The sequence below is a fragment of the Heterodontus francisci genome, chromosome 35 (assembly GCF_036365525.1).
Source record: "Heterodontus francisci isolate sHetFra1 chromosome 35, sHetFra1.hap1, whole genome shotgun sequence".
NCBI lineage: Eukaryota > Metazoa > Chordata > Chondrichthyes > Heterodontiformes > Heterodontidae > Heterodontus > Heterodontus francisci.
This window is the reverse complement of record NC_090405.1, coordinates 43,031,329-43,153,866: the sequence shown is the minus strand read 5'-3', so window position 1 is coordinate 43,153,866 and position 122,538 is coordinate 43,031,329. Positions and strand designations below refer to the sequence as shown.

At 42.6% G+C, this 122,538-nt stretch overlaps 1 protein-coding gene across 2 annotated transcripts; it reads left to right on the top strand.

Moving 5' to 3' along the window:
- Positions 1–6,679: 6,679 nt before the first annotated feature.
- scamp5a (secretory carrier membrane protein 5a) lies at positions 6,680–68,528 on the top strand. 2 transcript variants are annotated; one of them, XM_068015435.1, is made up of 8 exons: positions 6,680–6,877; positions 16,973–17,035; positions 17,237–17,489; positions 21,103–21,222; positions 42,773–42,929; positions 44,955–45,056; positions 53,034–53,151; positions 63,122–68,528. In XM_068015435.1, exons 4-8 carry the CDS (start codon positions 21,219–21,221, stop codon positions 63,317–63,319), a joined length of 579 nt encoding a protein of 192 aa, XP_067871536.1. In that variant the 5' UTR covers positions 6,680–6,877; positions 16,973–17,035; positions 17,237–17,489; positions 21,103–21,218; the 3' UTR covers positions 63,320–68,528. The 2 variants fall into 2 exon arrangements, with proteins under 2 accessions (XP_067871536.1, XP_067871535.1); XM_068015434.1 differs by lacking the exon at positions 17,237–17,489.
- The last annotated feature ends 54,010 nt before the right edge of the window (positions 68,529–122,538 follow it).

Here is a 122,538-nt window from a genome sequence, read left to right as displayed (position 1 = left end):
GAAATCTGAAATAAAAACAGAAAGTGATGTAAGTACTCAGCAGGTCTGGCAGCATCTGTGGAGAGAGAAACAGAGTTAATGTTTCAGGTCTGTGGCCTTTCATCAGAATTGGCAAAGGTTAGAAATGAGAAAGTGGAAGAGGGAGGAGGGGATGAAAAACAAAAGAGAAGGTCTGTAATAGGGCAGAGGGAAGGAGAGATTAAATGACAAGATGTCATGGAATAAAAGGCAACGTCCTCGTAATAGCCTTCGTAAAAGACAAAACATTTGTCCAGAGAGAGTGTTAATGGCAGAGTAATGAACAGCTATGTCTGTAAGCAAATACATGAAAAACAAGTTTAAGACTGGTACATGGTTAAAAAAAAATCAAAATGGTGGTCATGGTCCGAAGTTGTTGAACTCAATGTGGAGTCCAGAAGGCTGTAGAGTGCCTAATTGGAAGATAAGGTGCTGTTCCTCAAGCTTGTGTTGAGCTTCACTGGAACAGTGCAGCAGGTCGAGGACAGAAACGTGGGTGTGAGAGCAGGGTGGTGAATTAAAATGGCAAGTAACCGGAAGCTCAAGGTCTTGCTTGCGGACTGACAGGAAGTGTTCTGCAAAGTGGTCACCCAATCTGCATTTGGTCTCCCCAGTGTAGAGGAGACCATGTGGTGCGCAGTGAAGACAGTATACTAGAAGTACAAGTATGTCCCTGCTTCACCTGGAAGCCTTGGATGCTGAGGAGAGAGGAGGTAAAAGGGTAGGTATTACACATCCTGTGATTGCCTGGGAAGGTGCCGTTGGAAGGGAATGAGGTATCACGGACAGAACGGTCCCTTCAGAATGCTGATAAGGGAGTGGAGGTAAAGATGTGTCTAGTGGTGGCATCGCATAGGAGATGCTGGATATGGCGAGGAATTCCCTCCCTAAACATCTCTGCCTTTCTTTCCTCCTTTAAGATGCACCTTAAAAAGAACTTCCTACCAAGCTTTTGATCCTAAAAACTCCTTACGAGGCGCAGTGTCAAATCTTTGTTTGACAATGCCTGTGAAGCGCTTTGAGGTGTTTCACTATGCGGAAGGTGTGATATATATGAGAGCTGTTGGTGTTGGTACTTGGCTGGGTGTTGGCGGAAAGTTAAATAATATTATTTAAATGATAAAGTTTGCTTTGTGATTTTTTTTCTTTAATTTATCTGTTGGTTGTGACCCCACTCCAACGCCCCCCCTCCCCCCCGGCAAAACATGGGGCACTTTTTGGTGGGCTTAATGTTAAAGAGAGTCATAGAATCATAGAGTCCTACAGCATAGAAACAGGCCCTTTGGCCCACTCTGTCCATGCCGACCATAATGCCTATCTATACTAATCCCACCTGCCTGCATTAATTCCATATCCCTCTGTGCCTTGCTCATTCAAGTACCTGTCCAGATGCCTCTTAAATGTCGCTACTGTTCCTGCCTCCACACCTCCTCTGGCAGCTCATTCCAGATACCCACTATACTTTGTGTGAAAAATTTACCTCTTTGATCCCCTTTAAACCTCCTCCCTCTCACCTTAAATCTATGCCCTATAGCTTTAGTCACCCCTACCATGAGAAACAGACTCTGGCTAACTACCCTATCTATGCCTCTCATAATTTTATATACCTCTATCATGTCCCCTCTCAGCCTCCTTCGCTCCAGGGAAAACAAACCCAGCCTATCCAATCTCTCTTTATAACTCAAGCCCTCCAAACCAGGCAACATCCTTGTGAATCTTGTCTGCATCCTCTCCAGCTTAATCACATCTTTCCTGTAGTGCGGCGACCAGAACTGCACACAGTACTCCAAATGCGGCCGAACCAAAGATATGTACAACAGTAACATGACGTCCCAACTCTTGTACTCAATGCCTCGGCTGATGAAGGCAAGCATGCCATACGCCTTCCTCACCACCCTGTCTACCTCTGTTGCCACTTTCAGGGAACTATTTACTTGCACCCCAAGGTCTCTCTGCTCAACAACACTCCACAGGGCCCTGCCATTCACTGTATATGTCCTGCCCTGGTTTAACTTCCCAAAACGCATCACTTCGCACTTGTCAGTATTAAATTCCATTTGCCAATCCCTTGCCCACTTTCCCAGTTTATCTATATCCTGTTGTAACCTTAGACAACCTTCTTCACTGTCCACTATACCACCAATTTTGGTGTCATCTGCAAACTTACTAATCATGCCCCCTACATTCACATCCAAGTTATTACTATATATGACAAACAACAGAGGGCCCAGCACTGATCCCTGTGGCACACCACTGGTCACTGGCCTCCAATCTGAAAAACAACCCTCCACTACCACCCTCTGCCTCCTGCCACCAAGCCAATTTTGTATCCAATTGGCTAGCTCACCCTGGATCCCATGTGTTTGAACCTTCCGGACCAGCCTACCATGCGGGACCTTGTCAAAGGACTTGCTAAAGTCCATGTAGACAACGTCCACCACCCTGCTCTCGTCAATCCTCTTGGTCACCTCCTCAAAAAACTCAATCAAATTCGTGAGACCTGATTTCCCACACACAAAGCCATGCTGACTATCCCTAATCAGACTATGCCTTTCCAAATGCATATAAATCCTGTCTCTCAGAATCCATTCCAATAACTTTCCAACCACTGATGTAAGGCTCACCGGCCTGTAGTTCCCTGGCTTATCCCTGCGGCTCTTCGTAAATAAAGGCACAACATTAGATATCCTCCAGTCTTCCGGTATCTCATCCGTGGCTAACAATGATACAAAAATACAGGGCCCCAGCAATCTTGTCCCTTGCTTCTCATAGCATCCTAGGATACACCTGGTCAGGCCCTGGGGATTTATCCACCTTAATGCACTTCAAAACCTCCAACACCTCCTCCTTTGTAATGTTGATATGCTCCAGGATATCGGTGTTCCCTCCCTTGAACTCACTAGCTTCCATGACCTTCTCCACGGTAAATACAGACGAGAAGTATTCATTTAAGACCTCGCCGATTTCCCCTGGCTCCACACATAGATTGCCACACTGATCCTTAAGTGGACCTACTCTCTCCCTAGCTACCCTTTTACTCTTAATATACTTATAGAATCTTTTAGGATTCTCCTGCATCTTATCTGCCAGGGAAATCCGATGGCCCCTTTTCGCCCTCCTGATTTCCTTCTTAAGTGTAGTCCTACATCTCCTATACTCCTTGCGGGACTCGCTTGATCCCAGCTGCCCATTGCTGACATGTGCCTCCTTCTTTGTCCTGACCAGACCCTCAATATCCCTCATCAACCAAGGTTCCCTAAACTTGCCAGCCTTGCCCTTCAATCTAACAGGAATGGGCCGGCCCTGAACTCTTCCTATCTCACTTTTAAAAGTCTCCCACTTGCCAGACGTCCCTTTACCTGTAAACAACCTCTTCCATTCAATTTTTGAGAGTTCCTGTCTGATGCCATCGAAATTAGCCTTCCCCCAATTTAGGACTTCAACTTGAGGACCAGTCCTATCCTTTTCCATAACTATCTTGAAGCTAATAAAGTTATGGTCACTGGTCCCAAAGTGCTCCCCCACTGACACATCAACCACCTGCCCAGCCTCATTTCCTAAGAGGAGGTCGAGTGTAGCCCCTTCTCTAGTAGGGCCATCCACATACTGCTTCAGAAAACTATCCTGGACACACTTAACAAATTCTTCCCCATCTGATTCCTTAGCACTAAGGCAATCCCAGTCAATATTAGGGAAGTTAAAATCACCTACTATTACAACCCTATAATTCCTACACCTATCTGTGATTTCCCTACATATATGCTCCTCCACTTCCCTCTGACTATTGGGGGGCCTATAGTATAATCCCATCAAAGTGATCACCCCTTTCTTATTTCTAAGTTCTACCCATATGGCCTCGCTGGACGTTCCCCCCGGGGATATCCTCTCTAAGTACTGCCATGATGTCCTCCCTAATCAATAGTGCAACTCCCCCTCCTCTCTTACCTCCACCTCTGTCACGCCGGAAGCATCAGTATCCCGGAACATTGAGCTGCCAGTCCTGCCCATCCCTCAACCACGTTTCCGTAATAGCTATAATATCACAATCCCATGTACCGATCCATGCTCTGAGTTCATCTGCCTTACCTATAAGGTTTCTTGCATTAAAGTAAATGCAGTTTAGTCTACCAGACCTTCCACGCTCCCTATCCTGCCCCTGCCTGGGCTGCCTACTGGACCTGCTTGCTTTAACCTCTACATTTGCCTCAACTATCTCATCGGAGAGACTACTATTTTGGGTCCCACCCCCCACCCCCAGACTAGTTTAAACCCTCCCGAGTAGTACTAGCAAGCCTCCCCGCAAGGATATTGGTCCCCTTCCAGGTCACCTCTGCACCAGAAGAGATCCTAATGATCCAAGTAGTTGAAGCCCTCCTGCCTACACCAGCTCTTCAGCCACGCGTTCATTTGCCTTATCCTCCTATTCCTACACTCACTAGCACGTGGCACAGGGAGTAATCCTGAGATTACAACCCTAGAGGTCCTGCTTTTTAACCTTCTGTCTAACTCCCTATATTCACTTTGTAGGACCTCATCTCTCTTCCTGCCTATGTCGTTAGTACCAATATGGGCCACGACCTCTGGCTGCTCACTCTCCCCTTTCAGAATGTCCTGCAGCTGCGCCCTACCGTCCTACACTCACTAGCACGTGGCACAGGGAGTAATCCTGAGATTACAACCCTAGAGGTCCTGCTTTTTAACCTTCTGTCTAACTCCCTATATTCACTTTGTAGGACCTCATCTCTCTTCCTGCCTATGTCGTTAGTACCAATATGGGCCACGACCTCTGGCTGCTCACTCTCCCCTTTCAGAATGTCCTGCAGCTGCGCCGAGACATCCTTGACCCTAGCACCAGGGAGGCAACATACCATCCTGGAGCCTCATTTGCGGCCACAGAAACACCTTTCTGCATCCCTTACGACAGAATCCCTTATCACTATAGCTCTTCCATCCCTTTTCCTCCTCTGCTGTGCAGCAGAGCCCTCTGTGGTGCCACGAACTTGGCTGTTGCTGCTTTCCCCTGGGAGGTCATCCCCCCCAACATTATCCAAAGCGGTATATTTGTTTGAGAGGGGGTTGGCCACAGGGGACTCCTGCACTACCTGCCTGCGCCTACTACTCCGTCTGGTGGTCACCCATCCCTTTCTGCCTGTGCAGCCATTACCTGCGGTGTGACCACCTCACTAAACGTGCTATCCACGACGTCCTCAGCATCGCGGATGCTCCACAGTGAATCCACCCGCAGCTCCAGCTCCATAATGCGGGTAGCCAGTAGCTGCAGATGGATACACTTCCTGCTCACTGGAAGCATCCCTGATTTCCCACATAGTGCAGGAGGAGCATATCACGGGGCTGAGCTAAAAACAAGAAATGCTGGAACCACTCAGCAGGTCTGGCAGCATCTGTGGAAAGAGAAGCAGAGTTAACGTTTCGGGTCAGTGACCCTTCATCGGAACTGACAAATATTAGAAAAGTCACAGGTTATAAGCAAGTGAGGTGGGGGTGGGGGTGGGGCAAGAGGTAACAAAGGAGGTCTAGATTGGACCAGGCCGCATAGCTGACCAAAAGGTCACGGAGCAAAGGCAAACAATATGTTAATGGTGTGTTGAAAGACAAAGCATTAGTACAAATTAGGTGTGCTCCCCTGTCATGACTTACCCTTAGATTAATTAGTTACTCCCTTAATTAAAAAATACTAATTACACTAGGGATATAAAGTTGGTTGCAGTTATGGACAACTCAGAGTCTCCTCAGTTGGAATTTCTGGAGATGAGGATTTGCACAGGAGCAAGTTTGGGTTGGGGTCTCTGAGGGGCCGGGGCGTTGCCGTAGCGACCCGCTGAGTCTTTTGGGCCTCCTTATCTCGAGAGACAATGGATACGCGCCTGGAGGTGGTCAGTGGTTTGTGAAGCAGCGCCTGGAGTGGCTATAAAGGCCAATTCTGGAGTGACAGGCTCTTCCACAGGTGCTGCAGAGAAATTTGTTTGTTGGGGCTGTTACACAGTTGGCTCTCCCCTTGCGTCTCTGTCTTTTTTCCTGCCAACTACTAAGTCTCTTCGACTCGCCACAATTTAGCCCTGTCTTTATGGCTGCCCGCCAGCTCTGGCGAATGCTGGCAACTGACTCCCACGACTTGTGATCAATGTCACACGATTTCATGTCGCGTTTGCAGACGTCTTTATAACGGAGACATGGACGGCCGGTGGGTCTGATACCAGTGGCGAGCTCGCTGTACAATGTGTCTTTGGGGATCCTGCCATCTTCCATGCGGCTCACATGGCCAAGCCATCTCAAGCGCCGCTGACTCAGTAGTGTGTATAAGCTGGGGGTGTTGGCCGCTTCAAGGACTTCTGTGTTGGAGATATAGTCCTGCCACCTGATGCCAAGTATTCTCCGAAGGCAGCAAAGATGGAATGAATTGAGACGTCGCTCTTGGCTGGCATACGTTGTCCAGGCCCCCTGAGTGACTGGTGCTGATGCTGGGGGCGGAGTCTGGAGGGGGCGGGGCGTTGCCGCAGCGACCCGCTGAGTGACTGGTGCTGATACGAGGGGGTGGAGTCTGGAGGGGGCGGAGCGTTGTCATGACGACCCGCTTGAGTGACTGCCGCTGATCTCGGGGAAGAGAAGTGAGTGGGCCGGACCGGTTCTCGCGAGACTTGACAGGCCGGGAGAGAGTTGGGAACTGGCGGCCGTTGCAAGGAAACGGGAAGAAGGTGAAGGGGCGGCTTTTGAACAGCAGCTGCCCTTAATATAACCTCCTTAGCGTGTTGGAGGGAGGGGGTTGGAATGAAATAAACAGTGTGTTGAGGCTTCATTTCCAGCCGAAGCACCGAGGAAGACGAGCAGCAGTAGCTGGACGGTAAGGACAGGCCTGGCCCGAACCGGCCTTCCAGCAGGGGATCTGGGTTGGCGCAGAGGGAGGGAGGGAGAGCGGGCGGGGAAATGCACCATGTAATAATGCATGGCAGCTGCATTGCAAGGTGAGGGCAGTCTTGCATTAATCAAAGTGCAAATGATATTAGCACAAAAACTGGAAGTCAAAATTTCTGCATCTTCATAAAATGCCCTGTCTGGATTTTACTAAAGCAGATAACAGTCGGGGTTGGGTTGTGGAGGTGTTGTATGCTTCCAGATCATTACAGATTGATGCACTTCACCTTGTGCATTGCATAATATTTGCATATGATTGTCCAGGTGCAACGTTGCATGCTTAATTTGCAGCGCTTAAGTCTCGTAGATGCTTGGAGTTGGCTTTTTTATTTATATATAATGTATAATTATATAACACGTGATTACATGCTTATCGTGGTGAAGCTTTTGCTTTTACGTTGCATGATGTCACCTCAAGCAGTTGATTGGTTTGCACTGCAGCTCTGTGATTCATTCCTGCTGTTCCCTATCTGTCATACTCCAGCTATCTTAAAATATGTATTTGAGGTTTTTCGAGCACAGTGCTGGAAATGCTCAGCTGGTCAGGCAACATCTGTGGAGAGAGAACCAATTCATTTCCTATTTGACTCTGCTTTCTCTCCCCAGAGGTTGCCTGACCTGTTCAGTGTTTCCAGCATCTGTAGTTATTGTCCTTTTTGTTTAATTTCCTTGAGGGTTTGGCAGATTGTGTTTACAAATGGAATTTTAGAATTTCAAAAATATTTTTTATTGCTACTTAAGTTTCCACTAGATTAAAAGGAGAGCTGGTATGTGCTTGTAAAAAGAGTGCTAAATGTTATTAGATTTATCAGATGATTAGGAATTTTGGAATAGTGATGCTGAGATTGGGAGGACTAATGTGTAACATTAAGTACTGTTAATGCAACTGCTGTCTTAGACAATGATAGTTGATGCTGAGTACATGCCAGGCATCCGAAGAGAAAAATGAGAGGGGTTGTTTGCTGTTATTGTGTAACTCTGGTTCAGTCAATGAGTGACCTTACAGTATTGGAAGTCTGTAGGAAGGGTAGAACTCGGTACTTTCTAAATGCTGAAAAGCTAGAAAGAGTGGAGTTTTTATTTTATTTTATTTAGAGATAGAGCACTGAAACAGGCCCTTCGGCCCACCGAGTCTGTGCCGACCAACGACCACCCATTTATACTAACCCTACAGCAATCCCATATTCCCTACCACCTACCTACACTAGGGGCAATTTACAACGGCCAATTTACCTATCAACCTGCAAGTCTTTGGCTGTGGGAGGAAACCGGAGCACCCAGCGAAAACCCACGCGGTCACAGGGAGAACTTGCAAACTCCACACAGGCAGTACCCAGAATTGAACCCGGGTCCCTGGAGCTGTGAAGCTGCGGTGCTAACCACTGCGCCGCCCCACAGTGCAGGTACAGAGATAGTTAAAATGTCATAAACAGATACAGAAAATAATCAAGAGGGCTAATGGAATGCTGGCCTTGTATGTAGAGGAACTATATAAAGCTCTGATTAGACCACCTTTGGGAGCACTGTGAGCAGCTCTGGACACCACACCTTAGGAAGGATATATTGGCCTTGTAGTGAGTGCAGTATAGATTTGCTAGAATGATGCCTGGTCTCCGAGTTAAGCTACATGGACCTTTTCAATCGACGCTTTCAAGAGATTAAAGGGAACAGATAGGGTAGATAGAGAGAAACTGTTTCTGTGAGTTGGGGAGTAGGGCGTATAGTCTAAAAATTAGAGGTAGACCTTTCAGGAGTGGAATTGGGAAACACTTCTTCACACAAAGGGTGGTTAAGTTCTAAACTCCCTTCTGCATATGGCAATTGATGGTAGATTAGTCATTAATTTTAAAACTGAGGTTGATAGATTTTTTTTTTGTTAGAGAAAAGTATTAAGTGATTTGGAGGCAAAGACAGGTCACAGATCAGACATTAAAATAAAAGCAAAATATTGTGGGATATTTCCAGCATTTCTTGTTTTTATTTCAGACCAGATGCTGCCAGACCTGCTGAATATTTCCAGCATTTCTTGTTTTTATTGCAGATCAGACATGTTCTAATGGTGGCTAAATGGCCTACTCCTGTTCCTGCGTTCCTAGGTCACCCAGTTTGCTGCTTGTTGGTGAGATGCAAGACAGAAACATTGCTCATGATATTCACCTAAGGATATTAAAACTAACCCACATGTCCAAAATGACCTAATTTCCTTTGGAGTCCAATCAGAAATGAGAATCTCTATTTAGCAGTTAATCAGTGGTCATAGACTTCATACCTGAATGCAAGATCAGATAGTATGTGTGACTCTAGAAGAAGAAAAATAAATCATATCTTTTCTGCAATTTATACTTATTTATCAATACTAGGATATCCGTAATCTATGGATGGCTGAAATGGCAATTATAATGCAGCCTCGTGATCGAGCAGGGTGTGGGACTGACTGAATAGCTCCTTGGAGAGCTGGCATGGACTCGATGGGCAGAATGGCCTTCTCCTGTACTGTAAATGGCTGAGACTCTATGATTCTATTTTGTGAATCTAGCACTTGTTACTTGTAATGGCTGCCCTGTTTTTAATATTGGATAGCCTGTGGAGTTGCTCACACTAAGTCAGAGGATATACTGTTTTGTGACAGTTTAGGTTTTCGCAACACTGATAAGGGAGAGTGTTGCACGTAGCAAGGCATAAATTTGGTTTGATTGGTATTATGAACTAAAGTGCTTTTTGTCACAGAACTGTCGCCAGCAGGTAACAGCAAGGAGTGGCTCCACTCACTGCAGTCATTTTAGTACATTGCAAGCAAACACTTTTTTCCTCAAAATAAACCAATTGTAAAATTAATATTTTTGCTAACTCCACAAATGATCTCTTATTGTGTGTTTGTGGATTGGCCTCCAGTGGTGGAGGGTAATCTTGGTACTATCTCTAATTAGTATTGTGGAAATTGCAGCTAATCAGTTTGAAAGCCATTGATTGTGCACACAGAACAGTGAATTAAACCCTTGAACCATACTGAGCATAATTGCAGCTATGTTGGGCTAAAACTTGAAACTTTTTTTGTATTTTAAAAATTGCAGTAGTGAAAAAGTTAGAAGCTGACACACAAGGCAGGAGGGTCATAGTCATGGAGAGATACAGCACTGAAACAGGACCTTTGGCCCACCGAGTCTGTGTGGACCGAGTCCATGCGGACCATCAACCACCCATTTATACTAATCCTACATTAATCCCATGTCCCCTACCACATCCCTACAATTCTCCTACTATCTACCTACACAAGGGGCAATTTACAATGGCCAATTTACCTATCAACCTGCAAATTTTTGGCTGTGGGAGGAAACCAGAGCACCCAGCAGAAACCCACGCGGTCACAGGGAGAACTTGCAAACTCTGCACTGGCAGTACCCAGAACAGAACCCGGGTTGCTGGAGCTGTGAGGCTGCGGTGCTAACCACTGCGCCACTGTGCCACCCCAGGGGAAGAAAAAGGCACGGTGGTGGAGTTTTAATGTAAGTTGTAACAGAGAAAAGCCCCTATTTGTGAATGTCGTTGGCTGAATTCTGAAAGTATTTTCCTCCTGTCATCCATTTTGCCTTGTGGTGCTGAACTCATTGAGCAACTTCGAAATGAAATTGAGGACAGGGCCAAGTTATGGTTGTTACTGTTGCAAAGTATGCCCCAGCAGTGCAAGTTAGATCATATGCACGTGGCAAAGTTAATCTTGAGTTTTTTTTCACCAGCATACTGTGGCAGTCAGTTGATGCATGCAAGTAGATGCTATCCCGTACTGTTGCCACAGAAGGTTGTTTATCCTACAACAATACCTTCTGCATGATTTGGGCACGAGTGATTTGTTCAGCTATAAGAGGTCTTTTCAGTCCAGGATCAAACATATGCTCTGAGTTCAAACTGTTTGCACAATTCAGAAAAACCAGGTTGCCAAGCAGGCTAGTCACGTAACCAGCTGATCTGACCACGTCTGTTTGTGGATTCTCTGGTCTCAGCCGACCCTGGAATGTTTCTTCTTACACACAATACCTAGTGCTCAAAGTCCGTTGTGGGCTAAATTGGATAAGGGAAGCAACCTCTTTGTCTCCCACAAGCACTGTCTGGTAATATGCAAATGTCTTTCCAGCTACGGGCCTGGTGATTTTTTTTTTTACAAGTCCTTTCTTCACTTCAGCAGTTTTCAAATCAATGTTCATATGACAAAATTATTATGCCTCATTCTTGGCAAGTGGGGGTCTAGCATGACAAAAGCTATCTTTTTAGTATTTCATTAACTGACAAACACTTCTATAACTTGGTTTTCTGCAAGCTCAAGGTGATCCGACTTGACCTTCCTCACTAGGTTGTGGAACCCTGAGAGCTCTAAAAATCTGACTACTAGCCCTATAATTATCTCCAATATGGCAGGGTCCAGTTACACACATACTGACTCCATCCTGTTGTTAACCATCTGTTATCTGTAAATATCTGGCTCTTGCAGCTAAAAGCTCTGTTTATTCCCAAGCAATATAAGCTCAGCTAGCACGTCAAGAGTCAGCACATCACGGGGTCATTTTAATTTGCTGTACACAGGCAGATTCCGCTAGGAGAACTATTAACCGTCGGCTTCCTTACAATGCGCAAGATCGTTCAACAGCGCCGCCTCCTGAATTGAACTTTAACTTCTATATTTTTTGGCTAGCACAGAACAGTGAACTTAAATCAACCCAAGACTCCAGAACTATCCACCTTTTTTATTTTGAATTCTCCACCCCCGAGAGCTATGGATGCTCAGTTGTTGTTTATTCATGACAGAAATTGATAGATTTTTGAGTACTAAGGGAATTGGGAGATATGGGGATAATGCAGGAAAGTGGGGTTGAGGTAGGCAATCGACCATGATCTTGTTGAACTCAAAGGACCGAATGGGCTATTCTTGCTCCTGTTTCTTATGTCCTTTGGCATTTATGTTCACATGTTGTGCAGTTTGTGCTGAAGTTCTTTCATTTAAAGTTAAATTGAACAAATTATCTTTCTCCACATGAGTCAACCCCTTGCTTTTTATGGAAGGTTTTGGTGGCTGTCAGCCATCAGTTGCTATTTTGTTTATTCTGTTTACTGACTTGGTTTTTTAAAAAAAATAATTTTTTCCTGCAATGCTGTTGGAAGACACGATGAAGAATGGAATATCTAAATGGAAAACCATCTCTCCCAGTCGTGTGTGCAATCATTACCTGAAAGACTTGCTTTTATATCGTGCCTTTCATGACCACTGGACATCTCAAAGAGCTTTACAATTAAGTATTTTTGAAGTGTAGTCACTATTGTAATGTAGAAAGTGCAGCAGTCAATTTGCACACAGCAAGTTCCCACAGGCAGCAATGTGATTTTAGTGATATTGATTGAGGGATAAATATTATGCAGGACACTGGGGCTAACTCCTCTGCTCTTCTGCGAAATAGAGCCATGGGATCTTGTTACAACCAGAAGGCAGACGGGGCCTCGGCTTAACAGCTCATCAAAAAACAGCACTTCTGACAGTGCAGCAGTCCCTCAGTATTGCACTGGGCAAAGATGTTACTCCTGAATTTATTATCATATTTTTCTTGTGACTATCTTATGATCCCTAATTTTGGACTGTTCCCATAAGTGGCAAAACATCTTCTAAATATCTACCCTATCAAACCCCTACATAATATTAGAGGCCTCGGTTCTATGTAGTCTGCTACTTTATTCAGCAAAAAAATCTGTCTCAGCAGTGAGTGTATTTCAGGAGTTCCACTAAACCACAGTGCCATTTCAATAAATTTTGTGCATTTCGTTAGTGTCATGCCAATTCCACAATCCTAAAAACTGTGAACCCTGGGCCTGAGGCCTAGCATTTGGCCACAGGTGCTGTGTTTAATTCTGAGGCACGGTGGGGGGGGAGCTTATCTTTGATTCTAGGCTGGCTAAAAATTCACAAACATCAGAGAAGGACCTTTTGTGTGGTCTTGCTGCCATGATGTATTTTGGCATCTTGGACTAAACAAAATTATCAACCAAAGGATTTGGCAAAGTTGCCAGTCAAATTTCTGGATCAGCTTGCTAACTGAAAGAAGACTTTTTTAATATATATTGTTTAAAACAACATACTGTACAAATGCTTCACTAAATGAAAATGGCTATTTTTAAATTTGCAGTTAGATATGAATTGGAACATTTTAATTAAAGGAGCACTATTGTATTGAAGTGAAAAATCCCGTTACACACCTACAGATCCAAAGTTGCTGTAAAGCTAAACACATCTGAAAGTTTTCCTTTTGGATGTACATTCGCAATCTTTAAAAATCTGCTTCAAAGGTGTTGAATATCAAAGCAAAGGCTATGAGAATTACAAAATGCAAAAGAGTCAGTTGTTTGTAATTTCCTACATTGGCAGTTATTAAACATTGTTTATATATAGAATTCTCTAGTACAAGCCTACTATTGAATAGGATTGATCAAACACATTTTACACAAGGTGCACTCCACACAGCATTGACCTAGATTTTTGTTGTCATTTTGTAAGTTTTTTTTTGTAAAATATAGTTGATTAACATAAGGCAAAAAACAAAATATGACTTCAATTCAACCAGAGTTCAGCACTGACCAAGGGATGCTTTGTGTCCTTTGTGCGATTTCAGATCCAGTTAAACATCTCATAAGCTCACAGTAAAATTTGTGAACTATTACTTTTAACTCGTAAAATCTTGAATAATTCACTTTTCAATTTTCTTTTTGCATCTATCACTGCACTGATTTGTTAGGTTCTAATATTTGTACTTGTTTCTGTACTCAAACTGTTTGAGGGACATGGGGACACGGCAGGGGCACAGTCTCAATTTAAGGGCTCGATCATTTAGGACTGAGATGAGGAGAAATTTCTTCACTCATATGGTTGCGAATCTTAGGAATTGTCTGCCCCAGAGGGTTGTGGACACTCCATTGTTGAATATATTGAGACGGATGGATTTTTGACCTAGGAATCGAGGAACATAGGGACTGGAGTGGGTGGGAAAGTGGAGTTGAGACAGAAGATCAGCGATGATTGTATTGAATGGCGGAGCAGGTCCGAGGGGCCATATGGTCGGCAACTGTTTGTATTTCTCAAGTTTTGTGCTGTAAATGTCACTTGCTTCAGAGGCACCAGCTTTTGTTTGAAGTTCACATTCTGAAGCACTGACTTAGTTGAGGGCTACTCCAGCATGGTCATCTGAAATTCTGTAACACGTGAGTGAGTGTTGCGGGACATGAGCTAAAACATATTTTCTGTCTACATGTTACTCTTTTTTTTAAAAAATAAAAAACCCTCCTTTGCCTCCATGCTTGCCCTCATTCTCTTCTTGCATGCAAGCTTTCATTTTGCTGCTCACTCCTGCTGCCTACTTTTTTTTTGCTGCATTTCTGAAGAATTTAAGATTTATTATTAATTATACAGGTAACAAGCAGCCACACTACATAGACTAGATTGTACTTTCAGTTCAAAGCAAAGTTACGTTTATTCATTCAACTCGGTTTTGGTTTTATTGTGAGGCCAAGATTATTTTCCATAATAAAATATCTGGAAGTGTGATGCTCATTCCCTACTATCCTTTATATTTTTTTCACGATCCCTACAACCCACATAAAAAAAAACAAACTTGATCGTATTTTTTTTTTAACACCAAAACAGTCAGTATATACGAAGCAGAAATCAAAAGCTTGTGAATACAGAAAAAACATTAGCATTGTTTAGTTGCTGAATGTTTTCAGAAGGGGAAAAAAAAACTTGACTATAAATAGCACTTTGTGCAACTTGAGTTAAGGTTGCTGGAACCTGTATAGAATGCTGCTTAATTGCTTTGGGAAGGAGGAGAAGATAGAAGCAAAGGATGTGCCAGTGCCTGGGAGAGCCTCTTTATTTCATCAGATTAGTCATCGGTCGTGGGGGAGGTGTGGAAGGTGAACCCAGATGTGACATGCATTTTCCACTATGAAAGTATCTCTGAACAGGTGAGGTCAGTCTCCAGTTCATGCATCAGGGCCATCAAGACAGGGAGCTGGGCAGGAAACATCAGGCTGGCTAATGGAGGTTCTCGAGGGCTGCATTGTATAATGCATGTTTGCTGTTTTTGAAACTGGGTACCTAGCACCCTCTTTATACTTCAATTCAGCTATGATATTCATGCTTTCTTAACTAATTGGGCACCCATTTCATGGGACAATATAATCAATGTGGTCAAAAAAGTGGATCGGGAGTGTAATTTTTTAAAATCTGTCATATGGTTTGTCTCCATGCCTTTAATCAAATGGGGCATTGGGGCGATTTATTCCTTTCTGCATTTGATTACTTTTGTTATCCCCGACTCAGCCACCATGCCAATGCGCTTTGGAATTATCTTCCTAAACCTTTATGGTCTGCTGCCATCATCTTTACCTTCAAAAGCCTCCTGGAAACTTGTGTCTTTAACTGTGTGCTTTTAATCAACTCCCTTGACTTCTCTACTTCCTGCTCAGTGTCCATGTCTCCCTGATGTGTTTAATTATGGGAGAGTTACTTTGCAAATGAAAGTTGTTGTAATAGAAAGGCCAATAATGATACGATGCTCCATGTTAATGTCGGTATCAATTACAAATATGCAGGAACAGTCTTCCTTGCATGGATGAAATAAGGATCTGTTGTAAACAAATGCAAGCCAATTTTTAATCCATGTACTGTAAATGAGTTGTTTTAAAGGAATACACAAGATAAATCCCTAGAACGGCTGTATGCTTGTATATTTATGGTGAAAGTAAACCTATATGTTTTGTAATAAATGTTTCACCTGATGGTGAGCTTGATATCATGTTATGAAGTATTTTTATTTAGGCCATTGCTGCAGACTAGCAATAGTCTAGCTAGCTTTGCCTTAGCCAATATAATCCACTAAGCAGGATAACCATACATTTAATTGTGACGGTTCAGCACAAAGTGGGTTAAAGCAAGAAAACCTTTCTACTTGAATGCAAATCAGAACTTAAATGAGTTTTAAAAAAAATAACCAGGTTAATTGCATTTTGTAATTGTGATGATTAAAATTTAAGAACTCTTTGAAAGTCAAGTAGGAGAAGCCAGCATAGTAAGAAATCTGAATACAGGCAGTAGAATTTGGGGAGGGAGGATGTGACTGCGGTGGCAGTGAGGCCATTAGTGAGTTCAAAGGAGGGGGAGATGCACAGAAGGCTGGAGTTAGGTTTTGGAGCATTTGGGAGGAGTTGTTGGGCTGCAACAGATTGCTGAGAAAGTGATGTAAGGACAGGGTAAGTAAATGTTAGCCTGTATCTAAGCCAATAGTCCTAACTGCTGACTCGGCCAAATGGCCTGTTTGCATGTTGCATAGAACATGCACAAGCAGGCTATTCGGCCCAACAGGTTCTGTGCTGGTGTTTATGCACCATATGAGCCACGATTCACCTAGAGTATCAGTAAAGTTGCACCTTTTGTTTTCCATAGAAACCAGGAGTGGTAGAAAATTGACAAACTACATGAACAAATTTTTCTTTGAAATAAGCCAGTTTGTTGGTTTGCAGTTGCATCTATTTTCACTGGAATGCTTTTCAGACCACCTTCCATAAAGAAAGCAGAAGGCATATGTTGGCACATGCGAGGTGTCAGTTGATGAATATGAAGCAAAGATTCTCTTGCTGAGATCCCTAGTTTTCTCTTTATTCATTTCTATGTGTGAGGAACAGCTGCTTTGAGTGCAGTGCTATTACCCATGAAACTGTGCTTCAGTTTAGAATGCTGTCTTCCAGTGAGGGACCATACATGCACTTCATTTATGTGCTCTGAAAAGAGCAATCTGATCTGATTTTTGTGGCTGTAATTTGGAATCGCCATTTGTAAAATTGCTGAAATTCAAGTTGGAATGTTAGTTTAAAGAATACCCTTGATCCAGTTTGCACTGAAATGAGTTGTGAAGATGGGTAATGCATTTTTACAATTCGCTGGAGTGTTGATTTGCAGTCCACATTTACAGCTTGTGTTTTTTTTGTTTTGCAGGTTAGAGCGTGTAGCTCATTTAGAACACCAGAAACACAACAACCACCATCTTAAATATGGCAGGTAAGGATGGATGTCATGAGTTGCACATGTATGTAGATTGTACTGCTGATTTCTTCAGTATTTTCTGGAAGTGCATAGGAGCCACAGCTCCAAATCATCAGAGGGCTACTTTTCAGATATCTCATATCGCATGCAATTTCTATACACTTCCTTTGTTGCTTACGCTCTCTATTTTTAGCTAATTTTCTTATATTTCAGCAGCTCATTCTACAAGCATGGTTCTCTTGTTTTCAAGTGGTGCTGTTTGTCAACCGCTCCAGCCTAAAGGCCTGCTCAGGTCACGGGAAAAAAAAAACCCGACCCGAACCCGACAGAATCACCGGAATGTTCCCTTTACCTGTCTTGCGACGCCCAATCTGCAGGAAGCTGCAGCATGAGGGTAATGATGTCATAGAGACGCTCACTGCGCAGACTCAGAGTTTCCCTCTTTGACGTCCCCATACACGCAACTCAGGTAGGTTTTTTACTTTTAACACTTCTTGCTGTGTGTGCCGGACCCGAACCTGACACATGTCGTCTGGTTCGGGTCGGGTAGCAGGCCTTTACTCCAGCCACCTGAAACCTCCTGAACATCTCGATCCAACTTGTTCTCCCCTGCTCCTGCAGCTTAACCTCCAAGAAACCAGCATCCTGCTGATTACCGAGACAGGAGCTGATTTCAAGTTTGTTACAGCCCTTATTCTGCTCTTCCTATCTTTCTCGATTCAGTAAAGATAATAAAAGTAGAGGGAGCATGTTCAAGGATTCAAAGCCAATTCCTAGGAGCTCCACATTTCTTGAGTGGAGGTGAGTCACCAGAACCAGTCTCTCATATGATTAAAGCTCCCTTTGTGCTTCAGCTATATTTGCCGACATAAGAACACACACATCTTTGAGCAACTGAAAACATTTAAGATCCAACTGGATGCCACAGTGAAGGAACTTAAGGGTCTTGAAAGGATGAACTGAAAAGTATGGCTTCTCTCATCAGCAATTATCTTGTCTCCTGCATGAAATAGTTCTTCAGTGCACTGCTGCTGCTGTAAAACATTTTAAAATCTACATTTAAAATGCAACAACCCTTAAATAGAATGTGCTTGTTTTTCATGAAGCGATATACATTAATTAAAGCTAAAATCAATATTCTGCATTCCTCCTTCACATTCTAAATTGTATTTTATCCATGGACAACTTTTTATGTGGCCTCCTTGTCTCTAGAGACAATGGGTAAGCGCCTAGAGGTGGTCAGTGGTTTGTGGAGCAGCGCCTGGAGTGGCTATAAAGGCCAATTCTAGAGTGACAGACTCTTCCACGGGCGCTGCAGATAAAATTGGTTGGGGCTATTACACAGTTGGCTCTCTGCTTGCGCTTCTGTCTTTTTTCCTGCCAACTGCTAAATCTCTTTGACTCGCCACTCTTTAGCCCCGCCTTTATGGCTGTCTGCCAGCTCTGCCGATCACTGGCAACTGATTCCCATAACTTGTGGCCAATGTCACAAGATTTCATGTCGCGTTTGCAGATGTCTTTAAAGCGGAGACATGGACAGCCGGTGGGTCTGATACCAGTGGTGAGCTCGCTGTACAATGTGTCCTTGGGGATCCCGCCATCTTCCATGCGGCTCACGTGGCCAAGCCATCTCAAGCGCCACTGGCTCAGTAGGGTGTATATGTTGGCTGCTTAGAGGACTTCTGCGTTGGAGATATGGTCCTGCCACCTGATGCCAAGGATTCTCCGGAGGCAGCGAAGATGGAATGAGTCAGCTGCTGTTATAGTAATGCCTTAAAGTGGAATGCTATCGCTCTTGTCATGGAACGGTTTCCCCACCTAACCGTGAGACCATCGTCTAAATTGAGACATTGCCTAAGGTTAAATTTTAAATCTCCGCCTCTGTGTGCCCGCCTCCTCTCTCTCTCGGCGTCTCTACCACCAAAAGGATTCCACCTCCATTTCAGCAAAAGGAAATTGAAATGCAGTAATCAACATTCTTGCTATATGCCCTTAAGAATAATGACACAAACACAAAAATCCCAGTCTGCCTCCAGCAACTCTCACCACCTCTTCGGTGTCCCTCAACTTATTTTGACTCGCAAGTGCACCCACTCACACTGTACGGACATTTTCTATCCCCACCACCTGTGGCGACAACCCCTCACTACCTGCTCTCTCCTGGGTGGAAAGGAAGTGGCCCGAGAAATAGTGGATGCATTGGTGGTCATCTTCCAAGATTCTATAGACTCTGGAACTGTTCCTACAGATTGGAGGGTAGCTAATGTAACCCCACTATTTAAAAAGGGAGGTAGACAGAAAGCAGGGAATTATAGACCAGTCAGCCTGACGTCGGTAGTGGGGAAAATTCTAGAGTCCATTATCAAAGATTTTATAGCAGAGGACTTGGAGAACAGTGGTAGAATGGGGCAGAGTCAGCATGGATTTACGAAAGGGAAATCATGCTTGACAAATCTACTAGAATTCTTCGAGGATGTAACCAGTAGAGTTGATGAGGGGGAGCCGGTGGATGTGGTTTATTTGGACTTTCAGAAGGCTTTCGACGAAGTCCCACATAAGAGATGAGCATGCAAAAGTAAAGCTCATGGGATTGGGGGTAGTGTATTGTGATGGATAGAAAATTGGTTGGTGGACAGGAAACAAAGAGCAGGGATAAATGGGTCTTTTTCCGAATGGCAGGCAGTGACTAATGGGGTACCACAGGGATCGGTGCTAGGACCCCAGCTATTCACAATATATATTAATGATTTAGATGAGGGAACTAGATGTAATATCTCTAAATTTGCAGATGACACAAAACTGGGTGGGAGGGTGAGTTGTGAGGAGGATGCAGGGAGGCTTCAGGGTGATTTGGACAAGTTGAGTGAGTGGGCTAATGCATGGCAGATGCAGTACAATGTGGATAAATGTGAGGTTATCCACTTTGGTAGCAAAAACAGGAAGGCAGATTATTATCTGAACAGCTATAAACTGAGAGAGGGGAATATGCAGCGAGACCTGGGTGTTCTCGTACACCAGTCGCTGAAGGTAAGCATGCAGGCGCAACAGGCGGTAAAAAAGGCAAATGGTATGTTGCCCTTCATAGTGAGAGGATTCGAGTACAGGAGCAGGGATGTCTTGCTGCAATTATACAGGGCCTTGGTGAGGCCACACCTGGAATATTGTGTGCAGTTTGGTCTCCTTATCTGAGGAAGGATGTTCTTGCTATATTATATTCGCTGGAGTTCAGAAGAGTGAGGGGGATCTCATAGAAACCTATAATATTCTGACAGGACATGACAGGGTAGATGCAGGAAGGATGTTCCCGATGGTGGGGGAGTCCAGAACCAGGGGTCATAGTCTAAGGATACGGGGTAAACCTTTCAGGACTGAGATGAGGAGAAATATCTTCACCCAGAGAGTGGTGAGCCTGTGGAATTCGCTACCACAGAAAGCAGTTGAAGCCAAAACATTGTATGTTTTCAAGAAGGAGTTAGATATAGCTCTTGGGTCTAAAGGGATCAAAGGGTATGGGGGGAAAGCGGGAACAGGTTATTGAGTTGGATGATCAGCCATGATCATAATGAATGGCCTAATCCTGCTCCTATTTTCTATGTCTGTCCTCTCCTCTAGGGAAGAGACAACCTCTGGCAAAGCTGTTGAAGTGGAGGAGAGAGAATGAGACAGTGCTTTCAGCCTACATGGAAATGGTGTGGACCAGAGCATGTTCAAGTTGGGGTTGTGATGAGGTGGAAGGAAACCCTGTTGAATGAGTGGGGCAGAATAGAGAAGGAAATGCAACTCAATTATCTGGGAATGTGGTTGGGGACATGTTGAGCAAGAAGCATCCATTTTAAAAGAGGGAGAGAGAGACCCCCGCTGAGACATGATAGACAAGAGAAAGCTTGTTGAAAGGGGGAGAGACTCAGGACGGTCAGTTGCTGTCACGACTAAGGCCCAGTATAAAGCAGCATATCCTCTGACTCAGCAATCCCAACAATAGCACCTATAATCCACCAGTATTAATAAACTGCAAATACTTGAATTACTTCAAACCTTACTTCATGTTTGCAATAATCTACTGGACCTTTTTTGTTTTCTAGAAAACAATTTTCCACCGCTCCCAAAGTTCATTCCATTGAAGCCATGTTTTTACCAGGATTTTAATGAGATTCCAGAGCCACACAAGGTCCTGGCAAAACGCATTTACTACCTTTGGATGCGTGAGTACAACAGCTATATCACAAGTGAATGTGAATGCAGTCGAGATGTGCTGTGGACCCTTGTAACATGCCTCTAACCTTCCAAACATTGTTACAATCCCTTTACTTTCTCATTCAGTGAACTTGCTATTGATTTTGCCTATATTTCAAAACTATTAAATCTCCATTCAATATCTATGCCATAGAATTAGTGCAATGCAATTTCACTACTTAAATGTTGTAATGTTCTGTCCTTGTAAACTGATATCTTCTGTGTTGATTAAAATATATACAATTATGCCTTTAAATAAGTTGGGGGAAGGGTCTAGATGGCACAGTGGATTGTAGAATAGTGTTTTATCTCTGGAATTCCAATACAAATCCAGCCTCTACAGGTAGAATCCAAATCTCCATATGGGTTGATGGGTCTCCTGAAATTGGTGTGAGCAATTTTAGCTTCTCTGCATGGCCCCACAGCTGAAGACACCACACACTTTAGCTCTACATTGGTATTGACAGCAACCACGGTAATAACTTATGCAGCGCCTGAATAATTAGTGTTGCTACTAAGGTCCAGATTTGTTTGAGCACCGCAAAGGGAGCATTCCTCTGCTTCTGACCTGAAAGGGATGATGCTAACAGTCGACGGGAATTTGGAAGCAATTGTTCCAGATGCCAGGTAGCTATTTGTCACTTTGATCAGTGCAATGCTTGTCATTAGATGCTTCTTTGAAAAAAGTATAGATATATTTTGGAGCTCAATTTCATTATATCTTGAAGTTTCAAATGTCAGATTTCATGAACCTTAGGACCCTTACAAACTCTCAAATGTTGCAAGCCCACTGCAAATACACTGCCTGTTGTCTAGCCTTGCAAGGGTTATGTTTAGGATGATTTTGATATCAGAAGATGGATACCCAACCTGTTTGTTCAGTCTGGGTCAAGACAAGAGCTTCTTGCCTATGGGTTGCAATGGAATTACTGTTTTGAGGATCTGGGACTTTTGTTGCAGCAGTGATGGTTTTCTCCCACCCTCTCAAAAATAATTGTCACTTCAATTTCTGTCCAATTATATAATTGCAGCAAGAATCCTCTGAACTGTGTCGTTAGTGCTGCCACCCAAATTGTCAGTTGTGGACTATCTCCAATCCACGATGATTGTAACAGATTTATTAACCTTACATAGAGCAAATGTTTTGAACAATAGTTAAGCATAGTGGAATTTTTGTTTTCATTTTACACATGAAATGCTCATTCAATTTAAAACAAAAACTATTTGACGGGTAAATTTGGTAGACAAGTTAATAAAGAGGATCTCTCAATAGAACTGATTTATGTGAAGTCTCCTTTCTTTAGCTGAAAGTCTCTCCCCAAACTTTAGTCTGGTTGAGACCAGCTATCCATAAGGTTCAGAAAAGGGATTGATAGCACTGCTTTAACCGGAAGTGACATTCTTCTTTCTCTGGTGGCCTCATCCCTCTGATTAGGACACGATCTTTTGATAATACTTGGTTCAGAGGGTCTGGCGCTCATCTGTTAACTCTTAGATCTATCCCATTTATTTATTGCAAAATTTCTCCCATCCTAGACAGCTGGTGTCTATTCTTTCTGAGAGCAGGTATTTACATGTTTATTTTCACTGTTTCAGCAATGGGACTCGATTCATTTAATTGAGCATGCAGCTTTTGTAGTTTTCTTTTTTTTTTTCCAAAGTTGTTTCCATAAAACTTTTTATGATCAGCTTTATTTCTACTTTAAGCCATAAAACTGCAGAAAGCAAATACATACTCCAACTACATCAGGCAATTTTTAAAAATACACAATACAGCTGCACATAGCAACACCAGGGCAGTCAGGATGAAACAGACTGAACAGATTCTAGAGTACGATGCACCGATGTAGTTTGCACTTCCAATTGTGCCTTTCTGTAGAAGACAGAGTTGAGTATACTTAAATGACTAAAAGCTTGTAAGCAGGCACAAAAAGTAATTGGGAATGTTGGCATTAATCTTGAGGGGGCTGGAATACAAATGGAAGGAAATTATGCTTCGATTGTATGACACCTTGGTCTGATCCCAATTGGAATTCTGCATTCAGTTCTGGGTATCACCCCTTAGCCCTTCGAGGCTGTACAGCACGCATCACCAGAAGGGTACCAGGGCTTAAATGGTTAAATCATGAGTGTTGATGACATAAACATAGCCTGTATTTCTTTTGCGCTTGGAAGGTCTAATCAAGGTATTTAAAGTGTTAAGAGAATTTGATAAGTAGAGAGCAACCATTTCGTCTGGCGGGAGAATGCAGAACAAGGGGACACGGCCTTAAAATTAGAGCTAGGCCATTCAGGAGTAAAATCAGGATACACTTTTTCACCCTAAGGCAGTGGAAATTTGGAACTTTCTTCCCCCAAAAGGCTGTATATGCTGAGGGTCAATTCTCACTTTCAATACTGAGTGATTGCTTTACCTGACAAAAATCTATCAATCAAGGGATATGGAGCAAAGGTGCGTAGATAGAGGTAAACTGAGGTACACTGTCGATAGAATAGGCTCCAGGGGCTGAATGGACTACCCCTGTTCCTAAAAAGCACATGATACAGCAGTTGGCTCCTAGATAGTTAATCTTTAAAGTTAGGAGAGGGCTGGGGAAACCTTCGCGCTCTCCTTTCCCTCACATGATTCAGAACCTGGTCTACCTGGAAACATTTTAAACTTGATTTTCCACCGATTTGGAACTGCGATCCTTTCAATATTATAAAACAATTTGAGATGGGTCTTGTACATCTTGTTGCAGTGATTTGTCATGCAGGCCCCCACCTTCCAAGAATGAGGCACATTAATTTTGTCACATTAAACTTCAAGTTGTTGCTGGGAAGAAGAGAGGACCTGTTACAAGGAATTGCCAGTCCCCTGGCCGGAAATACATTTTTGCATATTGGCAAACGGTCTTGGAACAAAGGAGCTATCCTGTGCTCCCATACGATACACAGAAGAGACTTGATCAAACCAGTTGGTCACGTGACCACCTGCTGGCCATCTTGGGGAGTTTTAAATTGGGGAAACAGTGTTTGAAGACAGAAAGCTCTTGGCTCCTGGACTGAAGCAGACCTCCTCTCGCCCTGTCTGCTCCCATCTCTTCCTCACCAGCTTTGGAATCCATTGAAGACACATGAACCCCAAGAGTGAAAAGTCTCCTACAGCGAACAAGGTTTAAGAAGAATACTGGACCCCAATGAAAAGCATGAAATACTTACAAGCAAGGACTGTACCGTGAGCTCTAACAACCGTAACAGCTCTTCAGTTTTTGCCTCAAACCTTTCCACTTTATTTTTTTTCTTCTGTTTTCTGTTCTTATTTGCATGTGTGTATCAAACATGAATGCTAGCATGGGGCGTGGCGTGGCATGTATCTGTAGGTGTTAACCGAATTAGAGTTTTAAGTTTAATAAGTTTTACTTTTCTTTAAACCTAAGAAAACCTTTTGTGCTTATTTCTTTTCCTTATAATTGGAAAGCGATGAACAAGAATTCACCAAGGAGGAGCTAAAAACAGTGTTTTTAAAAAGTAAAACCCTGTTGCAGTAAGATGAGGTGAAGGCTGAGAGGGACCCTTAGACACCTTTCTCACCTGGTCGTAAAAAGGCAAAAAGCACAGTGGAAGAGTGGAATGCAGTTAGTTGTCCTACTGCAGTACTTGATATCTGCTGCTGGATGGTGCTGTTTACTTGTTAATTCACATGGCCTTTTAATAGCAGATACCTGATAGAGTACATTTACTGCAATTTTTTGTTGACATTGCTGGCTCCTGAACCAGTGTGTCCTCTTTGGCTTGAGACTGTTTGCATTGTGACTCTGGCCCTGCAACAATAAAGATATTGGCTATTGTGCTAATAAATTGCTCGTTCAGATGGTTTTTTTTAAAATGAATGAAATAATAGTTTTGCTACGTGAAGAAGTTCTCTGTTTAAAAATAATGTATGATTTTAAATCTCTGGTTATCGTGACTCATAATGCCTGTTCAGTCTTATAAAATAAAAGGTATCATCCGTAATCAAAGCTAGAGTACAAAAATTTAGTCTGTTCAAAATATTTACTTTTAAAACATCTTTCTGAATTAAATACTGCTTGAGAATTACTTGGATAGTCCTAATGCTTTGATTGCTGAATAGCATTTCTGTGATAAGTTATATAGAATGAGTAATATTTTTCTTATTGAAATGCACTATTCTCAGTGTTAATGGAATTTTAGACAATGCTTCAAGCAGTGTATATCCTGAGTGCTCTGAAATGTACTTCATGCTTCAACAGAAGCACTGTGCTATATTACGTTATCTGGCATAAAACTATTATATGTAATAACTTCAATCCTAGCCAATTAAATACTTCTGTGTAGCCACAGTTGTAATGTAGGGTAACAGTTTTGCGTAGCAAATTCTCACAAGCAGCAATGAGATATATGACCCAGATAATCTGGTTTAAGTGAAAACGGAAAGTGCCGGAAATGCTCTGTGGAGAGATGCTGCCAGACCTGCTGAGTATTTCCGGCACTTTCTGTTTTCATGAGTTCCAGCATCCGCAGTACTTTTCTCTGGTTTAAGTGATGTTGGTTGAGGGATAAATATCGACAGGGCACGAAGAAAACTCCCTTGCTCTTCTTTTGAACAGTGCCATTGAAATGTTTTATGTCCACTTGAGAGAGTAGTTGACCCAAATTTTAAAATCTCAAACAAAACACAGCAGCTCTGGCAATGCAGCACTCCCTCAGTACTGCACTGACATGTCAATCTAAATAATGTGCTCAAGTCTCTGAAACTTGAGCCCACGATCTTCTAGCTTTGAGCTGGGAATGTACCACTGAGCCAAGACTGAAGCCCTCGAGTTACTCTAAATTCTGTTTGATTGTCGAGCTTTTCCTAGCTTCATTTGTTAGGAGCTGTGCTCCACATGACTACTGCATTCTACTTGACTGAAGTGAGCCACAGTAACTGTTGTTAGCACTCAGGCATGCTCCACTAATTTATTTCTGGATCCAAAGGCCAAAAGGTGAGTTGAAGCACAGAATTAATTGTGTTTGTGTGCTGTTACTTTTACAGCAGAGATCTGTTAGTATGGTTAGTTGCTGCCTGTTAAAATTTATTTTGGGGGAAGGGAAGGAGAGGAAATGCAGCCACTTGAACCCTATTGGTCGAATGCTATATTCCTTACCATTGCCCTCTGCCCTAATATTTTTATGCTCCTTTTTTAATTTTATAGATGTAATTTCAGTTCTTGGACTCAAAGTAATTTTTCATGGTACCTGGCAGCCAAGGCCAACTTAAACCACATGCATTTTCAGTGCCTAAATTGTCTTTTTGAAACAAAATGCAATATTGAATTTGAATGCCCTATATTTAAAATCAATTTCGAAACTCTCCTGAAGATGGCAGGGTTTACGGTATAGTGCAGTAAAATATGCCCAACTTCAGGCATGCATATGTTTCCCAACACTTTTTTTTTAAAAGAATCTTTTTAACGAGATTTTGTACGGTTACAATGGTCTGGGTTTTCACATGGGGGTTGCTGAGTTTGTTCCTCTGTCACCTGATTTTTGAATTTTTTTTTCCCTGTTTAAACTTGCTTTATGCTGATGTGTGTTTTCTGCAGTTTTCGTTTTCCTTTGGCTGTCTGGCCAGAAGTTAAGAAAAGGGATCCACAGGGACTTCGTAATACTGATGTCAGTTCCCTGAGGGTATGTTAATGTTTGCAGTGGAGGTTCCCCATACATAAAAATTTGAACACTGCAGATACGGAACTAGTAATCAAGTAGTAATCAATTCACTCCAGAATTGGCCTTTATAGCCACTCCAGGCGCTGCTTCACAAACCACTGACCACCTCCAGGCGCGTATCCATTGTCTCTCGCGATAAGGAGGCCCAAAAGAATCAAGTAGGAGCGTTCAGTTAAAAATAACTCCAAACTGGTAAGGAGCCGACAGTTTGGCTCTAGTTTAAGCTGATGTTGATGGAAAGTTATGGAGAGGTGAACAATTACTACAGATTACACAAATGGAAAAGATCTGGAAATTAAAAAGCTTGGGAATGATCCTTTTACTATCAACTGGGGGAGAAGTTGGACCATTTAATGAGATTCTAGTTGCAATTTTGCGAGTAAGACGTAGAAACACCGTGCACTTTAGGATTATAAATGCAAGGTAGCTAATCTAGTCAGTGTGCTGAAAATCTCATTAGAAATCTGAATAATCAAGTAATTTCAGATAGAAAATACTGTGACCCAGTGTGTTCTCAAGTGATTCACAGCAGTGATTTAGGATGTTTCTGGTAATAGTAATTTTACAGTAGAGTTTGATTAATGAGATAACTCAGTCTCAGTGTTCTACTTGTGTTGCTTTCATTCATACTTCAGTTGTCATTGTTATTGAGAACACTTAGAACTTAAAATCCAACCTACAGGAGTAAATTGTAAAGTTATATGGAGATGACTAACACTAATTAGAATTTTTTAATGTAATGTGTAAATGTGCTTCCAAAGAGATTCAGACAGTTCTTAACACAATCAATTTTTAGCAGGAGGTCAAAATGTATGTCTGTTTAAAATTTTGTTTAAAACTTGCCTACTTAAAATATTCTTGACCGTCTTATGAATAAATTTTATGTTTTTGGATGAATTAAAGAATACAGTTCTCTCTTCAATAGTATGTGAATTATTCTCAGCACATGGACTACCCCCACCTCTCTAACTTTATTTTTGTCAGAATGGCAAGCTGTGAAGCTGAAGTTTTTCCTGCGATCTCTTGCCCTGTTGCTTCATTGTGGAGCCAAGCAAGCTTCACTGTTGCAAGATTTTCTTTCTGCAACATAAGGTCAAAACTCTACTCGCATGAAATATAATTCTGAAAGAACATCACTAGGCTACAGCTTGGGATGGGAAGCGATAGTTATAAGGGGAGAAGTGAGAAACATAATTTCTACTGGAACAACTAAGAGGAGATTTAATGGAGGCTTTTAAAATTATACAGGATTTAATAGGAATAAAACTATTTCTTCTAGTTAGTCATACACGATACAGGGAGGCCATTGGGACCATCATGTCTGTGCCAGCTCTGAAAGAGCTATCCAATTAGTCCCTCTTCTGTTTTCCCTGCAATTTTTTCCCCCTTCAAATATGTATCCAATTCCCTTTTGAAAGGTACGATTGAATCTGCTTCCACCGCACTTTCAGGCAGTGCATTCCATAACATCATATGTTTAAAAAAAACATTCTCTCCTCTGTTTCCTTTGACAGTTACCTCCTGTAAATTTATTGCACTATATGCATATTTTCTCAATCTTTTTAACAGTGCAAATCTTGCACCTGTAAGTGACAAGAATTTTAAAATTGTTTGAGAAAGAAAAGCAAGATTGGGAAAGATTGTTTTGGACAGTTTCTTTTTATATTTGAGCAAAAAATCCTTTGAACATTTAGTAGTTAAAGCAGTAACCATGGCCTCTTTTAAGAGAAAATTGATGAACATGAATAGAGTAGGTGCAAGCTAATGGGGAGAAAGCAGGACAATGGATTTAGTTTCAGATGGTGCCAGCAGAAAGCTGGCACAGACAAGCTGCATCACATGGTGGGTTCCTGTGCTGTAATTCTGTGACTTGTGTAAGGAATCTGATATCTGTTACAGTTTCGGCTTCTTCTCGACACCTTTTACTCATTTAATGAGCTTCACCGCACTTTCTATAACAGATTGAGTCTCACGAACTGAAGCCTGTCTTTATTCTCTATTGGGACCTTACTGTGCACAAATTAACTGCCATTTCCCTATATTACAGAAGTCACTGCATTTCAGAAGTACTTCGCAGAAACTGTTTGGGATGTCTTGAGATATGCGAGTTGATGCATTCTATATTTGGGCTGACGATTAGCCCCGATTTGGGGAAAGTTTCTTACTGGAAAATACATGAGATTAAATGACACACCTTGAAACTAGTGTTTTAGATTTTCTTTTAACAAGGATCAACAGAAGCAAAAAGACAGATAAAATACTAAACAGCACAAAACATGTAAGGGCAGTGGATGTTAACACAGGATTAATGTGCTTTTTATCAATATAATTTTTTTCTCAAACTGTAATGGGTCAATTTTTTTCAACTGCTCCTTTTGCATCAGTAGATTGAGCCTTTACTTCCCGTTGGGATTTTCTGAATGAGATCTTAAAAACATGCAATGCATGAGCCACAAACGTCTTGAACAGAAACAAGGTCTGGTAGTCAGAACTGTCCTATTTATCCCACAAAGGTCTTTCATGTAAAAGTATTTCTTCATGAAGTAGTGAAGCATTACCAGTTTTAACCATCTTCACACCTTTTTGTAGACAAGGAATAATGACTTCTAATTGCTCGTTTCCCCAGCATCATTCTGTTTATTTTCACACCTGACGGGGTTCAGAAATTACATTTTGGTTGAAACAAGTCTACAGCCATTAACATTTTTAGTCTGCTCACAACCATATCGCAGTTAAATACGGCTTAATATTTATACCCCTTTTTCACAACTCTACTCTTTTTGGCCTTCCAACCAACCCTAGAAGTGGCAGCTAACTCAATTTTTGAATGTAATTACGCATTTTAAACATGAAATATGTAAAGTAATATAAATATAAACATAATATTTTAAACACTCACCAAAGTAGCTTCATTTTAAATCCTCTTTTCTCCAACTTCGCCAGCATCTGTCCTCCATTTTGTTATTAGCAAGGAGAGCAGAGACCACTTTTAAGGCCTGAGCTGCTTAAATCTACATACTACCAAAGGCAGAAATTCCTGTTCCTGTCGCACACCCGCAGAGAATTATTGGGCTAGGTGAACGGGCAGAAAATTAAGTCCTGCACGTGTATTATTGGATTAGAAGCATATTTGTTCTGCTGAAATGTAGTCTTATCAATTTTGTCAATTTCCAGTGAACATCTATCAGTTCTTTTACTGAATGCTCAAAAACTGACTTTGGTGGGGTCAAAAAGCACAATTGTATCGACCTCCTTTGGTACTGTAATTACTATCTCTTTTTCAAGGTTGCAGTATCTTTCATTTAGTTTTTTGCTGCAGAAATCGACTGGAGTTCTGAAAGGATTAATAAATTGCTTCCAAACTTACTATGTGACAGAATTTGCAGTTGTCTAGTTTAGATATATTAAACTTTGGCACCTGAAGATGCAGCATTGTGTATTAAATCATCTTGTTCTGGTTAACAGTGCAAATTACATTTGAATCGATAGACACTAGATGGCAGTATGTTGCCATTTTTAGCAGCAATTGATTAAATATCTAGTGTCTGGATGTCACAATGGTATTCAACTCAAGCAAATTACATGAAGCCCAAAAAAAATACTTTGACCTTAAATAGGTTAAAATTTGATTTCAGCCACTTATTATTGGATGTTGAGTTTAGTTTCAGTCTTGTCTGGTAGTAGCATTAATTGGAAGAAAAACCCTCTGTCTCTAACTTTCTCAAGCTATATAACCCTCTGCAAACTCTCTGTTCCTCCAACTCTGGTCTCGTGCAGCTCCCACTCCCTTTGCCCCACACATTGGCCCCTGTGCCTTCAGTTGTCTGGGTCCTACTGTCTGGAATTCTCTTCCTATATATAGTTGCAAATTGTTGGTTTTCCTGTCCATTTCTCTTTCCCACCCACCCTCCAAAAGGAAACCTTTTGCTTCTAGTCAGAGCAAAACACTCATCAGACTGTTGGAATTAAAGAGAGTGAACTAATTAATGTACAAACTGATATTGTCTAAGGTAAAGCTATTTGCAACGTAAGTTAGTGGTCTGCAAGAGGCGCTATTGGACAGCTAAGTGACTGATCCCAGCTGTTGAGTGATGGGGAGGCTGTTTTCCTGCATCTATGCACAGTAGTTGGACTGAGTTCAAGATACCATTGAGCAAAGGATTATAGCATGATGATGATACAAATACCCTGGGATCTTATGTACTTTCAGATGTCCTGAACAGTGAGCGCAGAACACAGTGTCCAGCAAGGAAAATCCATCCAAACCTGCAGTCTGTTGCAGTCCACAGATGAGCATATTCTATCGAGGCTCAATTTTGACATGCACTGTGGGGAAAATCCTCACTTTTTGATATTGGCCATGTTATAATTGCACTTCTTTTCCTCTTCATTTAAATGTTTGTGTAATTTGATTTCTCCCAGTAGTTGGTGCTTGATTTGCACAGTCTTTTTACCCCACTTTTTACAATTAATTTTTCAGGTCCCCTTTCATCAAAATCTACAATCTACACAGAACTTGATATTACAAATTTTTTTTTTTAAAGCCACTGCATGGTGATTTTGCAGTACCTGGCTCTGGTATTTCAAACAGGTTATGTACAGTGGTACATGTGAAATAGAGACAATGTACTATCTAACAAGACGAAAGCATAACTTAGAAATATTCTCGTGGTATATTTCTAACTATGACGATTGTTCTCTAAGGGATGTTGTAACAATGTTTGTTTTTGTGTGTGACTTCTGATGTGTTGAATTACTGACTCACTAACTAATATAACTGCTTTGCATGGAGGTCAGCTGATCAATTATAATTTTGTTTCAAAAATTAGCTTTTTATATATTTAAAAATTATTCCTTTTGCAAGCTGATGTCAAAAATACAATGCTGCACAGATGTTTGTTGAGCTACATCTCCGCACTCTGGGATTTCATTAGAACAGAAGATGCCTCATTCCTTTGAGTATTCAATGTCCTCTGCAGTATTCGCACTGCTGGTTCTGTGATCTAACATACGACAAACATACTTTCAGCAAGTTGAGAACTGAGGTTTTCAAACTGGGTCTAACCAAAGATCCTAAAGGTTCCATATATAGCCATCAGAAATTGGGAAATTTCCCTTCAAAGTGAACAAGGCTGTTAGAGATCTTCAAAATTAGGAAGGGTTTTGATGAGGTACAATGCCTATACTATTTGGTGAGTTGATCACTAGAGGGCATGTTAGAATTGGGAATGCTGTACTTAAAGTTGCAATAGAAACAATTCAATATAGGTTTTAATGGGGAAGTAGATTAACATTTTGGAAGAGTAAAATTTAGAAGGAAAGGGCAGGAGAGTGGGATGATGTGGATAGCTTTCAGAGAACTGGCGGCAGGCGTAATGATCCGAATGGCCTCCTTTTTTGGTTCTGTAACATTTTTATGCTTCTGACCACACTTCTATCCATCTGGGCTAGGCACACTCCTTGTTGTGAGCACAGACTCTGCTCTTTTTTTCTCTTAGCTTACCAGCACGTTATTTCTGTTGCAACATGCCACTTTTCTGCAATGATCGCCTTTGCATAGCCATTGTTGTCTTTTGGGCAGATGATTGCTGGAGTGTGTCAATGTTTACAGGGAGTCACCCATGTCAAACCACTGCTTTAGAGATAAAATTTCGTGCTCGGCTTGACTTTCAGCTCTTCTTCCATCGCATCCGCCACCGGGCTCACTTCGTTAACCAGGAGTCCTCCCCCCCGATCAGCAGACCCATTCACCCGCCTTCAGCATTCTCCCTCTACCTGGACCCCTCCCTCTGGCCTCTTACCCGCTCTTGATCTTTTCATTGAAAACTGTCGGTGAGACATTGGTCATCTCAATTTCTCTGCCCTCCTCACTCGCTCTAACCTGTCCCCCTCTGAACATGCCGTACTCTGTACTCTCGGGTCTAACCCTGACGTTGTCATCCAACCTGCAGACATGGGTGGTGCTGTTGTATGGCGTATCAACCTCTACCTTGTAGAGGCTCAGTGCCAACTCTCACACGTCTTCCTACTTCCCCCACACCATGACCCCACCACCGAACATCAAGCTACTGTCCACAGGACTGTCACTGACCTCATCTCTTCTGGAGATCTTCCCTCTACAGCTTCCAACCTCATAGTCCCGCAACCCCAGACAGCCCGCTTCTACGTCCTTCCCAAAATCCACAAACCAGACTGTCCTGGCAGGCCCATTGTTTCAGCCTGTTCTTGCCCGACTGAACTTATTTTTTCCTATCTTGACTATCTTTTCTCCGCTGGTGCAGTCTCTTCCCTCCTACATCCGTGACTCTTCTGACGCCCTATGTCATTTTGACAATTTCCAGTTTCCTGGTCCCAACCGCCTCCCCTTCACTATGGACGTTCAATCCCTCTACACTTCCGTCCCCTACCAGGACGGTTTGAGGGCTCTCCGCTTCTTCGTTGAGCAGAGGCCCAACCAGTCCCCATCCACTGCCGCCCTCCTCTGCCTGGCTGAACTTGTTCTCACATTGGACAACTTCTCCTTCAACTCCACTCACTTCCTTAAAGTAAAAGGTGTTGCTATGGGTACCCGCGTGGGCCCTAGTTATGCCTGTCTTTGTGGGATATGTCAAACATTCCTTGTCCAGTCCTACTCGGGCCCCCTCCCCCAACTCTTTTTTTTTTTCTGGTGCATTGATGACCGTATTGGTGCCGTTTCCTGCTCCTGCCCCGAACTGGAAAACTTTATCAACTTAGCTTCTAATTTCCACCCTTCTCTCACCTTTTACATGGTCCATCTCTGACACCTCCCTTCCCTTCCTTGACTTCTCTGTCTCCATCTCTGGGAATGGGCTGTCTACTAATTAGAATTAGAACATTACAGCGCAGTACAGGCCCTTCGGCCCTCGATGTTGCGCCGACCTGTGAAACCATCTGACCTACACTATTCCATTTTCATCCATATGTCTATCCAATGACCACTTAAATGCCCTTAAAGTTGGTGAATCTACTACTGCTGCAGGCAGGGCGTTCCACGCCCTTACTACTCTCTGAGTAAAGAAACTACCTCTCACATCTGTCCTATATCTATCACCCCTCAACTTAAAGCTATGTCCCCTCGTGTTTGCCATCACCATCCGAGGAAAAAGACGCTCACTATCCACCCTATCTAACCCTCTGATTATCTTATATGTCTCTATTAAGTCACCTCTCCTCCTCCTTCTCCAACGAAAACAACCTCAAGTCCCTCAGCCTTTCCTCGTAAGACCTTCCCTCCATACCAGGCATCATTATAAGCCCACCGGCTACCTCAAGTAGACTTTTTTAAAAATTCATTCATGGGATGTGGACGGCACTGGCTATGCCAGCATTTATTGCCCTTGAGAAGGTGGTGGTGAGTCACCTTGAACTGCTGCAGTCCATGTGGGTAGGTACATCCACAGTGCTGTTAGGAAGGGAGTTCCAGGATTTTGACCCAGCGACAGTGAAGGAACGGCGATATAGTTCCAAGTCAGCATGGTGTGACTTGGACGGGAACTTGCAGGTGATGGTGTTCCCATGCATCTGCTGCTGTTGTCTTTCGAGGTGATAGAGGTCGCGGGTTTGGAAGGTGCTGTCTGAGTAGCCTTGGTGCGTTGCTGCAGTGCATCTTGTAGATGGTACACACTGCTGCCACTGTACGTCGGTGGAGAGAGTGAATGTTAGTGGATAGTGTGCCAATCAAGTGGGCTGCTTTGTCCTGGATGGTGTCGAGCTTCTTGTGTGTTGTTGGAGCTGCACCCATCCAGGTAAGTGGAGAGTATTCCATTACACTCCTGACTTGTACCTTGTAGATGGTGCACAGGCTTTGGGGAGTCAGGAGGTGAGTTACTTCCTGCAGGATTCCTAGCCTCTGACCTGCTCTTGTAGCCACGGTATTTATATGGCTACTCCAGTTCAGTTTCTGGTCAATGGTAGCCTCTAGGATGTTGATGGCGGGGGATTCAGCGATGGCAATGCCATTGAATGTTAAGGGGAGATGGTTAGATTGTCTCTTGTTGGAGATGGTCATTGCCCGGCACTTGTGTGGCGCAAATGTTACTTGCCACTTATCAGCCTAAGCCTGGATATTGTCCAGGTCTTGCTGCATTTCTACACTGACTGCTTCAGTATTTTGAGGAGTTGCGAATGGTGCTGAACATTGTGCAATCATCAGCGAACATCCCTACTTCTGACGTTATGATTGAAGTAAGGTCATTGATGAAGCAGCTGAAGATAGTTGGGCCTAGGTCACTAACCTGAGGAACTCCTGCAGTGTATTCCTGGAGCTCAGATGATTGACTTCCAACAACCACAGCCATCTTCCTTTGTGCTAGGTATGACTCCAACCAGCAGAGAGTTTTCCCCCGATTCCCATTGACTCCAGTTTTGCTAGGGCTCCTTGATGCCATACTCGGTCAAATGCTGCCTTGATGTCAAGGGCAGTCACTCTCGCCTCACCTCTTGAGTTCAGCTCTTTTGTCCATGTTTGAACCAAGGCTGGAATGTGGTCAGGAGCTGAGGGGCCTTGTCGGAACCCAAACTGAGCATTACTGAGCAGGTTATTGCTAAATAAGTGCTGCTTGATGGCACTGTTAATGACACCTTCCATCATTTTGCTGATTGAGAGTAGACTGGTGGGGCGGTAATTGGCTGGGTTGGACTTGTCCTGCTTTTTGTTTAGAGGACATACCTAGGCAATTATCCACATTGCCGGGTAGATGCCAGTGTTGTGGCTGTACTAGAACCGCTTGGCTAGGTGCGCGGCAGGTTCTGGAGCACAGGTCTTCAGCAGTACTATTGTCGGAATATTGTCAGGACCCATAGACTTTGCAGTATCCTGTGCCTTCAGTCGTTTCTTGATATCACGCAGAGTGAATCAAATTGGCTGAAGTCTGGCATCTGTGATGCTGGGGACTTCAGGAGGAGGCCGAGATGGATCATCAACTTGGCACTTCTGGCTGAAGATTGTTGCATATGCTTCTGCCTTATCTTTCGCGCTGATGTGCTGGGCTCCCCCATCATTGAGGATTGGGATATTTGTGGAGCCACCTCTACCAGTTAATTGTTTAAATACTCCACCACATTCACGGCTGGATGAGGCAGGACTGCAGAGCTTAGATCTGATCCATTGGTTATGGGATCGCTTAGCTCTGTCTATCGCATGCTGCTTACGCAGTTTGGCACGCAGATAGTCCTGTGTTGTAGCTTCAGCAGGTTGGCACCTCATTTTGAGGTATACCTAGTGCTGCTCCTGGCATGCCCTCCTGTACTCCTCATTGAACCAGGGTTGGTCTCCTGGCTTGATGGTAATGGTAGAGTTGGGGGATATGCGGGGCCATGAGGTTACAGATTGTGGTTGAGTACAATTCTGCTGCTGCTGGTGGCCCACAGTGACTCATGGTGCCCAGTTTTGCATTACGAGATCTGTTCGAAATCTATCCCATTTAGCACTGCGATAGTGCAACACAATACGATGGATGGTATCCTCAATCTGAAGGTGGGACTTCGTCTCCACAAGGACTGTGCGGTGGTCACGCCTACCGATACAGTCATGGACAGAAGCATCTGCGACAGGCAGATTGGTGAGGACAAGGTCAAGTATGTTTTTCCCTCTTGTTGATTCCCTCACCACCTGCTGCAGACCCAATCTAGCAGCTATGTCCTTTAGTACTCGGCCAGCTCAGTCAGTAGTGGTGCTACCGAGCCACTCTTGGTGATGGGCATTGAAGTCCCCCACCCAGAGTACATTCTGCACCCTTGCCACTCTCAGTGCTTCCTCCAAATGCTGTTCAACATGGAGTACTGACTCATCAGCTGAGGGAGGGCAGTAGGAGGTTACCTTGCCCATGTTTGACCTGATGCCATGAGACTTCATGAGGTCCGGAGTCGATGTTGAGAGCAACTCCCTCCCTACTGTAGACCACTGTGCCGCCACCTCTTGGTGGGTCTGTCTTGCCGGTGGGACAGGACATGCCCTGGGATAGTGATTGCAGTGTCTGGGACATTGTAAGGTATGATTCCGTGAGTATGACTGTCAGGCTGATGCTTGACTAGTCTGTGGGACAGCTGTCCCAACTTTGGCACAAGCCCCCAGATGTTAGTAAGGAGGACTTTGCAGGGTCAGCAGTGCTGGGTTTGCCGTTGTCGTTTCCGGTGCCTCGGTGATGCCAGATGGTCCGTCCGGTTTCATTCCTTTTTATTGACTTCGTAGTGGTTAGGTACAACTGGATGGCTTGCTAGGCCATTTCAGAGGGCATGTAAGAGTTAACCACATTGCTGTGGGTTTGGAGTCACGTGTAGGCCAGACCAGGTAAGGACAGCAGATTTCCTTCCCTAAAGGACATTAGTGAACCAGATGGGTTTTTAAAACAATCGACAATGGTTTCATTGCCATCATTAGACTAGCTTTTTAATTCCAGACTTATTAATTAAATTCAATTTCCACCTTCCGTGGTGGGATTCGAACCCATGTGTCCAGAGCAATACCCTGGGTCTCTGGGTTACTAGTCCAGTGATAATACCACTAAGCCACCATCTCTCGCGTCACACCCTGCCTCCTGTAAGGACTCCATTCCATTCTCCCAGTTTCTCTGTCTCCGACGCATCTGCTCTGATGATGCTACCTTTCTGACAGCGCTTCTGATATGTCTTACGTTTTCCTCAATCGAGGATCCCCCCCTCCACTGTGGTTGACAGGGTCCTCAACCGTGTCTGGCCCATTTCCCGCACCTTTACCCTCACCCCTTCCCCTTCCAGAACCGCAACAGGGTTCCCCTCGGCCTCACTTCCCACCCCATCAACCTCCACATCCAAAGGATCATCCTCCACCATTTCCGCCACCTCCAGTGTGATGCCACTAACCAAGGCATCTTCCCCCTCCCTTCCCCTGTCAGCATTCCGAAAGGATTGTTCCCTCCGCGATACCCTGGTCCACTCCTCCATTACCCCCACTACCTCGTCCCCTTCCCACAGCACCTTCCCCTGCAATCGCAGGAGGTGTAATACCTGCCTAATCACTTCCTCTCTCCTCACTATCCAAGGCCCCAAACACTCCTTTCAGGTGAATCAGCAATTTACGTACTTCTTTCAATGTAGTATACTGTATTCGCTGCTTACAATGTGGTCTCCTCTACATTTGGGGAGACCAAACGCAGACTGGGTGACCGCTTTGCGGAAGACCTCCGCTCAGTCCGAAAGCATGATCCTGAGCTTCCAGTTGCTGGCCATTTCAACACCCCCCTGCTCTCATGCTCACATCTCTGTCCTGGGATTGCTGCAGTGTTCCAGTGAACATCAACGCAAGCTCGAGGAACAGCATCTCTTTTACCGATTAGGCACGCTACAGCCTGCCGGACTGAACATTGAGTTCAATAATTTCAGAGCATGACTGGCCCCCCATTTTACTTTTATTTTTCATTTTTTTTTTCTTATTTTTTGTGTTATTTTAGTTTGTTCAGTTTGTTTCTACTGTGCCTACCCACTCTTTTTTTTCATGTTTGTGCTTGTGGCTGTTCGGTTTTCAGTCCATTAACACCTTTATCTGTACTAATGCTTTGTCTTTCATCACACCATTAACATATTGTTTGCCTTTGCTCCATGACCTTCTGGTCAGCTATTCTGTGACCTTGTCCTATCAACACCTTATCTTTTGTTATCTCTTGCCCCACCCCTGCTCTACTTGCTTAAAATCTTTTATATTTCTTATATCTGCCAGTTCTGAAGAAGGGTCACTGACCTGAAACGTTAACTCTGCTTCTCTCTCCATAGATGCTGCCAGACCTGCTGAGTATTTCCAGTGTTTCTTGTTTTTATTTCAGATTTCCAGCATCCGCAGTATTTTGCTTTTAGTTTAATAGAAACCAGTGCTGTTGATATGTGCTGACCGTCCTCAATTCACTTCACTTGAAAGCTTTTGCATGTTTACACCCCAAAACCTTTTTTTGTTCTCTTTCTCGCTCACTCTATGCCTGTGCTATGATTATGGTTTTACTCCCATCAAGGCCTAGCAGTTTGAATCCCAGCAATTCTTTTAAATAACGCACAAAGGGATTGAGGTTTCCTCTTGCTTGATAGGAGCAAGCAATCCCATCTCCAAGAGGGGCAAAAAAATAGGCAAAATGTTGCAAATATACATTAAATCTCTGACACTTCCCTTCCCTTCCTCGACTTCTCTATCTCCATCTCTGGGGATAGGTTGTCTACTAATATCCATTATAAGCCCACCGACTCCCACAGCTACCTCGACTACACTTCTTCACACCCTACCTCCTGTAAGGACTCCATTCCATTCTCCCAGTTTCTCCGTCTCCGACGCATCTGCTCTGATGATGCTACCTTCCATGACGGTGCTTCTGATATGACCTCCTTTTTCCTCAACCGAGGATTTCCCCCCCCACTGTGGTTGAGCGGGCCCTCAACCGTGTCCGACCCATTCCCCGCACCTCTACCCTCACCCCTTCCCCTCCCTCCCAGAACCGTGACAGGGTTCCTCTTGTACTCACTTTTCACCCCACCAGCCTCCATATCCAAAGGATCATCCTCCGCGTGATGCCACTGCCAGTCGCATCTTCCCCTCCCTTCCCCTGTCAGCATTCCAAAGGGATCGTTCCCTCCGCAACACCCTGGTCCACTCCTCCATTACCCCCACCACCTCGTCCCCGTCCCATGGCACCTTCCCCTGCAATCGCAGGAGGTGTAATACCTGCCCATTTACCTCCTCTCTCCTCACTATCCCAGGCCCCAAACACTCCTTTCAGGTGAAGCAGCGATTTACTTGTACTTCTTTCAATGTAGTATACTGTATTCGCTGCTCACAGTGTGGTCTCCTCTACATTGGGGAGACCAAGCGCAGACTGGGTGACCGCTTTGCGGAACATCTGCACTCAGTCCGCAAGCAGGACCCTGAGCTTCCGGTTGCTTGCCATTTCAACACTCCCCCCTGCTCACATCTCTGTCCTGGGATTGCTGCAGTGTTCCAGTGAACATCAACGCAAGCTCGAGGAACAGCATCTCATTTACCGATTAGGCACACTACAGCCTGCCGGACTGAACATTGAGTTCAATAATTTCAGAGCATGACAGCCCCCCATTTTACTTTCATTTTTAGTTATTTTTTTTTTCTTTTTGTTTTACATTTTTGCATTTTTTACAATTTTTTTTTTTGCATTTATTTCATTTCATCTTAGTTTGTTCAGTTTGCTTACCCACTTTTTTTTCAGGTTTGCATTTGCTGCTGTTCAATATTCAGTGTATTTACACCTAATCTGTACTAATGCTTTGTCTTCCAACACACCATTAACATATTGTTTGCCTTTGCTCCGTGACCTTTTGGTCAGCTATGTGGCCTGGTCCAATCTAGACCTCCTTTGTTATCTTTTGCCCCACCCCCACCTCACTTGCTTATAACCTGTGACTTTTCTAATATTTGTCAGTTCCGATGAAGGGTCGCTGACCCGAAACGTTAACTCTGCTTCTCTTTCCACAGATGCTGCCAGACCTGCTGAATGGTTCCAGCATTTCTTGTTTTTATTTCAGATTTCCAGCATCCACAGTATTTTGCTTTTATATTATACATTAAATATTTACTGAACTTCTAGAGTAGCTGAATTAGAATGATGGACAAACAAAACCACAGCTTAGCGGTTTTAATAGTGTCCTTTTGATGTGCTTAAAAACTGAAAAACGCTGATGCATGAACTACTTACGCCATTTAAACCATTGTACGTGGTGAGATTAGTTAGCTGTCAGGCAAGCCTTTGATGGTGGAGTCCTTTTGCATTTAATATTGAGGAAGAAAGAGAGTTTGTCCTTTTTTTTAAAAAAAAAAGGACAGTCTCGATGTTTTTCAGGATGCCCTCTCTCAAGTAATTGGAAAAAAAACAAAGAAAGTCACGGAGGTAAATTAATGGAAGGCAGATTGGCATGAGTCAGATAGCCATGTACAGCCTGTAGCAGGTAATGAGACAAAAGCAAGCTCTCTTAAAATGCAGTTCCTCTCTGACAATACCGATGATAAGATGGCTGCTACTTTCTTATAACCCTCCACATACTGTTGTAGAGATATAGCCCTGCTTCCAGTTAAAGGAAGCCACATTGCTGAAAGTGCACACAATTATTGTGGCAGAGATGGCCTCCTGCTCTTGTATCCAACGCTGTTGCACCACTTTTTTTTTTCTTTTAGCTCCTTAAAGGGTCCTTGCTTCTTGCACTGGGACCTCTAACTGTCTGAAGTTTAATACAAATACTCCTCCTCCACAGCGCAGGTTAGATTAATCGGGTATTAGAGTATCTAACTATTCTGTTAATTTATCTGGGCAGTGAAATCCGTAGCTTTTGATGTATTGCTCCTTAGACTAGCAGGGCTGTGTTTGGTGTCATTCCGCTGGGATATACAGCAACAGCTATTGCAGCTACGTAATGGTGAGAGTGTTATTTTGTGAGATGGATAGAGCAACTGCTGGCACCTTTTTACAATTTGAAGACAGCCAAACTTGTATTCGGTGAAAAGACAAAAGCAAAATACTGCGGATGCTGGAAATCTGAAATAAAATCTGCTGGCAATACTCAGCAGGTCAGGTAGCATCTGTGGAGAGAGAAACAGAGTTAATAGATCTTCTGTGAAAAGGATGGTTATGAAAGAGCCTCCTTTGTACCTCCCGCCCCCTCCCCCTCACCCCACACATCCTTAACTCACTCGACAAAAATAATGAGAAATGCCAGGCTCAGTGTAGCTTTTTTTTTGTGCCACAACCAGAGTTCTTGGGAGAGCCATGACCTCAAGCAGTGTCTTGCACTCCAGCATTAGCTTGTGTGGAGCATAAATACCAGCATAGACCAGTTGGGCCTTATGTAAATCCTGTGTCATTCCATGCAGTATTCAAGTACTGCACTAGGGATCTTCAGGGTATCTGGGCTATTTTAAGGCTTGCATCAATGACTTGCTAGGTATTTTCTGACACCTTGTCCCAGGTAGAGAGCTGCTTCTGACTATATGGAGCATCATTGTTATGGACATGTTGCTTCTAAGGCTATCAGAAGAATTCCTTTTTGTATTGCACCAGCACTCCTCCAGAAAATAGTGGCATGTTCTAACTTGTCAACCTGCAAGTTTCTATTGCAGTAGCTGCATTGCGAATAGGGATAGTCAGACTACAAAGATCACTGCTACTTTCCTTGCATTGAAGAAGCTCGGGCCAAGTTTAAGGGCCATTGCATTCACATGTTTACTGGGCAACTCAATCAGATTGTTATTGATGACATGTACAGAGGTTCCAGGTGGAGCAATCCTCAGATATGATAAATGTTGCTGTCTCTATTTATATCATCCGGTAATAGTTGTCATGCGCAGATTGACTGCTGTTCTGGCTCTTAATTTCCTCTGGTGTTGTGGTCATTGTTCTTCAAGTGATGGACATCTTCCACACACACCACAAACCCATATCTCGATCGATCCTGAATGATGTACTTTTTTATGGAGGGGTTAGGAGGACAAGAGTGGCAATTTTTTAGTTTCCGTTTAGCTTCAGATTAAAATTAACTGGCCTAGTACTGGAGGTCCTAGGGCTTCATGTAATGTCCAAATACCAGGCAACTGCAGCCATTATAGTGGAATTTTCATGTGCATGCTCAGAAGATGGCTTCTTCAAAACTGGTGGACAAGTTCTCTGGCATAATGCATTGAGGAGCCTTTGATCACAGCTTTGCTAATTGGATCATTGCCGTACCTGTGGAAATGCTGACCTCCATGTTAGTGTTGCCTGGAATGTGAATGACCATTGGCTGTTGTGTGCTATTGATACTTTGTTGCAGTGAACAGCATCACACTTGCAGTGAATCTGATTGGCTGTCTAGCTTGGTTGATTGGAGGAGGTGGAGCTGTCAACTTTGGACTGGCCTTTCTCTGGCTGATTCTGTTCACGCCATGCTCTTATGTTTGCTGGTTTAGACCAATCTACAAGGCCTTCAAGTAAGTACTCTGATCTATCACTCATTTTTCCTCAGCCCCATTCACATGGATGAGAAAGTTAGGACATTTTCATCAGATATTTCGTCTATAGATTTTCTAGATGACGGGTAATTCAGGAAAAACTGCACTGGCTTACGAGTTTTCCACTAAAAGGCAGAAAACAAAGGGAGAGTTTTGGAGAATTTTATTCTTGCAGAGTTGTAAGGACATGGGATGCCTTATCAGAAATAGTGATGACATCCGAATTAATAATCACTTTTAGGAGGACAGTGAATCAACATTTTGAACAAGAAAATGGGGGAAGGAATAGGGGAATGGGACTGTGTGGATAGCTCTTTCAGCAAGCTGGCACTGACTTATGACTCTGCCCTGCACTTTTTTAAAAACTCTATAATTCTGTAGTTTAATGGAGTTCAGGGGAGGTCCCACTGGAGCAGTTGACTGGACTTTAGGAGATATAAGCACTGATGTCACAGAGGCAGCAGCATGGAACAACCCTAAGATTGCATGGAGCACACTACGGTAGCCAGCTGCGGATGAAAAGGCCCAGTACATTGGTAACTCCATGCATTGCACATTCATCTATACTGAGCAGGGGAGACTTCCACTGAAGTGCAAACAGTGAAGTAGAGTTTCATTTAGGAGGGAAAAAAAGACTGAGGATTTCTAATGAAAGTTAACCAGAGAAGGTGATTTACAGCGAGTGGAAAATTACCAGAGTGCTGAGCTAACTAAATTAAATTACTTTTCACTGTAATTTTCAGTACTGATTATTAAAACCTCCCATGTCAGTGGGGCTTCAGATTCATTTCTAACTCTAATGCTGTATGCTTTCTATTTCCATTTTTATTTGGCTGAGGACACACAATCCCATATTAATTGAATCACATTTTTCTTATCTTGGGTCATGCAGTGGGATTATTTCTTCGCCTGAAATTATGTTCGAGATGCCAGGATTGTTGATGGCACACTAGTTCTCATGCCAAAAAGTGCCAGATGTCTGCATCTGAATACAGGCTCTTAGTGCAGAAAACAAATGGAATTGGTATGAAAAAGCATACAAGTCCCAAACCAATTTTATCTTGTTTAGGAGGAGGACTGTTGAGGCAATACTTTTAGAACTATTATCTTTGCTTATTTTCCACTATGCTGCTGTACGTCCTCTCCCAGCTGTGATACCGAGTTGATCAGTTCCACTCCATAATCATCGACTGTTCTGGTTGGGACTGACCCTGATACTTGCTACTTTTCCTGTTCTCTCCATCCTCCCTGCCTTCACAGTCAAGCTACACAAATGTTCCATCTTATCTAGTGGAGTTGCTGTTGTCTGATTTGATTTGATTATGCTAATTTTACGCACACTAATCTTAATTTGAAACCTGTTTATAAATATGACAAATTTTTTTGAAAAGGAGGTAGAAACGTGCTAAATCCATGTTAACTTATTTCAACTGTTCCCAGGTATGTTTTTTTTTATGCAGAAGAAAACTGGGAGTATTTTGATATCGAGTACCATATGGAAAAATGCAAATAAAACTTGGATATGAGAACCTGTCGAGTTCTATATAGTACGGAGTTTGTACATATAATCTATGTATAGGCTGGCAAAATTAACCTTTTATTTACCATCCACGTCAGGGCTTCATTGGCGACTTTCATTTCAGTAATTTAACCAACTATGTTTTAAGATTGCTAAAGAACAGTCAAATTTAGGTGAGCAAGTTGGCCTAGATTTAATAATCTGGTTGATGTGCAGCTTTGCTTTGAGTTGCCTTGAGAGTTAACTGTTCTTGCTCAGCTTTCTGACTCTTCTCTCCCTGACTGCAGCTGCAGTATAGTGGAGATTTGCCTTTTCCACTTTTTAAGCTAGTATTTCAAATGAAGGCTAAATTCTGTGCTGACCCTTTGTGATCCAGCTGTGTTGTATCGTTACTGGGCATAAACAGGCTATTTTATCATGAAGCTGCAGAGCCAGTAAATGGTTGTTGACTAATAATATCTTTTGTCCTATGCTTGCACTTGTAGGTCAGATAGTTCATTCAATTTTATGGCATTCTTCTTCACATTCATGGCCCAGCTGGTGATCAGTATTATTCAAGCAGTGGGAATCCCTGGCTGGGGAGTCTGGTAAGGATCAATTTTTGTTTGTACCAGTTGTAGTATGTAAAGACCTGAGTATTGCTGGTATGTGCTGCCACTCAGTTAAACCTGTCTTAGATGAAAAGCAGGTCAATCAAGGGGTCCATTCAGAGTTAAGTAATCAAAGAGTACCCAATTATTAGCCGGGCTACAAAACTTTAGAAGTTGGAATCTTAGTTGGCTATCACTAAAAATGTAATGGTGGACTTGGGTTTACCAACTCTTGTTTACTGTGCACCTCCACCATTTTGTTCCCATGTTGTAGAATTCTCCTCCAAACCCTTGCTTCCTTGCTGCGCCTCTCCCCAAACTTCAAAAACCTCCTTTTAAAACATGCTTCTTTAACCACGCCTACGCTCACATCTCCAGTCGTCTTCCTCACTTTTATGTGCCTGTTTATGAATCGCCTTCGGCTATTTCACTACATTACATGGAATGTAGAGTATTGCAACAGGCCATTCAGCCCAACTATTTAATCAAGAAATGTTTCTTTCATACAGAAGGGCATTCCATATAGCTGTGGTGTCCTCCAAGTCATTTCCAATGATCATGAACGGCTGCTGTTGTAGGTACAGAGGTACAATTCTGACTATAATCCAAAGTCCCCTAGGTGTACCTTGGAGACTGCACTTTGCAGCAGCCAGCTTCCATCATAATATCTAGAACAGTCTACAGTGCGGGTAGCTGAGCTGCTAGTGAGTCAACCCTGATCTCAAGTTTGGAATCTTTAACTCAAAATATTAGTAGGACAAAGCTGTTACCAACAAACTTCAAAATATCACTGATAATCTGACTCAGTTGTGCTAAAATATTGTTTCCATTATGAGCCAAGGAATGTGGCACTGCTCAATAGCAAATGCCTATTCAATTTACACAAAGTATTGAAGGCCTTCATGCCAGATTAACAATTGCAACCTGTTGGATGTGATAACCCAGTGATTTTTGTCTGTCTTGTGAAGCTGTCATATCAAGGACTGTCCCTAATGTCATTTTTGTTGAAACATTGGACTCCAAATTTCATATCTTGGATTAAATAATGGCTGTATAACACACTGAAACTCACTTGTCTGAAAAGTATTTTAATACTAAAGAAATATTAGAGTGGGAAGCACAGAGTGATCTGGGAGCAGGGTGCTTTGTGAGCCAAGTGCTAAGTTAGGAATTTGATGCAAGCGAAGAGGGAGAAGGCTTTTTTTTTTTACTTTTGTATTTCTTCCAGTAGCTAGTGAGTGTTATTTTGTCTCCGATCTAGGAGACTGTAACTTGCTATTACTTTAGCTAACTAATTTAATTAAATAAATAAGGTTAGACAGACATGGCAGGGCAGCTGGTGGACCGTGACTGGAACATGTGGGAGTTTGTGGAATGCATTGCAGTCCCGAACACCATGGCCGAAATTTTACGTCGCCCCAACGGGTTGGATGGTGGCGTGGGGGTGGCGTAAAATTGAGCGGCAGGCTGTGGGAGGCCTAACCGCCCCGATTCCGCCTCCGACCAAGTTTACGGAGGTCCGGTGGGGGGTGAGAAGCTGCCCGCCCGCGGCCAATCAAGACCCTTAAGTGGCCACTTAAGGGCCCTCGCCTGCCTCCACGGGTATTTTACCCGTGGCAAGCGGATGTGCCGGGGACGTGAAAGGCCACCCAGCTATAGCTGTCGGCCTTTCCGCAGCGTGGGGTGGGGGGGGGGGGGCTGGCAGTCAGGCACAGGGTGCCCGATTGAGGGCCACCCCTGCCTCCCAAACCAACCCTGGGATCCAAGATGCCCCTTTTATTCTCCACCCCCCCCCCCCCCCCCAACGACCACCCTAGCCTCACCAGGGCATGACTGATTCCCCTAGTGAGCCTGCCCAAACTTGCCTTCAGTCCCGGTTCCATTGCGTTGTCCTCAGTCGGCTGGGCTGAAGTCCCAGCAGTGGCCACCGCACCTAAGAGACTAAGAGCTGCCAGCCTGCTGATTGGCCGGCAGCTCACTGAGGCGGGACCACCTCCCTCAAGTGGGTGGAATTCCCGCTCAGGCCAATTGAAGCCTGGGGATCCGTAAAATACGGGACGGATCCCCAGGCTAGGCGGGAGCGGCACTGACATTTACATCGGAGTCCAGCTCCCGTCCGCCCAGCGTAAAATTCCGGCCCATATCTATGGAAAGAGTCTACAGCTTGAGCAACTTAGCTCAGCGTGCTAAGCTGGATTCTGAATTGCAGACGTTGTGGGACATCAGGGAGGAAGAGAGTTACCTAGACACTTGGTTCCAGGAGGCAGTCATACCCCTTCGGTTAAGTAGGTCATTGGTCAGGGACAGGAGGGTGTGACTGTGAATCAGGCAGATATGGAGATCCAGGATGCAGTGATGGGGGAGCCTCAGCCCTTGGCTTTGACCACCAGGTAAGAGGTACTTGCTACCTGTGGATGAGAACAAGGACTGCAGGGTGGATGAGCAAACTGACTGTGGCACCTTGGTGCAGGAAGCCATTCAAGTGACAAGGGGGAAAAGGAATGTGGTGGTGATGAGGGACAGGATATAGGCAGGAGGATAGACACCGTTCTCTGCAGCCATGATGGGAGTTCCAAAGGTTGTGTTGCCTGCTCGGTGCTAGGGTTAAGGACGAAATCTTGCGGCTGGAGACGAGCTTGGAATTGAAGGGAGAGGATCCAGTTCTCATGGTCCATTTAGGGACCGACGACGTACATAGAGCTAGGAATTATGTTCTGCTGAGAGAGGTAATAATCTCTGGATTGTTGTCTGAGCCATGTGCAATTGGCATAGGGCAAAGCAGATTGGAGAATTAAATGTGTGGCTCAAACAGTGGTTTTGGAAGAAGGGGTTTCAACTCCTGAAGTACCAGCACCAGTACTCCGGAAAGAGGGAGCTTTTCCATTGGGATGAGCTCCACTTAAACCAGGCTGGGATTAGTGTCCTGGAAAATTGTATAACTAGGGCTGTGGATAGAGCTTTAAACTAAAGGTTCAGCGATTAAGGTCCAAGCAAATAATTGGAGTAAAGAAATAAAATTGAAGCCTCTTTACCTGAATGTGCGAAGCATTTAGTTAGATGAACTAGTGGCACATGTAGAGATAAATGGTTTAGATCTAATTGCCATTACAGAGACATGGTTATAAGGTGACCAAGGTTGGGAAATAAATATTCCAGGATACACAACATTTCAAAAAGACAGACAGACTAGAAAAGGAGGAGCAGCAGCTCTGGTAGTAAAGGATGACATAAGGACAGTAGTGAGAAAATATCTTGGCTCAGAAGATCAGGAAGTAGAATCAGTATGGGTGGAGCTTAGGAATAACGAGGTCAGAAAAAGCTGGTAGGAATAGCTTATAGGTCCCCTCTAACAGCATTTATACTGCTAGCCAGAGCATTAAGCAAGAAATAATTGGAGCTTGTAATAAAGGCAATTGTGGGGTCTTTAAGCTTCATATAGCATGGACCAATCAAATTGGCAAACGTGGTCTAGGAGATAAGTTTGTCAAATGCTTTTGTGACTGTTTCCTGGAACAATGCGTTGTGGAACCAACATGGGGTAAAACTATTTTATATCTAGTATTGTGCAATGAGGCAGGGTTAATTAGTAATCTCCTAGTAAAGAACCCACTGAGGAAAAGTGATCACAATACAATTGAATTCCACGTTAAGTTTGAAAGTGATTTACTCCAGTCCCAAACAAGAACCTTAAAGTCAATTACACAGGTATGAGGGAGGGCTGGCTAAGGTTCATTGGATAAATAGACTAAAAAGTATGGTGGTAAATAAACAGTGGGAAATCTTTAAAGAAACAATTCAAAATGTTCAACAAAATATATTCCATTAAAAATAAAACTCTGCAAGAAAGATCCATCCTTGGCTTACTAAGGAAGTTAAAGATAGTATTAGATTAAAAGAGGTTTATTATTTGGCAAAGGATAGCAGTAAGCCTGAGGATTGGGAGTGTTTTAGAAACCAGCAAAGGGCCACCAAAAAGTTGTTGTTAGTGAAAAATAGAATGAGAGTAAACTAGCCAAGAATTTTAAAAACAGATTGTAAGAGCTTTTGCAAATATAAAAAGGAGAGTAGCTAAAGTAAATGTTGGTCTCTTAGAGACAGGAGAAATTATCATGGGGAATGAGGAAATGACAGAGACACTGAACAAATATTTTATGTCTGTCTTCACAGTAGAAAACAAATTACGTACCAGAAATAGAGGGTAATCAAGGGGCCAGTAAGAGTTAGGAACTTGAGGTAATTATCAGCAGAGAAAAAGTATAGGAGAAATTTAAGGGACTAAAACCCAACAAATTCTCTGGACCTGATGGCCTACATCCTAGGGTTCTAAAAGAGGTAGCTTTAGAGATCGTGGATGTGCTGGTTATGATTTTCCAAAATTCCCTAGGTTCTAGAATGGTCCCAGCAGATTGTAAATTCAGGAAAGCAGAGAGAGAGAAAAGCGCCAGTTAACCTGACATCAGTCATCAGGAAAATGCTGGAATCTATTATTAAGGAAGTCTTTACAGTGCACTTAGAAATCATAGTATGATCAGACAAAGTCAACATGGTTTTACAAATGTATTAGTTTTTTGAGGATGTAATTAGAAGGGTAAGGGCAATCAGCAGATGTAGTATACTTGAATTTCCAAAAGGCATTTGATAAGGTGTCACACAAGGTTAATACACGATATGGAGTTGGGGGTAATATATTAGCATTGCTAGAGGATTGGTTAACAGACAATAAGCAGAGTCGGGATAAATGGGCCATTGTCAAGTTGACAGGCTGTGACTAGTGGAGTGCTGCAAGGATCTGTGCTGGGACCTCAGCTGTTTACAATCTATATTAATGACTTGGACAAAACGTTTGAGAGTAATGTATCTAAGTTTGCTGATGATGCAATGCTAAGTGGGAATGTAAGCTGTGAGGAGGACGCAAAGTGGCTGCAAAGAGATATAGAGAGGATAAGTGAGTGGGCAACAGGGTGGTAGATGACGTACCATGTGGGAAAGTGCGTGGTTATTCACTTTGGTAGTAAGAATAGAAAAACGGAATACTTTTTAAAAGGCATGAAACTTTTGGTCATCTGCCCTAATACCTCCTGATGTGAATTGGTATTAAATTGAGTTTGATCATTCCTATGAAGCACCTTGGGATGTTCTACTATGTTCAAGGTGGTTTACTAATTTAAGTTGTTAAAGGTCATTGTGTCGTGGGGCACAATAGGCATCATTTGCTTCGTACACAGGTGATGTGGATCACATTATCTCATAGCAGTGCCTCCCAAACGTGGGAAATAATTTGCCAAGTCCTTTCACTAAAGATTTGTACTCTGCACAGAAGTGTCCCCATGTATAGTGAAGAGCTTCTTGCCACAGGTAAGGGTAAAGTATCTGCCGATATGCTAATCCCAAACAAGTAAAAGGCGTGATACTTTTAAATGTTGATCAGAGACGTGGGTGTACTCGCACAAGGAACACAAAGTTAGCATGCAAATACAGCAAGCAATTAGGAAGGCAAATGGCACATTGGCCTTTATTTGCAATGGGGTTGGAGTCCAAGAATAAGGAAGTCTTGCTACGATTGCAGAGGGCTTTGGTGCAACTACACCTGAAATAATGTGTACAGTTTTGGTCTCCATATTTAAGGAAGTAGATACTTCCCTTGGAGGTGCTACAACGAAGGTTCACTACATTGGTCCCTGGGATGAGAAAGTTGTCCTATCAATGACGAGAGGCTGAGTAAATTGGGTCTACTTTCTCTGGAGTTTAGAAAAATGAGGTGATGTCATTAAAACATACAATATTCTGAAGGAGCATGACCGGGTAGAGACAGAGGTTGTTTCTCCTAACTGGGGAATCTAGAACACGGGGGCACAGTCTCCGGATAAGGGGCTAATCATTTAAGGAGAAATTTCTCAGAGTTGTGAATCTTTGGAATTCTCTACTTTAGATGGTTATAGATACTCCATCATTGAACATATTTTAGGCTGAGATGGGCAGATTTTTGGTGTCTCAGGGAATCCAAGGATATGGGGAGCGGGCAGGAAAGCAGAGTTGAAGCTGTGGATCAGCAATGATCGTATTGAGTGATGGAGCAGGCTTGAGGGGCCATATGGTCTACTCCTGCTCCTATTTCTTATGTTAATAATAATATCCATTGTAATTAATTTCACTGGTTTGATTTATACCTTCTGAAGTAAGTTTAATTTATATCAAAAGAAACTTCTAAAAGGCATCATAGCTTATAAGTGGAACATGACTTGGATTTTTTTTTAAATAAAAAGGGATTTAGTAGGTTTATATTAGTCTCAGAAGACTTGTTGAGAGGGGTACAGGGGTTTTTCAGAGGGATTTGCCCATTGGTTAAGGATTTGTCCAGCTTTACTCAAATGAAGATGGGTTTCATAGCACATCATTTTACTGTTACATCAATATTTCTATTTGAACAACAATTCAGAATCTACTTTTGAGATGGTGGTGGATTCAATGGGGATTTCACTTATTAAAGCACATCTAACTTGTCTGTGCTTTAACTGCCCAGAAAAAGGTCTTTTTCTTTTGGGCCTCCTTATCTCGAGAGACAATGGATACGCGCCTGGAGGTGGTCAGTGGTTTGTGAAGCAGCGCCTGGAGTGGCTATAAAGGCCAATTCTGGAGTGACAGGCTCTTCCACAGGTGCTGCAGAGAAATTTGTTTGTTGGGGCTGTTGCACAGTTGGCTCTCCCCTTGCGCCTCTGTCTTTTTTCCTGCCAACTACTAAGTCTCTTCGACTCGCCACAATTTAGCCCTGTCTTTATGGCTGCCCGCCAGCTCTGGCGAATGCTGGCAACTGACTCCCACGACTTGTGATCAATGTCACACGATTTCATGTCGCGTTTGCAGACGTCTTTATAACGGAGACCAGAAAAAGGTAGTGTGGTAAATAAGGTATTGACCACATTACAATGTAAGGGATTGGGGGTGCGGGGAGTGAGTACATTTTGACGAAAGAGTAGGACAAGGTACAACTTAGTGGAAAACATTTATCTTGTTTGTAGGAGAAATGCTTACTATAACTTTTTATTGGTACAGTTGCATCTGGACATGCAGTTTTACACACACTGAATTAAATCATATTGATGCTAATCGTTGTAAATTTTCTAAAAGTTAAGGTACAGTGCACACCTGTTGATTATTATGTTCTTGAGCATTAATTCTCCATTCACTGCACAATACATCATGAATGGGAATGATTTAATAAAGGGAATTGTTTGGAAGCCAAGGCTTGTTCCTGTTAAAAAGACTTCTGTTGTATTTGACATGGAGGGTTGGATTTTCTGATCTGACTGGAATCTGGATTTGTATGTCAATGGGCTACCAATTATGTTCGTATCGCTGCTACCCCACTCGCCTGAGCTGCGAGGGAGGGGATGTTTGTCAAACTACTGTGGCATAGTATGGGCAGCAGCTCTGACTGGAGGAGAAAGAATTATTTTCCTGCCATTGATGGCATGAGGCAAAACGCCCCTTGAATTTTTAAACCACCTTGATAATGGTGGATGCCAAATGTGCTCAGTTAGTCCTGATGCTGGACTTTGCTAAGGTTTCTATGATGGGAAATATATCGGATGACCTATTCCCCTAATTAACGTCAAATCATACAGTAGTGTTGCAGGAAATCCACCCCCAAAGCTTGAAATCTCATTGACTACGGAAGATGTTGGGAAGTCAACAGAACTGTTTTAATAATGGTTCAAAGGATCATGGCAAATGCTTGAGGCAGAAAGAACTTGGTTTATGGAACACCTTATCTTATCCTTGGTATGTCCCAAAGTGCTTCACAGCCAATGAAATTAAGATGCAGTCAGTATCATTACACAGGGTATAGCAGATACACAAAGTCTGAATCAGTTTAATGTATGGGGAATTTTTCAGGTTACTACGATTGTTGTAAAAATAAAGTTATTGGTACTCTCTCTGGCTGAGGCTAATGTGTGTATCATTTTCTCCCGACAGTGGCTGGATAGCTACAATTACCTTCTTTGGGACAAACGCTGGCTCAGCAGTCGTGATGCTGATCCCAACTGTAATGTTTACAGCTGTAGCTGTGCTGTCTTTCGTCGCTCTGACCAAGGTAAAGCTCATTTGATTAGGCTGGAGTCTAGACATCTGCTGCTCAAAGCTAAGTGTTCACAGACAAAGGAATAAGTTTTAACAAATTCTAACTTCTTAAAAAGTAAGTTATTTGCGCAGCCCAAAAACGGTTATAAACCCTTTGGTTATCCCTCAGTTGGGAGTACTTCTCCACAGTACCATATTCTAATTTAATTTTAATACAAATGTTCAGGACTTGCTTCCACGCTGCCATTTAATAGTTTTGGGAGTTCACCAATTGTTTCTTCACAGGGAGCAACAGTTTGAATTTTAATATAAACTTTCAGGAGAAGACAAATTGGTCACAAATACTTCAGTTTGTTTTTGTTCCAAAATGTCCATTTGGTATTGCGCTTTGTATTGCCAGAACTTCCACTAAAGCTCCATTGAAAGAGAAAAAGAGAAAACCGCAAGTGCAAGTATAAGCAGCATCTAAAAATAGGAAGACATGGTCATCAAGGTGAAATGTTAGAGGATCTCCTAGATTAAGTAACACGTATAAGCAATCTTCTGTTTTTTTTCTATTTTGTTTGAACCAATAAAATAACATCAGGTTCCCTAATGCCACAAAATGACCTGCAAGTACCTCCTTGTACCAGGAGCTATTGATTCAAGGCAAACTAAAAGTGAGAGTGCAGTTATACTGACTATGTCTTGTGGGACCCGCCAGTCACAAAATGCTGAAGAAAACTAATGTGCACCACGCGATCCCGCTCCTGGGACAACCAGGTTCGCACGATCCCAGTTGGAAAGGACCGTGTTCAGATGCTGGCTGATAGTTGGATGATGTTGTAAAATAACACAGGAGGTCATTGGTGTTTGATTATCTTTTTTTTGCCTTTAAAGCTCTTCAGTACTGTTATTCACTTTCCCAGGAATTGATGGGATTGGATAGGACATTTTTTTTTTTGCTTTCCTTCTGTTCTTCCACTCTTGCTTTCTTCATTCTTTTCCTTCTCTACACCTTTGCAAGGGACAGCAACAGAGCACTATCTGTAGGAAGATCTGTCCCAGTGCAGGCAGCCCAAGTGAAAATGCTATACTGAAACAAACAGCCCAATATTTCTTCACTCCTCTAGTGGTTTGCGCTGAGATATGCTTTAGTAGATCCTGGCACTGATTTGGTCCTAATCTGCTAGACAGGAGGGTATTTTGATTTTGGTCCTTCTAACTATTGCACAGTTCCATATTGTATATATTTACCCAGTGAATTATTAGGGTCATCCCATGGTCCATATTTTTCTTCTGTCAAGTTGTTTTCTGTCCCTCACTTTGATAGGAGATAGAATGGGGAAAAAATGGGTGCACAGAACATGTAGGCCAGGAGAGGATTTTGTCTGTAGACACTGTCATGCAGGTCCCCACCTGGCAAGAATGAGGCACATTCATTTCGCCACATGAATATTAAATTTCAAATTGTTGCTGGGAAGAAGAGAAGGCCTGTGACAAGGGGTTGCCAGGCCCCTGGCTGGAAAGACTTTTTGCATATTAACAAACAGTGTTTGTCGACAAAGGACCATTCCCTGACGCACACAATGCACAGTGCCAAGACATGGTCAGACCAGTTAGTCACATGACTAACCTGCTTGGCAACCTGGGGTTTTCTGAATTGTACAATTTTGAACTGAGAGTCTGCAAAAAGCAGTTAGCTCCTAGATTGAAAAGACCGCTCCTGTCTGCTCCCATCTCTTTCTCACGGAACTCCAAAACCCACTGAAGACACATGAACCCCAAGAGAGAGAAAGGTCTCCTACAGTGAACAAGGTTTAAGAAGGGGCCCCAACGAAAAGCTAGATCTACCAACAATCAAAGATGCTACAGTGAGCTTGAAGAACTGTAACAAAAACTTTTCAGATATTGCCTCAAATCTTTCCACTTTATTTTCTTCTCTTTTCTGTCTCTATCAGCATATGCGTATCGCATGTGCATGCTAGCGTGGGTGCATCGTGCATCTGTATGCGTTAACCGAATTAAAATTTAAGTTTAATAAAATTTCACTTTTCTTTAAACCTGAGAGAACCTGTTGTGTTGGTTTCTTTGCTTTATAATTAGAAAGCGGTGAACGAGGATTCACCAAAGGGGAGCTAAAAATACAGTGTGTTTAAAATTTAAACCCTGTTATAGTAAGACCAGGTGAAGGCTGAAAGGGAACCTTAGACCTCTTGCCTGATGGTCACAGAAATTTGGGTGCTAGCATCTGGAATTGACCCACAAACAAATGAGAGAAATTGGAAGTGGGAAGCCAAATTGTTCCCAATCAAACAAAAAGCAAAATTTTAATACAGGTTTTCTTGTAGTTGTGTGTGATTTGATTACCAACATGTCTGCGACTGAAGCTAGTAGCTCTCCAAACCAGGGTGAAGAAACTTGGGATAAGTTAAAAGTACTGTCCATGGAGAAGTTGAGGAAAATGTGGGATCACTGTACGTGGCAAGGCTAGGAAGTCTGACCTCCTAAGGCTAGTGGTCAACCATTTTCCCCTTGAATCTGAAGAAGCAGATCCAGGCAGGGTACTGCTAGCAAAGATACAATTGAAACAAAGGAAATTTGAATTAGAAGACCGAGAAAGAGAGGGACAGGAGAGGGAGAAAGAGAGAGCCTTCCAGAAGGAACCTGAAGAAAAAGAGGAGAGAGAAAGAAAGACGAAAAGGAATGAGCGAGAAAGAATATTCCAGAAAGAGAGCAGAAGTGGCTTGAGTTAACTAGGGGGCTACAGAGTAACTCCAGTGAAAGCATGGCAGAGGAGGAGCATAATTCAGGGCTGGGTACAGAATTGTTAAAACTGGCTCAACGGATTTCAAAATTCAATGAGGAAGATGTGGAGGCATTTTTGTGTCCTTTGAGAAACTGGCAAGGCAGCTAAAATGGCCAGCTGAGACCAGGCCTCTCTTACTGCAAAGCAAGCTAACTGGAAAAGCCCATGAAGTTTATTCTCTATTACCAGATGAGAGTTCATCAGATTATGAACTGACCAAAAATGCTATCCTCGGGGCAAATGAATTAGTACCCGAAACCTATCGCCAAAAGTTTAGAACCCTCAAGAAGCAAGCTAATCAAACTTATCTGGAGTTTCAAAGAAGTAAGCAGCTGGCTTTTGACCAGTGGCTGAGGGCTCTTAAAGTACAGCTCAGCTATGAGACTCTCAGGGAAGTAATTCTGTTAGAGGAATTTAAACAGTCTCTCCCACTCTCCATTAAAGACCCATGTAGAGGAGCAGCGGGTCCAGAGAGTCCGGCAAGCGACCATTCTGGCCGATGAGTTTGCTTTAATTTATAAGTCGGTTTCCCAGAGGAGAATCTTTCCTAGTCACCCCCACAAATGCGAAAAGGACAAAGGATGGAGAGGTGATAGGGGCCCAGGCAGTCCTGGGAGAGAAAGGAAAGCAGAGGAGACACAGGGGGCCCTCCTCCAGCCAAAAAAGGACGGTGCTGTGAGCAAGAGTGAAACCCGGAGACCTGTGTGCTTCCATTGTATTAAAGCAGGGCATTTAAAATCTGACTGCTGGAAACTAAAGGGAAAACCGGGAGGGTTGATCAGGGCACACCGCTCAGTGAAGAAGGGACCCTGATGGAAAGCAGAGCGGAACAAAGTTTGGCTTTAACTGCAGTAAGAGTGAGACCCAGGAAGCTTACTTCTGCAAGTGCAGGAAAATTAAATAGGATTCCTGAAGGTTATCAAGGTTTTGTGTTTGAAATGAAAGTAAACCCATACCTCTCGAGTGGGGCCAGCAAGCCCATTGTAATTCTCAGGGACATAGGTGCCACTAGATCCCTTTTACTGGGAAAAGGCCTGACCTTCCCCCAGAGAGTGCAGTGAACACCAAAATGGTGATGAATGGTATTGGAGGGCAGTTGTATGCCTGTACCTGTACACTGCGTGCACGTGGAGTGCAACCTAGATTTGGGACCGATGACCATAGGGTTTGTCCCTAATTTGCCTGTGGATGGGATTGACCTCCTAGGTAATGATCCGGCGGAGGTAAAGGTGGTGGCCCGCTCAGTAGTGAGAGAAAGACAGCAGGAGGTCAGAGAGACAGGGCCGTGGCAGGAAACGGACCCCTGCAGTTTCCCTGAATGTGTAGTGGATCAGGTCATGATCAAACCAGCTCTCCCAGAGGAGACTCCATTGGTACTGCAGGTCTGTCTGAGACTTTCTTTGGAAATTTAGGAGACCCAGGGAATGAATTAAATAAATAGTAGCAATCAGGGACCCCCTCTGCTTCATTTTCAGACAGGGCAGGCTGTGCAATACTGGGTCGGCTCGCTGAGCCTCACCTACATTTAATTCATTCCCTGGGTCTCCTAAATTTCCAAAGAAAGTCTCAGACAGGCCAGAATGAGGTACTGATGAGGAAATGGAGTTCTCCTCACAGCTGAGAGCAAGGAGTGGACAGTAGTTCACCAGTTAGTGGTGCCACAGAGGTACCAGAGAGAAATATTAAGAAGGGCCCAGGAAACTACAGTAGCTATACATGCCGGTATATGAAAGACCAAAGCCCGCGTAAGACAGCAGTTTGACTGGCCAAAACTGCATAAAGATGTGGTGGAGTACTGCAGGAGTTGCTGCATATGCCAGGTTGAGGGGAAACCCCAACCTACAGTGGAACCTGCACCCTTAAGTCCTGTACCATTGGGAGGACCCTTCAACTGAGGGCTGATGAACTGCAAGGGACACCAGCTGAGAACAAAAAGGGACAGGCTGGCAGAAGGTTAGACAGGGAAGGGGAAAAAGTGACCAAGAGGGCAGGTTACCCTGAAAAATGTGAAAGTTTGGCCCCACATCCTCCTATGTCAATGCAGACACAAGAAACACCCCACCAGCATTGCTAACAGCATTTACAGGAATCTGCAGAGACAAAGAAAGACCTCTAGGGGGCAGAGAAAGTCTGAAGGTGGTGCCTCATCTAGTCGAAGTGCCACAGGGGAGCGCAGTCGATTCTGCACACATACCTGCAGGCAGGCGTGTCCCAGAAAACAAAGGGGGGATTAATAAAGAATCCTCCCTCACAGTCAGAGAGAAAGGGAACCACCCATCCCCTGAAGTCAAAAGCCTTTGCATGATTCAGCAAAGCACTGAAAGAGTTCAGGATAGACCTGCCCACTTCTGACTCTCAGCAAAAATTCAGATTTAGGGCTAATTAAATCAACTCCCCTCCTCTTTTCCCCCCGACTCTTGGCAGACCTCAACGAGGAACAAAGACCCTAGGCAGTCATGGCAATGGGAAAACTAAACAAAACCTTCCCCAAAGAACCACACAATTATTGGGATGCCAAAAAGAACATACGAACTAGGAGCAGGAGTAGGCAATTCAGCCCCTCGTGCCTGCTCCGCCATTCAATACGATCATGGCAGATCTCATCTCGGCCTCAGCTCCACTTTCCTGCCCATTGTCCATAACTCTTCAACCCTTTAGGGCAATTGGGGGGCAATTAAAGCAGCACTGGCACCAGGAAAAGACAGGCAACTTTAATGAGCTTTAGGATCTATGAATGAATGGAAATGAATGAGAGCAATGCATGTTTTTTTCCTGTATCATATATTTTCTCTCAACTGTTTTAATGAAATGCACTTTTCTCATCGCATTTCATTCGCCTGGATGTGGAGGTGTCATGCAGGCCTCCACATGCCAAGAATGAGGCACATTAATTTTGCCACATGGACATTAAATTTCAAGTTGTTGCTGGGAAGAAGAGCAGGCCTGTGACGGGGGGTTGCCAGGCCTCTGGCTGGAAAGGCATTTTTGCATATTAAGTGTTTGTAGACAAAGGACCAATTCCTGACTCTCTCAATACACAGAACCAAGACATGATCAGACCACATGTTTTGAACTGAGTGTCTGCAGAAAGCTGTTTGCTCCTGGATTGAAAAGACCTTTCCTGGCTGGCTCACCACAGCCTCTCCTATCTGCTCCCATCTCTTTGTCACAGAACTCCAAAACCCACTGAAGCCACATGAACCCCAAGAGAGAAAAGTCTCCTACACTGAACAAAGTTTAAGAATAATACTGGGCCCCAACGAAAGCAGGATCTACCGACAATCAAGGACTCTACAGTGAGCTCTAAGAACCCTAACAAAAACTCTTCAGATATTGCCTCAAACTTTTCCACTTTATTTTCTTTTCTTTTCTGTCTCTATCTGCATATGTGTATTGCGTGTGCATGCTAGCGTGGGTGTGTCGTGTATCCGTAGACGTTAACCAAATTTGAGTTTAAGTTTAATAGAATTTCACTTTTTTCTTCTTTAAACCTGAGAGTGCCTGTTGTGCTGGTTTCTTTGCCTTATAATTGGAAAGCAGTGAACAAGGATTCACCAAGGGGGAGCTAAAAACACTGTTTAAAATGTAAACCCTGTTCTAGTAAGACCAAGTGAAGGCTGAAAGGGAACCCTAGACCTCTTTCTCACCTGGTCGTAACAACACCAGTACTCCGTTAATGGTGGTGGTGTGGAAGGCTTTTGGCTAGAGGATGTTGGAGATGAGTGAATGGAGATCCCATGAAGGGATTTAAACATGAGGATGAGAATTTAAAATGTGATGCAGTAGGGAACCAGATGCCACTGCAGGTTAGCGAGGACGGGTGAATGATGTTTGCCAAATTGGGATTTGGGTAGCAGATTTTTAAATGAGTTGAAAAGTGGGTGACTTAAGGGAAGTTTGTTAGGAGAGCATAGGAATAATCACGTCTGGAGATGACAAAAGAATTGATGAGGCTTTCAGTGGCAGATCGAGTAAGTTTAAGGTTGAATAACTGCACACTTGATTATCTTGTTCATGGTTAATTGATATGACAGGAAAGTGGAATCGATTTAAGAGTGGCGTCCATTTTCATATTTTGGTTTAAATAACAAGTGCTGAACTTTTGTCAGGGAACTTGCTGGAAAAATTAGTGAATGTATGAGGAAGATGGTTGAATGTAGAAAGCTAAAATGATGATCACTGAAGCATGCAGGTTTGTTGACTGTATCTAGAGATATTAATTCAGCTCCCTTGCAATGTCTACCTTAGTAGCTCTTCAAGATCAAATTCTCATGTTCAGCAATCATTGCAAACAAAAGTATTCACATAAAGACAGGGTAAGAGATACTAAAGCTAATTGTTCTGTTCATTTCCAAGTTTTTCTTTGTATCATCTTTCTCTGGTCTAAGTGCTCTTCCCATAGTCCACCTTTATCCATCCTTTTCTCCTCTCTGCTGTTGCAGCGATGCATTCCAAGAATTCCAGACATAGAATAGGCTTGGTGGGGGAGGTGCGGAGGCAGTGGGAGCTGCTTGATTGAGTTTGATCTGCATAGTTATGTTATGTTGATAAGATATCTGATTTTTGAGACATCTGAAGAACACTTATTTTCAGGCTATAGCTGTTAATCTCTTGGATGCTTATTCATCATTTGAAGACAACCATACACACAAACTACTTAATCACATTCAGCTGGGTTCTACCAGTTCTCACTTTTGGCAAGTATATTGTTTGAACAGGTTCAATAGGTTAATACATAACTTCAGTTTTTGAAAGCATTACTCCCTCTGTTTCCTGTAGGCTTCAAAATATACACTTCTGGCAAGATCCATGCTTTCCTTTTTCAAATCAAACAATCTCCTATAGTTTACCAATTTAATTTAGGCGACTGTGATGCTAAATCAAATGTACATTGAAATTCTCAATAATCGAAGTCTGTGATTTGCACATCCACAAAAAGGGAAATATAGTCCATTGAGATTCTAAAAAGCCTTGCATGGGCAAAGGAACTGGATTCGTTAGTTGATTGAATCAGTATTATTTATAATAGAATAAACCAGAACCCTTTGATCAAAGGAAACATCTGCTAATTAAATCCAAGCGTCACCCTGATCTCAGATTAAGCAGTCCATTTGAACATTAAAGCTGAGAACTAAAGAGTTGCTGTTGATGGCACACTCTGATGTACAGCAGACAGGGCCCCATAATCTTGACGGCATTGGCGATATGCTTTTTTTGTTGGTCCTGCGAGCTGCTTGTGTGTTTCTACTTGCCTCAACACAGCTGGGTTGTGTCCAGCATTGGTTGTAGGTAAAGAGGGGAGAGCAGTGCACGGCAGTCTTCTCGAACCCTAATTTAAATGTAAAAGCTTCTCGGGAAAGAACCAATTCTGACTTTGTCACAGGCTCATTTTAACTAAGAGGGTGAGGGTGTTGATCTTTTCTACTTCATGAAAAGAAAAAAAAAATAACAGTAGCTTCATTTTGTCAGGGACTTTTACTTTTCAGTCTCCGAATCTGTTCATTGTGTGTTTGATTAATGATAGTATTAGAATAATTGTACATTGAAAAACTGCCATTGAGTGCAACTGCCAGTTTTTTGGGATTCAATTAAGATACCATTAGCGACATTGCCAATGTAAACAAATGCCATGTTTTGTAATTAATTTTCAGTGTAAAGTCCACAAATTGTAAAGCTGCATGTTCTGGGTTCTGTCTGTGACTTTTTGACACCAGCTGGTTTCCAGCGGTTGTTACATCCGAGGTGGAGGAGTGCACTGTCTTTTCCAGTTCCACTTCTCTGCAGGTCACAGCATATGTTTAAATGTTCACCCAGTTACTGATAGTCAATCATACTCTACTCTTCATATCCCAGAATAACATACACCAACCAGGTTTCTTAAATAAACAACACAATTATCAGTTTATTATAAATCAAGACTTAACCAGTAGCAAAGCATTAACACACAGATTGAAAAATTAAAGTTCCCTTTTTAACATGGATGCTCTCTTACTCACTTCCTGTCTCTCTCTCTCCTTCTCTCTTTTCCCCCCCCCCCCCATCTCTGTCTCGCCAGAACCTTTCATCAGAACTGGCAAATGTAATAGGTTTTAAGCAAATAAACCGGTGGCAAGAGATAACAAAAGTGAAGCTGTTGATATGACAGGGTCACAGAGAATAGCTGACCAGAAGGTCATGGAACAAAGGCAAATTGTATGTTAATGGTGTGCTGAAAGACAAAGCATTAGTGAAGAGAGGGTGTTAGTTGACAGAAAAATTAACAGCCCTGGCCCAAAGCACAAACATGAAAAAACAATGGTTTAAAAAAAATGAATGATGAAACAAACTAAAATAAAATAGACAAAGAAAAAATTATTAAAACTAAAAAGGGAGTCACGTCGAGCTCTGAAATTATTGAACTCAATGTTCAGTCTGGCAGGCTGTAGCGTGCCTAATTGGTAAATGAGATGCTGTTCCTTGAGCTTGCGTTGATGTGCACTGGAACACTGCAGCAAGCCCAGGACAGATATGTGGGCATGAGAGCAGGGCGGTGTGTTCAAATGGCAAGCAACTGGAGGCTCAGGGTCACTCTTTCAGACTGAGCGGAGGTGTTCCGCAAAGTGGTCACCCAATCTGCATTTTGTCGTCTCAATGTCGAGGAGACCACATTGTGAGCAGCGAATACAATATACTAAGTTGAAAGAAGTACAAGTAAATCGCCGCTTCACCTGAAAGGAGTGTTTGGGGCCTTGGATAGAGAGGAGGTAAAAGGGCAGGTGTTACACTTCCTGCAATTGCGTGGGAAGAGGGCGAGGTGTTGGTGGTAATGGAGGAGTGGACCAAGATGTCGCAGAGGGAACGATCCCTTCAGAATGCTGACAGGGGAGAGGGCAGATGCGTTTGATAGTGACATCACGCTGAATGTGGCGGAAATGACGGAGGATGATCCTTTGGATGTGGAGGCTGGTGGGACAAGGGGAGCCCTGTCGCAGTTTTGGGAGGGAGGGGAAGGGGTGAGGGTAGAAGCATTATTCTGATGGGGTTAGATGAAGGAGCATTGCATAAACACCAGCCCAAACCTGTTGGGCCAAATGGCCTATTTCTGTGCTGTAAGTTCTATTAAATTTTGCTTTTTTTTCCTGAAGTATTCACTGCAGTCCTTCTCATTTTCTTTTTAAAAATTAAATTGCATAATTTATCATTTCTAACTCTCTAGGTTCATAACTATTACCGTGGCAGTGGTGGAAGCATGAGCAAGGCTCAAGAAGAATGGACCACGGGCGCATGGAAGAATCCACATGTGCAGCAGGCAGCTCAGCAAGCTGCTGTAGGCGCAGTGCAGGGGACCGTGCAAAGCCCACAATACACAGAGTATTCGGACACTCCCAACTACGCATACAACAACCAAATGTAAACTCCCTACATTAGCACACCTCAGCAGTTTACAGAGCCTCTCCTGGGTTCAGGGTCAGTTGGGGCATTCAAAAATGCTTTTTTTCTCCCTGTATGTATCGTTCAGAGGTTAAGCGCTCTGTACTCCGAAAACAGCTAATATTTACGGCGTACTCTTAAAAACTGAAACCGTGGTGGCTATAGAACAATGTGCAAATACCTTTTTAAAAGATGTGATGTTATTGATATTGAATGTGTTTGTGATGTAGGTCACTTCCAACTTAAGCAAAAAGAAAAATCACACGCACACATACACAAAGTAATATCTGGTAGTCTAATAACATTGGTCTGACCGTAATGCTAGGAATAATCAGGTATTTTCTGGATGGGTGCAGAAGAAATCCCTGCCCATGTATTACAATACACTCCCATTGATTATGTTAGTATTGATGTACTTTAGAGCAACATTGTGATTACCCCCAAGGCTGTTATATGAAATGCTTATTGTGTTATCCAGTTTGTAGAGATAATGTTATGACACTAAGTAACAAGTAACCCCCAGAATAGTTTGACCAGATTCATTTATCATAACTTGTAGCTATACACTAACAATCATGTACCTGTAAGGGCCATAACTTCTGAAGGAAACTACATATGTGTCTGTCAGTCGTGAGCTTACCACAGATCGTAAGTTGGGTTCTGATCACTTCACATACAAGCATTTTACAGACATGCTGTAAAATGGGCCCTTCAATAGGCAAAGCTTCTGAATTTTCAGAAGCAGATTTGGTACTGATCATTAATTAGTCAATGCAGAATGCTTTAATTTCAAATTGTGTGGAATGAACAGGATAATGAACAGAATAATTTGTAACTATCCTATCTTGATGGCTTCAATACTCCCAAAGTACTTATTGAGTCAAGAGCCCAGATAACATGGGAAAAATGAGTTTGGTTTGCCTATGCTCCAGATTGTATTCCTATCCTGTGCACTTGCTAAAATGAGTTTTGTTTTGGAGAGCTTTTAATGTAAGGAATAGTTCTGCTTATTAATGCAAAACACAACACAGTACAGAAATGTCAGTAAACATACCAATAAGGTTGGTGCTTCCTTTTTGTTTTTACTGGCCTTTCTTTGCTCTCTTTCAACCCACTCCCAGCCTTTATTTCTATGTTGCTCCTTCAGATAGGTCAAAAAGAAAGAGAGCACCCCGGAGAACTACTGATACTGTGGGGGAAAAACTAATAATACGCATTAAACATAGGGCTGTTGGACTTGGGACTTGAGTGTACAACTGCAAGCAATAAACATAATTTTTCTTGTATCTACATAGCTGTATTCTACACGTTCTAGGTGGGGGAAAAGATCAATTTAGTTTCTAATTGAGGCTTCAGTTTAATTTCAAAATCTGTTTCCAACATGTGGAAATGTATTTTTTTGTTCATGATTTATCTCTAATAATTCATGATCAGCATTGAAGTCTGTTAATCCATTAAGAATTGCAGTAGCATGCACCAGTATTTGAGATGGAAGCATGGGTGGGTAGATTCCGCAGCACAAAGCTCAATGTGAGGAGCAAGAGAATGTTTGGAATTTGTGATGCTTGCACATGAAATCAGATGCAGAGATGTGGCCAGTCAGTGCTGTTCCATCAAACCAAATAAGAGGAAAAACTTATTGCAAATTGTAGTGTCTCTACTCAAGTCTACAAGTTGTTGATTGTACTACACAATAGGGAAACTGAAAAGAAATTGGCTTGGAATCAGTTCAAGAAAGCACCCATTCCTACTTGTTTACAAACTCTTACAAATTCCCAAATTAATCTTTAGTATTGTGAAGAGAAATTTCTTATTTGCAAAGCTGCTGTGATGTTCAGATCTGTAGTGGTTCATATTTGGGAAGAGGCATAAAGTGAATTAATTTTATATAATAAATATATTCTGAGATTAGAAACAAAGTTAAAATTGTGTGAATTAAGATTGAGCAATTGAGGTGTACATAAGAGTATTTAAGCTGTGGCTGTGGTGATAGTACAAGTCGTATAAATCGTCTATAGGTGCATGTGTTCTAGTTTGGTTTGTCTTGCTGTTTTGGTTTACACATATACTTTTGAGGCTGTTGTGACTTCCTGCTTTTACCTGGGGACTACAGAAATAGTGTTTTATGTGGTTCAAACACTCCAAGCAGTATCTTTATTTGCACATAGTCTGTCAATGTTCATCATTTTAAAAAGTGGATTTACATGAAGACGACATCCTGTGCTCTGGCTGCTTTTATTTTCTGAATCTGAAATTTGGGGAATGATTTATCTCAGTCACTTTATAACAAAAAAAATAGAATTTGGCATTCCTGATAGAATAATGTCCAGATTATATTTTGCAGAAAATGTTCTGTCTGTACAAAGGTGGGTATAATGATCCAGAATACCATTTTCTGAAGAAATACTAGGCTTTGAGCCTAACTGCATTTAAGTAAAAGATGTATACCCTCTGTATAATGGTTAAATAAATGCAGTACACTTCAGGCTTACAAAACATAAATTGATGCATATTAATTTTACAAATGCAGCCTATTGTATGTTTCACATTAAGATTATTTTTAGAGTTTTCATTGTCTTGAAGATTTGCTGTAAATAGTTGAAGTGTCTGTAAAATATTCTTGTGAAAATTACAATAGACTTCAATGGTGTCTTTTTTGGAACACTGTTCTAACTGCTACTTGATTTATATGCAGAAATCCTTGCCTAAAAATATAGAAAACCCTCTTTAATGTACTTCAGAATTAGTTCAGGTGCTTCATTCTACCTTAGACAAGACATTGTGCTGTCATAATCAAAAATTAATGCACTTTTTCACTTCTTATCCCTTAACTACAGGGGGAACTACATTGTTACAGAATCTTAATGCCCATATATAACTAAATGAATTATTTGCTTGGATTAAATGATGTGTTTGTGTGAAGCCATTTTATTTATCATTAGGACCAAGTGACAATTGCTTCCGGCACCTCAATATCTTGCAAGTGAGCAGGAGCTGTTGGCTAACTCAGTAGACCATAGAGAAAAGCTATTATTTTCCTATGTTTTCTCTTCAAATAATTGGATTTGCCACATGAATTTATAATTGACTGTAAAGCGCAGATTAACTAGAGTTGTTTTTCTGTATTTAAAGTAACTTGGTCGACGTGATGATGGGATTTGGCATAGACTGTTAACTATTTTTCACCACAGCAGAAGGATGCGTAGAGACAAGAATATTTTCATTCAGCACCACTTAAAGGTGCCTTAATACAGACACAATTGGGTAAAACTTCTTTGGTCTCTGCTGGCGATGAGATACCTCACCTGTTGCCAGTGGGTATCAAAAAGAAAAATCACCATGTTAGCTGAATGTTCTCCCGGCACAGAATTGGATGAATGGATAAACCGGGAACAATATTGCTCGTTGGGTTACCTCACTGCTGGCCCAGACTTGGAAATTTCAGCAAATCAAGTTGTCCTTGTGCTGGTATTTATTTTCCTTCCTTGGACACAAAGTATGTTGGAATGTGCCCACTTATTCAATTGCTGTGCTTAGATGCCAATTTTGTTTCCTGAAGAAGCCCTGACAATGCAGTAGGCTTATGTTGAAATTTTATTGATCCCTCCTTATGCATTAAGATAAGGTGTTAATCTAAGAACTGACACTCATTGCAGCTTGATGCAGGATAATTCTACTGAATTATTGTGTATATAGCGTTAATTACAGTTCTTGTATTTCTTAAAGCATTTTTTCTTTAAGAACACAAATGTTTTTTTTATTCCTTTTTAATTTGCCCAGTTGTCTGGTTCTGTTTGTTTGCAGTGATCTAATTCATGGTTTTTTTTTTTTGCTGCATACTTCCTGTTCTGAGTGCTGCCTAGATGTGAACCTTCAGTAACTCGGTGATAGCTTCTGCTTTTTCTCTTGGTTATAATTGGGTCTGTTTTTTAAAAATTCTTCAAACCTAATTATTATAAGTTTGAGTCCAAGAAAGGCATTGCTTTTCATCAAGGGTCCCAACACCGTGTATTACACAATGGCATTGAGATTGGTGGAGTTGCTTACAGTTAAGGTTTTTTGCTGACCCAGCTTAAATTGAACAACTTAACTTACCTAGGTAGAATTCCTTTCATGTGGCTGAGGAGCATTTTTATGACTCTTGCTTTTGCTTTCAAGTGCAACTGTAGTCAGTTCTTTCAAAGATGAGCATCGTATTGCTCGACAGTCTCAAGTTGTTACTGTAAAGGCTGTTGTAAAGGTACCAATTTCAATTAATTTTTAAAAGCAGGATCCAGGAATGTGTGTTCCTCCTCATCACCAGTTACCTGTAGATTGTGGCATGTTGGTAACTGCTTATTAAATGTTACCAAATATGAAAACTTCAGTTTGAGTAAATGACCTTAAATATGGGTTAATCCCAGGCAGAGGGTTGTGTTCGAGTAAATAAGCTTAGCAAATCATGACACAAAATTAAAAATCTAGCCTCTTGTGTAAAAAAAAAGTAGTTGCCGTTTGAGAAATGTGAGCTGCCGTGTATAGAATTAATGAATAATGTTGGCCATTCATCTCTATAATTTTCACCATCAGAAGTACTTGAAAATTTGTAAATGTATTTTAAGTAACAAGATGTTAATCATGTTCTATTAAAACTATGCTCTGTATTGGGTATATGGAAATTTGTATCTTTCATGGTGACTTTTGGAGTTTAACTTGGTGATACAGTCAAGGCATTAGAATTAATTCAGTATTGATATCCAGTATTTTAATTATGAATAATTTGAACCAGATTGGTGTAACATGCCTTTGTGAGCCTAGATTATGTTTCTTTTAAGTCCTAAGCTTGTGCAAGTACATTGATACATGTCTCCCCATTAATCTTGGTAAATGTTGTTTTGGCCACTTGGAGGTTCACTGTTTAAATCCTAAATTACTCTCATTCTGACTGCACAGTGCAATTTGTTAACTGATCTCTCTACGACTTAGAAAAGGGCATTTCTAAAAAAAAACTAAAGATTGCTATTTGGTATTTAATAGCTACTGTCCTATACATATGCTAAGTGTAGAACGCATCTTCTGTATTGTTTTAGCTCTTTTTACAGTACTGTAATTCTTCAAAATGGAGTATTTGCCTTTTTTCCTATTGAGAAATTATATCACTCTCATTCTAGTACATCAATGTGTCAATATCATTCTGGAAAAATAAATAGTTAAACCCAGCTTTGTTATCTTGTTCCGTCTTTTGAAGTTGAATGTTGCAAATTCTTTCTGCGGTCTCACCAGAATAACATTACTCCATCAATACAAATACGTACACCTGTCTTCAAAATAGTTATTTAATGGTACCAATTGCAATGGTTGGCCTAATTAAGAATTGCCATGCTACTGCTGTTCGCAAGTTGGGATACAGTGCTGGAATTCTAAGTAATGGAACACATTTGAAAAAAGAATGATTCCTGATTTTTAAGCTGTGGAAATTGACATTTCTTCCAGACGACTATAATCTGTGAATTTAAATACAAGCAGAAGACTTGGTCAACCAGTCCCAAAGAGGAATTTGGGTGCATATTTTCAAAGTGTAGAGGGTACTGCAAAATCATTGTCAATATGTCTAGAGCTTAAATGTTAAAACATTTTGGTGGAGAGATGTCTTCCTGGTGAAATATTTAGTTGACATCTGCATTTGTCATAGAAAACTGATGAAGTGTTTGACCTACATAACCAATTAACTATTGGGGGGAAAATATTGCTAACAAATGAAATATTTAGCACATTTTTATAAATGGCTCCTGACTGTGGCAATAAATATTTAAGTTCTCACAGTAATGGACTCTCAAACAATGATTTCATGCCCTTTCAAAATGTGGTGCGGTTCTTAATTTTCAGTCCTCCTCCTTCAAAATCAGTTCATAGAAAAATGTTTTTCTGACCAACCTGCTACTGTGAGCTTTGGCAGTCTGAACCTAGATCTTCATCAGACTGAGTCCATGGTTTAAACTCTCCAATAACACTGAGTGCCCATGGGGATAGCTGATGGAGATTTGGAAATATTGCAATGATCCTGTAAAAGATGGACCTGAGGCTACAGTTAAACCATATTGTTGGGGCAGATTAGAATGTGTGTCTGGCCATGATACCTGATCTGACCATTACAGTGACAAATGCAAAAGCATTCAATTTCCCTAATATAAATATAAATATAACATCAAAAATTCATCTCCCAGGTTGAGTTTATCTCGCCAATATTGCAAAAGATGCATCTTAATTGTGGGAAGGATGCCTGAACATAAATAAAAACAGGAAGTGCTGGAAATACTCAGCAGGTCTGGACGCATCTGTGGAGAGAGGAGTTAAGGTTTCAGGTCAGTGACCTTACATTTCTAATCTTTGCCAGTTCTGATGAAACAGGTTTAAGCAAATAAAGCAGGGGGTGGGGGTAAAGAGAACAAAAGGGAAGGTGTGTGATAGAGCCAGAGGGCTGGAGAGATTAACTGACAAGGAGGTAACGGCAAAGAAAGTGCCCTAATGGTGTGGTGAAAGACAAAGCATTAGTGCAAAGGGAGTGTTAATGACAAAATAATGAGCAGCCTGAGCCAAAAGCACAAACATGAAAAAGCCAGTTGGCAAGCACATGGTTTAAAAAAAAAGGGGGGGAAAATGGAATCTAATAAAAAAATAAAGGGCCAGTCACGCTCTGAAATTATTGAACAACGTTCAGTCCAATAGGCTGTAGTGTACCTAATCGGAAAATGAGGTGCTGTTCCTCAAGCTTGCATTGATATTCACTGGAACACTGCAGCAGGTCCAGGACAGAGCTGTGGGCATGAGAGCAGGGGTGTGTGTTGAAATGGCAAGTGACTGGAAGCTCGGGGTCATGTTTACGGACTGAGTGGAGGTGTTCCGCAAAGCAGTCACCTAATCTGCACCTAATCACTAATTCAGCAGGGGAATGGGAACCGAAAATGTAGTGCCAGTGTACAGGATGTTGAGAGTAGTGAGGTCAGGGATAAGGTTACAAGGACGCAAGAGGGCACTGGCAAGCAAGAACTTGGTTTAAAGTGTGTCTACTTCAACGCCAGGAGCATCTGGAATAAGGTGGGTGAGCTTGCAGCATAGGTTGGTACCTGGGATCTCGATGTTGTGGCCATTTCGGAGACATGGGTGGAGCAGGGGCAGGAATGGATGTTGCAGGTTCCGGGATTTAGATGTTTCAGTAAGAACAGAGAAGATGGTAAAAGGGGGGGGTGTGGCATTGTTAATCAAGGAGAGTATTACAGCGGCAGAAAGGACGTTTGAGGACTCGTCTACTGAGGTAGTATGGGCTGAGTTTAGAAACAGGAGAAGTGAGGTCACCCTGTTGGGAGTTTTCTATAGACCTCCGAATAGTTCCAGAGATGTAGAGGAAAGGATAGCGAAGATGATTCTCGACAGGAGCGAGAGTAACAGGGTAGTGGTTATGGGGGACTTTAACTTTCCAAATATTGACTGGAAATACTATAGTTCGAGTACTTTAGATGGGTCAGTTTTTGTCCAGTGTGTGCAGGAGGGTTTTCTGACACAGTATGTAGATAGGCCAACCAGGGGCGATGCCACATTGGATTTGGTACTGGGTAATGAACCCGGCCAGGTGTTAGATTTAGATGTAGGTGAGCACTTTGGTGATAGTGATCACAATTCGGTTAGGTTTACCTTAGCGATGGGCAGGGACAGGTATATACCGTAGGACAAGAATTATAGCTGGGGGAAAGGAAATTATGATGCGATTAGGCAAGATTTAGGATGCGTAGGATGGGGAAGGAAACTGCAGGGGATGGGCACAATCGAAATGTGGAGCTTATTCAAGGAGCAGCTACTGCGTGTCCTTGATAAGTATGTACCTGTCAGGCAGGGAGGAAGTTGTCGAGCGAGGGAGCCGTGGTTTACTAAAGAAGTTGAAGCGCTTGTCAAGAGGAAGAAGAAGGCTTATGTTAGGATGAGACGTGAAGGCTCAGTTAGGGCGCTTGAGAGTTACAAGCTAGCCAGGAAGGATCTAAAGGGAGAGCTAAGAAGAGCAAGGAGAGGACACGAGAAGTCATTGGCGGATAGGATCAAGGAAAACCCTAAGGCTTTCTATAGGTATATCAGGAATAAAAGAATGACTAGAGTTAGATTAGGGCCAATCAAGGATAGTAGTGGGAAGTTGTGTGTGGAATCAGAGGAGATAGGGGTGGCGTTAAATGAATATTTTTCGTCAGTATTTACAGCAGAGAAAGAAAATGTTGTCGAGGAGAATACTGAGATTCAGACTACTAGGCTAGATGGGATTGAGGTTCACAAGGAGAAGATGTTAGCAATTTTGGAAAGTGTGAAAATAGATAAGTCCCCTGGGCCAGATGGGATTTATCCTAGGATTCTCTGGGAAGCCAGGGAGGAGATTGCAGAGCCTTTGTCCTTGATCTTTATGTCATCATTGTCGACAGGAATAGTGCCGGAAGACTGGAGGATAGCAAATGTTGTCCCCTTGTTCAAGAAGGGGAGTAGAGACAGCCCTGGTAATTATAGACCTGTGAGCCTTACTTCAGTTGTGGGTAAAATGTTGGAAAAGATTATAAGAGATAGGATTTATAATCATCTTGAAAAGAATAAGTTCATTACCGATAGCACGGTTTTGTGAAGGGTAGGTCGTGCCTCACAAACCTTTATTGAGTTTTTCGAGAAGGTGACCAAACAGGTGGATGAGGGTAAAGCAGTGGATGTGGTGTATATGGATTTCAGTAAGGCATTTGATAAGGTTCCCCATGGTAGGCTATTGCAGAAAATACGGAAGTATGGGGTTGAAGATGATTTAGAGCTTTGGATCAGAAATTGGCTAGCTGAAAGAAGACAGAGGGTGGTGGTTGATGGCAAATGTTCATCCTGGAGTTTAGTTACTAGTGGTGTACTGCAAGGATCTGTTTTGGGGCCACTGCTGTTTGTCATTTTTATAAATGACCTGGAAGAGGGTGTAGAAGGGTGGGTTAGTAAACTTGCGGATGACACGAAGGTCGGTGGAGTTGTGGATAGTGCCGAAGGATGTTGTAGGGTACAGAGGGACATAGATAGGCTGCAGAGCTGGGCTGAGAGATGGCAAATGGAGTTTAATGCGGAAAAGTGTGAGGTGATTCACTTTGGAAGGAGTAACAGGAATGCAGAGTACTGGGCTAATGGGAAGATTCTTGGTAGTGTAGATGAGCAGAGAGATCTTGGTGTCCAGGTACATAAATCCCTGAAAGTTGCTACCCAGGTTAATAGCGCTGATAAGAAGGCATATGGTGTGTTAGCTTTTATTAGTAGGGGGATCGAGTTTCGGAGCCACGAGGTCATGCTGCAGCTGTACAAAACTCTGGTGAGGCCGCACCTGGAGTATTGCGTGCAGTTCTGGTCACCGCATTATAGGAAGGATGTGGAAGCTTTGGAAAGGGTGCAGAGGAGATTTACTAGGATGTTGCCTGGTATGGAGGGAAGGTCTTTCGAGGAAAGGCTGAGGGACTTGAGGTCGTTTTCGTTGGAGAGAAGGAGGAGGAGGAGAGGTGACTTAATAGAGACATATAAGATAATCAGAGGGTTAGATAGGGTGGATAGTGAGAGTCTTTTTCCTCGGATGGTGATGGCAAACACGAGGGGACATAGCTTTAAGTTGAGGGGTGATAGATATAGGACAGATGTCAGAGGTCGTTTCTTTACTCAGAGTAGTAGGGGCGTGGAACGCCCTGCCTGCAACAGTAGTAGACTCGCCAACTTTAAGGGCATTTAAGTGGTCATTGGATAGACATATGGATGAAAATGGAATAGTGTAGGTCAGATGGTTTCACAGGTCGGCGCAACATCGAGGGCCGAAGGGCCTGTACTGCACTGTAATGTTCTAATTCTAAAATGTAGAGGAGACAGCATTGTGACCAGCAATTGCAGTATCTAAATTGAAAGAAATACAAGTCAGTTGCTGCTTCAGCTGAGAGTGTTTGGGGCCTTCGATAGTGAGGAGAGAGGAGGTATAAGGGCAGGTATTACACCTCCTGCGATTGCATGGGCAGGGGACAAGGTGTCGGGGATAATGGAGGAGACCAGGGTGTCGCGGAGGGAACGATCCCTTCGGAATGCTGACGAGAGGGGTAGAAGCCTTTGGTGGTGGCACCACGCTGGAGGTAGCGAAAATGGCGGAGGATGATCCTTTGGATATGTAGGCTGGTGCGGTGCAAACCGAGGACAATAGGAACCCTGTCACAGTTCTGGGAAGGAGGGAAAGGGGTGAGGGCAGAAGTGTGGGAAATGGGTCCGACACAGTTGAGGGCCTCTGAACCACAGTGGGGGGACTCTTCGGTTGAGCAAAAAGGAAAACCTATCCGAAGCGCTGTTGTGGAAGGTTGCATCATCATGTGTCAAAGACAGAGAATTTGGGAAAACAATGGACTCCTTACAGGAAGCTGGGTGTGAGGAAGTCTATTCAAGGTAGCTGTGGGAGTTGGTAGGCTTATAGTGAATATTAGTGGATAGTCTATCCCCAGAGATGGAGACAGAAGTGGATGAAGGAAAGGGAAGTGTCGGAGATGGTCCATGTAAAGGTGAGAGACGGGTGGAAATTGGAAGCAAAGTTAATTAGGTTTTCAATTTTGGGGCAGGAACAGGAAACGGCACTGATACAGTCATCAATGTACTGGAAAAAGAGTTGGTGGAGGGGGCCTGAGTAGGACTGGAACAAGGAATGTTCGACATACGCCACAAAAAGACAGGTATAGCTCGGACCTATGCGGGTACCCACAGCAAACATAAGTCTGAACATAAATCCAGTCAGTATTTTCAATTTCTGGACTTTGCAAACAGATTTCCAAAGAGAGCACAATGGACCAATTCTTACTAAATGCTGCCACAGCATTCTTGAAATGTAATGTCTCGATGTTGTAAATTTCAATTTAGTCAATTAAAGGTAATGTGCTATGAGACAGGGCTCCATTGGTGTCCATGATTGAGTGGCTAAATGAGCATTGCTTTAGAAAATGTGTTTGCTCATTAACAGGAAGAGTGCACTCAGTGTTTGGGCGAGGGAATGTTGAAACATCTACAGATCTGAATCTATGGCCAACTTGGGGAATAAATAAAGATAGTAAGTTGAACTCTGCTTAATACTAGTACTAGAGTTGAGAAGAGTGAGAGTTTGTCCTTTCCTTCCTGTAAAATGCACTAAAGTCTTAAGATACACATCACTTACTACAGATGCCCAAACCATAACTTCAGGCTTGACTTCCTGACATTCAATTCAGTTCATGCAGTTCGTCTTACCAAAAATTGCACAAGTGTTCACTTTTGAAATAATCTACATTGATTTTTTTTTTTCCATTCCTGATGTTTTACATATGGTTGTGGGATCAACTGGAGTCAACATGCTTAGGTAAAAGCTATCGAATTGAATTCCAACGCATCCTGCTGATGCTACAAATGTTGAAATTCCGTTTGAGCACTTTTGCTTCCATTAGCAAGAAGGCTAGCTGAGCAAACCATCTTCCAGATCAATACTACTCTGCCCAGTAGGCAAATAAGTGCTCCTGCCAGTACTGAATAAGAAATGGCTCCATTTGGTGCTGGCCAATTAGCAAAACAGTAGTTACTTTTGAAAGGCACCCTTCCACTTTCCAATTATAATTTATTGACCAGGTTTAACCGCCCATGTCTCGACCACCCACAATTGTATTTTTATCATTTTCTTGATCCTAGTCTTTTCGTTGGATCGTCACAGCTGGCAGAGAGTGAGATGCTCATCCGTCAATCTGAGCTAGTTTTGGTGTTCATTTTCAAAAATGACGGAGTGTTTAACCATTGGATCCTAATCCATTGAAATTTGAGGCTGCCCTAAAGTTTTTGAACTTGGACATCTTCATCACGCTTGGACGTGTGGTCACCTTGCATTACTTGGTAACTGTACATAATTTTCAGATGAAAGAAAAATGGAGTGAATTGCTTATTTTATCTGGGGATACAAGTAATGGCTTTCTGTTTTTTGTTAAATCTTGGTTAGCTGTTTTTTCATTGTGCACCAGGATAATTAGAATTGGTCAATTAAAGGCTTTAGCATAATTAGTTATGTTGCATGACCATGTGAATATGTGGTAGTGGTCCTCTGTCATTTTGTAGCTGGAAAACAATTGTGTGGTCTCATCAATGTTCTTTAAATTCCATTAGCGCCTTTTTTTAAAATCACACTCTTAACAACTTAAACACTTTTATTTGCCTCAGTAATTGTTCCATGTGATATGGCAACATCTGTTTGACTAGCAGTCTGAAATATTTTTCCTATTAACTTGTATAGAATAGCATGCAAGGCTGCAGCACACATTGGCACTGAAATCATACAAACCACAGCAGTTTTAGTAGTTTATCGATGTTGCTTTCAGCACCAAAATCTGTTGCTATCTGTTAAGTGCGTTATAGAAATACGGGAAGATTTCACTTCACTATTTATAAAGAACATAATTATGATTTTGTAAATAGAAAACAGCCAGGACTCTTCTCTTTCCCCACTGCATAGTAGTTCTATCGTTTTGAATTTTCTTTTACACCATAATGGATAGTGCCAGATGGTTGGTTCTTGGTTGATTATTTTTGTTTTGATTTTACTCCGATACCAACAAGAGGGAAAGGCAGGAAAACCAAAGCCAGAGCTCCTTGGATAACAAGAGACATTGGGAATATGATGAAACCAAAAAAAAGGGTGTATGATGCATATCAGGTGAATTCTTTCAGTGAGAACCAGGCCAAATACAATGGTTTGAAAGGGGAAGTGAAGGTGGAAGTAAGGCTGGCAAAGAGAATAGAATGGCAGTCAACATAAAAGGGAACCCAAAAATCTCTACCGGCAGGTAGTAAGAGGCGGGTGGGTCCTATAAAGGACAAAGAGGGTGTTAAGATGCTTAGGGGAGCAGGACAAGGCTAGAATACTTAATGAGTATTTTGTATCAGTATTTACTAAGGAAGAAATTGCTAACAAAATACTGGTGGAAGCAGAGATGATAGTCGTAATGGATGGGGTGAAAATTGATAGCAAGGGCGTACTGAAAAGGCTTCCTATGCTTAGAATGGATAAGTCACCTGGTCTGGATGGCTTGCATCCCAGGTTGCTAAAGGAAGTGGGAGTGGAGCTAGCAGAAAAGCTTTTTGCCATAATCTGCCAATTTTCCCTAGATATGGGGGAGGTGCCTGGAGATTGGCAAATGTGACAACTTTATTCAAGAGAGGGTGGAAGGATATTCTTAGTAACTACAGGCCAATCAGTTTAACATCAGTGGTGGGTAAGGTTTTAGAAACAGCAAAAAATCAACAGGCACTTGGACAAGTTTGAGTTAATTAAGGAGAGCCAGCACAAATTTGTAAAAGGTAGATTGTTCTTGACGAATTGAATTTTTTTATGAAGTAACAGAGAAGGTTGATGAAGGGAATGCAGTGGATGTTGTCTATATGGATTTTCAGAAAATGTTTGACAAAGTACCATATAAAAGACTGGTTACCAAGATTGAGGCTCGTGGAATAGGAAGGTCAGTGTCTTGGATAAAAATTGGGTCAAGGACAAAAAACAGTGAGTCATGGTAAATGGTTATTTTTCAGTCTGGAGGATGGTAGACATTGGTGTTCCCCACGTTCAGTGCTGGAGCCCACTGCTTTTTTTTTTACATAAATGACTCATGTTGGAATACAGAGTAAACTTTCAAAATTTGCTGATGATACCAAACTACCAAACTTGGAGGTGTGGCAGACAGTGAGGATGATGCAAATCGACTGCAAGGATGTAGGCGAGCAGAATGGGCCAACAAATGGCAGATGGAATATAATACAGAGAAAGGAGGTGATGCATTTTGGCAGAAGGGCGAGGCAATATAGACTTAATGACAGTTCTAAACGGTATGCAGGAACAGAGGAACCTGGGGTTTCATGTGCATAGATCCTTGAAAGTGGTAGGACATAATGAGAGAGTGGTTAGCAAAGTATATGGGATCTTGCGCTTCATAAATAGAGATATTGAGTACAAATGCAGGGACATTATGCTAAACCTTTATAAAGCTCTGGTTAGGCCACAACTAGAGTATTGTGTCCAGTTCTGGACACCACACTTAAAGAAGGATATGAGGATCCTTGAGAGGGTGCAGAGGAGATTTACCAGAATGGGATGAGGAATTTTAGCGACCAGGTTAGGTTGGAGAAGCTGGGGTGGTTCTCCTTGGAGCAAAGGAGACTGAGGGGAGATTTGATAGAGGTGTACAAGATCATGACAGGTTTGATCAGATAGACAAAGAAAAGTTGCTCCATTAGCGAATGGTACGAGATGTAGGGGGCATAGATTTTAAAGTTTGGGGCAAGAGATGCAAGGGAAGGGGCGTACGAGGAAAAATGTTCTTTTTTACACGGCAAGTGGTAATGATCTTGAACTCGTTGCCTATGAGTGTGGTGGAAGCAGAGACAATGATTTCAAAAGGAAATCGAACGGGCACTTGTGGGAAATAAACCGAGACTAGGACTGACTAGGTTACTGGACAGAGAGCTAAATGGGCTGAATAGCTGCCTTCTGTGCTGCAGTGACTCTATAATCAAATTGAAACCCATCACTGTATTCAGCTTATTTGATATGTCACAAGCTCCCTTGTGATTTCCTAGACTTCAGCATGGTAGAATGTAAAATCATTTGTAGTAACAGATAATATATTAGCAAAGGCAATATGGCAGATCTAAATTAGTATACAATATGTATCCCTCATTTAGTATAGAAAATAAACAAAGGAACTTATACTAATAATTTTAAGGAGTCTCGGGCTTATTTTCTCTAAGATTGTTAGAGAAAATGAGCCTGAGATTCCTTAATATCTTCACGGGTTCATTGCCGAATCGCCTACATGGTTTCTTGCCTCTTGACGAGCTCAAGAACTAGAAGCTCCCTCAGATATACTCCTGGTAATCTTTGACCAGGATCAATGCAAATCAAATTGTATCAGGCTGTGAAACATCTGCAGTGTTTGAAAGTCAGTGATTGCTTCATGTTCTAGGATACAGGAATGTAGGAAATAGGAGCAGGAGTAGGCCATTCAGCCCCTTGAGCCTGCTCCACCATTAAACAAGATCATGGCTGATCTTCCTCAACGCCATTTTCCCGCACTATCCCCATTACCCTGGTTATCTTTAATATCTAGAAATCTATCGAGCTCTGTCTCGAACATAGTCAATGACTGAGCCCTCTGGGGTAGAGAATTCCACAGTTTCACCACCTGCTGCATGAAGAAATTGCTCCTCATTTCAGTCCTAAATTGTCTACCTCTTAGTCTGAGACTGTCTTCTGGTCTAGACTCCCCAGCTAGGGGAAACATCCTTCCTGCATCTACCCTGTCGAGTCCTGTAAGTATTTTGTATGCTTCAATCTAAACTCTAGAGAATATAGGCCCAGGCTCCTCAATCTCTCCTCATAGGACAATCCTGCCATCCCAGGAGTCAGTCTGGTAAGCCTTCGTTGCTCTCCCTCTACGGCAAGTATATTCTTCCTTAGGTAAGGAGACCAAAACTGTACACAATACTCCAGGTTCAGTCTCACCAAAGCTCTATAGAATTGCAGCTGAACTTCTTTACTCCTGTACTCAAATCCTCTTGCAATAAAGGCCAACATACATTTGTCTTCCTAATTGCTTGCTGCACCTGCATGTTAACTTTCAGTGATTTATGAACAAGAACACCAAGGTTCCTTTGGACATCACTTCCCAATCTCTCTCCATTTAAGAAATACTCTGCATTTCTGTTTTTCCTATCAACGTGGATAACTTCACTTTTTTCCACAGTATATTCCATCTGCCATGTTCTTGCTCACTCAATTAGCCCATCTAAATCCCCCGAAGCCTCCTTGCATCCTGCTCACAAAACACGTTCCCACCTAGGTTTGTGTCATCAACAAACTTGAAAATATTACATTCGGTCCCGACATCCAAATCATTGATGTAGATGGTGAAAAATAGCTGAGACCCAAGCACTGATCCTTGTGGTACCCCACTGGTCGCAGCCTGCCAACCTGAGAATCATAGCAGGTTTACGGCACAGAAAGAGGCCACTTGCATCTTCATGTCTGTGTCACTGAAAAACAAACCACCCAGCCTAATCCCACCTCCTAGCATTTGGTCCACAGCCCTGCAGGTTACGGCACTTGAGGTGCGTATCCATACACCTTTTAAATGAGTTGAGTGTTTCTGCCGCTACCACCCTTTCAGGCAGTCAGCTCCAGAATCCCATAACCCTCTGGGTGAAAAAGAATTTCCTCAACTCCCTGCTGATCTTTCTATCAATCTCTTTAAATCTATGCCCCCTAGTCACTGACACCTCTGCTAAGGTAAATAGACCCTTCACATCCACTGTCTCCAGGCCCTCAACATTTCGTACACTTCAATTAAATCTCCCCTCAGCCTTCTCTGTTCCAAGTAGAGCAACCCCAATCTTTCCTCATAGTTGCATTTTTCCAGTCCCGGCAACATCCTCGTAAATCTCCTCTGTACCCTTTCGAGTGTTATTACATCCTTTCTGTAATGAGGTGACCAGAACTGCACACAGTAATCAAGTTGTGACCTAACCAACGAGTTATACAGTTCCAGCATAACCTCCCTGCTCTTATAATTTATACCTCAGCTAATAAAGGAAGGGATTCCATATGCCTTCTTAACCACCTTATTGACCTGTCCTGCTACTTTCAGGGATCTGTGAACATTCACTCCAAGGTCCCTCACTTCCTCTACACTTCTCAGTATTCTCCCATTAATCGTGTATTCCTTTGCCTCGTTTGAGCTCCCCAAATGCATCACCTCACACTTCTCTCGGTTGAATTCCATTTGCCACTTTTCTGCCCACCTGACCAGTCCATCAGTATCTTCCTGCAGCCTACAGCTATCCTCCTCGCTATCTACCACACGGCCAATCTTTGTGTCGTCTGCAAACTTCTTGATCACGCCCGCTACATTTACATCCAAATCGGTAATATGTACCATAAGAAGTGGGACCCAGTACTGAGCCCTGTGGAACGCCACTGGGAACAGCCCTCCAGTCACAAAAACGCCCATCAACAATTACCCTTTGTTTCGTGTTACTGAGACAATTTTGTATCCACCTTGCTACATTTCCATGATCGCGTGGGATTTTATTTTTTTTAACCAGTCTGCCATGTGGAACCTTGTCAAAAGCCTTGCTAAAATCCTTGTAGACCACATCAACTGTACTACCCTCATCTATCTTCCTTGTTACTTCTTCAAAAAAACTCATATCCTTGATTAATCTGTTCCCTTCTGAGTGACAGTTTATCCAGTCTGTCAGAATTGATTCCAGTAATTTGCCCACTACTGAGGTTAGACTGACTGGCCTGTAATTATTCCGTCTATTCCTCGCTTCCTTTTTAAACAGAGGTACAATGTTCGCAAAGAACAGTACAGCACAGGAACAGGCCATTCGGCCCTCCAAGCCTACGCCGATCTTGATGCCTGCCGAAACTAAAACCTTCTGCACTTGCGGGGACCATATCCCTCTATTCCCATCCTATTCATGTATTTGTCAAGATGCCTCTTAAACGTCGCTATCGGACCTGCTTCCACCACTTCCCCTGGCAGCAAGTTCCAGGCACTCAACACCCTCTGTGTAAAGAACTTGCCTCGCACATCCCCTCTCACCTTAAACCTACGTCCCCTCGTAACTCACTCGTCCACCCTGGGAAAAAGCTTCTGACTATCCACTCTGTCCATGCCACTCATAACTTTGTAAACTTCGATCATGTCGCCCCTCCACCTCCGTCGTTCCAGTGAAAACAATCCGAGTTTATCCAACCTCTCCTCATAGCTAATATCCTCCAGACCAGACAACATCCTGGTAAACCTCTTCTGTACCCTCTTCAAAGCCTCCGCGTCCTTCTGGTAGTGTGGCGACCAGAATTGCACGCAATATTCTAAGTGTGGCTTAACTTAAGTTCGGTACAGCTGCAGCATGACTTGCCAATTTTTACACTCTATGCCCTGACCGATGAAGGCAAGCATGTCGTATGCCCTCTTGACTACCTTATCCACCTGCGTTGCCATTCAGTGACCTGTGGACCTGTATGCCCAGATCTCTCTGCCTGTCAATACTCCTAAGGGTTCTGCCATTTACTGTATACTTCCCACCTGCATTAGACCTTCCAAAATGCATTACCTCACATTTGTCCGGATTAAACTCCATCTGCCATTTCTCCGCCCAAGTCTCCAACCGATCTATGTCCTGCAGTATCCTCTGACAATGCTCATCACTATCCGCAACTCCACCAACCTTTGTATCGTCCGCAAACTTACTAATCAGACCAGCTACATTTTCCTCCAAATCGTTTATTTATACTACAAAGAGCAAAGGCCCCAGCACTGATCCCTGCGGAACACCACTAGTCACATCCCTCCATTCAGAAAAGCACCCTTCCACTGCTACCCTCTGTCTTCTATGACTGAGCCAGTTCTGTATCCATGTTGCCAGCTCACCTCTGATCCCATGTGACTTCACCTTTTGTACCAGTCTGCCATGAGGGACCTTGTCAAAGGCTTTACTGAAGTCCATATAGATAAGATCCACTGCCCTTCCTTCATCAATCATCTTTGTCACCTCCTCAAAAAACTCAATCAAATTAGTGAGACACGACCTCCCCTTCACAAAACCATGCTGCCTCTTGCTAATAAGTTCGTTTGTTTCCAAATGGGAGTAAATCCTGTCCCGAAGAATCCTCTCTAATAATTTCCCTACCACTGACCTAAGGCTCACCGGCCTATAATTTCCTGGATTATCCTTGCTACCCTTCTTAAACAAAGGAACAACATTGGCTATTCTCCAGTCCTCTGGGACCTCACCTGTAGCCAATGAGGATGCAAAGATTTCTGTCAAGGCCCCAGCAATTTCTTCCCTTGCCTCCCTCAGTATTCTGGGGTAGATCCCATCAGGCCCTGGGGACTTATCTACCTTAATGCTTTGCAAAACACCCAACACCACCTCCTTTTTGATAACAACATGACCCAGACTATCAACACTCCCTTCCCTCGGCTCATCATCCACCAAGTCCTTCTCCTTGGTGAATACTGATGCAAAGTACTCATTTAGTACCTCACCCATTTCCTCTGGCTCCATACATAGATTCCCTTCTCTGTCCTTGAGTGGGCCAACCCTTTCCCTAGTTACCTTCTTGCTCTTTATATACATATAAAAAGCCTTGGGGTTTTCCTTAATCCTGTTTGCCAATGACTTTTCATGACCCCTTTTAGCCCTCCTGACTCCTTGCTTAAGTTCCTTCCTACTGTCTTTATATTCCTCAAGGGATTCGTCTGTTCCTCGCCTTTCAGCCCTTACAAATGCTTCCTTTTTCTTTTTGACTAAGCTCACAATATCCTGTGTTATCCAAGGTTCCCGAAACTTGCCAAACTTATCCTTCTTCCTCACAGGAACATGCTGGTCCTGGATTCTAATCAACTGACGTTTGAAAGACTCCCACATGTCAGATGTTGATTTACCCTCACAGCCGCCCCCAATTTACCCTCAAACAGCCGCCCCCAGGCCTGCAGTCCTCCAATCTTCCGGCACCATACCTGTATCCAGTGAGAACTGGGAAATGATGGACAGATCTTCCACTATTTCCTCTCTGGTACATTTCATCTGGCCCTGGTTACTTATCAACTTTCAAGGATGAGTATTCCATGAATACTTCCTCTCTCCGTATGTTTATCACATCCAATACTTCACATGCCTCTCCATTAACTCTTTTGTGAAGAGAGATGCAAAGTATTGTTACAACCGAGGCGGTAAGAGTGCATCGTTAATTCTGTCCCACATCTCCACTGGTCATAGCATATCAATAAATTTCCCACCAATCGAGAAACAGCCAATTACTTACACTATGTGTCTCCCAGAATAAAGCACACCAACCAGGTTTCTTTAATCAACAACAAATTAACTATTTCTTCTTTGGCCTCCTTGTCTCGAGAGCCAACTGCTAAGTCTCTTCAACTCGCCACTCTTTAGCCCCACCTTTATGGCTGTCCACCTGCTCTGGCTGTCACTGACAACTGACTCCCATGACTTATGATCAATGTCACAGGACTTCATGTCGCGTTTGCAGACATCTTTAAAGCGGAGACATGGACGGCCGGTGGGTCTGATTCCAGTAACGAGCTCGCTGCACAATGCATCCTTGGGGATCCTGCCATCTTCCATGCGGCTCACATGGCCAAGCCATCTCAAGCGCCGCTGGCTCAGTAGGGTGTATATGCTGGGGATGTTGGCTGCCTCGAGGACCTCTGCGTTGGAGATACGGTCCTGCCACCTGATGCCAAGGATTCTCCGGAGGCAGCGAAGATGGAATGAGTTGAGACTTCAATCTTGGCTGACATATGTTGTCCAGGCCTCGCTGCCATAGAGCAAGGTACTGAGGACACAGGCTTGATGCACTCGGACTTTTGTGTTCCGTGTCAGTGTGCCATTTTCCCACATCCTCTTGGCCAGTCTGGACATAGCAGCGGACGCCTTTCCCATGCGCTTGTTGATTTCTGCATCGAGAGACAGGTTACTGGTGATAGTTGAGCCTAGGTAGGTTAACTCTTGAACCACTTTCAGAGCGTGGTCACTGATATTGATGGATGGAGCATTTCTGATGTCCTGTCCCATGATATTCATTTTCTTGAAGCTGATGGTTTGGCCAAATTCGTTGCAGGCAGCCGCAATCCTGTCGAGTCTCTGCAGACGCTCTTCTGTGTGGGATGTTCATGCAGCATCGTCAGCAAAGAGGAGTTCTCTGGTGAGGACCTTCCGTACTTTGGTCTTCGCTCTTAGATTGGCAAGGTTGAACAACCTGCCATCTGATCTTGCATGGAGGAAAATTCCTTCTTCTGAAGACCTGAACGCATGTGAGAACAGCAGTGAGAAGAAGATCCCAAACAGTGAGAACACAGCCCTGTTTCACGCCACTCAGGATAGGAATGGGGTCTGATGAGGCACTGCTATGCTGAATTGTGCCTTTCATATTGTCATGGAATGAGGTGCTGATACTTAGTAGCTTTGGTGGACATCCGCTCTTTGCTAGTAGTCTGAAGAGACCACGTCTGCTGACGAGGTCAAAGGCTTTAGTGAGATCTATCAAAGCAACGCAGAGGGGCATCTGTTGTTTGCGGCATTTCTCCTGTAGCTGGCGAAGGGAGAACAGCATGTCAATGGTCGATCTCTCTGCTCGAAAGCCCACTGTGCCTCAGGGTAGACATGCTCAGCCAGCTTCTGGAGTCTGTTTAAAGTGACTCGAGCAAAGACTTTCTTCACTATGCTCAGCAGGGAGATTTCACAATAGTTGTTGCAGTCACCCTTGTTCTTATAGAGGGTGATGATATTGGCATCGCGCATGTCCTGTGGTACTGCTCCCTCATCCCAGCACTGGCAAAGCAGTTCATGGAGTGCTGAGAGTATAGCAGGCTTGGCACTCTTGATTATTTCAAGGGTAATGTCGTCCTTTCCAGGGGCTTTTCCACTGGCTAGAGAATCAATGGCATCACTGAGTTCCGATTTTGTTGGCTGTTCGTCCAGCTCATCCATGACTGGCGGAGACTGGGCTGCATTGAGGGCGGTCTCAGTGACAACATTTTCTCTGGCGTACAGTTCTAGGTAGTCCTCCACCTAGTGGTCCATTTGCTTGCATTGGTCAGCAATCGTGTCCCCTAATTTAGACTTGAGGGGGGTGATCTTCTTGATGGTTGGCCCAAAAGCTCTCTTAATGCCATCATACATTCCTTTGATATTTCCAGTGTCGGAGGCCCGCTGAATATGGCTGCATAGGTATTGCCAGTAGTCATTTGCACAGCGCCTGGCTGTTCTTTGTGCAGCGCTTCTGGCTACTTTAAGTGCTACGGATGTTAACTTGCTGGGGGCTTTCTTGTAGTTCAACAGTGCAATGCGTTTAGCGGCTATGACAGGTTCCAGCTCTTCAAAGTGAGATTGAAACCAGTCATAGACAGATACAGCACTGAAACAGGCCCTTTGGCCTGCCGAGTCTGTGCCGACCATCAACCACCCACTTATACTAATCCGACATTAATCCCATATTCCCTACCACATCCCCACCTTCCCTCAATTCTCCTACCACCTACCTATACTAGCGGCAACTTACAATGGCCAATTTACCTATCAACCTGCAAGTCTTTGGTTGCGGGAGGAAACCGGAGCACCCAGCAGAAACCCACATGGTCTTGCAAACTCTGCACAGGCAGTACCCAGAACCAAACCCGGATCGCTGGAGCTGTGAGGCTGCAGTGCTATCCACTGCACTGCTGTGCCATCTGCATTCTGCTTCTCACGTTTGCCAAAGGTGGTCTTTGCTGAGTCATAGATGGCATCTCGTAGAACTGGTCTTTAACTTCAGGTGGGGAGCAGAGTGTTGCAGCATAGATGCTGAGTAGGTGCACTGGACCAGAGGTGGTGAGCAGTCGGATGGACAGTATACGTTCCGAGCCATTTGAAGGTGGCTCTATCATGCTGAGCAAAGAGTTTCTGATGGCGAAGCCCACTCCATGCTGTCTTGGTTCTTCAGGATCCCTACCATGCCAGTAGAAGGTGTAGTCTTGCTCTCTTAGAGTGCAATTACTCAATTACTTACACTATTTGTCTCCCAGAATAAAGCACACCAACCAGGTTTCTTTAATCAACAACAAATTAACTATTTATTAATAAACTAAGTCTTAAACACTAATGAGATAACCCTATATATGAAAACATTTTGAAAACTCTATATTCTTCCTAACCCTCATGCGCGCACACACATACATTCAAAAACCGGTTAACTGGCGAGAAAGGTTTTTTTGGTTTACAGCTGTTTCGTAGGAATAAAAAGAAAAATAAAGTAATATGGCTTGTCACATTCTGGTAGTATTTTTCACTTCGGTGAGATGTTCCAGAGTCGACTAGTCGGATGTCACTCAAAGTCTCTCCACCCAAGGTTGATGAACAGTCTGTGATGAGTCGGCATTCAAGACAATTCGTCTGCTACAGGCTTCACCTCGGTCTTTCAGCAGGGGTGTAGCAACAGGTCTGCTTAGGTCTCATTACAGCTGTATAGCAGATTTCAGGATCTCCCAAAAAACAGGAGGCAACAGGAACCACTCTTAATGCAGGGATTCTTCAGAGACAGGAGGTAATAGGAATCTGCTTCCTCTGACATGCAGGGGTCTCCTCTAGAGATGCAGTCTTCTTATACAGAGAGGGTCTTGCTGTCTCTTCAGGCAGGTCACTGCCAAATTTCAAAATGCCTCCACTTTGTCCAACTCAAAGTGAAAGCAAAAAGCCTTCCTGAGCCGCTCACATGACCAGATAGAGAGTCTCCTTTGCCATTCAAAGTATTGCTCAGAGGAGGTCAGAACCCCTTGCTGTGTCCTTGAAATTGCCTGCTTTCCAATTTTTTTGTACAGAGTCAACCTCCAAAAATTTCAGCTATTTGCAGATCAATGTCCACTGAGCAAAAATCCTTTTCTCAGTTTTTAAAACACTCAGAATTCTAAGTTCTTAGTGCAAAAAAAAACCTTTCGTAACAGTATTCATTAAGAACAATACCAATGTCTTCCGTCCCTACACATAGGTTACCTTTTTGGTCTTTTTTGGGCCCTGCACTATCCTTAGTTATCCTCCTACTCTTAATGTTTTGATAAAACATCTTTGGGTTTACCTTGATTGTGCTTGCCCTCTCTTAGCTTTCCTAATTTCTTTTTGATTTCATCCCTGCACTTTCTATACGCCTCTCGACTTTCTGTAGTATTGAGTTCTCGGTGTCAGACATAAGCTTCCCTTTTCTTCCTTATCTTACCCTGTAAGCTCCTTGACATCCATGGGGCTCTAGATCTGGCCATCCCACCCTTTTTCTCTGTGGGAACATGTTTACTCTGAACCCCTTGAATCTCCCCTTTGAATGCCTCCCACTGCTCTGACACCGATTTACCTTCAAGTAGCTGTTTCCAGTCCACTTTCGCTAAATCATTCCTCAGCTTAGTAAAACTGGTCTTTCCCCAACTGAGAACTCCAACTCCTGTTTCATCCTTGTCCTTTTCCATAATTATGTTAAAACTGACTGAATTATGATTACTACCACCAAAATGCTCTCCCACCTCCACTCCTTCCACCTGCCCAGCTTTATTTCCTAAAACTAAGTCTAAAACTGTGCCCTCTCCTGTTGGACCCGTTTATTCCTACTCTCTATTTTCTGTCTGTTAACCGATTCTCAATCCATGTCAGTATATTACCCCCAATCCCATGTGTTCTAATTTTGCTTATTAATCTCCTGTGTGGGACCTTATCGAAAGCTTTCTGAAAATCCAAATACACCATATCCACTAGTTCCCCCTTATCTAATCTACTAGTTACATCCTCAAGAAACTCCAACAGGTTTGCCAAACATGATTTCCCTTTCATAAATTTATGTTGACTCTGCCCAATCCTACCATTATTTTCTAAGTGTCCTGTTATAACATTCTTTATGAGATTCTAGTATTTTCCCTACTACTAATGTCAGGCTAACAGGTCTGTAGTTCCCTATTTTCTCTCTCCCTCCATTCTTAAATAGTGGGGTTACATTTGCAAGCTTCCAATCTTCAGGAACTATTCCAGAATCTATAGAATTTTGGAAGATGATCAATGCATCCATTATCTTTACAGCCACCTCTTTTGACACTCTGGCATGTAGATCATCAGGTCCAAATGATTTGTTGACTTTCAGTCCCATTAATTTCTCCAGTACTACTTTTTTTTTTTACTAATTTCTTTTCATTTCTCATTCTCACTCGTCCCTTGACTCTCCGGTATTTTTGAGAGGTTTTTTTGTATCTTTCCTGTGAAGACAGAGCTCCTGATGAATCAACAGATTCAAACTGAATAGCCTGGTTTCTTCCTAGGATCAAATGAAACCTTTCTAGCACTTGGGTTGACTGTGAAACTGTCATAATCTTAACCAACCTACTCTTAGAACAAAGCCAGGAAATGTTTTGAGGATGATCTACCCAAATGCCTTCAGCATTAAAACAACTGAACACTTAGAAGCCACATGGACATTGTTATGGACAGGTGGGAAATGGTGTAGGTGACTTCACTTTTCACCCCTCAACTGACGGCAGGTAATTTAAAAAAAAAATTAAATGTTTTAGTCTCGAGTGTCAAATAAGCAGACAAACGACAAGTTTTCTCATTGGTTTAAAAATAAATAACTATGTTTTAAACAATATCTGAAAATGTTCACAACCTTCCCCACTTGCATAGGCACACACACAAGAAAAGATAGAGGATAGCATGCATTTAAATCTGATTGTTGTAAAGAGTTCACTTTGAAACCTGCTTGGTTTTCGGGGAGGTATTTTTAACAGCGTTGCAGGCCAGATGTTCCTTGTCTCAGCTCACTTGAAATATTACAGATTCCTTTGTTTAAGACTCAATCAAAGTCAGTTAATATCTTGTTAATATTTCTCCGACTGGGAGATTTTAAGGCCACCTTTGGAGTCTCTGCCTTGGTGATTTAAAGATGTACAGGCAGGATCTTATTCTTGGCTGGAAAGGATGTCTCAGCTTCCTCGCTGGCTGGCTTTCTCTCAAAGAAATCTCTTTTTTTTTAAGAAAAGCCCGTATCAGGCTGGGTTTCAGTCTGGTGACCATGGAGGCTCTTCCCTAGTTTGTCCATTTAATGCCTTCGAACATGGGGCCCTTGTTACACAATGGGGTTGGGACGTGGCTTATCTTGATAAAGTGGTGTTATTTCTCACCTATTATCTTGGTTTTGCATCTGGAGTCAGAGCGTCTGCGAACATTTTTGTCAGCCCAATTCTTGAAGATAGGAGCCATTTAGCATCGAATGGCCTGTTTAACATTTTAATGTGTCTTCCCCAGAACTAGTCCAGGTATCATGATGAATTTAGTCTCCAAAGGTCATGATGTGTATTTTTCCTGTATAGGAAGGGTCACCTGACCTCTAACTCCATCTTTTCTGCAGCAAAATGTGTCCATTTTTTGGACTTTAATTCACCAGTTCGTTTTTACAGTTCATAATTGTTCCAGTTCACTTTAGTTCATAACAGTTCCTTTTGTGAGTGTGACAACATGTCATCAATGTAGTACAATTTTTAAAGTGATTGCCAGCTTCTATTACGTAGATATTAAAATATATAGATTTACACTACAACTGTCACTGGTTGTAAAGCACTTTGGTGCATCCTGAGGTACAATATATTTTTATATTATATATATATATATATATATAATATACACACACACACACAATACAAGTCTTTTCTTTCTACATATGATTAGGATTGGGACTGAAATTCTATTCATAATAAATCAGCACCATGCAATTTGGCTTAAGTTGGTAGGATGGTATTTTATTGGCTGAAGCAAGACAATAAAAATATATAGTGCAATCAATTTCTTTGTAGAATTATGTTTGCAAATGTTAATATAGATGTGTTTCAATTTTCATTTCTATGTGTATTTATCTATACCATTACTAGATTCCTATGGATCTGTTGCAATGAAATCCCTTTTTTCAAAGCATCCAACTTTCCAATCAATTTAATTTGGCAAATGTTGACATTTTTTTCTACACTTTAATCCAGTTCATTTAAAAATATTCCGAACAGCGCGACTCAGATGACTGGTCCCCGGGGGCTCGGTTGGTCACTGCAGCCCAATTAGATAAATTACCATTGACAGCTACTTTGCCTTTCATTTATCTAGGCAATTAATAATCCAATTTACAACTTCATTGTGGATCCCATGGGTTTTCAATTTAGACTTAAGTCTGAAAGCCAAGTTACACAACGTGCAGCATCTTCTGCTCATCTACTCCCTTTAAACACCTCCTCAGAGAATCTTTTTCTTTTGGGCCTCCTTATCTCGAGAGACAATGGATACGCGCCTGGAGGTGGTCAGTGGTTTGTGAAGCAGCGCCTGGAGTGGCTATAAAGGCCAATTCTGGAGTGACAGGCTCTTCCACAGGTGCTGCAGAGAAATTTGTTTGTTAGAATACAAGTAAATTTGTTCGAGCCTGGCCTTCATAAGCACATGGCGGTTTGATTTTATAGACCCTTATTCCTGCTGCAAGTTTAAATTTCTGTTTTTAATATATTTATGTTATGAAGCTATTAAGCCTATTTCCAGTGCTCCCAGCCCTCAGCTAGTGGTGTGCAAAGACAAGCAATGGCTGCTTATCCTTCTGATATTTATCTTGTTTAGTTCATTCATGGTAATGCATGAAGATGGGGAATTCCTCTGAAACACAAAATGTTGATGTTCCACTGCTTGTACCACTTTGCCATCCTTGGTTCTAAAATTTTTCATTGTGTTTTTCTCTGCCAGCGTCTTCAAGTTGAATCACGTTTCAAAGTATTTTCTTCCACTGAGAGAGCTGCTCATGTCAAAATTCGACTGTTCCATGCTTGCAACATTCTGCAAATCCCTTTGCTGGCCACTTCCAGCTGCTCATGATGACAGTCTCTACCTTTGCTGAAATCACACAAAGCAGGACTTCAAAGAATGTGAAGTCTCAACTGCTCCAAGCAGACAGGAGAAACTAAAATGCTGAATTATCTATGGACTGAATTGTCATGCTCACTGCACAGACCTCCATACAAAGGAGTGCAGTTCTGAAGTCCAATACCCAGGTTGAAAGAACATTGGTTAAGCAACATCTTAATTTTAAAATTCTAATCCTTGTTTTCAAATCCCTCCAAGGTTTTGCCCCTCCCTAAGTCTGTAATATGTTCCAGTATCTGCGCTCCTCTAATTTGAGCATCCCCAATTTTAATCGCTCCACCATTTGTGGCTGTGCCATCAGCTACCTGGGCCCTAAACTCTGGAATTCCCTTCCTAAACCTCTCCATTCATCTACCTCTCTCTTCTTTAAGACGCTCCTTAAAACCTATCTCTTTTCTTTTGGTCATCTGCCCTAATATAGATCTGTTTCAATTATATCCCTTTTTTCAGAGTATTTTGTGGCTTGGCGTAATACCTTGTTTTATAATGCCCTTGTGAAGCACCTCGGGGCATTTTATTAAAGGTGATTTCTATAATACAAGTTGTAATGGGTAAGGAAGCATCGTAGTAGGTCTAAAAACAAACTGGCAGTCTAGGGATGTCTTTTGACTGTGAGAGTGAAATTGTTACCAGACTCAACTCCTGCCCAAAGCTTTGGCAACAGCAGATTTTAAGGTAATTGTTGCAATATTGCATAGTATCATAAAGTTAATCTTGCCTAAATTAAGTTACTAATGTTGTTTAAACCTCCCTCAAAGGTTGCTTTGACTCTGGCCCTTGTCAGAAAGATGTCAGCTGCCATAACGATCTCTAAACCCCACATAGGAATTATAGCCACCCTCAATATTGATGCTCTTGGACATCTCAATGTATAGAGCTTTAGTTGATGCTTCTGTTCTCAACTGCTTTTAAGTGATTTCAACAGATGCTGTTACGACCGAAGCTGGAAGAGTGCACTATCTTTTTCTAGTTCCATTTCTCCATGGGTCACAACACATATTTAAATGTTTACCCAGTTACCGATGCAGACAATTATATACTCTATTTTTATTTCAGAATAAAATCCGCCAACCAGCTTTCTTTAGTAAACAACAAAATTATCAACTTATCATAAAGTAAGACATTCAGTAAAGATGTAAAACATTAACACACAGATTGAAATATAAAAGTTCCCTTCTAAATTAGCCCAACACTGGTTAAAGAAAAGATAAAGAAGTTTTCTCTGCAGAGATCTCTTTACAAAGAAGACAAAAAAAAAACTTTGGCCAAATACTTGTTAATTCTTGAAGGAAAAGGAGAAGATATGGAATGATAGCAGTTGTCCCTTTAATCTGGTGCCCCAAATACGTGTAGACGGCCGTCACTGGGATCTTTTTGGAGCAGTTCTCTTCAGGCGACGTCGAGGATTAGTCTGGCAGACTTTCCAGGAGAAATGTGGCATCAGGGGTTTCAGCTATCACCCTGGATCCTCAGGGTTTCTCAAAGAGGTAACAAAAAGGATGTGCTGGTTGCTTCTTTCTTGGCAGGCTTACCCCCCAACTGACTCAAAACAATATCCAAAAAGAAACCAAATCCTAACCGCCATAAATCTTGACATGCCACTTCTCTGTAAACAACTCCCCCTAGTCACCAAGGCTCCTGCTGTTTATTTGGCTTAAGACATGTGACATCCAGTAAGGGCTTTTAAACAAAATCTGAAGTCCTTCCAGTGACCTTTATTAACAAAAAAACACAGTCCAGCATCTATGGAATCTCTTCAGTCCTCCAAATGAATCCATTCCTACAATTTTAAACACGAGTCCTCAAAAAATATTAACAAATGGAAGTACTTTCATAACAATGCTCCCTTTTGGAGTCATAAACTGGGATTTAAGCCAAACCATAGTCTTAGTAAGTTGAGAGGGTGAATTTGAAATCATTGTTTGCTCTATTTTCTATTCAGATTGGGCAACTGTGAGGTCTTATCCAAAAAAGTATCTAAAATGTGCTGGAAATGTATCTTTTTTAAGAGATTATATACTAAATGACTGTCTGCCATCTCATTCCTCAGAAGTCTCAAGCAGATTTCAATATGTCTACACCAATGGAGCCTTTTTAATATTAGACCACAGAATTAAGGATGCACATAATTAATTAATTATTCATTTATTGTTGGCGGTACAACATCAAAGTCCCATTTCCAGGCAATGACTTAGCAAATGGATCATGGAATATATTTTACTGTGATATTAGCTAGCAGGTTAAGAATGAAGAAAAGTAAAAATCTCAAGGTTTATTTTTTAAGAATTATTTTATAAGGTGCATAATATCCTGAACTTCACTGACTGTTTTGTCCAAACTTTTTTTTTTGAACAAAGGAGGGGACACCTTTTGTAGCATAAGCTTGTAAGGCAGTCGTCAAGATCATATTATAACCTGCCTATCTCTGTGAAACATAGGAACAGGAATAGGTCATTTAACCCCTCTAGCCTGCTCTGCCATTCAATTAGATCATGGGTGATTTGCGCCTCAATTCTATTTATCTGCCTTTGCTCCGTGTCCCTTGATATCCTTACCTAATGAAAATGTATTGCTCTTAATCTTGCAGTTTTCAATTAACTCACCATCCACTGCCTTTTTTGGCATTCAAGTTCCATTTCTCCACTACCCTTTGTGTGAAAGGGTGCTTCCTGATTTCACTCCTAAATGAACTCGCCCTAATTCTAAAATTATAGCCTCTTATTCTGGATTTCCCCACCGGAGAAAATAGTTCTCTATATCTACCCTATCGAATCTCATTATCATTTTAAACACCACAATTCAATCACCCCTCACCCTTCTAAATTCAAAGGAATGCAAGCCAAGTTTATGTAACCTCACCTCATAAATTTCTCTTTAAGCCCGGGTGTTACGACCAGGTGAGGAAGGGGATCTAGGGCTCCCCCTCAGCCTTTTCCTGGTTTGGCCACAACAAGGTTTAACTTTTAAAAGATAGTGTTTTTAGCTTCCCCGCAGTCTTCTCTCACTGCTCTCTAATTGTAATTGCAAAGAAATCAGCCAGACATGTTTTCTCAGATTTAAACAAGAAAGATATAACCTTAAAACTCTAACTCAGTTAAAACTGTTAAAAATACGTGACGCGACCGTGCTTGTATGCATCCCCGATAAACACACACACAAATAGAGACAGAGGAGAAGAATTAAATGGGAAAGGTTTGAAGTAATAGATGGAGTTCAGTTAATGGTTTTAGGTTGGATGTAAAGTCTTTAATTGAAGTTAAGTCCTGCAGTTCTCGGGGCCCAGTGCACACTTTCAAACTTGTTTAGCTGGTACTAGAAGGCTGAGAAGGCTGCAGGAGTCTTCTGCCTTGAGGCTTGAGTTACTTCTGTGGATCCCTGAAACTTTGCATGAGAGAGAGGGGGAGTTCTGTCTTCTTTAAGTCCAATTGCCGTCTCTTTCTTTCTGTGTCAGGCTCAATTCAAAAAGCCCCAGGTTGGCCAGCAGGTTAGTCATGTGACTATCTCCCAGTTTGAAACATCCTCTCCTGCAAGGTTTGTGGATTCCTCCAAACCTACCAAACATACTCTGGTGGGGGAGGGGGTTGCGGGTGGAATGCTGGTTCTTACACAGACAATGACTCTCAATGTCTTTTGATCATCCCTATTGACAAAACCCATCTGGCTAATTGAATTGGGACTACTCCCATTGTCTCTCCATGCAACTGTCTTTTAGAATGCAAATGTGCAGCCATGTTTTCAGCCAGGGTTCTGTGGTCTTCTTAAAACAAATCATTTCAATGTCCAGTAAACGTTCAAATAATAGTGTTCCATACGAAGAAATTAATATGTGTTCATTTGGCAGGTGTGGTTTCCGTCACACTGGTATCATTGTGAATCTGTGCTATGGTCCTTGCAAGGTCAGTATGTCCTTCCTAAGGTTCAATGCAGGATCCCAGATGGGGTCTGATTAGGTACTGTACAATGGATATCACTTCCTTACTTTTGAATTCCAACTGCCTTGAGATAAAGGCCAATGTTCTGTTGGTCTTATTGATTACATTTTGTAACTGCCCACTAGATTTGAGATTTGTGTACCTGGACACCCAAATTCCTTTGCTCCTCCACACCTTTAAGAAAATATCCCTATTTGTCTTTCTTGGATCCAAAGTTGTTGCCCTCACACTTCCTCACATTGGACTCAATTAATCTGTGCACATCCCTTTGTAACTTACTACTCCCATCCAAACAACTCACTATGCCTTCTAACATAGTGTCATCTGTCAATTTGGATATTGAACTCAATTCTTTCATCCAAGTCATTAATATGTATGGTGAAAAGCTGAGGCCCTGGTACAGAACTCTGAAGAACATTCTGTCAATCAGAGAACAAATCCTTTATTCGTACTGTCTGTGGACTTCCTCCCATATAATTACCAACCCATGTCACAATTGAAATGAAACTGAGTTCTGTAGTTTCCTTGTTTCTCATGCCTTCCCTTTTCAAATGGTTGCTTCACTGCACAAGTGGAGCCTTTGATTTTAAGGGTATGTATGTGTTTTGTACTGTACCAAATCCTTTTTTGAATACTTCTGTAGGTTTATCCATTCACGATTCAGCCCACTTTATTGCGGTCAATTAATTTCTCACCCCTTCAAATATTGCCTTACATAAATTTAAAACCTTGGTTTGTGGCTCTACACCCTCTCAAACCTAATATCAAATTCAGTCATATTATGGTCACTATGCTGAATCAGATCGTTAACAAATTCTGTTTTGTTATTTATCACTAAATCCAGTATGGCTAAAACTGCTTCAGACTGGTGCTAGACTTGGAATATAAATGCACCATAACTTAGCTGGATTGTCTTTCTACCAATGCCAGTAATCTCGCTTTCTTTTGTTCTTCTTTTGGGCCTCCTTATCTCGAGAGACAATGGATACGCGCCTGGAGGTGGTCAGTGGTTTGTGAAGCAGTGCCTGGAGTGGCTATAAAGGCCAATTCTGGAGTGACAGGCTCTTCCACAGGTGCTGCAGAGAAATTTGTTTGTCGGGGCTGTTGCACAGTTGGCTCTCCCCTTGCGCCTCTGTCTTTTTTCCTGCCAACTACTAAGTCTCTTCGACTCGCCACAATTTAGCCCTGTCTTTATGGCTGCCCGCCAGCTCTGGCGAATGCTGGCAACTGACTCCCACGACTTGTGATCAATGTCACACGATTTCATGTCGCGTTTGCAGACGTCTTTATAGCGGAGACATGGACGGCCGGTGGGTCTGATACCAGTGGCGAGCTCGCTGTACAATGTGTCTTTGGGGATCCTGCCATCTTCCATGCGGCTCACATGGCCAAGCCATCTCAAGCGCCGCTGACTCAGTAGTGTGTATAAGCTGGGGGTGTTGGCCGCTTCAAGGACTTCTGTGTTGGAGATATAGTCCTGCCACCTGATGCCAAGTATTCTCTGAAGGCAGCGAAGATGGAATGAATTGAGACGTCGCTCTTGGCTGGCATACGTTGTCCAGGCCTCGCTGCCGTAGAGCAAGGTACTGAGGACACAGGCCTGATACACTCGGACTTTTGTGTTCCGTGTCAGTGCGCCATTTTCCCACACTCTCTTGGCCAGTCTGGACATAGCAGTGGAAGCCTTACCCATGCGCTTGTTGATTTCTGCATCTAGAGACAGGTTACTGGTGATAGTTGAGCCTAGGTAGGTGAACTCTTGAACCACTTCCAGAGCGTGGTCGCCAATATTGATGGATGGAGCATTTCTGACGTCCTGCCCCATGATGTTCGTTTTCTTGAGGCTGATGGTTAGGCCAAATTCATTGCAGGCAGCCGCAAACCTGTCGATGAGACTCTGCAGGCACTCTTCAGTGTGAGATGTTAAAGCAGCATCGTCAGCAAAGAGGAGTTCTCTGATGAGGACTTTCCGTACTTTGGACTTCGCTCTTAGACGGGCAAGGTTGAACAACCTGCCCCCTGATCTTGTGTGGAGGAAAATTCCTTCTTCAGAGGATTTGAATGCATGTGAAAGCAGCAGGGAGAAGAAAATCCCAAAAAGTGTGGGTGCGAGAACACAGCCCTGTTTCACACCACTCAGGATAGGAAAGGGCTCTGATGAGGAGCCACCATGTTGAATTGTGCCTTTCATATTGTCATGGAATGAGGTGATGATACTTAGTAGCTTTGGTGGACATCCGATCTTTTCTAGTAGTCTGAAGAGGCCACGTCTGCTGACGAGGTCAAAGGCTTTGGTGAGATCAATGAAAGCAATGTAGAGGGGCATCTGTTGTTCACGGCATTTCTCCTGTATCTGACAAAGGGAGAACAGCATGTCAATGGTCGATCTCTCTGCATGAAAGCCACACTGTGCCTCAGGGTAGACGCGCTCGGCCAGCTTCTGGAGCCTGATCAGAGCGACTCGAGCAAAGACTTTCCCCACTATGCTGAGCAGGGAGATTCCATGGTAGTTGTTGCAGTCACCGCGGTCACCTTTGTTTTTATAGAGGGTGATGATATTGGCATCGCGCATGTCCTGGGGTACTGCTCCCTCGTCCCAGCACAGGCATAGCAGTTCATGTAGTGCTGAGAGTATAGCAGGCTTGGCACTCTTGATTATTTCAGGGGTAATGCTGTCCTTCCCAGGGGCTTTTCCGCTGGCGAGAGAATCAATGGCATCACTGAGTTCCGATTTGGTTGACTGTATGTCCAGCTCATCCATGACTGGTAGAGGCTGGGCTGCATTGAGGGCAGTCTCAGTGACAGCATTCTCCCTGGAGTACAGTTCTAGGTAGTGCTCAACCCAGCGGTCCATTTGTTTGCGTTGGTCAGTGATTATGTCCCCCGATTTAGATTTGAGGGGGGCGATCTTCTTGATGGTTGGCCCAAGAGCTCTCTTCATGCCATCATACATTCCTCTGATGTTTCCGGTGTCTGAGGCCAGCTGAATATGACTGCATAGGTGTTGCCAGTAGTCGTTTGCGCAACGCCTAGCTGTTCTTTGTGCAGTACTTCTGGCTGCTTTAAGTGCTGCGGAAATCTCGCTTACAAGTTGTGTATTCCTATAAAACCCCAAGATTTGACCACATAATCCAGCTGACACTTCAGCGCAGTACTGAGGGAGTTTTGCACTGTCGGCGATGTGTTTCAGAACAGATGCTGAACTGAGCCCTGTCTACCTGTTGAAGTTTATAGTTCCTGTTTTTCTCTTCTATTTATGTTTCCCACCAGCCCCATCCCCGCCCCCGTCTGCACATTCTTTGTCCAAAAGCCACACTGATAACATTGGGTAAATCCTGGGTGTAGGATTTTTAATTGAGAATCAGCTACATATATATATGTGGTGTCACCTTGTGCCAAATTCTTCTCAGTTGTCTGTTCAGTCCCCGCAGTTTGAAAGTGCAATTGACTATTGATAATTTTGGAACATATTTTAACCATCAAAAACCTACAAATGAAGCCGATGATGTGAAAACATCGAAAAAAGTAGCTAAAATGCTGTTTAAATTAATACATCTGCAATTCTCTTGGTTATTTCTCCTTTATGAAGCTAGCATAGATCTTCATTTCCTTTTATCTCGGACATTTTCACTACAATAAAGGTGCTATCTAAATGCCAAGTGGTTGCTGTACAGTACAGGTTTCATTAGTGATCATTAGAAAATCTTCCCATCTTAAATTTGCTGATGCTCAACCTGGTTCGGAGCCCAACACCCACTGACTGGTTTGGCCATGCAGCTGAGGCACACGAGTGCATCATTGATAACCTTAGCAAACAAATAATGTCTTTGCTAATGATCATTAATCCATTTTACAAGCTTGGAGCAGTACTACACACTGATAAATGGTCCATTAGCACTCTGAACCAAAATCGCACCATTTCGTAGTCAGATCTGCTGATTGTTAAAATGATATTGAGCAGATTTTTTAAAATGGCCTTAAATGTGTATTTTATCATAGGGGAATTTTTCCTTGTTTGATCAAACTTGGAGTTATTTACAAACTGATTTGTTGGATATATCTTAAGAATCCTATAGGATGAATTACCATACATGGGCATTTTGTGGGGGATATAAGTGCTGTCTTGGGACTCCCAGATGCAAACGAATCCATGAGAATTAGGGTGAACATATCTTTTATGTCGGGTCAACCATGCACATATTGTTTACCGACTGACTGTACTTCTGATCCCGAGGACTGTCTGCTCCATTTACTTTGCAAACATAGTGGTCCAGTGGCACTCGCACCCACCCGCCCATCCTGCCTTTGCTTGGAGCTCAGTGTTTCCAGCAGTCTCATTCTCTCAGGGTTCTGATAAATGATTCATCGCGTCAACGTGTCATTCGACCGAACTGCTTCTGTCTCGCAGCTGCTGGTTGTATGGCCTATCAGCACAAGAATAATCCGCTAAACAACAAATGTTTTCAAATGGACAGATTACTTCGTGACCGCAACCATCTTTCTGCTGACGCTGTTAAAAAGCAGCATGATTTGTTAAGTTCTTTCAAAAGCTTCTCTTTAAAAGTAGGAATTTGAATTTTTTTTCTTAAATTGATTCTTTATATTTATATCCTGCCTTCCTCCACCTCGATTTTTATTTATTATTTAATCCAAGTTCTTTAATGTCTTTGTGTATATATATCTGTCACAGGCATATTAATAGCGAAATAGCATAGAGGCTGCTAGTGTATTGGAGGTTGGATCGTTTATATTCTGCTTTTCTACACTTATTGCACAATTGACAAGGATGTTCTCTCAGAGAAGGCTGTACCTTACCAATTTAACAGGGACACCAAAAGTAATTATATTAGAACATTCTTAACGCCTAACATTTATTTATGCTTTATTTTAACAGCCATTTAACCCTTCTAAGAAAGTTGACAACTGTATTAAAGGGATTTATGGGCACTAGCAGAGACAATTACATAGATGCAAAATTACTTAGAATTTACAGAATAGAAACAGGCCATTCAGCCCAACTGGTCTATGCTGGTGTTTGTGTTCCACACAAGCCTCCTCCTACCCTACTTCATCTTGCCCTATTCGCATAACCTTTGATTCCTTTCTCCCTCATGTACATAACTAGTTTCCCCTTAAATGTATCTATGCTATTCACCTCAAAGTGGAACCTGTAGATGTGGTGTACTTGGATTTGCAAAAGGCATTTGATAAGGTGTCACATCAAAGGTTACTACACAAAATAAGTGCTCATAGTGTAGGGGTAGCATATTAGCATGGATAAAGAATTGGTTAGCTAACAGGAAGCAGAGAATCGGGATAAATGGGGCATTTTTGGGTTGGCAAGCTGTTACTAGTGGAGTGCCACAGGGGCCTCAACTATTTACAAACTATATCAATGACTTGGATAAAGGGACAGAATGCATGGTTGCTACATTTGCTGATGACACAACTATAGGTCGGAGAGTAAGTTGTGAAGAGGACATAAAGAGTCTGGAAAGGGATATAGATAAGTTGTGAGTGGGCAAAAAATTAGCAGATGGAGTATAATGTGGGAAAATGTGAACTTGTCCACCTTGGCAGGAAGAATAGAAAAACAGAATATTATTTAAATGGAAAGAGATTGCAGAACTCTGCAGTGCAGAGGGGTCTGGGTATCCTGGTACATGATTCATAAAAAGTTAGTATGCAGGTACGGCAATTGATTAGGAAGGCAAATGGAATGTTGTCATTTATCGCAAATGGAATGGAATATCAAAGTAGGGATTTTTGCTACAGTTGTACACAGCATTGGTGAGACCACTTCTGGAGTACCGCGTACAATTTTTGTCTCCTTACTTAAGAAAGGATATAATTGCATTAGAAGCAGTTCAAAGAAGGTTCACCTGACTGATTCCTGGGATGAAGGGGTTAACTTGTGAGGAAAGGTTGGACTGGTTGGGCCTGTATCCACTGGAGTTTAGAAGAATGAGTGGTGATCTTATTAAAACATGTAAGATCCTGAGGGGACTTGAAGGGTGGATGCTGGGAGAATGTTTTCCCTTATGGAAGAGACTTGAACTAGGGGACAGATGAGGAGACTTTTTTTTATCTTAGAGGGTTGTTAGTCTGTGGAATTCTCTTCCCCAGAGAACAGTAGAGGAGGGTCACTGAATATTTTTAAGGCTGAGTTAGATAGATTCTTTCTCTCTACACCTCCATCCCCCACCAGGATGGTTTGAGGGCTCTCCGCTTCTTCCTTGAACAGAGGTCCAACCAGTCCCCATCCACCATAACCCTCCTCCGCCCGGTTGAACTTGTTCTCACATTGAACAACTTCTCCTTCAACTCCACTCACTTCCTTCAAGTAAAATGTGTTGCAATGGGTACCCGCATGGGTCCTAGTTATGCCTGTCTTTTTGTGGGATATGTCGAACATTCCTTGTTCCAGTCCTACTCAGGCCCCCTCCCCCAACTCTTTTTCCGGTACATTGATGACTGTCTCGGTGCCATTTCCTGCTCCCGCCCCGAACTGGAAAACTTTATCAACTTTGCTTCCAATTTCCACCCTTCTCTCACCTTTACATGGTCCATCTCCGACATTTCCCTTCCCTTCCTCGACTTCCCTATCTCCATCTCTGGGGATAGGTTGTCTACTAATATCCATTATAAGCCCACTGACTCCCACAGCTACCTCGACTGTACTTCTTCACACCCTGCCTCCTGTAAGGACTCCATTCCATTCTCCCAGTTTCTCCATCTCCGACGCATCTGCTCTGATGATGCTACCTTCCATGACAGTGCTTCTGATATGTCTTCCTTTTTCCTCAATCGAAGATTCCCCCCCACTGTGGTTGACAGGGCCCTCAACCGTGTCCAGCCCATTTCCCACACCTCTACCCTCACCCCTTCCCCTCCCTCCCAGAACCGCGACAGGCTTCCTCTTGTCCTCACTTTCCACCCCATCAACCTCCATATCCAAAGGATCATCCTCCGCCATTTCCGCCACCTCCAGCGTGATGCCACTACCAAACGCATCTTCCCTGTCAGCATTCCGAAGGGATCGTTCCCTCCCTGACACCCTGGTCCACTCCTCCATTATCCCCACCACCTCGTCCCCTTCCCATGGCACCTTCCCCTGCAATCACAGGAGGTGTAATACCTGCTCATTTACCTCCTCTCTCCTCACTGTCCCAGGCCCCAAACACTCCTTTCAGGTGAAGCAGCGATTTACTTGTACTTCTTTCAATGTAGTATACTGTATTCGCTGCTCACAATATGGTCTCCTCTACACTGGGGAGACCAAATGCAGACTGGGTGACCGCTTTGCGGAACACCTCCACTCAGTCCGCAAGCAGGACCCCGAGCTTCCGGTTGCTTGCCATTTCAACACTCCCCCCTGCTCTCACGCTCACAACTCTGTCCTGGGATTGCTGCAGTGTTCCAGTGAACATCAACGCAAGCTCGAGGAACAGCATCTCATTTATCGATTAGGCACACTACAGCCTGCCGGACTGAACATTGAATTCAATAATTTCAGAGCATGACGGGCTCCATTTTACTTTAATTTTCAGTTATTCTTTTCTTTTTCCTTTTTTAATATATTTTTTTTGTGTTTATTTAATTTTATTTCATCTTAGTTTGTTCAGTTTGCTTACCCACTGTTTTTTTCATGTTTGTACTTGCGGCTGTTCAATCTTCAGTCCGTTAATACCCTATCTGTACTAATGCTTTATCTTTCAACACACCATTAACATATTGTTTGCCTTTGCTCCACGACCTTCTGGTCAGCTATTCTGTGACCTTGTCCTATTTACACCTTCTCCTTTGTTATCTCTTGTCCCACCCCCGCTTTACTTGCTTATAACCTTTTACATTTCTAATATTTGCTAGTTCTGAAGAAGGGTCACTGACCTGAAACGTTAACTCTGCTTCTCTCTCCACCGATGCTGCCAGACCTGCTGAGTATTTCCAGCATTTCTTGTTTTTATTTCAGATTTCCAGCATCTGCAGTATTTTGCTTTTATTTTAGATAGATTTTTGATTGACAAGGGAGTCAAAGGTTTAGCAGGTAGACAGGAAAGCAGAGTTGAGGTCACAATCAGATCAGCTATGATCTTATCAAATGACGGAGTAGGCTTGAAGGGCTGAATGGCCTACTCCTGCTCCTAATTCGTATGTATGTTTGTAAATACTTGTGTTAGCGAGCTCCACATTCTAACCACTCTCTGAGCAAAGAGGTTTCTCTTGAATTTCCTATTCGATATTTAGTGACTATCTTGTATTTATGATACCTAGTTTTGGACTCCCCAACAAAAATAAAGTGAACAGCAAGAATAATGCTGGACTAGATCCCCTAATTGGAGTTGATAGTTGACCAGGTGAAAGGAAACCCAGAAATGGAACTGTTCCATGCCATTAAGTGTATTTCCTATCAGCTGACAGTTTCAGGTATGGTTGCTATGGAAGGGGGCAGTTACTGGAGGACTAACCTCCTGTGAAAGAGAACAGCAGAGGAAAGACATCCAAGGAGGTACAATGCAAATAAAGAGCATCATGCTAGGCCCCCACCTGCCAAGAATGAGGCACATTAATTTTGTCATGAACATTGATTTTAAACTGTTACTGGAGTGACAAAAGGACTTGTTAAACAGATCAATCATGGCTGGAAAAGACATTTGCAGATGGTGACTGGAAGGATAAAGGACCATTCCCTGACACATTCAACCCACAATGGGCTTTTGATCACCAGACGTTGAAGGTGGGGGACTTGCATTCCAGGTTGACTGCTAAGATGGCCGAATACACAAACGGACATGGTCAAACCAGCTAGTCACATGACTAACCTGCTGGGCAATCTGAGTTTTTTGAATTTGTATAAACAGTTTGGGCAGAAAGCTGTTTGCTTCTGGACTGAGAAGATCTCTCTCCTGTCTGCTCCCATCTTTCTCACAAGCCTCTGAATCCACTGAAGACAATGAACCCCAGGAGAGAAAAGTCTCCTACAGCAAACAAGGTTTAAGAAGAATACTGGGCCCCAACGAAAAGCAAGATCTACCTACAATCAAGGACTCTACAGTGAACTCGAAGAATCGTAACAAAAACTCTTCAGATTTTGCCTCAAACTTTTCCACTTTATTTTTCTTCTCTTTTCTGTCTCTCTTTGCATGTGTGTATCGTGTATGCATGCTAGCCTGGGCGCGTTGTGTATCCATAGGTGTTAACTGAATTAGAGTTTAAGCTTAATAAAATTTCACTTTTCTTTTTCAAACCTGAGAAAACCTGTTGTGCTGGTTTCTTTGCCTTATAATTGGAAAGCGGTGAAAAAGGATTCACCAAAGGGGAGCTGAAAAACACCGTGTATTTAAAAATTAAACCCTGTTATAATAAGAACAGGTAAAGGCTGAAAGGGACTCCGAGACACCTTTCTCACCTGGTTGTAACAAGAGGTTTTCTGTTTTAGGAAGTAATTTTTCCTGCATGTTCAAGGCTTGCATGGACTTGGCATATACATTCTGCTCCATTAGATGGCAAATCCATTTAAATGTATAGATTTTTAATCTGTGAAATATAGTAAGACAAGATACCAAGCAAAGACGAGGCAATTTCCCATGGCCAGGGAGATTAAAAGCAAATAACAACCATCTGTACATGCACACCATTTATTTTATCTGATATTCACAGAAATAGATTCTTTTCTTTGAAATCTTGTTGCCTTTTAAAAGTATGTCTCACTGTACAGACTATTAACTTCTATCTAATGCAATCACTATAACATAAAATGCTTCCAGAGAAATTGCTCCTTGACTTATTCCAGTCCTCCTTTATAACTGGTAGTTCTGCAAGAGCAACCCCAGGATATTTTTAGATAGAAAGAGAGAGAGAGAGAGAGATACAGCACTGAAACAGGCCCTTCGGCCCACTGAATCTGTGCTGACCATCAACCATCCATTTATACTAATCCTACATTAATCCCATACTCCCTACCACATCTCCACCTTCCCTCAATCCTCCTACCTACACTAGGGGCAATTTACAATGGCCAATTTACCTATCAACCTGCAAATCTTTGGCTGTGGGAGAAAACCAGAGCACCTGGCGGAAACCCACGCAGTCACAGGGAGAACTTGCAAATTCAGCACAGACAGTATCCAGAACTGAACCTGGGTCGCTAGAGCTGTGAGGCTGCGGTGCTAACCACTGTGCCGCCCGCTAATTTGCTTTTCAAATTTTCCTTTATTCATCCCTATGTGCCTCTGCTCAGTATTTTTTCTGTATTGATTGATAAGTTACCTGGTAGGATTCATGTTTACATCTCTGACTACCTTTCACTCGATGGCCCCGGGTGATGAAGTAAAGAAAAAGAGGCTTACATTTATATTGCACCTTTCCCGACCACAGGATGGCCCAAAGTGCTTGACAGCAAAATAGTAAGGGGATCATTTACATCCACGGAGAAGGCATTCAAGGCCATGGTATAATATCTTATCCAAAAGACGGCACATCTGACAAAGCAGCACTCCCTCAGTATTTAGTACGGCACTGAAGATTGGAAGCTCACCTGGTAGGTAATTGGAGTTGTAAATATGAATACTATAGCTTGATGGCCCAGTACACTGATGCTCTCACACTTAACTGCCAGACTGTTCTCTGTGTCTTTCTCTATTGATGGCAAGTTGAATTTGGAGAAGTGAAGCAGATTCAGTGCCATTGTTAAAATACATGGAAAAGCATTCCATTGACTACACAACAGGAAGACCATTTGGTTAATTTAAACACCTTATCATTTAAACTGTGATAGAGTCCTTGTGTGCAGACTGCATTCTGTGCAGCTGACCTGTTGGGTGCAATGACTTTGGATTCAAAGCGTGTTTTCTTTTGAGACAGACCCTGATTTGAAAATGAAACTAAAAGCCTCAGTGTTCTATGAGGTCGGAACCAGGTTAAACACGCCAATTTTTTTTTTTTACCACAGACATGTGACTAGAGCTTAGATTTCAGCTTCACAAGAAGAGCTCTGCAGTGGGAGGAAGAAAAAACAGCCAATATGTATTTAAAGAGAGCTGCAGATTTTTGTGCTTCCAGAGAAGTTGCTTGGAATAGAAACTGACTACAAAGCAGTAGGTTGTAATAGTTGTTTTGGTTGCAAGCAGAGGAGCCTGGACTGCGGGCTGGTTATTGGTGAATGACTTACAGCAGTTGTCTTCAGTGACTTTAAAAGTTATCAGCACAACCACACCATCACGACAGTTGTGGGCGAGGCCAAGGTTGCTCGAGAGGGGACAAGACTGAGCCGTTAAAAGAAAGATCGCATCACTCGCTATCGATGGGACATCATTAGTTGCGTATCTGCATCCTGAAGGACAGGACGTTTAAAACTACCCGAGGAAGTTCCTGATTTTGTTGTACTCTGGAACTGTTCAGCGCCATCTTGATGATAAGCCTTCCTAGAGGACTTGTGAGGACTATAGAATCATAGAGTTATACAGCACAGAAACAGGCCCTTCGGCCTATCATATCTGCGCCAGCCATCAAGCACCTAACTATTCTAATCCCATTTTCCAGCACTTGGCCCATAGCCTTGTATGCAATGGCATTTCAAGTGTTCATCTAAATACTTCTTAAATGTTGTGAGGGTTCCTGCCTCTACCATCTCTTCAGGCAGTGTGTTCCAGATTCCAACCACCCTCTGAGTGAAACATTTTTTCCTCAAATCCCTTCTAAACCTCCTGCCTCTTACCTTAAATCTATGCCCCCTGGTTATTGACCACTGCGCTAAGGGAAAAAGTTTCTTCCTAACTAACCAAACAATGCCCCTCATAATTTTGTATACCTCAATCATGTGCCCCTTCAGCCTTCTCTGCTCTAAGGAAAACAACCCTAGCCTTTTCAGTCTCTCTTCAAAGCTGAAATGCTCCAGCCTAGGCAACATCTTGGTGAATCTCCTCTGCACCTTCTCCAGTGCAATCACATCCTTCCTAAAGTGTGGTGCCGAGAACTGTACACAGTGCTCCAGCTGTGGCCTAACTAGTATTTTATACTGCTCCATCATAACCTCCCGGCTCTTATATTCTATGCCTCGGCTAATAAAGGCAAGTATCCCATATGCCTTCCTAACCACCTTATCTACCTGTGCTGCAGCCTTCAGTGATCTATGGACAAGTACACCAAGGTCCCTCTGACCCTCTGTACTTACTAGGGTCCTACCATCCATTGTATATTCCCTTGCCTTATTAGTTCTCCCAAAATGCATCACCTCACACTTATCAGGATTAAATTCCTTTTGCCACAGCTCCGCCCATCTTACCAGCCCATCTATGTCGTCCTGTAATCTAAGGCTTTCCTCCTCACTATTTACGACACCACCAATTTTCGTGACATCTGCGAACTTACTGATCATACTTCCTTTGTTGCATCTGCTAATTAACGTATAACCTTTGAGATATACATACATCGATCGTGATTTAACTATTAGTTCATATTTAATTTATGTTAGTTTTGGTTTGAGTGTTAAAGTAAAATTTATAAAAGTGAAATCTTGCTCATTTGGTGTTTCTTTCCTAAATTGGGGTCAGTCAGTGGATTCAATTCTTTTGGTATGTTGGCGGTCTCCGTGGGGATCATAACAGTCCCATACAGTGCATACATTAAGTAGAAGTGAATGGTCCCAAGCCTGTATAAATTCAGCAGTGGAATATCTTGCTGATTACTGATACAAAAGTCTGGCCAATGCAAAACTTATCTCTCTTTTGAAGATCTTTAAGTGGTTTGAAATGTTTCTGTTATTGTGAACAGATATCAGTTCTATTTGTCTTTACTGCCCCTCTTTCAGGGCCCTTCTAGAATTTCCATGCACTATTCTACAGTCAATAGAATAGCCTGGAAGGAAAGAAACTTACTGAATGGCTCCTGTCAGTGATATTTGTAACAAATTGCCTGAAACAGTCTTGGATGGCTCGCTTTCCAGCTTTCTCTGCTCCTGGGCAAGGCTAAAATCGCAAAGCTTTTGAAGTGAATAATGTGTCTAGAGCTTCCAGTTATCTTTTGTTAACTGCCATTGCTGGTGAGTAATGAAACAGAACCAACAAGTAAGGCGAAACCATCAATAATAATGTTTGTTTGTAGCAACAATGCACACTTTGCTCTGTGCCATTTGACAATGATGACGAGTGAGTGGGGTGGACCAGGACTGCAAAATGAATGATACAAATTCAAAGCTCATTAATTACGGCCTTGTAATTGGGACTGTGGAGCAGCTTTTAGATAACTCATAAGTGCAATGAAAAGTGTAGATATCTAATATCCACTTTGCAGAAGAGCAGTCCATTAATGAGGGCAACAATGTCAAGTATCTCATGGCAAATAAATCGTTGCTCAACTGCTTTTTGTTTTTTTAGGGAATTTATTTGTAAGTAAGTTTTGGAAATGTGAATATCATCCATCTCACCCCCAAATGGTCCAGATATCTGAGCTGTTGCTAGTATCCCAGATACATATCCTGGTTCATGTATATTTTTGATTGGAGTTGTTGGCTATGGGTGGGCTAGGCAGAGGTGCATCAGTCAGTGTTATAATAGGTTAAGCAGAATCTTTCCCAACCTTTCCCCTTCAAGCAGATTGGGAATTCTGCTGCGAGTAACTCACCTCCTGACTTCCCAAATCCTGTCCACTATCCACAAGGCACAAGTCAAGAGTGTAATGGAATACTTCCCATTAGCCTGGATGAGTGCAGCTCCAACAACACTCATGAAGCTCAATACCATGCCGGACAAAGTAGCCTGCTTGATCAGAACCCCATCCATCACCTTAAACATTCACTCCCTCCACCACCGCTGCTCAGTGACAGCAGTGTATACCATCTACAAGATGCACTGCAGCAACTCACCAAGCCTCCTTTGACGACACCTTCCAACCCACAACCTCTACCACCTACAAGAACAAGAACACAAGAAATAGGAGCAGGTGTAGACCATATGGCCCATCGAGCCTGCTCTGCCATTTAAAACAGCCATGACTGATCTTAGGGTTCAAATCTACTTTCCCACCCACTCGCCATGCCCCTTGATTCCCTGAGAGACCAAAAATCTGTCTATCCCAGCCTTAAATGTATTCAATGATGGAGCATCCACAATCTTATGGGGTAGGGAATTCCAAAGATTCACAACCCTTTGAGTGAAGTAATTTCTCCTCATTTCAGTCCTAAATGATTAGCCTCTTATCCTGAGACTGTGCCTCCATGTTTTAGATTCCCCGAACAGCAGAAATAATCTCTCAGTATCGACCGTATCCAGCCTCTTTTAGAATCTTATATGTTTCAATGAGATCACCTCTCATTCTTCCAAACTGCAGAGAATACAGGCCCAATTTACTTAGTCTGTCATCATAGGACAGCCCCCTCATCCCAGCGACCAATCTAATGAATCTTCGCTGTACTGCCTCCAATGCAAGTATATCCTTTCTTAGAAGTTGAGACCAAAACTGCACACAATATTCCAGATATGGTCTCACCAAAACCCTGTACAATTGTAGCAATACTTTCTTATTCCTGTACTCCAATCCCTTTGCAATAAAGGCCATCATGTCATTTGCCTTCCTAATTGCTTGTTATAGCTTCATGTTAGCTTTCTGCATTCCTTGTATAAGCACACCCAAGTCTCTTTGAACATCGACACTTACAAGTTTCACACCTTTAAAAAATATTCTGCTTTTCTATTCTTATGACCAAAGTGCATAACTTCACACTTTCCTACATTATACTCCATCTGCCATCTTGTAGCCCACTCACTTAACCTATCTATATCTCTTTAGTCTCTCTGTGTCCCCTCCCCAGCTTATCTTTCCAGCTACCTTTGTATCATCGGCAAACATAGATACATTATTCTCTGTCTCTTCATCTAAGTCATTAATATAGGCCCCAGCATTGATTCTTACGGCACTCCACTAATTACTGCCTGCCAGCTTGAAAATACCCCATTTTTGCCCACTTGTTGCTTCTTGTCTGTTAACCAATCCTCTAGCCATGCTAATATATTACCCCTGACTCCAAGAGCTCTTAGCTTGCTAATTAAACTTTTATGTGGCACCTTATTGAATGCATTTTGGAAATCCAGGTATACTACATCTATTGGTTCCCCTTTATCTACTCTACTAGTTAGATCCTCAAAAAATTCAAATAAATTTGTCAAACAGGATTTCCCTTTAGTAAAACCATGTTGACTTGATCTAATCACACTATGCTTTTCTAAGTCTATTGTTAAGACTTCCTTAATAAAAGATTCCAGCATTTTCCCAATGACTGATGTTAGGCTATCTGGCCTGTAGTTCCCTGTTTTCTCCCTCCCTCCTTTCTTGAAAAGTGGTGTAACATTTGCCAACTTCCAATCTGATGGCACTGTTCCTGAATCTAAGGAATTTTGGAAAACCATAGCTAGCGCATCCACTATATCTGCAGCGATCTCTTTTAGAACCCTAGGATGTAGACCATCCGGTCCTGGAGATTTGTCAGATTTTAGTCCCTCAAGTATCTCCAATACTTTTTTTCTGCTGATACGAATTTCCTTAATTTCTTCACTCTTTTTAGCCCCGAGGTTACTGTCTATTTCTGCTATGGAACTTGTGTCTTCCACTGTGAAGACAGACACAAAATATTTGTTTAATGCCTCTGCCATTTCCTCATTCCCCATGACAATTTTTCCTGTCTCTGCTACCAAGGGATCAATGTTTACTTTAGCTACTTGCTTCCTTTTGATATTTCTATAACAGCTCTTACAATCTGCTTTTATGTTACTGGGTTACTCATTCTATTTTTTCCTTTTTTTAATTAACTTTTTGGTGGCTGTTTGCTGGTTTCTAAAACACTTCCAATCCTCAGATTTGATACACTTTTTTTGCAACATTGTAAGCCTTTTCTTTTAATCTAATACTATCCTTAACTTCCTGAGAGAGCTACAGATGGGAATTTTTGGCTAAACTTTTGTTTTTCAAAGAAATGTATTTTTGTTGAACGTTTTGAATTGTTCTTTAAAGATTTTTCACTGTTCATTTACCGCCATAGCTCGTTACCCAATTTACCTTAGCCAGTTCTCACCTCATGCCTATATAATTGGCTTTGTGGTTAGCACCGCAGCCTCACAGCTCCAGGGACCCGGGTTCGATTCTGGGTACTGCCTGTGCGGAGTTTGCAAGTTCTCCCTGTGACCGCGTGGGTTTTCGCCGGGTGCTCCGGTTTCCTCCCACAGCCAAAGACTTGCAGGTGATAGGTAAATTGGCCGTTGTAAATTGCCCCAAGTGTAGGTAGGTGGTAGGGAATATGGGATTACTGTAGGGTTAGTATAAATGGGTGGTTGTTGGTCAGCACAGACTAGGTGGGCCGAAGGGCCTGTTTCAGTGCTGTATCTCTAAATAAATAAAAATAAATAAACTTTAAGATTCTTGTTTGTGATTGGAGCATGTCACTTTCAAACTTAACATGGAATTCAATGTTATTATGATTACTTTCCCAGTGGATCTTTTACTATGACATTGCTTTCTAACCCTGCTTCATTATACAATACTAGATCTAAGATAGCTTTATCCTTAGTCGGATCCACAATCTATTGTTCCAAGAAACTGTCCCAAAAACACTCCACAATCTCGTCCTCCAGACCACTCCTGCCAATTTCATTGTCCCATTCTATATGACGATTAAAGTTCCCCACAATTATTACATTGTCTTTGTTCCAAGATCTAATCCCCCTACAAGGAAGGGGGCCTATAGACTACTCCCACCAGTGTTTTCTGATTCTTGCTATTCCTTATTTCCACCCTTACTGATTCTACTTCATGATCTTCTGAGGCCAGATCCTTCCTCACTAATGCCCTTATGTTATCCTTTACCAACAATGCTACCCCTCCTCCTTTACTATTCTATCTGTCTTTCCAAAATATTGTGTACCCTGGAATATTTATTTCCCAACCTTGATCACCATGTAACCATATCTCTGTAATGGCGACTAGATCTAAATCACATACCTCTATTTGTGCCACTAGTTCATCTATCTTATTGGAGATACCTCGTGCATTCAGATTGTAGAACTTTTAATATCATTTTTTGCTTCTATTTCTTTCAATGACCTTATTTGCTGATGTACAATTTCTGTTAAACTCTCTGTCCCTTCCTGTCCCATTCTGCTTGTCTTTACCACAACACTACTGTTCCAATGCCTTTTCCTTTCTCTTTGGATCTCTAAATCTCACCTCTCTCGAACCTTCCCACCACTCTTAATTCACAACATCTAGTCTTATCTGCTGGCTCACTCTTGAGTTTGTACACACTGTCCCTTCCTGTCACACCCTGATTATTGTTATCCTTATTGCTATCTTGCCTTCTCCTCTCTCTTTAAATTATCACAACTTCCCTCACTTGATCCTATGCTCCCACTCTTTACTTTAAAGCTCTCTCTACTGTCCTAGTTATACAACTCACCAGAACACTGGTCCCAGCACCGTTCAGATGTAGACCGTCCCAACAGTACAGCTCCCACTTTTCCCAGTGCTGATGTCAATGCCTCATGAATTGAAATCCATTTTTCCCACACCAATCTTTCAGCCATGCATTTAACTGTCTAATCTTATTTACCTTATGCCAATTTGCTCATGGCTCAGGTAATAACCCAGAGGTTATTACCTTTGAGGTTGTTTTTAATTTAGCCCCTAGTTGCTTATATTTCCTATGCAGAATCTCTTTCCTCGTCCTGTCTATGTCATTGGTATCCACATGGACCATGACAACTAGATCCTCTTCCTTCCAATGCAAGTTCCTCTCCAGCCCTGAGCAGATGTCCCAAACCCTGGCACCGGGCAGGCAACACAGCCTTCTGGACTCTCACTCTTGGCTACAGAGAACCGTGTCTATCCCCCTGACTATACTGGACCCTACTACCACTGCATTCCTATTTGCTCCCCCCAATTGAATGGCTTTCTGTACCATGGTGCCATGGTCAGTTTGCTCATCCACCCTGCAGCCCTCACTCTCACTTATACAAGCTAAAAGAACATCAGACCTGTTGGACAATTGCAAGGGCTGAGGCTCCTCCACTTCCACCTTCTTGATCCCCTTACCTTCCTCACTTGCAGTCACAACCTCCTGTCCCTAACAACTGATCAAATTAGAAGACCCTATCCTATGGGGTGTGACTGCCTTCTGGAATAAAGTGTCCAGGTAACTTTCCCCCTCCCCGATGCATCACAGTGTCTGTAGCTCATCCTCCAGCTCACTGACTCTGAGCCGAAGCTCCTCGAGCTGCAGACACTTAGTGTAGATATGTTTGCCGTGGATCACACTGGTGTTCATGAGCTCCCAAATACTGCAGCTGCAAGACATCACCTGCCCTGCCATCCTGATTGTGTTTTAAATAACTAATTAATTATTTACTTCATTAATTAATAGGAAATATTCACCAGCCAATATATTAAGCTTTACTACTAGTAGTAAATAAAACCTTACAATTAGTATAATTACCCAAGTTTTAAAAGATAAACGATAAAAAATGCTCACCACCAATCAACTACCTGTTTTCCTGTGATCTCACACTTGGATTTATTTTTCTGTTCAGAAAGAGGTCTGTCTGCTCTGGTGGCCTGGACGGGACCAGCCTGGACTGGATAGCTCTTTTACACTGCTCGCTGGTCCCGCTCTCTTTCTCTCTATCCTGCCACCACCAATCTTTTGAAGTACTCGCTGGTCCCGCTCGCTCTCTTTCTCTGCTTCCCACTGCCGCTCTTTTGATGTGCTCGCGGGTCCTGCTCTCTCTCTCTCATCTGCAGATACATGGGAGCACCACCACCTGTAAATTCTCCTCCAATTCACACACCATCCTGACTTGGGACTTAATCGCCATTCCTTCACCATCACTGGGTCAAAATCCTGAAACTCCCCCCCCTAACAGCACTGTATCTGCAGATGAGAGAGGTAAAGATCAGTGGTATTACCATTATAAACCAAAAACAGCATGAAATAAATATTTGCATTTATATAGCACTATAAGTAGCCTCTTAGAAATGTCTCAGGACTCTTCCATATAATGTTTGGAGTGCAGCACTGCCGACAAATACAACAACCATTTTGAGTATAGCAAGATCCGGCAACCTGCAGTGAGATGGGGGGAGGAATGTTGGCCAAAACATTGGGCAACTACCTGCTTTTCTTTGAATAGTGCCATGGAATCCTTCACCCTCCCTCGTGCAGCTACATGAAGCATTTATTTAACAGGGCATGGGTTAATAAGGGAACTGAGATACAGATCAGCTACAATCTTATTGATTGGCAAAAGAGGCTTATGGAGCTGAATAAGCTACTTCTGTGTTCTCAATGACAATTATTTGCTGTTAATACAGAAACATTTTGACTTGAAATAAATGAAATGCAAATTATTTGAGCAATTTTAATTAAAGCAGGTAAGAGAATCTTTTATCTAGGAGGAGACAGCTAAAGGGATTTTTCTAGGACTATTAATGGTTGCCCCTTGTGGCTAGTTTTGCATGACTAATATAATAAGCAGAGCTCCCATGCTGTGGAGGATGTTTACTTATTAAAATCAAATGATGCGTTCAGTCCTGAATGCTAGTAATGTAGTGGAACCATGCTAATTTAATTAAAGCCACTCTTGTTCTTTGCATTGAGATAATAGGTTTGAGCAAAAAGATAGCATACATCTCATGAGAGACTATTAATGTCATTCTGTCATCTCTGACTGAACATAGGTGATTGCATTCATAAAATAGTGAAACAATGTTCTTGCCCGAGTCCTGTCTTTATACAGCAGTTATTTCCTACATTACAACATTGACCACACTTCCAAAGTACTTCATTGGCTATAAAGTACGTTGGAGCATCCTGACAACATGAAAGGTGCTATATAAATGCAAGTTCTATTCCATTTGACTTCTTTTCTGATTTTCTACCATTAAGATACAATACATACAATACATCTTCAAAGTCAACCTTATTGTATCTTACCCAATTGGTCGCTATGTGTCAGGCTAGACTGAGTTTTAGCAGGACATTTGAAACGTGCACGTTATCACAGCTGAGCCCAATCCTGTCTTTATTTGATGTCAGTATGCACTTGCTTTCTAGTTGAGGGCTAGTCCATAGCAAGCCAGAACACGGCTGTCGTGTCTGACCATTCCGTTGCATTCTCTATCAGTGATACAAGGCACTGTGCTACTGTGCCATCCAGGGATCTGAAGTTAAAATCACAGTAAAAGGAAGTACTTTTGAAGTGTAGTCACTGTTGTAATGCAGGAAACACAGCAGCCAATTTGCGCACAGCAAGATCCCACAAACAGATAATCTATTTTAGTGATATTGGTGGGAGGGATGAATATTGGCCAGGACACCAGGGGGAACTCCCTGCTCCTCTTCGAAATAGTGCCATGGGATCTTTTACACCAACCTAAGAGGGCAGATGGGGCCTCAGTTTAACGACGCATCCATAAAATGGCACCTCCGACAGCACAGCACAGCTCTGCACTGCACTACACTACACTGGAGTCTTATCCTAGGTTATTTGCTCTGGTTTCCAGAGCGGGACTTGAACCTGTAACCTTCTGACTCAGTGGCATCACTGAGCTACGGCTAACACTTTGGAAGTTGCTGTGTTGGGGCAGAGGAGAAGGAGCTTTTCTTTGAATCCAGTGCATGCTACCCCTAAGTGCTTAGTGCCGTCAATGAGAAAGTGTTTAATCTGCCAGTGCTACCATCTTTTACTTTGAGCACAATAGTTAATCTTTTTGTGTCAAAAGCAAATTTTAAAGAAAAGCCTTCCTTTGGTAAATTTAACAAAACCAGCATTTTGGTGAAAGAATGGAGATAGGAACTCTACTGTGAATGCATTTTGGAATGTGCACATCCATGAAGGGAGCTGAAAACAATTTGAGGCTTATTTCATAACTGACATTTAAAAAGATGATAATCACAATGTGGGAGATACAGTGCAGAGGGACTTTTTTTAAAATACTTTTTTCAGGCTCTCTGAGGGGTATAATTATACATAATGACCAAATGGTGAGGTTGATTTCGCTGAAAAATTACACACAATTATTTCTTGTAGAACAGAAAAGCAGATTTAATAAAAAATGGAATTGGGAATTCCAAAGTGAGCAGATTACATGCTTAATAGCCTGAACTAAACACTCGGTGTAATTAAACTGGAGAGGTTTTTTTTTTAGTAAGGGTATTTGGGAACAAATAGTAAATTATACCTCTCAATGTGGATGAATTTGTATGGAAATTATAGTAGTTAACACGGAAAATTATTAAATAGGTTCCCACCAACTCCCACACTTGGGGTCTGCTCAAATGGAAACCAGCTGTCAGTCTTTCAATAGAAATAACAAGGGACTCTAATGAACAGTTTCAGGGGGAGAGAGTTCAGCAAGGTCAGTATAACAGATAAAGGATTTGAAATGATAGCTGTTTAGATGTTATTGTTGAACAAGGAACTTACTGGTATTTGTTTTAGGCCATTCTTTACAGCCTGTAAAATACCGCTGAAGAATATGGCTTGCAGTTATACCATCGTTTTTCTGCCCGAGTGAAAGAAAAGAATGTCGTGTTTATATTGTGCCTTTTATGACTGCAGGACATCCCAAAGTGCTTTACAGCCAATGAAGTATTTTTGGAAATGTAGTCACTGTTGTAGTGTAGGAAATCCAGCAGACAATATGCGCACAGTAAGCCAATAATGACCAGATCATCTTTTTATTAGTGAGTTGATTGATGCAGTTCCAAGCATTCTTTGATACAGGAGAACATGTGTTTTTTCCTCCTGGGAGCAAAGGAGTTTGAGGGGAGGTCTGATAGAGGTGTACAAGATTATGACAGGTTTAGATAAGGTAGACAAAGAAAAGCTGTTTCCATTAGCTGATGGTACAAGGACCAGGGGACACAGATTTAAGATTTTGGCCAAGAGGTGCAGGGGGTTGAGAGGAAGAACTTTTTTTACACAGCGAGTGGTAATGACCTGGAACTTGCAGCCTACAAGGATGGTGGAAGCAGAGACGATCAATGATTTTAAAAGAAAATTGGATAGGCACTTGAGGGAAGTAAACTTTGCAGGGCTACGGGGATAGAGTGGGAGAATGGGACTGAATTGATTGCTGCACAGAGAGCCAGCTTGGAATCGATGGGCCAAATGGCCTCCTTCTGTGCGGTTGTGACTCTTTGGCAGATGTGGCATCCTACTACAGGAGCAAGGTCAGTGACTTGCATCCTGCATGCGCAATACCAAAAAATATGAGACGATCTCCAGTGGGTAGTCTGACACTGTTGAGACTGTGTATCATGTGCAGTTAGATTCCAGCCTGGTATAGAGCTGTGCTTTGAAAGTGCCGGACAATTTACTGGTATCTTCATAAATCTAGTTTTGACTCTTCCTTAACATTGTGCGCTGAAGCTCACTCCAGCATATTTTCTCCTAATCTTATGTGGAGGCTAGAGAAGCTGAGGTTGCTTTCCTCAGACTCGAGCAGGTTAAGGCAATACTTTATAGAGGGTGTTCAAAATTATGAGGGGTTTTGATAGAATAGGTAGGGAGAAACTGTTTCCACTGTTGGGAGGATTGCTAACCAGAGGAAACAGACTTAATGTAATTGGCGAAGGAACCAGAGAGGAAATGCAGTGAGTTGTTATGATCTAGAATGCATTGCCTGAAAGGGTGGTGGAAGAACATTCAATAGTAGTTTTCATATGGAATTGGATAAATAATTGATTGGGAGAAAAATTGCAGGGCTTTGAGGAAAGAGTAGGGGTGCGACTAATTGGATAACTTTTTTCAAGGAGCCAGCACAGGCACGATGGGCCGAATGGCCTCATTCTGTGCTATATGATTCTATGATTGCACGATAAACATGAGTCACCCAGGGAGCAGAGTTCTGTGCAGATGTACAATGTCCTTTGTTGATATGTCCAGTGAATGTTGGGCAAGGCTAATTTTGTTTTATTCATTCATGGGATGTGGGTGCCGCTGGCTAGGCCTAATTGCCCTTGAAAAGGTGGTAGTGAGCTGCTTTCTTGAACCACTGCAGTCCTTGTGCTTTCAGGGAGGGAGTATCAGGATTTTGACCCAGCGACAGTGAAGGAACAGCGATATAGTTCCAGGTCAGGATGGTGTGCAGCTTGGAGGGTGGTATTCCCATGCATCTGCTGCCCTTGTCCTTCTAGTTGGTAGAGGTTGCGGGTTTGGAAGGTGCTGTCAAAGGAGCCTTGGTGAGTTGCTGCAGTGCATCTCGTATATGGTACACACTGCTGCCTCTGTGCATCAGTAGTGAAGGGAGTGAATGTTGTATGTGGTGGATGGGGTGCTAAACAAGTGGGATAATTGTCCTGGATGGTGTCGAGCTTCTTGAGTGTTGTTGAAGCTGCACCCATCGAGGCAAGTGGAGAGTATTCCATCACACTCCTGACTTGTGCCTTGTAGATGGTGGACAGGCTTTGGGGAGACAGGAGATGAGTTCCTCACTGCAAAATTCCCAGCCGCTGACCTGTTCTTGTAGCTGTAGTATTTATGTGGCTGATCCAGTTCAGTTTGTGGTCAATGGTAACCCCCAGGATGTTGATAATAGGGGATTCAGCAATGGTAATACCATTGAACATCAAGAGGAGAATTCAGATGTGAGATCTCCACTATGCAGTGAATGAGAGTGCCTGATTTGCCATCAGAGAAAGATCATGATTGAGACTAGGTATCTCCCCAGAAGGGATATTTGATGGTGTGTCTTTGTAGTGGGCAATAGCAGAAGGTAATCACTTGCATTACAGCTAGTCACAAAGGAACAAACAAATGCACTAAGAAAATTTCTATCAACAACTATGTTGTACTTCTAATGACACAAAAGTTGTTTTCTTATCTTCACATTGGAGAATAGTGTGATAAAGTGGAAGAATTTGGAGGCTGATTAACAGTCTGACAGGCTATGAAGTGAACACTCCTTCCATGGCTGTAAAAATTTTTATATTAATCAGTAGGGCAGTTAGTCATGGAAGATGGCAGGATCCCCAAGGACATATTGTACAGCGAGCTCGTCACTGGTACCAGACCCACCGGCCGTCCATGGCTCCGCTTTAAAGACGTCTGCAAATGCGACATGAAGTCCTGTGACATTGATCACAAGTCGTGGGAGTCAGTTGCCAGCAATTGCCAGAGTGGGCGGGCAACTATAAAGGAGAGGCTAAAGCGTGGCGAGTCAAAGAGACTTAGCAGTTGGCAGGAAAAAAGACAGAAGCGCAAGGGGAGAGCCAACTGTGTAACAGCCCCGACAACCAATTTTATCTGCAGCACCTGTGGAAGAGTCTGTCACTCTAGAATTGGCCTTTATAGCCATTCCAGGCGCTGCTGCACAAACCACTGACCCCCTCCAGGCGCTTACCCATTGTCTCTCGAGACAAGGAGGCCAAATAAGTTAGTCATATATGGCAGGAGGGTTCTTTGAGCTTCCACAGCCTGTGAATTGGTGAGGGGAACGGGGTTGTTTGAGTGATCAATGTTGGCTAGCATGCATTGCTTTTCTTCCAATGAAAGGTTCCGTGGGATCTGTCACATTCACCGGAACAAGCGGCCTCAGTGTAACATCTCATCCAAAAGACAAAACACTTCCTACCATGGAGCATTCCCTCAGTACTGTATTGAAGTGCAAGCTCACATTAAACGCCCGAGGTTTGAAGTAGGACTTGAAATCTACAATAGTGAGAGAGCAACCATTGAGGCAAGCTGACACTGGTAGATATATGATTGGCAAATAAAATACTGAAGACCAGAGCAGGATGAAAAGAGATTGGATAACATCCTAGTCCAGATAAAATGGTTACATCAGAAAACAGTTATTCACTTCCACAATAATGGACTACTTCAATAAAGTCCAATCTTTCCTGGGGTTAAGAAAAAGTTAAGGCAACAGCCTCATGCGTCTTGCAGAAATTATCTAATACTTTTCCTCTAGTGGCTGCTCCATTAGTTTCTGTGTGACATTGAAGGCAGAAAAGCTTGAAAACTCAATTTTGCACGAAGGAATCTGATTATACTTTTACAAAAGAGCTCTCGGGGAAATGTTATGTGATGAAGGGTAATACCATCAATAAGAAATGATACAAATTAAATACCTGAGAGGGATTTAGCTTTTAAATGGTTCGCTAAGTCAGAGAGCCATTACTTCTAGTAATTAAATGCACTATTTACTTATGTTATCTGAATACACCATTAACTGTTGCTCTTTTCACACATCTAATGTCGATCTCTGGTTGAGGAGAGCTGGGAAATGAGATGATGACAATGAACATTGGTGGGTAGGAACCAAATATCTAAACCTTACTCAACGTGATCATGTTAGAAGAAGTCAGATTGTTATGTTGGCACTTTTATAATATAGCAAGTTCGAGGGAGCACTGAGATATATTGAGTAAGCTCAGAGATGAAGCCCATAATTGTTATGTCTGAAAGTCATGTTGAATATGAGTTGTTCTGCATTTATAAGCAAACTGGTGGACGATTTTCTTTGTTTTTTCTTCCTGATTCCTGCTGTAGCATGAGCAGGAGTCCAGCCAAAAGGCTCAGGAAAAGGTCAGGACTTGGACACACTGGCCTGACGTTTTTGAAAAGTCACATTTGACCTTGTAAGGAACAGAGCTTCATACTTTCCCTTGCAAGTCCAGCCTTGTCAAAAGTCGAGGGCACTCCCTATACTGGGAGTTCCAACGTACCAGGCTCATATGAGACCTGTCAGCTGTGGTTCAGTTGTAGCACTCTCACCCCTGAGTCAGAAGGTTGTGGGCTCGTGCCTCACTCCAAAGACTTGAGCGTATAATCTAGGATGGCACTCCAGTGTAGTACCAAGGGAATTGTTTTGATGTCTGTTTGTTATTGTTGCTAATTTCATACGGTGTGGATTCTCCCTGGGTTCTAAATGCCCATGTACATGCATGTTGTTTGTTTTCTTGCAGTAAACCAGCATGTGATAGGTTACCCAAACTGTGGGGGTGACGCCAAATTATACCCATTGGTGGCCACCAGCTTGTTTGTCGGATCAGTGGGAGGGCTCTCTCTTGCATGGGGCTGGGGTGGGGGCCACCCTCATATGCATGTCAGTCACCTGCCCATCCCATGCAGTTGGAAACCCCTGCACCCACCATCTATTTGGGAGAGTGTGCCCAGGTCCCATTCCTAAGATGCCATTGTGAACTCTTTGCCTCTGGGTAGGACAGCCAATACCAAAATGGTTTTAAGATTTTTTCCCCCCTCTTTGGGATTTAGGATGACATCCTGGCCTGGATGCGTTGGTGGAGCCCACTTGCACTCTCCTAGAGTTTGGTAAGTCTCAAATAACTCGTCATATTAGCTTCCAGTCTTTAAAAAAAGAAAGACTTGCATTTACATAGCACCTTTCATGACCTCAGGACATCCCAAAGTGCTTTACAGCCAATCAAGAATGTTTGAAGTGCAGTCACTGTTGTAATGTAGGAAACGGGGCAGCCAATTTGCACACAGTAAGCTCCCACAAACAGCAATGTGAAAATGACCAGATAATCTGTTTCTGTCATGTTGATTGAGGGATAAATATTGACCAGGACACTGGGGAGAACTCCTCTGACCTTCTCCAAAGTAGAGCCAAGGAATATTTACACCAGCAGATGGGGCCTCAGTTTCATGTCTCATCCAAAAAATGGTACCTCCGACTGTGCAGAACTCCCTCTGTCTTGCAATGGAGTGTCAGCCTGGATTTTTGTGCTCAAGTCTCTGGAGTAGGACTTGAACCCACAACCTTCTGACTCAATTGCAAGAGTACTACCCACTGATGGGGTAACTGTAGCAAGTTAACATTCCCAGCACAGAACATGCTCAACAAAACTTGGAGAATTTGGATGCAGAGATCAATGCCCAATTGGTGACCCACATAACTTCCTAGCCATGAAGACTAGAAATCATATGGGCCATCAGTTAGTTGTGTTAGCCTCTGTGCTGATTTCATAACACAACCTATCACACGACGGTGTGCCTTGGGTGTACAGAACCAAAAAACTTACCCTGAAATTCCTTTGTCCACTATTTTGACACACAGTATTAACCCATTTATTGAAGTGGTTTAAAGTGTGTTCCAGCACATTGTAATCCTTCCATTTTATTTCCAATGATAAGCAAGCCCATTGTGTCTGGGCTGATTGCACAGTGAACATCAGCACTACACATGTGCTGTAATATTAATCACCCTGAGTACAATGGAAAGGCAATTCATTATCTGAGAACAGTTTCTGAGCCATTCCGCTACTCAACACATGTGCCTAATCTATGAAAATTAAATTATTATTGATTATAGCTCAAAGGGATTATAATCTACACTGAAAGTTGTCGTTCTTTTTTGCATTTCTTGGATGTTTTTGTCAGAATAAATTGAAAATTCCGTGTATAGCATGAAGTAGAGTTTTTTTTATCCACTTTTAAAGGATGATTTTCATTAAAAGATTCAGAACCAGTACTTAGATCAGTTAACACTAGATTAGGGCAAGGGTATCCAAGATTCCCGTCTTTATGGGTCATGGAGTATCTCTCAAGGAGCCTTAGGGATCCCCATATAAAGTTTAAACCCAGATTCCCCTTAATTTGTATATATAACAAGTGGCTGATAACAATAGACCTTGGTATTCCAATTTAAGACCGAACCATAAACAAGGCCCTTTCCAAACTTCAAGACCACCAGACAGACAACCAGTTAATAAGAAATATAAGGG

Bases quoted from the DNA above. Each gene is read 5' to 3' on its own strand.
- scamp5a (XM_068015434.1), top strand. The intron at 21,223-42,772 runs GTGAGTACAACA...ACTTTGTTGCAG, and splicing joins CATTTACTACCTTTGGATGC to TGAACAGCATCACACTTGCA. The intron at 53,152-63,121 runs GTAAAGCTCATT...CTAACTCTCTAG, and splicing joins CTTTCGTCGCTCTGACCAAG to GTTCATAACTATTACCGTGG.